This window comes from Emys orbicularis, chromosome 10 (genome assembly GCF_028017835.1).
Source record: "Emys orbicularis isolate rEmyOrb1 chromosome 10, rEmyOrb1.hap1, whole genome shotgun sequence".
Taxonomy (NCBI): domain Eukaryota; kingdom Metazoa; phylum Chordata; order Testudines; family Emydidae; genus Emys; species Emys orbicularis.
In genome coordinates, this window is record NC_088692.1 from 47,250,236 (window position 1) to 47,356,382 (window position 106,147).

The following is a 106,147-nucleotide window of genomic DNA, read 5'->3' on the forward strand; positions in this document are numbered from 1 at the left end:
GTCAGGGTCTGGGACACAGAGTGGGGTCCAGGGTCAGGGCTGCTGCCAATCTGTTTGAAACATTAACTGCAATATATTAAAGGTAAGACTAATACTTATTGGTTAACTGTTTAACTGTTTAATATTTTACATCCCTAATACAGAGAGAGCACTAAGGGTCCCAAATCACCCCTTTTTGAAGCGTCTCTCTAGATTGACTCACCTTTTCTCAGTCCCGTTTTGCAAGCACTGGAAAAACGCTCGCACTTCAGCACAAAACCGTCACAGCAGCCTCAGCACTGTGACTAACTCCTGCAGTGCATGTACTGTGGGACAGGCAGATGTGCTGATCTATTGATACAAGAGCACCTGGGGTCTCTGTCAAGGATCTGTGCTCTGGTGTGAGTCTGGTGAGGTTGGGGTAACGTTGCTTTTCAGAATCTGCTGGAGGTAGAAGTGAAAGCTTTGTGGAGTGAATTATGGACCCATTATTAGCAATGTGAAAGCAGCAAGGAGTGTAGGAGACTCCTCCTTTCATTTAGTTCCCTGCTTTGAATATTTCGCATGGGTAGGTGTGTTCTGATGCCAGGGCCGGCTCCAGGGTTTTTGCCGCCCCAAGCGGTGCAAAGAAAAAAAAAAAGCCGCGATCGCGATAGCAATTCGGCCGAAGGTCCTTCGCTCCGAGCGGGAGCGGGAGTGAGGGACCGTCTGCCGAATTGCCTCCGAATAGCTGGACGTGCCGCCCCTCTCCGGAGTGGCTGCCCCAAGCACCTGATTGGCAAGCTGGTGCCTGGAGCCGGCCCTGTCTGATGCAGCCCTCACTCTCACTGAAGTTTGTGTGTTTATCGGCGGTAGAGTTAAGGGCGCTGTGTGTCACTAGAGGGCGCTCTTTCCCAGAAAAAAAGCTTCCTGATGCTCCTTATAGGGCCCAGATCTGGCAGTAGCTTTGCCACTGAGCTCAGCGCACATGGGAACAAGCTCCAGGCCGGGCTGGGTTATAACCTTTACTGCAGGGACTGGGCTGCGGGGGAGCCCAGATCCCTGTGGCTCATTACACTGGAGAGAGTGGGAAGCAGGTTTCCCAAAGAGCTGCGTGTTCCTGCCCCGACCATCCTGCAGATCTGGGCAGTGCTGCTGAGTTTCTCTGTATGGAGAATCAGCTGGGAACTCCTGGGGCTGCTCCTGTTACAGGCACAGTTGTCTGCAGCTGGTGCAGCCTGAGCTGTGTTAGAGGCGACTGTGGAGGTGATCCTCACCAGCAGCAGTGCCCAGAGACAGTCTCCTGTTCCCAGTGATCCTTTGGCAGAGTGGGGCACAAACACCCATCAGTGCAGCCAATAGCTGGCTCTAGGAAGTCACCTGTTTTAAACATCCCAAGCAGTGGAGCCTCACCCCACATGTTGGTGCTGTCAGGAAGGGGCAGCAGGTGCCAGTGGGCAGGCTTCCAGGGGGTTGGACTAGCCCCCATTTGGCTATCTCCATATCAGCAAAGCATCAGCTGGTCTGACAGACATGCTGGTGTCAGCACCTCTCTTGCGGTAGCCGTTGGCCTGATGCTCTTCCCTGCAGGTTGGGAGCGCTGTGTCCAGCTGCCCCAGCGACCAATGCGGGGACTTCAGCCTGCATAAGAAGGCCAATTAACATACAATCCCCAGGCCTCTCCGGTAACTGGGCTATGGAGATGGCCGGTGCTGCTTCAGCCCCATGACCAGGTGTCCTCAAAGCACCCTAGAGGTTGGGAGTAGGTCCCACCCCTCTTATCCTGCTTCTGTGCTTGCCACCCTGCTTCTGGGGTCACAGACGTACTAATTGCCAGTGTCAATAAGTATGAGTGGCTGGCCAGCCAAGGAGGTATTGAGGAAGGTCCTGCGTGTTCTGGTCCTAACACTGGGGCCTTCCTGGGGCTTGGATCGGTGAGAAAGTCTCAGCGCTGGGCTCCTGCTGCACACCTTTCCAAACAAGGATTCAGGGCAGATTTCCTTGTCACTCCGGAGGCCTCACTCAAGGGCAGCTGGGTTTGGCTGGGGTGGCTCTGGGCAAGTGTAACGACACCCCGGCAAGACTGGCCCTAATTGGAGAAAGGGGCAGAGGTGGGAGGTTATAAAAACTGTGAACGGCCTCCTCTCCTGTTCTCCTCAGCTGTGTTCATGTAGTTTGGTTTTTAGCCATCTATTTGCCTTTGTAACCCTTGGCCATTTTTCTGGCCACTGTTTTATTTCCCATAACTAATGAACACCCATTTCTGGCACTCAGGTTTTTACACAGGGTGTGTTGGAAAATGATCTCTCCCCCGCCCCCCTCCCTCCCACTCCCCAAAAAGTTAGATGTTTTGTCAAAAACCCTTCAACCCCAAAGGAGAAGTTTTCAGGTTTTGGGGGCCAAAAATCAAAACCTTCCTGTGGGAAATGGCTGAAAACAGAACTCCCTGGTTTGTCACCCAGGCATCAGACAGGGTGGGGCATGCACACACTCTCTGGGGACAGTCACATTGGGGCAAAAGCCCCATTTTTCACTGGGAAAAGAAACTTGGCTGGAAAACTTGTGCCCAGCCCACGTGTCAGAGAAGGGCCTAGCCTGATCCTCTGATCTGCCCCCTTCCAAAGGGGTTACCCCACGGGAGAAGAAACTGGGTCCCTCCAGGGGGTGAGGATGGCTCTGATCCTGCAGCTCCCCCTGGAGCCTTTCTACAGCCCCCTGCCCTGAGTCCCTCTGCCCCATCCGCCCTGCCCCGGCATCCCCCATCTTGTGCTGGACAGCAGCCCAGCACCAGCCGCCTCCTGCCTCTTTAAGAGGAGGCTCCCCCTCCCACCCTGCCTCTCCCGGCCGGGTGGGGGTTGGGGTTTCCCAGCCTACGCAGGCTGCGGCCACATGATGCTGACATCAGCTGCAGCATCCATCCCTGCTGCAACCCCCCGCCCCCAGCGCACCCCTGATTTGCAGGTGCCTGTGGCTTTAAGAGGCTCAGCATCGCCTTCCCCTGGTCGAACCCCCTGCTCCCAGCCATGTCGGCCAGCCCAGCCTACAGCGAGGAGAAAGGGGGCTCCTCCAGCCTGGGGGAGCCGGAGTATGGCCACGATCCGGCCAGCGGCGGCATTTTCTCCTCGGATTACAAACGGTAAGTGGGGGCGCGGCTAGACTGGGCAGGGTCGGGGGGGGTGCTGGTGCCCAGGCTGCGGGGGGCCTGGAAGGGCCAGCTCGGGCCATCCTCTGCCCTGATTCCCAGGGCATGGGCTATTGGATCATGGATGCATTTTCCCTTGTTCCCCCCCCCCCCCCATTTGGGACAGCATTTTGTTTACGCTGAGAAAAGCACCAGCCAGGAGGGGCCTGTGGGGGCGGCCATTGCAGTGGCAGATGCCTGTAGCTCCCCCTCGGAGGGGTCTGAGGTAAAAAGGGGGCGCCTGGATTGTCTCTAGCCCCTGGGGTTGGGTGGCTGATTTCAGGGAGGCTTTGGCTGAAGCCTAAGAGCAGGGTGAGAATTAAAATAAATTGTAAAAGATTCCCAGCCACCTGCTAAGCATGTGATCGCACCTGGGGCGTGTTTGTTCTCAGCTACCAGATGTTTGTCTGAGACACTTTGTGGCCAAACCTACAGCAGAAGGGCTCCTGGGGGGATGCTGGGAGCAGGGAGACACTCAGGTTCCTGGCTCAGATTTCCCCTGTATCCTGTGTACTATAGACGCACAGCAAATCTATAAATCTAGCCCTGCAGACTAGCAGCAGCAGCAAATCTTTGCACTGTATGTGACATCCACATGCAGGTGGAAGCTGGATTCCTATAGCCCTCCATGCAGATTGCGGTATTTTTCTTACAACGGCCAAACCACCCATCTTTGCTGCCCTGGTTTCCAGTGGCATATTTAAGGGCCAGGGAGCTGAATTCACTGGCCAAGTCTCAGATTAAAGGAGAACCCATCCAGCCCCTGATCTGAAACTGTTAAGCCATAAGCATATTTCATGGCTTTTCACCAACCCAAAGTGCACCTTGCAGTGTCATGCAAGGACACAGTCAGGGCCCCCTGTATGCTGTTGGGAGCATGATGAGATGATAAAATACACTGCTGGGCGTTGGTGGGAAGACACTCACCTTTAGAAATGAATTCTCTCTGCAAGCTGAGGTTTTCTAGGAAATCTAAAGAACCGTGCATATGATATGTCTGCTTGTGTGTCACCGTAACTGGAGACCACCAATATCTCATGAGACGGAGAGAAATTGCGAGGCTTTATTGCAAATCTAGTTTATGTGACATGACTTTAAACTCCTAGGGGGAAATCTGGGCCACACAGAAGTCAAAGGCAAAACTGTCATTGACTGCAGTGGGGCCAGGATCTCACCCCAACTATATTAGACATTCCTGTGCAATCACACGAATGGGGGCTCATGGGGCTGCCAATAGCTAGGGTTAGAAGGTAAGAACAATCTGTGCTAAGAAGCAAACTGGAAATGCTACTCTGAACAAGGAATGAAATTCAAACCTTCAGGTGTCAGGATGCCCTTATCTCCCCTTCTTGTGTCTAGTCATCGCAGCACATACAGGCCTTTATCATAGTGCTTTGCAATGGCACATCCCTAGGAAAGCAATATTGGCAAGTAAAGGCTGTTTGTAGATTGCTGCCCATATCTGAGGCAACATCTCAAATCTAGAATTCCTATAGATAGGGTTGTTATTGAGTATGTTTTACTGTTAGTGGGTCCGGGGGCCATTTCCTGTGTACTGGATCTGTATAGGGATCCAGTGAAACCCTTTGAAATGACCCCATGAGAAAAGACTAGAGGCCTGAGTCTCATCTCACTGTAAATCTGGATTAACTCCACTGGCTTTGCTGGAGGGATTAGATTTCTGCTGCTATGGCTAAGATTGGAATCTGGCTGTCTGCCTGGGGAAGAGGGGAAGGTGCCAGTGGGACAAAGAACGATTGTGATAGAAATCTGGCCTGCCAAAGGAGAGGTATTCTTACGTACTGCATCAAGGGCTGAATCAGCCAGAATTCCTACTGGGATTCCCACTGTACGCTGGGCCTTAAAGCCACAATATGACCCAGATGCAGATTACAGAAAGCTGCAGAGGCCTCTAAGGTAACACCCGTTGAAGCGAAGATGGGTCCTGCTGTGACTAGCAAACCGCAGGGAATGTGATCATGGATGTTTGGGCCCCTACCCTTCTCCCTTATATGCTGGTGTAAATTGGGAGGAGCTCTATTAAAGTCAGGGGCACATTTACACTGATGTCAAATTGGTGTGAGTGAGAGAGCAATAGGGCCCATACAGCGTGTCATGCAATACTTTCTCTTGAAGCGGGTGAGTGGATGTCTGGGTCCCCAGCAGCCAAAGGATCCCTTTAGTTAAAGGGGTTTACAAATCCCAACACCAATGAATAGAGAAGCAGGGTCAGAGACTTTCTAAACAGCTGTTTGCTTGTTTATTACCCAAACCTTCCCGGGCAGTGTTGGGAACTCAAACAGCACAGCCCACAGCGAGGCATTAGAACCAGGACATGAAATTAGCTCAGGCTGCAATTCTGCTGTTGGATCCATCCATGCAGATTCCTGCATGGCTACTGGGCTCTGAACGGGCTCCAGGGTCTGCCCAGGCAGATCTGATTGTGCATGTTGTTGTAGGAACCACCGAGTCACAGCTGGGTCTCAACCAATCATGTTACTAAGTCTACACAGACATGCCCGACCTAGCTACACACACCCTGCTGCTCTGATGGCTGCCTGGTGGCTTCTAAAACCTAGAACATGGTGCAGGCTACTAGAGGGCTCACAAACTATTTAAAGGGATACTGCCTTATTCCTATGCACTACAGTAGGATTGGGGCCTTTCAGTGAAACCCCGACTTAACACATGGAAGAAGTGAGGGGAGGCAAACGAGATGTGAAAAATCCTTTGCCATTAATAATGTATGGCAGCCTTGGAAAACACTGCAAATGTTCACTAGCCCAGGCACGAAATCCGTGCTCTCTTGGGTATTTGTGTGATCCCCATTCCTTAGGATCAGAGAACCTCACAGACCTGGATGTAGTTAGTCTCACCACGTCCCTGTGAGGGAGGGAAGAGCTGTTGTCCCGCGGCCCAGAGAGATTAAGGCCCAGATGAACTTCAACGGGAGTGAGGCTCCTAAATCCCTTTGGGGATCTGGGACTTGTCTTGGTCACACAAGAAGCCTGTGTGGAGCCAGGAATTGTATGTAGGTTCCAGGCTGGCACCCTAACTACTGGGCCATCCTTCCTCTCTGTTCTTCACCATGAGTCGGGAGAATGAAAAACTAAGGAAATTTTCCCTTCATCTCAAAATGTTACCTCAGGCCAATGGTTAAAATGGTGCCAGGCTGATCTAAAGGGTAGATTTAAAAAAAATGGAGTGAAATGTTGGTAGCAGCTGTTTACTAAGCCAACTAACGGCACCGTGGGTTGGATTCAAAGATGGATTTCTCCCCTGGGCAGAGGAATAGAATCCCGGGCTCTACTGGGTGCCACTGCATCAGGCTGGATTTCACCCTATCCAAACTTGAAGATACAGCAGCTCACCTTAAAAACCCACCAGGAATGAGAGCCACGGATTCTCAGCCCAACTCACCAGCACTAGCCCACTGCTAGCTCTGATCTTTCCAGTGCTGTTTTAACATAGATCTTGATTTTATTTCCTTGTTTACTGGTAGCCCAGAGTGACAGACTAGCCCTTAAAAGCGGGTGTGTGTGTGTAAATATTAATGAAAATGAAGTGCTGAGCCATCACACTTCTCACAACACAAAGGTGCAGCAGGAGTTTTACCATCCCTGATTGTGTTGTGTCAGATCTTGGAAGATGACTAGGGCTGTGCCAGGACAGGAGACCTGCGAGGGGACAATCTGGGTGCTAGCTACGGTCTTGCTGGTGACTCAGGAGGCAGCAATCTTCCTTGTGAGTCAGTGCTGCAGTCAAGTGGCAGGGGTGCTGGAGGTGCCCCTTTTGGGATTAATTGTTAAACACAGGCCGGGAGCACCTGTGGTTTTTAAATTGTGGGTTCTAGGATGGGAGTGTTGATCCCTGGGTTTCAGTGGAGAGGATTACATTCTGCCTCCCTCAGTTCCCTCGGCAGCATCTCTTGGACAGGATGGTGCTCTTTGCTTCCTGCCCTGAACTTTCCTGGGATGTTCAGCTCCTGTGTCCTGCTCCAGAGGTGGCTGCATTTCAGTGGTTAGTGTTAGGATTTTGGGGTGTATTCTCTAGGTTTAGTACGGTGAGCTCCAATAGAACTCACTGCAGTTAAGGGTGGGGCTGTGAGATGTCCAGGTTAGAAAGAGGAGCCAGGATCGACACGACTGGACACCCTTGTCATGGAATTAAATATAAGTCCCGGGCTTTGGGGTGAGAGCATGGAACTCAGATGCACAGAGCCATCCTCAATCTGCCACTGGCTGGAGGCAGGGGGGGCCTAGAGAGGTCTTGCCTGTATGCAGGGCAGGAGGCAAGAGGCTGCCCAGGCACTGGAAGAAGACGTGTCAATGGGAGGTGGTCTGTGTAGAATGCCAGGCAGCCTGCGCAGTGGGTGTGTGGTGCATACCCCAGTATGGAAGGGGAATGGGTGAATGTGGCTCACTGCTAATGCCGAAGGGGGATGTTTGTCTCAGGGCAGGGGGTGGCAGTCCTGGGGCAGAGTTAACTGGGAGAGGCCTTTTGTCTGGGAATGTATTTGATTTGATGCAGCCAGTGCCGCTTGTAACTGAGAAGGTGGCTGTCTCGCCACCAGCTGTTTGTTTTCTCACTGGAGGGAGAGCAGTGCTTCTGCTGCTCATCTTGCTCCCTAGAATAAGTAACGGGATGCACCCAAGGGTCCATCTCTGCCCTTTCGGAGGCCAACAATCTCCATTAGTTACATGTCCCAAATCCTCAGGGGGGAGGCTGCTCCCTGCTGCCTCTGCTCACCTTGACTTAGCTCAGCTGGTCTGGCTGCTTCTAACACTCTGCGGCTTGCTCCTGATAGCTCAGGTGCCGTCAGCATTGGCTCAGCGTTAGCTTCTGACAAAGCTTCTCATCAGACAGGCAGCTCACCATGGGCTGGGGGTATGTTGCTGTTTATAAGCAAGGCACCATTGATTAGGGGCAGAGCGTGGATGGGAATCCCCATCAGAGAACCAGGTTCAAGTTTCCACATGAGATTCAGGAGGTGGGATTCTCTCCTTCCCATGGGGAAACTCCATTTTTCTTTGCAACTCCCCTGCTTGCAATCCAGGTGGGTTCTTACACTGTCTCGTCACCGTGGTATCTAAGCACCTTCCAGTCGAGCATTAAGCAGCTGGACAGACATCTGTCACGAGTGGTTTGTGCTTTCTCATCCTCTCCCCAGGGAGAGGGCTGTATGTGAAGCAGAGTGGTTTGTTTTGGTAGGGTTTTGGTTTTATGTACATGCTGCTCAGTGTTGAGTTAGAGAAGGCAGAACTGTGCTTTGCACTTGGAGTGTGGGTGGGAGGTTTGGGATGGCCCTTGGTTCCTGGGGGAGGTCGGTCTGTGCTCTGGGACTGGCCCCCTGAGAAGTTCTGTCTCCTGCACAGAGTTATTGGAGAGAGCTCCATGGTGCCAGAGATGTTGATCACAATCCACAGTCCTGGAGCATTAGAGGGTCTTTTAGACATGCTGGTTCCAGGCCATTGAGCACTCTGAAGATCAGGATTGAGACCTGGAACTTGACTCTGTTCTCTATTGGAGACTGGTGTGGAGAGCAGAGGTCAGGTTTGGTAACCGGCCCAGGTTCCTTAGCATTGCTGGGGTTTGTTACAGGCTGGCACCTGGCCTGAATGAACTCGTGTGCCTCCCTCTGATTGCCCTGATCTTTGCAGTGGGAAGAGCACTCTACTAGGATCGGCTCACTCCCATCCCTGGGCATGGATCCATCAGTCCTCCCCAGCCCTGCTGGAGGGAACGGCTCCAGTACATTGGACAGCTCACTCCTGACCACAGCCCGGGTGGTGTAGGTGCAGATTTGTCTTCCTTTGCCTGCTCAGATGGAAGCTGAGCTCCTGATCCCGCTGCGGCCTGGTGCTGGGGTGGGACTGCCCCATCTGCTTGATCCCTTCCTCTCTGAGGTGCGTAACCCCCTGCGGGGATGTTGCTGACCCACCACTCGCCTGCCATCCATCAGCAGTTGTCTGTCTGCCTGCCTGCAGCCAGCTGGTGTGAAATGGCTGGACAGCAGCACTCTGTCAGTGCCAGCTGGGACAGATCTGGTGCTGATGATTCAGCAGGAGGTGCTGTTTTCCCAGCAGCAGAGCGCTGATGCTAATAGCTGGAAGGCACCGTGCTGCTGGAGGTGCCATCTCTTGGGTGAGATGTAAAACTGAGATCCCGCCCACTCATGCTCCTATGCCACTCTTCGCTATGTCCTCCAGCTGCTAACTCCCCCTACAGTCCCAGCTGTACATAGTGGTGTTCTGTACTTCCTGTCCTAAACTGTTGTGCAGCGTAGCTGTGTGCTCTATAACAGCAGCTGCATTCTATGTGGTTGCATTTCAGTGGTGGGTGAAACAATCTCTGTGTAAAGCAGCTTATTGGAATCTCCTGGGATGAAAGGGGATAGAGAGGGTTGGAGGAGCAGGATCCTGGCTGCCTGCTAGTTATCATGCTGCCACCAGAGCTTCCTGCTGCCTTTGCCTCCCACATGTGCAGGGGTCTGCTGGGTTTGGGTTTTACATGCTGGCTAGCTGTTCTGCTGGAGAACGTGGGTGTGGGGAGGACTCAGGGCTGGGGCTGCATCGCTCTGCCATTTGAATCACACAGCTGGGTCGTGTTTGTGTCCGGTGGGGGAAAGCATCCATGCCTTTCTCTCCCAGCTAGACCACTCCTATGCACTGTACGTAGGGCTGTCCTTGAAGTGCATCTGGCAGCTACCGCTGGGGCAGGCTGCTGGGTCCCAGCCTCACTCAGCCCCGGTGCACTTCAAGGAGTCCGTTGCCATCCTCTGAGCAGGCTGGGGACAGCTCCTTCCCCCACGTACCATGGAGCAGCGGAGTTCTGCCCAGGCTTCTCCTCTGCCAGCTTTCCAGGCTTGCAGGCAGGGACCAGACCAATGTCCAGGGCTCTGTGCAAGGTTCTGGAGCTTCAGAAGGTCTTTGCCAGCTCCCATGGAAGTCTCTGCAAATCAGGTGCCTGCAGGGGTCCAAACCCCACCACGAGGCTAGAGCTTGTCTGGTCGTTGTAGAGTGCAATTGAAGGCTGCCAGGTGCACCAGTGAGGCTGGGGGTGGCATGTGGGCTCCCAGAGAGTCTCAGCGCAGGTGGAACCGGCTAGAGGAAGTGGCACTGGGGAGGCTGAAATGATGGATCCTCAGAGCCTGCGCAGCCGGGCAGTGACTGGCAAGCTCCTGCCCACCGCACTCACCAATAGGCCTCGGCCTGAGCGAGGAGAGGGGAAATCTGAGCCCTGGAGGCTGCGGGTGTAGATTGGTGCCTCTTGTGGTCCCCAGGCCTGTTTCACACAGGTTCCCCAGGGAGCTGCTATGGGCCTGTCATGCTGGGCTCCCTGTGGTGGGCTTTGTGCCCCTGCCCTCTCACTGACTGTACCACGCCTGCTGGGCATGCTTCCTTGGGCAGACTATTTTGAATGGCTCTGTGGGAGTCAGACACTCCTGGCGACGGTCCAGCCGGGCGAGGCCTGTGAACCCAAAACCAATGCCTGAGTCTTCTTGCTGCGGCCACGGGCCTGCAACCATTGCAGGGGGTGGGAATAACGAGGCAACTGCAGCATGAGGGGCCCGGGACAGCCCCTCCAGGCTGACGCTGCCAGAGTCTGTGCAGAGCTGCTGGGGCTGTAAATGAGCCATGTTGCCAGGCTGCCCACAGCAGAGGGTAGGTACAGTGGGGACTGTGCTCTGCCCCATGCCTGTCTGAGCCCAAGACTCCTATTGGGGGTATGGTGCCCCCCTGCTCACTCATCCCTGCAGCCCATCAGATCTAGAGCCAAGTGCTCTCCAGCACCCCCTGCACTGGCACTGTGGCAAGGCAACCCAGCCCAGCATCACTGCAAGGCCTGGAGGGGAGATGATTGGTGGGCCTCTGTCACATGGATGGTTTAGGCCCCAGGCCCACACCTTGGCCATTCACCATCACAGCTGAGCTGAGGCTCAGCTGGGAACATGGGGCTCTCCCCAAAACAGTCACTGCCTCCCACTGAGTCTCGTTCCCAAATCCTGCATGTCTTCTAACAGGTGCCCCAGGAGGACACCGGATCCCCAGTATCACTGGGAAAGCAGGGAATGGAGACTCTGCATGTTCCAGGCCCTTCTCCCAAACGGGAACTCGCCCTGCCCAGGGCTCTGGGATAAACTTCAGGGTAAATGTAGGGGCTGGGAGCGTGGAGAGAGCCAGGCACGGTGCAGGCAGGAGCTGGACCAACTCCCAGTCAGCTCTGCCAGTGCCCCTCAATCCCAACCCCAGCCCCCTGCTACTCCAGTCCTGCCCCCGTTCCCAAACAGCTCCACACAAGAATCCTGTTGCTTTCACACTGCTGCTGCACCAGGGGCTCTATCGGCAGGGATGGGAGCTATTCATGAGACAGGGGGCCCCCTGGAAGCTGTGAGGTGGGTGGAATGGCAGAGACCCACACACACACCCTTTTAGGGGGGAGAATAGCAAAGATCCCAGTAAGGCTCCAGAGGGGCATGGGGGCTAAAGTGTCATCTGCCCACTAGCCTTACAGCAGGATGGCTGCAGCCACTTACTGCAGGCCCAAGATTAACCCTTGTGCAGAGCAGTGCTGGGGATCTACGCAGCTCCCCACTGTCCAGCAACGCTATCGATCAGCCCGTCCCACAGGGCCTGGGCTACGGGGATCTGCGAGAATCCTCACTGCTCAGAGACAGGAGCCAAACTAGCCAAGGGCTCAGGGTGAGCTTGTAAATGCTCCCAGCGCCACCCCCACATTGACTCTAGTGGGGGTTCCACTCACAGGGTTGGGCCCAGGAACTACCAGGGTGGGTATCCCCCACACCAACCACCCCCATGATTGGTACCTGAGTTGAGGGGCTGCTTGCTGACAGCCCTGATGGGGACCAAGGACTGGACTGGCCATGGAGACTGAGTGCCCATCTCGCCCCTAGTAGCGGGCTCCCTACAGAACAGGGGACAGGGGCAGGGACGGTACCTGCCCTGAGGATTTCCTTCTCCAGCACTGTCAAGCTGACACCCGTCACCGGAATTTGGCTCCTCTTTCCTCAGTTTTCCCTTCTGACATCGTCTCTGAACTTTTCCTTCCCTGCTCTCTGTGAGTAACGTGAACCCGAAGGCAGGTAGGATTTCACTGGGAACGTTCTGATACCAGCCCAGAGGTACTGGGAGCGCCATCTATCCCGGTGTCAGGACAGCTCAGATCCCGCACTCAATGGCCCGGTGGGCTAAGAAGGAGTCTAGATGAGTTGGCCTGGCCCTGGCTCAGCAGCATTTGCTGTGGTGCTGTGTGTACAGCGTGGATATAGCGGTCTGCGAAGGAGCTCGACCGTCCGTGGGGCTCCAGCTTCAGCGAAACACTCCGGGCCTACTCCTCCTGTCTCGTGCCCTGGGGTAAGCCAGGAGCCAGAGCTGCTTCCACAGGGTAAACCTGGTGTGAGATCACAGTCCGGTCTGAACACCCATCCACGTTTGGAATTTAGCACCTTAGTGCAAAATTCTGGGCTGGGGGCAGGGAGGCACAGGAATTGCATGGCAGAGGGAGGATGGGCTTCTGGTTGAGTTGCTGTGCTGGGATTCGGGAGCTAGGTTCTGGGCCTGACTCTGCCATAGACTCCCTGGGTGACCAGGGCAAATCCCTGAGCCGCCCCCCCCCCCCCCATCCATAAAACAGGGCTAGTGATGCTTTCTGTGTCTTATTTATATTGTAAATATAGGGGCAGCCACTGCCTCTTAATACGTGTGTCTGTACCAAGCTCAGCACAATGGGGCACTGCAGGCGCTACTGGAATGCAAACAGAGCTACAGACACAAACAAGGGGGTGGGCAAACATGCACAGTGGCCACTAGATGGTGCTGTTCCCCCCCCAACAGAAACCAACCCAACTGGCGTCTAAGTGGGGCTCTTGCCCCTCTGTCCCTCCCCTCGTCTGGCGTCTGGGGCACGGCCGGCTCCAGAGGCTGTGACATCTCCCCAGGCGGGTGATGTGTCCAGGCCGTCTGGGTCCTGGGGCATTGAACACCCATACGTCAGCTCAGCTCCCCGTGTCTGTGCTGCAGCCCAGTGTGATGCTGCATGATGCGCTGGCTGTCGCAGACCCCAGCCCTGGTGACTCATCTGCAGTGCTGGCTGCCATGACGCCTGTGTGAACGGCTCTGTCCCTGCTGCACCAGGGGAGCACTGCACGGGTCAGGGCCACGGGTCAGTGACTGGTCCTCGCTTAGGGGTGTCCTGGAGGGGATTACGCCTGCTGGAGGCCCCATGAGCCTGGCACTGTCCTCTCTCACTCCTTCGCCCAGCCCCCTCTCACCTAGCAGCTTCCTGGGCTGCCTTTCCCTCTGGCCAGCACCTGGGAACCCCACCGCAGCTGGCTCCTTCCCCGCCCCGCTCCCTCCTCCCAGACCCGCTCCATGGCTCCCTCCTGTCCCAATGCTGCGCCCACCTGCCTCGTGGTCCTTCCATCTGGGATGGCTGCTGGGCGTTGGGCCCTCATGCACAGCGTGGGGAGCGGGAATCACTCCCTGTGACCCCAGCCTGCCCCTGCTGAAGTGAATGGAAAATGAGAACGGTGAATTCCCTGCCTGGTCTTGGACAGCTCCGAGCCTGCAGCAAGGGGTTCCTGCTCTCAGAAACTCCCGTCTGGGGCAACTCTCTGTGGGTTTAGTGCATGAAGTTCAGCTCTCTGTGCAGGGGATGTTGCTGTGGCACGCTCCACAGGCTCCCCCCAGCTCTGGTGAGGTCGTGGCTGGGTCCTTAGCCAAGCGCAGTGTCCCTGACACTGAAGAGTTAAAGGCCAGTGGGTGGTTCAGGCCTCCTCATCCTACAGAAGAACTGACCGGGGGCTGGAACGACTCTCTGGACCCCTGGAATGAGATCCTCTGACAGGAGTGGGCATCCCTGTTAAATCCTCTGGGGGCTGCCTCAGTCCGTGGCATAGGCACAGTGGCATCGCTAGGCTGGAGCAGACCCAAGGTCCGTCTAGCCCAGTGTCTCATCTCTGCCAGTGGCCAGCACCAGATGCCTTAGGGAAAGGTGTAGGAACCCTGCAGTGGCAGATGTGGGGTGATCTGCCCCCACAAAAGTCCCCTGAGCCCCTAAGAAAGAGCAGCTGAAGCCCTTGGTAGCATGACTCTAGATAGCCTCGATACCACCCTCTGTGAGTCCCTCCCTGCAACTAGCTGAGTGCTTGGCAGCCCTGTCCTGCCTGTGCCCCGTGGATGGGAGCTCGTAGCCTGCAGATGCCCACAGATGGCAGGTCCAGTCACGCTCTGGGCCTGATGCTTGGAGGTGCTGAGCACTGGCAGCTAGCATGGACTTAGCTGGGGTCTGCCCTATGTCCCTGTGGGGCAGGGGATGGGAGGGGCTCCCCAGGAGCAGGGTGGGGGGGCTGGCTCACTCTGAGTGGCAGTTTGTGTGTGGCCAGCAGGAGGCGCTGCAAGCCAGGCGAGGAGCAAGGGCTCCTTTTCAGCTGCCTGCCAGCTGCTGCAGCATCAGATTTCAGCCCAGGGACAGAAGGGCGGGGGCTGTCAGGCGGAGGGGAGTTTGGAGCGGAGGGGAGCTGAGTCATAGAGCTGAGCCAGCCGACCTGCAAACGTGGCTGGGCTGTACTGAGCGTCTGGCTGGGGTGGTTGGGGTAGCGCGGTGGGGGCAGGAGGAGCCTCTCCAGCCTGCTGTGCCAGGGCCAGCCAAGCCCTCCAGGGAGACCAGCAGCTGCTCCCCCATAGCCATGTGGGTGCCCCCCTCACAGGCAGCCAGCCCCAGCTCCTCGCTGCCTTCCCTCCTTGTGCCTTGAATCGCACCCGCCAGCTCAGGATCTGGGATCCAGGATCAGAGACAACAACCCTGGAGGGTCCAGAGGGGTGCTGGTGAGAGAGGGGGCAGGAAGCTGCCCCCCAGCTGTGCTGGAACCCCACTGGGGAGCTGGCCAGGGGGAGCTTGGCAGAACCAGGTTAACCCTTTGAGGGCTGGCACACTGACTGCAGAAGAATCAGCGTCCCTGTCGCTGAGGGGCCATCGCCTCTCTCTGCCTGTCGCTGACCCCTGCTCCCCTCTGCAGCTGCAATGAATCCGATGCAGAAGCTACTGCAGCTGCCGGCCAGCGCGGTGAACCTGGTGAGGTTCCAGCAGGGAATGGCAGGTGAAGAGGCCAAGAGCCCGGTGCTGACACCTGACGGAGGGCAGCAGGTCTGGTACAACGCTATGCAGGCCGACGAGCTCCGTCTGCTCAAGTCGCCAGAGCAGGTGGCTGCCCCAGAGAACAGCACCAGTGGCAGCCAGACACAGCCACTACGGTAGGGCCACTGGTGGGAAGGGGGGCTCTTCACTTCCTTCTGACCAGCCTGGCTTGTGAGTTTGGGAGGCAGGGAAGGGATGGGAGTGCTTGGAGGACACAGAACCATCCTCCCCTTAGGAATAAAATGCTAGCAACCTGGTCCTCTTAAGATCTCAACTGAATGGTGGCAGTAGTGGGATGAGATGGGAGGAGCCTCTTCCCAGAGAGACTCTGCCCCCGGGCTCCCCATTGTCAAATTGGGAGTGGGTTTCCTGCTCCCACAAATCCCTGATCTGCACTGAAAGGGAGGGAGAAGGGGAGTGGGTTCTTCACAACACTGCCCCCATCACACACCCAATCAGAGTGATATTAGGAGAGCTCTAGCCCCTTGGTCTGCCCTTCAAACCTCCACCCTGCCTAACTCTTCCAGTGTCCCCAGCTTGGCCCGTGGGGGATCTGGCCCTACCAGTCTGTAACAGGAGTTGCTGAGTGTGTGTCTGGGACAGAGTCTCTCTGGGACACAAGGGCCTGCATTCCAGTGAATGCCAAGCATGCTTCATGTAGCGCTTGCTGGGTGATGGGGGCATGGGAAGGAGTCACAAGGGGCTTCAGGGGGGCATACGGCTACCTATGAGGGGAGCTTGGGATGCTGGGGTGACAGACAAGGGTACAGCTTTAATGACAGCCAGTAAAGCACCTCTGAGCCTTGAGGGCCAAGTGTCACCCTGCTGTGTCCATGGAGCTGTCCAAAGGGCCCATCTCTTTGAGGGTGCAGGTGAAGCTGGCCCAGTGAAATCTGTTTTCTGTGTCTCCCTTCGTCCAGCCCTGACTTTGCGTCCTCCGGGCCCACTTGCCCTCCCCCCGGGCGGCCCTGCAGGGCCACTCCGTGCCAGTTGAGTGCCAACCCTGCTGCACCTTGTGTGCCTGGTGTTCCTGAAGTGGTGCCCTCACCCTGTGAGTCCTTCGCTCACCTGGGCCTGGCCCTGGGGGCAGGGGAAGGAGAGGACGCTGAGGATACTATAGCAGCACCTCGATACATAGTGCCTTGCTCCATGCTGGAGTTGTGAATCCCCCGCACTGGGGGCTCCGTGCCCACTGAGCTCCCTGCCCCAGAGGAGCCACGTAAGGGCTCTTGGCAGCACAAAATGGCGGTTTTGCTGTTCGTTGGGAGGGATTTAGCTCCGGCTTTCCCCAAATCTGCTCCCTTAGAGACAGGACAGGTCCCTCCAAGTCTGGGAGCACAGAACAGGTGACTGGGAATAGGGTATTAGAAAGGAAAGCGCCCAACTCAGCCTCACCTGGCGCCTGAGCATGGGGGTCGCCTAGGGACAGCCTCGCACTCTGTGGCTTGGTCCCAGCTTCAATCAAAGTTTGGGGTCCCATCAGATGACCCCACAGCACGGGAGGTTTGGATGGAGGATTCCGGTTCAGCCTGCTCTAGAGGCGCTTGGGTCTGGACAAGTCTCCCTGTGCTCTGGGGGCTTCTCAGCCCCACCTGCAGATCTAATTGTTCCATTCCCATCCTTAATACCTCTGTTCCTGCCCCTCTGGGAGCTGGGTGCTCCTCCTCTACCGAGCGCCATGGCAAGGGCTCCTGTGTTGCTTCATGGGCCTTCCCTGTCCATGCTGCGGTGCTGCATTTTGGACAAGCTAGTATCTGTGGTGTGTTTATGGTTAATGCCCCCCCCCCAATTTGGGGGGAGGTGCAGCCTAGCTAGAAGGTGTGACTTCTCGTCCCCCCCTTCCAGCCCCAGCCCACCCTCCTCACGCTTAGCTCTGACTCAGCCCGGTCCTGCTCTGCAGGTCTTGAGGCTCGAACCTCAGAACACACTGGCGGAGTTCGCTCCGGCTCGGCGGCATCTGCCCTTGAATTGGAGATGTACTATTCCCTGAAAACTCTGGGACTGCTTTTGGAAATGGCTTGGACTGTTTTGTCCCCATGTCACTTCTATGCATTTAGGGAGCCTCAGGGGATCAACAAAGGGGCTGATCCCTTATAGGAAAGCCCCAGAGAATTGAATCGAGGGTTATACACTATCTATAGGGTTTTGTTTGAAAGCACCCTATAGAATGGAATATATAATTCTATCCCTGCTACAGAAGTCTATGGAAAGGACACTATCAAACGCTGTGACCAGATTCTCAGCTGGTGGTAATTATTGGATCCAGTGGAGCTCCACTGATTTACCCCAGCTGAGGCGCTGGCTGGTTTTTGTCCTTATTAAATCCCTGATTGGGGATGTGCGCATGGAGCTTCCAGTGACTCACAGGGAGCTCCCTGCGTGATGAGCTCAGACCCCGGAGTCCCCCCCGCCACGCATTTGGGAGTTCCTGCCCTCGGGGTCACATTGTGACTGGGAGTTTTGCCCCAGGTGGAATTGAAAAAGAGACACAGGTGCTGGGTCAGTTCCTATTGATCGCCAGGCCAGGGACAGCCCAGGGAGCTGCAGGGTGGGCAGCCCGTATGCTAACCCATGCTGATGTGTCCCTGCCCAGCTGGGGATGGGGAGGCTCTGTCTCTAATTGGCAACAGAGGCCTTAGTGTCCATTACGGAGAGCTCCTGCCCACTGTGCTCAGACCCCCAATATCCAGGTGGGGGGGGGCGACAGGCCTGGGGGCATCCAGCTGGGGGCAGTAGGGGGATGTTCAGAAGGGATTTCATGTTGCAGATGCTGGGGCCCAGCTGAGGACCAGCAAACTCAGCCCATAAGGGACTCAGTTTCCTCCTGGCCCCAGAGGCTGCTGGGAGGAAGGCACCTTGCCACCCCACTCTTCCTCCCGCCCCCCATGTGTAACCCCAGCTGCCCAGGGCCTGTGAATGGAATAGGCATAAGAGAAGCCTAGCATTGAGGTTGCCATGGTGCTGTCAGAGGATTCCTGACAGGGGATGAATATTTCACAGGTGGCTGCGGGTTAGGTTCCCTGGCCGAGGCGGGCAGCTCTGCAGCCTCCTGGGCCCTGCTCCTGTGGGCAGAGTCTGCAAGGGGGCTAGATCTACCTGCCCACCTCTTCCTGGGCCCCTCAGCCCCTGTGGCTCGTGCTAAGCTGCCCCCTGCCCAGCTGTGCCAGGTTCTGCAGCGTGATGGCGGGGGCAGGGTGTGGGAGGTCAGCCCCACTGTCGAATTCAGAGCCGGGGCTGAGGGGAAGTGGGACTGGGGGCCCCTGGCTACTGGAGTTCAGGGAGAAGGGACAGGTTTGGGGAGGGGGGCTGGCCTTGTGCTTGGCACAGGCCTGGGCAGTTCTGACCCATTTCTGCCCCTTATTCACCATGTAGCCTTGGACAGTGCCCCTCCCCCCCCGCCTTAACACACCCAGGTGGGGAACAGGCACCTCACCATGGGCAGCAAGACACTGCTGAGCTCCAGTAAGTGCCCTGTGCATCCCCCTGCCCCCCACAACCAAATGATCAACCAAGGCCTCGCCTCCCCTCCCCCACCACAGCTGGGCCCTGTGCAGAGCCAGAGGTTACAACCAGGAGCCTCTCTGGTTTCCTGGGGTCTCCGGTTTCATTGCAGACTGAATTCATTAACAGAGCTGCGGGGCTGGCTTCCCCCTCCCCCCATTCCTCTCCCTGTGGGGTTGGCTCCTGGCCAGCCCGCTCCCCTGGCCTGGGCCCAACTCTCTGGGAGCTGAGGAGGTGGGGGGCACTGAAATTCAGCCACCTCATTGATTCCCATGTGAGACTTGGCACTTGGGCCTTGAGTTCAGTGCTGAACTTCGGGGTTCAAAACTGAACCCCCGAGTGAAGTTCCTGGGGGACAAGGGATGACAATCAAATCGAGACCCAGGGAATGGCTGTGCAGAGACACTGTAAAACCAAGCAAACATGGTCCATGCAGGAATAAGTTGCTCAGACATCCCTGGGAGTTTGTGCAATGCTTTATTTGCCTAATTTAATCACACTTACAACACCAGCCTGGTGTTTATTTCTGACAAGTGGGTAGCGGGGTGGAGGAGACAACTTGCTGCTATTTCCCTGGTATGGCTCCTGTGCTGAATTATCTGAGTGCCTTACTGATCTCTACAGACTAGGGTAAAGGGCTCAAATGTGTCATAAGCCCCACTCTGCTAATAGCAAAGGAAGATTCTCCTCTAGCTCTGGCACTGGGCTTTGAAATCAACAGAAGGTAGGAGCCTAAATACCTTTGAGGATCTGGGCTTAGGAGCCTGTGTGTTTGGAGCAGGGGGCTCTAGGCTGGCCATGATGAAAGTCCCATAGGATTAGGGTATGTCTACACTACGAGGGTAGTTCGATTTCTCTTAAATCGAAAATGTAGAATCGATATTGCAAAGTCGAACGTGTGTGTCCACACTAAGGACAGTAATTCGACTTTGTGAGTCCACACTAACGGGGAAAGCGTCGACATTGGAAGCGGTGCACTGTGGGCAGCTATCCCACAGTTCCCGCAGTCCCCGCTGCCCATTGGAATTCTGGGTCGAGCCGCCAATGCCTTCTGGGTAAAAAAAAAGGGTCGAGGGTGCTTTTGGGTACTTGTCGTCATCCGTCCGTCACTACCGCCCTCCCTCCCTCCCTGAAAGCGCCGGCGGGAAATCAGTTCACGCACCTTTCCGGTCAGTGACAGCGCGGACGCCACAGCACTGCGAGCATGGATCCCGCTGCGACCATCGCTGCAGTTGTGGCCCTTGTCAACGCCTCGCAGGTTATCATCCACCTTTCCCAGAGGCAGATGCAGATAAACCAGGCGAGGAGGCTACGGCACCGCGGTGAGGGCCTGAAGTCTGAGAGTAGCACAGGCCTGTCAGAAAGCACGGGACCCAGCGCCGAGGACATCACGGCGACAATGGGTCATGTGGATGTTGTGGAACGGCGATTCTGGGCACGGGAAACAAGCACGGACTGGTGGGACCGCATAGTGCTGCAGGTCTGGGATGAATCCCAGTGGCTGCGAAACTTTCGCATGCGGAAGGGGACATTCCTTGAACTTTGTGAGTTGCTGTCCCCTGCCCTGAAGCGCAATGACACCCGGATGCGAGCAGCCCTGACTGTCCAGAAGCGAGTGGCCATAGCCCTCTGGAAGCTTGCAACGCCGGACAGCTACCGGTCTGTCGCGAACCAGTTTGGCGTGGGCAAATCTACCGTGGGGGTTTTTGTGATGCAAGTAGCCAACGCAATCGTTAAGGTACTGCTCTCAAAGGTAGTGATCCTGGGAAACGTGGAGGTCATCATAGATGGCTTCGCCGCGATGGGATTCCCAAACTGCGTTGGGGCTATAGATGGAACTCACATCCCTATCCTGGGACCGGACCACCAGGCCAGCCAGTACATTAACAGAAAGGGCTACTTTTCAATGGTGCTGCAAGCACTGGTGGACCATCGGGGACGTTTTACAAACATCAACGTCGGATGGCCGGGCAAGGTTCATGACGCTCGCGTCTTCAGGAACTCTGGTCTGTTTAGACGGCTGCAGGAAGGTATTTACTTCCCGGACCACAAAATAAGTCTTGGGGATGTGGAGATGCCTACAGTGATCCTTGGGGACCCAGCCTACCCGCTAATGCCCTGGCTCATGAAGCCCTATACTGGCGCCCTGGACACTGAAAAAGAACTGTTCAACTACCGGCTGAGCAAGTGCAGAATGGTTGTGGAGTGTGCTTTTGGCCGTCTCAAGGGGAGATGGAGAAGCTTACTGACTCGCTGTGATCTCAGCGAAACCAATATCCCCATTGTTATAGCAGCTTGCTGTGTGCTCCACAATCTGTGTGAGAGCAAGGGGGAGACCTTTATGGCGGGGTGGGAGGTTGAGGCAAATAGCCTGGCATCTGATTACGCACAGCCAGACAGCCGGGCGATTAGAAGAGCCCAGCGGGACGCGCTGTGCATCCTGGAGGCTTTGAAAGCTAGGTTCCACAGTGAGCAGGGTAACCAGTGACTTTTAAGTTTCTGTACAGAGAAGCTGAACCTGCGACCGTTTCTTTACCCAGTTAATGTTGACTATCCTCTCCAGTTACAGACCCCCTCCACCCCCTTCCAAAAAAATAAAATCAGTTTTATTTTGTTAATGAACACTGTTGTCTTTATTACTGTTTTCGCGGGAATGTTTGAAACCTGGGACGCAGACTGTGGTGGGGAGCGGGTGTAGTGTACTGATGCAAATGATCCTTCTAAACTCCAGGAATGACAGGATTCGCAGTGGCGGACTGGTTGTTTCAACGGAGCCTGCCAGCCCTCCTGAGCGGGACTGCGTGTATGTGGGGGCTATGTGACTTTATGGCAGGGGGAGGGGGGTTACAGATCCCCTGCTGCGTGGCTCTGTGATCCAGGACAAGGACCGCTGCATAAGATTTGTAACTGCCCTCCCCCGCAACAAAGTCACAGTGCAACACCCCCCCACCCCACGCACAGAACATGAAAACCACCTCCCAGACTGACCAGGGTAACTAGTCACTGCACTGTGTATGTGCCCTGCTGCTGGACCTGCCCCCGCCTCTGTACCCTACTAAAGGTGACTGTCCTGTCCAATTACCAAGCCCCTTCCCCCCCTTCAGACAGACTCTCCCTCAAAAGAACATGACTGAAACAGTAATGAACAGAAACATATTTTTTATTAACAACCACACATGAAACTGGGGGGTGAAACTTGGACGGGGGCTTGGGTGAGGCGGGCAGGAAAGGACTTTTCAAATTTTGGGGAATGACAGCCTTCTGGTGCGTGAGCAGTCTGCAGGGGTGGAGTGAGAGTTTTCACGGACTCTGCCGCCCCTCCTTCTTTGGACTTTGGGCGAGGGGGGTATGGGACTTGGTGGCGGGGGAGTGCGGTTACTGATAGACTGCAGCGGGGCTCTGTCCTCCTGCCTCCGTTCCTGCAGGACATCAACAAGGCGCCGGAGCGTGTCCGTTTGCTCCCTCAGAAGTCCAAGCAGCGTTTGAGTCGCCTGCTGGTCTTCCTGCCGCCACCTCTCCTCACGTTCCATGTGTGTCCGGTGCATTTGGGACAAATTCTCCCTCCAATGGTTCTGCTGTGCTGCCTGGGCTCGGGAGCAGCCCATTAGTTCTGAGAACATGTCCTCTCGCGTCTTCTTCTTCCTCCGCCTAATGTGCGCTAGCCTCTGGGAGTGTGATGCCAGGCTGGGTTGGGAGACAGTCGCAGATGTGGCTGTGGGAATGAGAAAAAGGTAGTGAATTCCTCCAAAACATAAATGTAGTTGTGAACAAAGAACATAGTCTTTCTCTGTGAACAAGACCATGCACCGCACCTATCACATGCGCACTCAGGACAAGGTCGAATTTTCGGACCTCGCCTTCAGTGCCTGGGGTTTTGCACTGCCGATCTGGGAAGCGTGGCAGGACACCGTAATCTCTGTAGCAGGCAAACATGGTAAGCCGTAGACTTGTGGCTGCTTAAAACTTTAGTAGTACCACTGGCCTCCTTTCACATTGAAAGCAATGCCAGTCTCTGCTGCCAGCAATCGGCCAAGCATGAACTCTGGCCCTGTCCCACCCCCTCGCGGATGTCCCAGGGAAAGATCCCTGTATGCTGCCCCTCTCCCGCCTCCACCGCGTGGCTGTAAACCAGCGGTTACAGTTCTGTAAAGGAACTTGCAAGCAGTCCCAATACTAACAGTCCCCTACCTAATTCAAAGCAGGTCATCATGAGCGACATAACTATCCTGAGGATCTCGGACAGCGAGAAGGAAAGGATGCTTCGGGAAAGCCTGCAAAGACCAGGGCCCTATGCCGCCATGCTGTGCAAGGCAATGATCCCGGAGTACTTGCTTGTCTCCTGGCGCGGGAACGTCTCCTACTTCGGAGGACCCAGTAAGGCCGCTCTCCCCAGGAACCTGATGAACAGGCTTTCCCATTACCTGCAGGAGAGCTTCGTCGAGATGTCCGTGGAGGATTATTGCTCTATCCCCGGACATATAGACCGGATTTTCATATAGCTGCAGTGGCAGGGACTAAAGAGTGGAGTAGCTTGGGCAGCAGAATCATGCACAACCGGACACTGTTAGATTTTTTTTAAATAGTTGGAACTGAATACTTAAGCGCCCAGGGTAAAGAAATCATGAAGCACACATTGTTCTTATTCTTAATATTCCAGTTTTGTTAAAAATAAATGTTTAGATGTTTAAAGCACTTACCGCTTGATCCTTCCCCTGAATCTGTGTCCGGGTTACGTGCTGGGGAGGGTTGGAAGGGGATCTCTGTAAGGGTGATGAAGAGCTCCTGGCTGTCGGGGAAATCAGCTTGGTAAGCGCTGTCAACTGCCTCGTCCTCCTCATCTCCTTCCTCATCTTCCCCGTCCCCTAACATGTCCGAGGAAGCGGCCGTGGACAATATCCCATCCTCAGAGTCCACGGTCAGTGGTGGGGTAGTGGTGGCGGCCGCACCTAGGATGGAATGCAGTGCCTCGTAGAAACGGGATGTGTGGGGCTGGGATCCGGATCGTCCGTTTGCCTCTTTGGTCTTCTGGTAGCCTTGTCTCAGCTCCTTGATTTTCACGCGGCACTGCGTTGCATCCCGGCTGTATCCTCTCTCTGCCATGGCTTTAGAGATCTTCTCATAGATCTTTGCGTTCCGTCTTTTGGAGCGCAGCTCGGAAAGCACGGACTCATCGCCCCACACAGCGATGAGATCCAAGACTTCCCGATCAGTCCATGCTGGGGCCCTCTTTCTATTCTGGGATTGCACGGCCATCTCTGCTGTAGAGCTCTGCATCGTTGCCAGTACTGCTGAGCTCGCCACGATGTCCAAACAGGAAATGAGATTCAAACTGGCCAGACAGGAAAAGGAATTCAAATTTTCCCGGGGCTTTTCCTGTGTGGCTGGTCAGAGCATCCGAGCTCGGACCGCTGTCCAGAGCGTCAACAGAGTGGTGCACTGTGGGATAGCTCCCGGAGCTATTAGCGTCGATTTCCATCCACACCAAGCCTAATTCGATATGGCCATGTCGAATTTAGCGCTACTCCCCTCGTTGGGGAGGAGTACAGAAGTCGAATTTAAGAGGCCTCTATGTCGAACTAAATAGCCTCGTGGTGTGGACGGGTGCAGGGTTAATTCGATGTAACGGCGCTAAATTCGACATAAACGCCTAGTGTAGACCAGGCCTTAGAGCCCATCTATGGCTGTATGTCAGGTGAGTCCTTGTTGCACTTGACCCATAGCACCTGTTGCTCTGTGCCTAGAGCATAATAGAGTTATAAAGAATAGCCAGCATGGATTTGTCAAGAATAAATTATGCCAAAACAACCTAATTTCCTTCTTTAACAGGGTTACTGGTCTAGTGGGTGGGGGAAGCAGTAGATGCAATATATCTTGATTTTAACGAGATTTTTGATACATGACATTCTCATAAACAAATTAGGGAAAAGTGTTCTAGGTGAAGTTACTGTCAGGTGGGTTCAGAACTGGTTGAAAGACCTTATTCAACGACTGGTTATCAATGGTTCACTGTCAAACTTGGGGGGTGTATCAGGTCTGTACTAGTCAATATTTTCATTAATTACTTGGATAATAGAGTGGGGAGTATGCTTATAAAACTTGCAGATGACACCAAGCTGGGAGGGGTTGCAAGCACTTTGGTGAGCAGGATTAGAATTCAAAATGACCTTGATAAATTGGAGGATTGGTCTGAAATCAACAAGATGAAATTCAATAAAGACAAGTGTAGAGTACTACACATAGGAAAGAAAAATCAAATGCACAACCATAAAATGAGAAATAACTGACTAGGTAGCAGTACTGCTGGAAAGGATCCGGGGGTTATAGTGGATCACAAATTGAATATGAGTCAACAATATGATGCAGTGGTGAAAAAGGCTAATAGTATTCTGTGGTGTACTAACAGCAATGTTGTATGTAAGACACAGGAGATAATTGTCCTGCTCTACTCAGCGCTGGTGAGGCCTCAGCTGGAGTATTTTGTCCAATTCTGGGCCCCACATTTTAAGGAAGTTTTGGACTAATTGGAGAAAGTCCAGAGGAGAGTAATCAAAATAATAACAAGTTTAGAAAACCTGATCTATGAGGAAAGGTTAAAAAAACTGGGTATGTTTAGTCTTGAGAAAAAGACTGAGGGGGACCTGATACCAGTCTTCCAATATGTTAAGGGCTGTTATAAGGAGAACGATGATCAATTGTTCTTCATGTCCACTGAATGTAGGCCAAGAAGTAATGGGCATAATCTGCAGCAGAGGAGATTTAGCTTAGATATTAGGAAAAGCTTTCTAACTTTAAGGATAGTTAAATACCAGAACAGGCTTCCAAGGAAGGTGTGGAATCCCCGTCATTGAAGGTTTTTAAGAACAGGTTGGACAAACACCTATCAGGGATGATCTAGGTTTACCTGGTTTGGCCACAGAGCAGGGGCTGGACTTGATGCCGTCTCAAGGTCCCTTCCAGCCCCACATTTCTATGATTGTATGTTCTGAGCAATGGGAGCCTGTTGTATCCTGACTGGAGCAAGCGGTCATTATGACTGAACTGGATTCTTTAGCCAAATTAACTTGCAAACTATAACCTGCTCTGTCAGCCTGTTGCTTTTCTGGCTCTGCCCCTCTGCTCCCCTGATTGTTCCCAGACATGTATTGCATCTACTCACTGCTGCTCTAGTCACAGATTATAAGGCCAGAAGAAACCATTGTGATCATCTTATCTAACCCCCTGTACAACACAGGCCATAAGGCTTCCCTGTATTACTCCCTGCTTCAAGTACTGTAGCTGTGCTTGAACTAGAGCAGATCTTTTTTAGAAAGACATCCAGTCTCGATTTTAAAATTACCAGTGATGGAGTATCCACATGGCCCTTGGTAAATTGTTCCAACAGTTAATTACCTCATTGTTAAAAATTCACACCCTAAGCTGGGGGCAGAGGTAGATATGCTGGAGGGTAGTGATAGGGTCCAGAGTGACCTAGACAAATTGGAGGATTGGGCCAAAAGAAATCTGATGAGGTTCAACAAGGACAAGTGCAGAGTCCTGCACTTAGGAAGGAAGAATCTCATGCACCGCTACAGGCTGGGGACCGACTGGCTAAGCAGCAGTTCTTCAGAAAAGGACCTGGGGATTACAGTGAACGAGAAGCTGGATATAAGTCAGCAATGTGCCCTTGTTGCCAAGAAGGCCAACGGCATATTGGGCTGTATTAGTAGGAGCATTGCCAGCAGATTGAGGGAAGTGATTATTCCCCTCTATTCGACACTGGTGAGGCCAGACCTGGAGTAGTATGTCCAGTTTTGGTCCCCCCACTACAGAAGGGATTTGGACAAATTGGAGAGAGTCCAGTGGAGGGCAACGAAAATGATTAGGGGGCTGGGGCACATGACTTACGAGGAGAGGCTGAGTGAACTGGGGTTATTTAGTCTTCAGAAGAGAAGAGCGCGGGGGGATTTGATAGCAGCCTTCAACTACCTGAAGGGGGGTTCCAAAGAGGATGGAACTCGGCTGTACTCAGTGGTGGCAGATGACAGAACAAGGAGCAATGGTCTCAAGTTGCAGTGGGGGAGGTCTAGGTTGGATATTAGGAAACACTATTTCACTAGGAGGGTGGTGAAGCACTGGAATGGGTTACCTAGGGAGGTGGTGGAATCTCCATCCTTAGAGGTTTTTAAGGCCCAGCTTGACAGAGCCCTGGCTGGGATGATTTAGTTGGGGTTGGTCCTGCTTTGAGCAGGGGGTTAGACTAGACCTCCTGAGGTCTCTTCCAACCCTAATATTCTATGATTCTATTTCCCATCTGAATTTGTCTAGTTTCAACTTCCAGACATTGGATCTTGTTATATCTTTGTTTGCTAGATCAAAGAGCTCGTTGTCAAATATTTGTTCCACGTGTAGGGCAAAGGAAGAGAAATGCTGCTTGAGAAATTACTAGAGTTTGATTTTTTTTTAAAAATGCCTATTTCCTTTGTCTATTTTGACATGACGCTGACAATTTATGTTTTAATGGTTATAAAGCTTTAACTTTCTGAATCTTGACCTCTACTGTCATTAAATAATTGTCTGACCCCCCTTTCCCCCTATAATTTTCCACAAACCTGAACAATTAAATAGATAAAAAATGAAAAATATGCTTAAAAATGAACATCTATTTTATCCGTTGAAATTATAAAAATACAAATTGAATTGCGCCACTTTCAGACTGTGACCAACTCGGCCCTTCCCCTTCTCTTGCACAGCTCCTTGCGTCTCTCCCTGTGAGGCCTGGTCCATTAGTGCCTGTCTCCTGCAGAGGAGAGGAGCGTGTGTAATTCCATCTCTCTTGTAGTGGCATGATCTGGTTTGAATCAGGTCCATTGTGAGCAGTCCCTGCTGCTGGGAAGTGGCTCGGAGGGGCACCTCTCCGTGTCTATTTCCCCTCCTCGCTGTCCCGGGGCAGCCTCCTTGCTGTGGCCTTGGCAGTGGGGTTTCTGTTCTAGAACGGAGGAGAAGAGCTTTGGGTGCTGGCCTCCTTAACCAGGTCCCAGGACTAACCCCCGTCAGGGCTCAGGGGCAGCTGGAAGGACAGATCAAGTCCCAGAGCTGGAGGGAAAGGAGTAGTGGAAACTGCTTACAGCTGTGAGCCTAAATACAGGAGAGGCAGGGGGATGGGAGACATTCCCTCTCCTTCCCTCCCCCCAATAATCCCACCACAAACTCGGCATCCACAGCACATATAGCAGCTGCCATGCTCTGGGCTGGGCCGAGTCCCTGCTGTGACAGCCAGCGATCAGTATGTGGCATGGCCCTGCCCAGGATGAGCCAGGTACTGTGGCCCACTGCTCTGAGCTGGCCCCCTCTCTTTGCACAGCCAGACCTCACAAGCCGGTGCTGAGAGATAAAGTGGCTGCTGTGTGCTGTACATGCTGCCTGTGCCTGGCCCCATGCCACAGGTGGGTGGGGTGCCAGCTGCAGGAAAGGTTTCCCTGGGCAGAGTTTATGGCTGCAGCGCTGAGGGAGTCTGAACCAGCCATGCATTCGGGGTACAGTGTGCGATCGGAATGGGGGTTGGCACTGGCAGGCTTCCATGGATCCTGGATCCAAGAGCAGGGCTGGCCCAGCTCCTTACCCTGGACAAGTGACTCCCCCTGGAGGATCTGGCCTGATCCTTCACCCCACCCAGGCTAAGGTTCGAAAGATCTCCTGACCTCGCTGTCTGTTAATTTCCTGGCTTCCTCAGGACAGGGAGTGGAACCCCAGCTCCCACGAGGGCTAGAGCAGAACCCAGCAGGCTGGGCACTCTCTCTTCAACCACAGAGTGCGCAGAGCAGCCTGCTGCAGCCAGCATCAGGGAAGGGAGTGAATTGGCCTGGGCAATGCACGTTGTTGGGGTGGGGAGCTGACTCACCCCAGGCCTGAGTGCTCTGGGGTGCGGGGGGTGCTCATCCTACCAGCTGGCGAATGCAGTATTCCCGCTTCAGCTGTCCAAAAGCCAGGAGTTTGGGCCCCAGAGATTTTAAAACCAGTGCATTTTTGGGGGGGGGGGGGTCTTCACCTTCTGGGTTCTGAGTCTTTCAGTTGCGCTCGGGTCACGTCCAGCTTTTCTGCACATCCAGGAGGGCTAGGAACGAAACCCTTTCTCTGAACGAAAGCTAAGATTGTCCCGTACTCACAGGAATCAGGCAGTGGGGCTTTGACTCAAATACCAAATATCCTGAGACTCACAGTCAAACCGTGAGAGCTGACAGCCAGCGAATGGCTTTTTGGCGCCTTGGATCAGGGGAACCAGCCAGCAGGCATCCCCAGAATCTCCCCCTGCTGAGCCTTCGCGGTCTGACAGTGGATCACATCCCCAGCTATCACTGGGGGGCCAGGACCTTGTGTCAGATATGGGGTGTTTCAGATATCAGATATCCACCAGCTGCTGCTGGGATGTACCAGAAATGAGCCACCCAGAGCCTAGAGGTTCCATCAAAGCATCTGGCCTCTGGGGGGCCCGCCAACCCCCGTCCCTGGACAGGAACACTTTCCAGTTTGCCTGTTGTTAGATCCTCCTTGCTATTCCACTGGCACTCGGTCAGTTGATGGGCCAGAGACCCACAAAGCTTTGGAAGGTGGCAGCATGTCAGATCTGTGGCATGTATAGTCCATGCTGTGGGACAGGGGGCAGAGGGTATGGCCTGTCAGTCTACAAGCAGGGCATGGTCTGCTTTCTGTGGCTGTGCGCATACGAACATAAAAATGGCCACACTGGGTCAGACCAATGGTCCATCCAGCCCAGTATCCTGTGTTCTGACAGTGGCCAGGTGCTCCAGAGAGAATGAACAGAACAGAGCAATCAAGTGATCCATCCCTTGTCATCCAGTCCCAGCAACTGGCAGTCAGAGATTTTGGCTAATAGCCGTTGATGGATGTATCCCCCCATGAACTTATCTAATTCTTTTTTGAACCCGGTTATAGTTTTAGCCTTCACAACATCCCCTAGCAATGACCTTCACAGGCTGATTGTGAGTTGCATGAAGAAATACTTCCTTTTGTTTGTTTTAAACCTGCTGCCTATTAATTTCATCTGTGTGACCCCTGCTTCTTGTGTTATGTGAAGGGTAAATAACCTTTCCTTATTCACTTTCTCCAACCATTCATGATTTTATAGACATCTATTGTATCCCCTTTTAGTCATCTCTTTTCTAAACTGAGCAGTTCCAGACTTTTTAATATCTCCTCATATGGAAGCTGATCTAGACACCTAATCATTTCTGTTGCCCTTTTCTGAACCTTTTCCAATTCCAATATATCTTTTTTGAGATGGGGCCACCAGCACTGCACACAGTATTCAAGATGTGGGCATACCATGGATGTATATAGTGGCATTGTGATATTTTCTGTTTTATCATCTATCCCTTTCCTAATGGTTTCTAACATTCTGTTCACTTTTTTGACTGCCACTGCACATTGAGCGGATGTTTTCAGAGAACTGTCCACAATGACTCCGAGATCTTTCTTGAGTGGTAACAGCTAATTTAGACCCCATCATTTTGTATGTCTAGGTGGGATTACGTTTTCCAATGTGCATTACTTTGCATTTATCAACATTGAATTTCATCTGCCAATTTGTTGCTCAGTCACCCAGTTTTGTGCGATCCCTTTGTAATTCTTCACAGTCAGCTTTGGGCTTAACTTTGTAGCATCTCCAGACTTTGCCACCTCACTGTTTACCCCTTTTTCCAGATCATTTATGAATATGTTGAACAGCACTGGTCCCAGTACAAATCCCTGGGGGACACCACTATTTACCTCTCTCCTTTCTAAAAACTGACTGTTTATTCCTACCCTTTGTTTCCTGTCTTTTAACTAGTTACTGGTCCAAGAGAACCTTCCCTCTTATCCCATGACAGCTTATTTTGCTTAAGAGCCTCAAAGGCTTTCTGAAAGTCCAAGGACACTATATCCCCTGGATCCCCCTTGTCCACATGTTTGTTGACCCCCTCCAAGAATTCTAAGAGATTGGTGAGACACCATTTCCCTTTACAAAAGCTGTGTTGGCTCTTCTCCATCAAATTTTGTTTGTCTATGTGTCAGAATTATCAGACACATACATGCACCCAGCATTGGGGCACTAGGGAGGGCTACACCTCTGGTGATGGGGACTTCCTAGGGGGTCATTAACAGACTGGCTTTGCACAGTGATCACAGTGCCACTTGGAATCATGTGGGGCAGCATCACATGCATCTGCAAAAAGAGACCATTTTCTCCTGGCAGTGTGCTAGAACCCAGGAGCCTTGGCTTCTATTGCCAGCTCTGGCCTTGGGTGTGTCACTGCCCTCTCTACCTCTGTTTCTCTGTCTGTGAAAGGTGGGTGATGTAGACCCCGCCCCGGGGACTCAGGAGACTAAAAATAAATTGTCAAGCGCTACGAGCTCCTCCGTTGGAAGGGGCCGGGCAGAGGGGTATCTGCTTCAGCTGCGGCATTGGGGGGAGGGGTTCCGGCTTCTCCAGGGTCCCCCAGAGAGTATGTGGCCTGAACTCCTTTGTAGGGCAGCGATTCAGCCTTAGTAGCATATGGCCATGGCTGCGGTTACTGGATCTCTGGTCAGTGGGGGGAGCCTTTGAGCGGTCAGCCTCATCAGCTGGTCCCCTCACCATGGACTAGGCCGGGAGTGGGGGCGGTGGCTGTGTTCATGCTCATCACTTGTGGGCTGGTGTATGTGGCGTACGCTCTGTCTGTGCATGGCTGAGAGCTGCCAACACTTGTTGCATCTGTGCCCGCTTGGCTGCTGACAAAGGTCCCTGTGACTTGCAGACACGATGACCTGAAGGAGATGCTGGACAGTAACAAGGACTCACTGAAGCTGGAGGCCATGAAGAGGATCGTGGCTGTGAGTGTCTCCCGCAGGGCAGGGTGGGGGTGAGACATGGCCTGAGTGCCAGGAGCTCCTGAGTCCCAGCACCAGCAGTGACAGCGTCACTGTGCGACCTGAGCCAGTCGCTGCCCCGCTGTGCCTCAGTTTCCCCTCTGTGGAGTTTCCCTCCACACTGTCATTTGTTCCCAAAGCTCATGTTTCAGGGCTTCACATAGCCACCTGCAGGGGTCAGAAAGGGTCTCTCCTCCACACGTATTCTGGGTATTGGAGGGTTTTTTGATCTCCTTCCTCTGAAACTTGAGGGACGGCCAAGCTGCAGGGGGGACACTAGGCGGGGGTGGGCCAGGCTCTGAGGTGGCACGAGCACAGTCTCTCTCAGCTGCTTGGCTGCCTGGTTCTTCTCACTGATCACCACATGGGGGGGTCAGGAAGGAATTTCCCCCCAGATCCGATTGGCAGGGACCTCGAGGGTTTCACCTTCCTCTGCAGCGTGTGGGTGGGGGTCACTTGCCAGGATTACCTGGGTGTATCTCATTAACCATTTCCCTGCGATTGAGGGGGCTTCGGGTACTGGTGCCCCTTGGTCGCTCCTGTTCTCTGCCTGTGGCACATACTATCTAGGCGCCTGTGGACTGTGATCCCTTGGTCTAATTTCGGAGGGTGGGTTTAGTGTGCCCGTGTGGGGTGGTGTATGTGTGAGACACAGGAGAGCAGACTGGAGGATCTGGTAGTCCCTTCTGGCCTTAAACCCTCGCCACGTATGAATCATCATCCCTGTACCCAGATGGGGAGACTGAGGCACAGAGAGAAAAAACCTCCCTGAGATCACGCAGTGAGCCGATCTCAGAGCTAGGAATAGAACTTGGTCCTTCCTGGCTTCCAGTCCTGGGCTCGTTCCCCCAGACCGCGCTGCTCTGTTATCCCTCCCACCATGTTCGTAACCCCCCCACCCTCCAACTTTCTAGAGCTGGGCAGCAGCCAGCTCCTCTGGCTGTAGCCTGTTGGCTGTTCCCCATTGCTCTCTGCTAAAGGGGCTCGGAGCGGATCAGGTGTCTGGGCACTCATGCCCTCTAGTGGTGGGGGTCCTAGAGGGGGCTGTGAGGCCACATACTGCTGTTATTATCATGGGTATTGTGATGGAGCCTCAGAGCCCCAATCATGGATCAGGGCCCCAGTGTGCTCGGTGCTGTACACACACACACACACACACACACACACACACACACACACACACACACACACACACACACACACACACACACACACACACACACACACACACACACGCTACTGGGGTTCTGCTTTCTAGCCCAGGTGGTGGTGGCCCATGTGTCTGGCCCCATAGCTCCTGGGTTCTCCCCACAGTGCTGCTGTATGTGTGCGGCACTCTGACAGCCTGGTGCTGGGCGCAGGCTGGGATGCCTGCAGATATGTTGTTGGGTCACAGTCTCCTCTCTCACATCCCCAGATGATCGCCAGGGGGAAGAATGCGTCCGACCTCTTCCCAGCTGTCGTCAAAAACGTGGCTTGCAAGAACATTGAGGTGAGCATCTCCTTCGGGGTCACAGCAAGCAACTTGCAAGCCAGCAGGGGGCAGCATTTGGGAGGGACGGTACCTGGCAGGGGGTTGCTTGCAGCTTGCATGGGTCTGATCTGCACACATATGCCAGGGCAGGAAACTGCTCCCATATAGGAGCACTCACTCCCTGTGCTAAGTGGCAAGCTGGCTTTGAGGGGCCCCCGTAACACCCAGTGGGATCCTGCTGCCCTCTGCGGCAGCGATGGCCAGGTGGGGTTGCCTGGAGGGCTGTGGGGTTGTTGCACCCCGAGACTGGGCAGCAGGGTGGCCACGTGGTGAGAGATGGACATGGGACGGCATCCCAGCCAGGGCCGGCTCTGGCTTTTTTGCCGCCCCAGGCAAAAAAGCCTCCGGCCGCCCCCCCCCCCCACGGGGGGGGGGGCGGCCGGAGCCCCGGGGGGAGGGCGGCGAGCCCCGGCGGGGGCTCCGCTCTCCCCCCGGCGGCCGGGGGGAGGGCACCGCTCTCCCCCCGGCGGCCGGGGGGAGGGCACCGGGGGGGGGAGGGCGGCTGGAGCCCCGGGGGGAGGGCGGCAAGCCCCGGCGGGGGCTCCACTCTCCCCCCGGCGGCCGGGGGGGAGGGTGGCGAGCCCCGGCGGGGGCTCCGCTCTACCCCCGGCGGCCGGGGGGAGGGCACGGGGGGAGGGCGGCTGGAGCCCCGGGGGGAGGGCGGCAAGCCCCGGCGGGGGCTCCACTCTCCCCCCGGCGGCTGGGGGGGAGGGTGGCGAGCCCCGGCGGGTGCTCCGCTCTCCCCCCCGGCGGCCAGAGCGCCGGGGGCAGGGCGGCGAGCCCCGGCCGGGGCTCGGCTCTCCCCCGGGCGGCCAGAGCGCCGGGGGCAGGGCGGCGAGTCCCGGCTCTCTCCCCAGCGGCCAGAGCGCCGGGGGCAGGGCGGCGAGAGGGCGGCAAGCCCCGGCGGGGGCTCCACTCTCCCCCCGGCGGCCGGGGGGGAGGGTGGCGAGCCCCGGCGGGGGCTCCGCTCTCCCCCTGGCGGCCAGAGCGCCGGGGGCAGGGCGGCGAGAGGGCGGCGAGCCCCGTCGGGGGCTCCACTCTCCCCCCGGCGGCCGGGGGGGAGGGTGGCGAGCCCCGGCGGGGGCTCCGCTCTCCCCCTGGCGGCCAGAGCGCCGGGGGCAGGGCGGCGAGAGGGCGGCGAGCCCCGGCTGGGGCTCGGCTCTCCCCCCGGCAGCCGGGGGGAGGGCGCGGGGGGGAGGGCGGCCAGAGCACCGGGGGGAGGGCGGCGAGCCCGGCTGTGGCCCCGCTCTCCCCGGCGGCCCGAGCGCCGCGCCGCCCCCCTCCAGGTGCCGCCCCAAGCACCAGCTTGGTTGCCTGGTGCCTGGAGCCGGCCCTGATCCCAGCCCAGGATTGCAGGAGGAGCTAGAATCCAGCCCAGACCCTGCCGCAGCAAAGAGGATTCTGGGAGAAGCAGCTGTTGTGATGCACTCAGCTTGCTTAGCAGAACTTCCCTGTGACATCCCTCGTACCCCGCTCCTCTAAGCTCACGCCCTCCTGCCTCTGCCCCCTGCCTCGATACCCTGGGCCTCTAGATGTGGGGGCAATCACCCCTCTTTGCTGGCACGGATGGCAGCCTGGCGTGGCAGTGGAGGAAGCAATGAGGGTGGGGAGCAGACGGGGTGGAGCGGGATTTGGAGCCTGGCTAACAGGGTTCGGTCTCTGCCCGTGTGTCTGGCAGGTGAAGAAGCTGGTGTACGTCTACTTGGTCCGCTATGCGGAAGAACAGCAGGACCTGGCCCTGCTCTCCATCTCCACCTTCCAGCGTGGACTAAAGGTCAGGGGTCGCGGGCAGAGGGGGTGGGGACTGGAGTGTGGGCACCTCAGGGGCTGACGGTGGGCTGGGGGATGGTGCTGCCCCAAACCGAGGCAGGAGAGGACTGTCTCACCTGTTTTCCAGCAATGGCAGTAGATGGCTCTGCTGGTGCTCACTGCTGGGATCGGGGTGGTCTTGCCTGGGCTTAGGTTACAGAGCCAGGGGCAGGGAAACCCTGTGGCCATGGAGCAGGCCCTCTGCATGGAGGGGCTTTTGTACGCCTGCACTCCCACACACCCACGCCCAGACTGAAGGCAATCAAGAAACATTGGGCATCCTGCTGTGGCCCTCTAACTATAAACCTTCCCCAGCGCTGGGGACCCTCCCCGGAGTGAGACTCGGACACACTTCTCTGGCTCCTATCATCCAGCTGACCTGAGAGTCACCCTCTGGAATCTCCCCGGCGCAGCCCCCCTGGAAGACCAGTAGATGGGGGGAAGTGAGGAAGGGAGCAGGCTGGGAGGCCAAACGGGGCCTCTGCTGGAAAGTTAGCAATGCCACAACTGAGCAGCAGCTGCTGCAGCCCTGACATTTGGGGTTACCCAGTGCCCCAGGAAGCAGCCCCCACACTGTCCCTAGTGAGACCCCCCGCCCCATTAATGGCCCATGGTGCTGCAGTCTGGATTCATCCATGCGCTCCACACATACAGGTCTCGGGGCTGTCAGCTCAACCTGCTATGGGTGAGGTCAGGGACAGGTACCCTAATCCCACCTGCAACAATGGACCACGACTCCTGACGCCAAAGCTGCACTCCAGCCTCTCCCAGTTGGACTGACAGAGAACAAGGGACAAACTGGGGCGCTCTCTCTGAGGATCCTCCCTAGCAGGCACCCGCCCATCCCACTCCCATGTGTTACCATCCCAGTGCCACCTCAGTACAACCTGCTGCCCCTTCACCCTTGGCACAGCCTGGCGTGGGCTCTGCATGTCACTGCAGCACCACAAAGCGAGCCCGGGCAGTGCCTAATCCCGAAGTGCTTTGCCGAGGCTGGCCCCAGGGGGTGGCTGGCTGTGCTGGGTTCTGGTGCACAGGCATGTTCGAAGCAATTCCTTGCCTTTCTCCCCTCCATATCCGGTGCCCTTTTGGTGCCCAGCTCCCAGGGGTGCTGCTGTGGAGGAAGAGAGAGTGCTGCCCCCACAGTACCTGTCCGCATCTCCGCTTCCTCTTGGAGGTGCAGATTGGTCAGAATGAAGTGATAGGCACAAGGGGAGGCTGGAACCGGATGGCCCCATGGTGAAGAGCTGGGGGCCTTTCAGGGTGTGTCTACGGTGCAGTTAAAACCTGCCGCTGGCCTGTGCCAGTTGCCTCAAGGTCAGGCTGGAGCCCAGACTCTAGGACCCTGCAAGGTGGGATGGTCCCAGAGACCGAACACCTACACCCCATAAATAGCCCCTTAGCCCAAGCCCGAGTCAGCTGGCACAGGCCCTTAGAAGTCCAGTCCCTGAGAGCTGATGGTGGGTGCCAGCGCAGGCCCTGCTGTGGATGGTCTGTGCTTTTGCCATGTGGATCCGGGGGTCCAGTGCTACACTGGACACTAGCGGGTAGAAGAACTCAAAGGGGCCCCTGGCAGAGAGGCCGCTGCACCCCAGCCAGGCCTTTCCAGGCACTTGGCAGAGCTCAGCATGTGGGGTTATTGGGCTCTGGGTCAGGTGTGAGGCTGTGATCCGGGGGGGGCAGGCGGAGGCAGAGCCAAAGCAGTGGGTTGCATGGGGGGGAGTGCGCTCCCTCCTCCCCTTCCCAGCTGCTCACACCTTCCCCAAAGGGTCCTGGTATAAAGCCCTATGTGGGTGGGGGGCCCTCCAGGGACGCCTGCCTCTGAGAAGCTATGGGGAAGGCCCAGCTTCTGGCACTGGGAGGCCTGGGGCTCCCGTGGGATTGGGCAGGGGTTAGAGAATGGGGTGAGATCAAAAGAGCCGGTACCAGGTTTGTGTCCCTAGCAGCTCTGCTCTGGAGCCCTTGTGCTCAGACTGCAGCAGGGCCCCTGGCCATTCACTTCTCTCCCGCCCCGTGGGGCCACCATAATCCTGGGGGGCTGGTTCCTGGAGGTGCTGAGCACCCACAACTCCAGCTAAATCCCGCCCCCCACCCCCCGGGAGCCAGGCCTGGGATCCGAAGGGGGCACTGGCCAGAGGGATTGCAGATCTGTGTTAATGAGCAAGAGCCTCGCCTCGCAGGGAATCAATTTCCAAGTGTGCAGTGCAGTGCCAAGCGAACCCCTCTGCTTCCCTCTGGCACCCCGGGTGCTGCAGGGCCCTCACCCTGCCCCGATTGAGTCAGGAAGGGCGCTCCGCGGTGAAGCCTTCCTGGAGCTGCCTCCATGTCCCCCCCACTGCAGGATCCCAACCAGCTGATCCGGGCCAGTGCCCTGCGGGTTCTCTCCAGCATCCGGGTGCCCATCATAGTGCCCATCATGATGCTGGCCATCAAGGAGGCGGCGTCAGACATGTCTCCATACGTGCGCAAGACGGCTGCTCATGCCATCCCCAAGCTGTACAGGTAACTGGGACAATGGGCTGTATCCCCGCCCCCCTCCTGAAATACATGCTGGGCTCACTTTGCCCGTGCATTGCACCTTGGGCCGTCATTTACACCGATGCACAGTGGGGACTCCCACCACCAAATCCCAGCCACCCACTTTTCACGGAGGAAGGCACAGGGCACAGGGTGATGGTGCCCTGGGGCCTCTTGTGACTCGGTCAGATTGCACGGAATCAGAATTCTGGAGCCCTCTGGTTTTGTGCATGGAGGACTGTGACGTTTTGGGGATCACCCAGACCAGTATGGGGTTCTGTCACCGCCTGCCTTGTGACTTTGGATGCCTTAATGCTAGGCTGCTATGGCTCAGAGCTCTGACCCCAGTAGCCAGCCTGCCAGCAAAAAGGTCTCACCCTGGCTTCCATCAGCCTAGTTACTCCTGGCAGGGTGACCCCAACAAGCCCTTCCGGTCCCAACTCCCCCCAGATCCATCTGCTTGAGTTCTTAATTGCCAGACACCGGGACTTTCCCCTCTGGCTTGGCACCCCTGCAGGGGTGAAACCTGCCCTAGGTTATCAGCTCACTTTGCCACACACAGGATGCCCACCGGAGACCTGCATGGGGCATAGATCAACAAGAAGTTTGTTTAGATTCAAAGATGGAATAGTCAAGGAAGCAAACAGCCGAGTTACACAGAAAATAAACATAAAGGCGCGGACCTGGCTGTACACTTCTCTAGGAGCTAACTTCCCTTCTCTAATATCACTACCTATTGCCTCTGAACAGTCTCCCTGCATGCCCCGTGTTGTAGAGGGGATCCCGTGTTTCATGGACAGCACCCCGCTTAGATGCTGGCCCTTCACTTCAACCCCCTTCCCTTCTAACAAGGTTTTCTTTCTCTCAGACTATGGTCATTCATGGTTACACAGAGAGGGGAAACTCCCTCCTGCCTTAGTGTTCCAAGACTGGGGTTTTCTTCTCAGTTTAAATGGCTTTCTATTAACTTTAAAGTTGTAAAGCCGTTGTCTTTCCCTCGGTCGTAGGATGCTAGGTGCGTGGAGACACACTGGATGAGGCAACATCTGTTCCTGGACCAGCTGCTGTTGGGAGAGAGACAAGCTTTCAAGCCACCCAGAACTCATCCTCAGGGCTAGTGTGGAGTTAGTTTTGTGTGAACAGCTAGCGTGGGAGGCGCGCCTCCCTGCCCTATTGCGGCTCCACTCTGCTGTGAGGAGGTGCTGCCGTAGCACCCCGGTTACAAGTACAGTGTTCTACACATACAGCCCCGCCTACATTCCTAGCCAGAGCCTGGATACAGATCTCCTACTGACCATCCAGGGCAGAGCATTACCAGCTTTCAGAAACGACCCTGCTTGACGTATATTAATACACAAGAACTTGGTATACAACCAGTTGATACAATTGCTTATTCTTTGGGGGTCAGACCCCCTGTTCTCTCTTTGGGGACACAAATATGTGAGCCCAGGAGCTCCTCTCCCCTGCTGTTCAATGCCAATACAGAGTGATGCAGCAGGGCATCCCACTGACACCCCCCCCCCCAAAAAAAAACCCCTCATGAACTGCTCCCCCTAGTACCGTGGGCAGGAACCGCAGGCAGCAGGAGGGGCTGTGGGTGAGACGTTTCTCAAGGAAATGAACAGTAACTGGAAACGAGACCAGCAGCCAAACACTTCTGTTTGCCAGGTCAAGCACTGACTGCCCAGATAATGCAGCTACAGTAACTGACAAGCCATCTGGATCCTACTGATACATGGCTGGCATGGAAAACATCTGAAAGAGCCACTATTGGGCCACTGAGGGCCAAGATGTAGGGCTTTGAGCGTGTGGGGATTTTGTTTAAAGTTTTACAAAACCTCCTATTTAATAGGAATGTTTGGATGGGTTTCTTAAAAAATATATTTTTCAAGGAGATCAGGTTTGTGCTATTTCTTGGGTTTTGGCTTGGATCTAAACCCTAAAGCTACATTCTGGTTCAACCACAGACTCTGGGCTCAGTCAGGGTGAGATTCTCTGGCTCCTGTGATACAGGAGCTTGGCCTAGCCGATCCTAATGCAGGCTGGCCTTCCAATCCATGGATCTAGAAACACTCCCCAGGGCTGTTTTTGCAAACTTTGCAGGCTTGTGCTGGCATATGCAAACCTGGGGGCGTGAAACTAGCAAGAAACTGGCTACGGTCTGCTTTTGTTGCTCCAGTGGAGAGTAAAACAATGGAAGCAAATAAATGGGCGGAATAAGAGTGAAAAGTCTATTTGATTTTTTTTTTTAATTCTGTTTGTTTTAGCCACTGAGACAATGCGTGTGATATAGACCGGGAATCCTTGGGCTGAATTCTGGGTGTGCTTTCCCCCTTGTTCATGGTGTAACAGCCCAGAATTTGGCTGTTGGATTTTGTTTACTGGACAGTTCCTTGTCAAAGCCCAGCACTCCGGCCTGCCCCAGGCTGTTGGGTCCTTCATAGTCCATAGAATGAATGGACCCAGAAAGCACATGTGGCCTTGCAGCATGGATCAATACAGGCCGTAATGAACCAGAGGTGGGCGGGACACTGTACAATAGGATAGGCTGCTGCAGAAAGGTGACAGAGTGTCTGGCGCTGTCCTAAACTCCAGGCAAGAAGGTGCATGTGGGTCAGAGGCCGAGGAATGGAAGGGATAAAGCAGGAGGCTAGGAGAATAAAGCACAACCTACCTTGGACTTGACCCAGAATGAACATACAGTTCACTGAACCTGGTGTGAATACCACTGAGTGATTATGTGCCTGCATCTCCCGTGTTAAATATTTAACCTTTAGTTATTGTTAGAAGGAACCGAGCCGCATTAGCTAAGAACATAAGAACTGCCATACTGGGTCAGACCAAAGGTCCATCTAGCCCAGTATCCTATCTTCCAATAGTGGCCAATGCTAGGTGCCCCAGAGGCAGAGGTGAAAGTAACTTAAAGGACTTACCCCTGAGCTGGGGTGCGGGGCCTCAACCGGAAGGGGTGTGGCCTCGATCAGAAGGGGCGGGGCCTTTAAATCCCATGGCCCTTTAAATCAAGATTTAAAGGGCCCAGGGCTCTGGCTGCAGTAGTGGCGCCTGGGAGCCTTGGGCCCTTTAAATCACCGCCGGAGCTACCAGCTGCAGCGGCGGCTGGGAGCCCTGGGGCTCGGGGGCAATTTAAAGGGCTCAGGGCTCTGCTGCAGTAGCTGCGGCCGGGGCGGTAGCAGCGGCTGGAGCCCCGGGCCCTTTAAATCGCTGCCTGAGCCTCGCTGCCAGAGCCCTGGGGTAGCGGCAGCAGGGCTCCGGCGGTGATTTAAAGGGCCAGGGGCTCCCAGCCGCCACTACCACAGTGGTGCCCCTGGCCCTTTAAATCACTGCCCGAGCCCCGGGGCTCCTGGCCGCCTCTGTTACCCGGGGGCTCCGACAGCGGGGTTCTGGCGGCAATTTAAAGGGCCAGGGGCTCCGGACGCTGCCGGGAGCCCCAGGCCCTTTAAATCACCTGCCTGGGGAAGCCGGTCCGGTACAGCGCACCGGCTCTTGCTGGTACGCCGGACCGGACCGGCTTACTTTCACCTCTGCCCAGAGGGAATGAACAGAACAGGTAATCATCAAGTGATCCATCCCCTGTCGCCCATTCCCAGCTTCTGGCAAACAGAGGCTAGAGACACCATCCCTGCCCATCCTGGCTAATAGCCATTGATGGACCTATCCTTCATGAATTTATCTAGGTCTTTTTGGAACCCTGTTAGTGTCTTGTCCTTCACAACATCCTGCTGCCTATTAATTTCATTTGGTGACCCCTAGTTCTTGTGTTATGAGAAGCGGTAAATAACACTCCCTTATGCACTTTCTCCACACCAGTCATGATTTTATAGATTTCTATCATATCCCCCATTAGTCATCTCTTTTTCAAGCTGAAAAGTCTCAGTCTTACTAATCTCTCCTCATACAGAAGCTGTTCTATTGCCCTTTTCTCAACCTTTTCCAGTTCCAATATAACTTTTTTGAGATGGGCAACCACATCTGCACACAGTATTCAAGATGTGGGCATACCATGGATTTATATAGAGGCAATATGATATTTTCTGTCTTATCTATCCCTTTCTTATTGATTACCAACATTCTGTTTGCTTTTTTGACTGCTCTGCACATTGAGTGGATGTTTTCAGCTGACACCTACAGGAGGGAGAAATGAGACCGGCAGCCAAACGCTTCATAGGGACCCCTCTCTAATTGGGATCAAGCTGTTTGCTCTGCAGGGAAGCTCAAAAGCTATCTATTTACTGCTTCTGTGAGAGGGGATGGAATTGGGACTGCTCAGCTATGGATCATTGGCCCAACACTGCTAGCAACCGATGGAGATTCTCCTTAGCTCATAGGCTAGGAGCAGGGGGATCTGGGGCCTAGTTGCGCTGTTGCAGAGTTGCAAAGGTCGGTGAGGTGCAGCACAGCAGATCCTGCCTCATTCTCTTCCAACACACCACAGTCCTGCCTACTTCACTTGTCTCCCCTTTTGCTCAGGGGGGTGGGGGATAGGGCTCTTCCAGTACCTCTCCCCTCCCCCTGCTGGTAGCATCACCCACTGCTGACTCTCCCTTGCAGCTTGGATTCAGATCAGAAGGACCAGCTGATCGAAGTGATTGAGAAGCTGCTGGCGGATAAGACCACAGTGAGTGGAGGTGGTGTCCTGGGGGAGCCACATTAACCACATGGGGTGGGGGTAGCAGGGCATTGTATTATTAAAGGATCCCCTTCCCAAATTTCAGGCAAAGGCCCATCGAATGTACAACTCCAGGGGTCCCAGGAAGATAACCCAGGAGCTGGATTCTTAAAGGGCCAGCGTCCTGCCACCCTTGGATGGGGGTGCTATTAAACTGTAACCATCACTGACCCTGCTTTCCTGTTGGCTGATCCCAGTCTCCTACCCATGTGCCCTATTGGAAGTGCCTTCAGAGCAGAGTCCTGATAGAAACCCTGCCCTGGGGCTGTGCCCCCCATGTCAGGGCTGAGACGGAGCCCTCCCCAGAGCTCCCTGGGGAGAGACCCAGAAACAGCGCCAGCCGGTGGGAAGTGAGAATAGCGCCTCCCAGTGCAGATCACGTCGCTCTCCCTCCCGCCCTGCCCTCCCCACTACTGCTCTCTCCCTTCTGTCCCAGCTGGTGGCAGGCAGCGTGGTGATGGCCTTTGAGGAGGTTTGCCCCGAGCGCATTGACCTGATCCACAAGAACTATCGGAAGCTGTGCAACCTGCTGATCGACGTGGAGGAGTGGGGCCAGGTGGTGATCATCAATATGCTGACCCGCTACGCGCGCACCCAGTTCCTCAGCCCCAACCAGAACGTGAGTCAGACTAGGGCAGGGGACGCATGACCCCAGCGAGGCAGGGAGGGAAGTTCATACCGGAACAGAGTGCAGAAAGGGAGGAGACTGACTTAGGGTCCTATGTCGGCTCTGTTCTAGTGCCAGGCCTCCCAGCTCTGGCACACGTGGCTGCACTGCCCCTCTCAGAGCCGCGGGACCTGAAGCAGTGATGCTCAGTCTGAGGCAACTGGGCAGCGTCGGGCTCGGGGTGCCCACAGCCCCTACGGCTGTGGCTCCTTGGTGGTGCGCCATACGGTGCTGTCGTGTGGTGGCAACACAGCATCCCCACCTTAGCTTGGACTAGAAACAAGGCACACTCTGAGGGAGGAGATCCTGCATCCCACAGAGGCTGTACATGGAGACGGTGTTTTTCCAAAGCTCCGTTCTAGTTCAGCCACAAGCTCTGCAGAATCCCTGGGTGTGGGTCTCCGGCCTGTGCTATGCAGGAGGTCAGCCTGGGTGATCACCGCTCCCCTCTGGATCTGTGTCCCCTCTGGATCATAAAATGACCCCTGTGAAGCTGTCCTGGGGCTCGCACAGGCTGGCCCTGATCCCCCTCCCCTTGTCCTCACCAATGCAGGGATCCCTCGGGGTCTTGTCGCTGCTCTGGGGTTGTTGGGGAGGCCAGTCCAAGCGGCTGCCAGTGGGGCCTGAGAGGAAAAGCCTGACTTGTATCAGCTCCTAATTAGTGTCTTTGGGGTGGGTTTACTGGCTGGGGGGGCCGCTGAGGGGGAGTTAGTGCTGCATCCGCCGCCCCCCCCACACACACACACACTGTGCCTGGCAGGAGTCCCTGCTGGAGGAGAACCCGGAGAAGGCCTTCTACGGCTCCGATGAGGAGGACTCCAAGGATGACAAGCTGGACGCGGCCTCTCTGGTGAAGCGCAAGCCCTATGTGATGGACCCTGACCACCGGCTGCTGCTGCGCAACACGAAGCCCCTGCTGCAGAGCCGCAATGCCGCGGTGAGCTACATGGCCCCCCCTCCTCGCCCTGCCCCCCCACCACAGAGCCAGAACCCCGCAGTGAGCTACATGCCCCCCTCGCCCTACCCCCCACCACAGAGCCACAACGCTGCGGTGAGCCCCACGCCCTCCCACCTCGCCCTGCCCCACACCAAAGAGCCGCAATGCCAGGTGAGCCCCATGCCCTCCTGCCTCGCCCTGCCCCCCCACCACAGAGCCGCAACACCGCAGTGAGCCCCACGCCCTCCCGCCTCGCCCTGCCCCCACCACAGAGCCGCAATGCCAGGTGAGCCCCACACCCTCCCGCCTCGCCCTGCCCCCCCACCACAGAGCCGCAACACCGCAGTGAGCCCCACGCCCTCCCGCCTCGCTCTACCCTCCCACCACAGAGCCGCAACGCCGTGGTGAGCCCCACGCCCTCCCGCCTCACCCTGCCCCCCGCCAAAGAGCCGCAACACTGCAGTGAGCCCCACGCCCTCCCGCCTCGCCCTGCCCCCCCACCACAGAGCTGCAACACCGTGGTGAGCCCCACGCCCTCCCGCCTCGCCCTGCCCCCCGCCACTGCAGAGTCACAATGCTGCAGTGAGTCCCCCCAGAGCTGCAATGCCACGGTAAGTCTCCTGTCTCCCTCACACTGTCCCCCCACAGAGCTGCGACACCACGCTACGTGCCCCTTCGCCCTGCACCCCCCGCCGAGCCACAATGCCGCAGTGAGCCCACGCCCCCCCATGCCTTGTCCTGCCCCCCCGACAGCCGCAACACCGCGGTGAACCCCCAGCACCCCTACCTCGCCCTGTCCCCCCCCCCCACTGCAGAGCCACAACCCCGCGGTGAGCTCCATGCCTCTCTGTTTCGCCCTGCCCCCTGAGCCACAATGCCGCAGTAAGCCTCTTGCCCTTCCCCACACAAGAGCCGCAACACCTTGGTGAGCCACATGCCCCCACCACAGAGCCGCAACACCGCAGTGAGCCACAGCCCCCCTGCCACAGAGCTGCAACGACATGGTGAGCCCCCCGCATTCCCCAACAGAGCTGCGGTGCCACAGTCAGCCTCTCCACTGCCCTGAGTCCAGGGTCCCGTCGGTATGACACTTCCCCTCGTGCCTGAGGAGTGACAGGCGGGTTTTCCGGCACATGGGGGCTCCCCAAGGAAGGAGACACAATGCACTGTGTCCTGCAGGAGCGCGCACCCGGTGACTCGCTCTGCATCTGAACGGGGATGCGTAGGCCCCAAGCTCAGCAAGCCACCTGCCCTGACACCGCCGGAGCTCTGGACACTCTGCCCAGCAGGTCATTGACAGGGGTCTCGCTGGGAGCAGCGCTCTCCCGCTGGCTGCTGCCTCAGGGAAACCCAACACGTGAAGGGGCAGTACACAGAAAATGGGACACCCGTCTCTGCAGTCAGGTGCTTTAGACCCAGCCCTGGGCAGCACCCAGCCTGTAGTGGCTGGCCCATTGCTCAATGCCCTCGTATGACCTCCTGTCTCTCTCCTTCCCCTCCCCCACAGGTGGTGATGGCCGTAGCTCAGCTGTACTTCCACCTGGCACCCAAGGCCGAGGTTGGGGTCATTGCCAAGGCGCTGGTGCGTCTTCTGAGGAGCCACAGGTCTGCAACCACCACAGCTTCTCTTCCTTTCTCCCTTTCCTCCTTCTGTCTTCTGCTCGCCCCCTCTCCCCACACACCCCTTTCTTTCTCTCCAGCAACCACCTGAACTTTCTTCCATGACTTGTTCCAAAGAGGCTGAAGTCTGTGTGTCACAGGCTGTCAGGGCTCAGGCCCTGCACAGAGCCGCAGAGCTCTTCTGGCAGCCTGACGAGGTAGGTCCTATTGGCTCCATCTCAGGAGTATGAAAGTTTCTGAGATGGAACCAGTGAGGTCCTGGAGGGAGAAACCCCTGAAACAGCCCATCTCAGGGCAGAATCTGATGCTGGGGCTTGTTATTTCAGTAGGGAGGGGGTAAATTTGGCCCAGATTGGGTCAAGAGGAGGGATTGTGTAAGAGCAGCCTGTTGCATGGATTCTCCTTACTGCCTCGCTTCTATGGGGCCAGCTGATGGATCTCTCTCTCTCTCGGCAGTGAGGTGCAGTGGGTGGTGCTGCAGAACGTGGCCACAATGTCCATTAAGCGGCGGGTGAGTCCTGGTTCCCTGCACTTGAGAAATCGCCCTTCTTTTCTCTAGAGGCTGGGGCTGCAGCATAGGGGGATTTGGGGCTGAGCTCCCCCAAGCCTGAGGCTTGGGTCTGACCCATTCCTGGGCTGTGTGTGGGGACTCTGGGGTGTCAGATCAGTCCAATCCCCCACCTCTTGCCATGGGGGACAGACCAGCAGCCTGTCTCCAATAGGGGCCAGTGCTAGATGCTGCAGAGAAATCCCCCATCATGCACTTGGTCCATTGCCCTGTCCCCTGACTGACCCCCAGTTGGCATGCAGCAGGGTAACTGGGCTGCTGCTAAAGCTGCTTTGTCCATGCAGGGGATGTTCGAGCCATATCTGAAGAGCTTCTACATCAGATCCACAGACCCCACCCAGATTAAGATCCTCAAGGTGAGTCAAATGCGCAGTTTGGCCTGACGCATGTTTACAGCGAGGCATTCCCTACACGCACCCCGGACATAGCCTTGGCACCGAGCTACCCAACTCCCCTGCCATAGGCAATCTGCCCCCACCACCTCTGGGAGTTTGTAGGCACTGCCTTCCCTTCTAAACACCGTCTGATCCTCTGGACCCCATGGGGAGCTCCATGCAGCCACGTGACACCTTCTCCTCGAGCCCGGACGTGCACAGTCTGCTGCGCCCAGAGTCTGGCTCCTCTCACTCTCCCCACAGGCAGGATCCTTGGAGGTACCTCTGTCTCTGGGCACATGGGGGGTAAATCTTTCCATCTCTCTCTCACACACACGCTCTTGTGCTCTCTCTCCCTCCTCTCCAGCTGGAAGTTCTCACCAACCTCGCTAACGAAACCAACATCTCCACCATCCTGCGGGAGTTCCAGGTACTCAGGGCCGGGGGCTGGTGGGCGGAGCTGGGTGGGCGCAGCGTGTGGCAGAGCTGGAAGCATTTCAGGGATAATTCTGTCAGCATAGGGGTAAAAGAGAGGGGCTTTGGGTGCAGTGTGCGCTTGCCTTGATTGCTCCTCCCGAGCCATGAGCAAGGGAAGAACCATTCACAGCCTGGGAGGAGCTACCTGCTGTGGCAAGTGACCTCACTGGTGCCCACTACAGAGAGAAGGCAGACTGGGGCTTCTCCTGAGAGCTCAGGGCTTTCATTGCTGGTGCCCTGCAGACTCACTCTCACAATCTCATCTCCACCTGCCATTGGGAACCATCCCCACTGCCAGAGCTGTGCAGAAAATGGGCTTTTGGGTGGGGGAAAGAAATGGAAAATGGAATATTTCAATTTGGGAATGCTGCTGCGGTGCCTCATGGGAGTTGTAGTTCGGCTGTTTCATGCTCCCATTCTCCTCCATGGACTGGACTCCCTGGTGAGACTACATCTCCCAGGATGCACCCCAATGGTGGGCGTTCCTGCATGCATCATGGGAGATGGCTGGGGAGCCTGGCCCTACAGTTCCCAAGAGGCTCCACGACAGTTTAGTGCAATCCAGATACTTTGGTTTTCAGCTGTTTGGTTATTCAATGAAAAAATCTACATTTTCCATGGAAAGTAGAGACAGTTTTGATGGAAAATTTGTGGCCAGCCCTACATGGTCCTGGAGCCGGCTGGCTCTGTGGGGCTTGGCGGTGGCTGTTTCATAGTTAAACACCAAGGCGCTAGGTGCAGGTTTCTGGGGGCCCAAACCCTCCCCACTTTATTAGCAAAGCCCCTTTTTGTTTTTAACCTGGCCTTGGCCCAGCCCCTGCTCCTCACTGGGTTTGGAGAGTGGGCATGGAGCCACAGCCCCGGGGGAAGCAGCCAGATTGTTCTGCAATGAATGTGGGGGAAAGCATGTGTATTGGGTCTCATGTAAACTCCTTGGGGCAGGGGCTGAGCTGTCTGTACATGCCCACACAGTGGGCCTGATCCTCATCAGGGCCTCTACGTGCTACTGGAATATAAGTAAATGACTACGTCTGCTGGATGGATTTCCCTAAAATGGGGGGAAATGAGAAACGTCCAGCCCTACCAGGGCCTGTTCCCAAACATGGGGACTAGGGGAGAACCGGGCTTTACAGACAGCCTTGTGACCTTCGCTACAGCAGCTGCTAGGAGCCCTGAGCTAGTGCAGCCGCTGGGAGCCACCCTGCATGTAGTCTGAGCCCACGCGATCAGCTCTCAGACAGGGCTTGTCCGGCATGGTGTCCTGACTCCCGGTGCATGCCAGGAAAGCTGCCATGCCTCTTGTCCCACAGACCTACATCCGGAGCATGGACAAGGACTTTGTAGCTGCCACCATCCAGGCCATCGGGCGCTGCGCCACAAACATCGGGAAGGTCCGAGACACCTGCCTGAATGGCCTTGTGCAGCTTCTCTCCAACAGGGATGGTGAGAGCCTGCGGCCCGGGGGCAGGGAGGGGCGAGGGAGAGCTGTCAAGGGGCTGCCTATGGGAGATAGTGCTTTTCAGAGCTTGCAGTGGAAGGTCAAGCAATGAGTGATGGCCACCGGCCCGGGACGAGCTCCAGCTGGGTTTGAGGAGGCCACGGGCTGGGAAGAGCTGGCGGAAGGGGCACCCTGCGCTGGGACGATCTGGGAATTAAATGTCTGGTTGAGCAAATTCCCACAGCTGTGTGTTGTCAGCATCACAGCGTTCAATAGCACACCCCTGGCTGAGGCCCCTCATGCTCTGAGATCCTGCACAGCCCCGGCAGGGTGGGGAGAGGAACCGTTCACCCCAGAGCTGGCTGTGGCCGAGTCCTGGCAGTGCGGGGGACAGAGACGTCTCTGCGCTCATTGGCGGCTGGGGATCTCTGTTGCCCCCAGAGCTCGTGGTGGCTGAGTCCGTGGTCGTCATTAAGAAGCTGCTGCAGATGCAGCCCTCTCAGCACAGCGAGATCATCAAGCACATGGCCAAGCTCACCGACAACATCCAGGTATGTCTGGGATCGGGGCCCAGCTGTTCCCACTGCCAGAGGAGCTGGGGGCTCCAGCTGTATGGGGGTGAGTGTGGAGTGGGCTGTGCCCATAGGAAGGAGCAGGGGTTAGTTCAGGGGGGTCCTTGGTGTCCTGAGCTGCCCTTCCTGTGGAAGTGCTGCTGCCTGTTGCCCCCTTTCTCCTCTTACCAGGCCCCTACCCCAGGGGGTGCTGCACTCAGTGTCTGCTCCCCTGCTTCTGCGAAGCCCTGAGTTCGAATCCCCTGTGCCACCAGGGCTGGGACTCCTCCTCCAGCGCTTGCCCCAGGGGGCCTTCTGGAGTCAGCTGGGAGGGACCGGCCCAGCGGGAGGGACCGGCCATGCTTTTCAAACTGCCAGCGCAGCCCCAGCAGGACCCGCTTGCTCCCTGGTTTGGCTGCAGTGGGTGGGCATTGCCAGGCTCCCAGCTGTGTGTGTCCTGGAAGGGGCAGCACTGTGCAGGCCTGCTGCTGTGGTTCCCAAGATGGACACAGGCAGGCACCCGCCTAGGACATGACCTCAGGGGGCATCCCTGGAATGGAGTGGGGCCATCTTGTCCTCCCAGAGCTCTCTGCCCCGTCCCCACTCCCAAGGGCCTCGGTGCTTGGGTCCCAGAATTCCCTGTGCTGGGTGCCCCAGTGCAAAGGATCCTGGGATGTGCTAGATAATGCAGCGGCTGGGCCCTGACTGGGAGAAGGAACTGGTTGGGTTGGTGGGACTGGGGAGCAGCGGGGGCATTGGACAGGACCGCAAATCCTGGCCTACGGAGTCCACAGCATAGTGGCTGCAGGGTGTGGGCAGGTCTCCCATGGACTGCACTGCACTCGCACCGGCTCGGGGTGACGCTCCTGGCCCCAGCCCATCCCTCTGGAGCTTGCCCTGGCTGGGTGCGAGGGATTTCGGCAGAGCTGGGGTGCTGCCATGTGCCTGTCTGCAGGTGCCCATGGCCCGGGCCAGCATCCTCTGGCTGATTGGCGAGTACTGCGAGCACGTGCCCAAGATCGCACCCGATGTGCTGCGCAAGATGGCCAAGTCCTTCACCGGTGAGGAGGACATCGTCAAGCTGCAGGTCATCAACCTGGCAGCCAAGCTCTACCTGACCAACTCCAAGCAGGTGAGCGCCGGCTGGGTGGGTGGGGCAGGAAGCGAGTGGCAGCATCAGCAGCTTCCCAAACCGGCTCCGAGACCCTGCTCTCGCCACGCGGCTGGCTGTGCCCCAGCAGGCTCCATGCAGACATTGCACAAGCAATTAGTGCAGGGCTGACTGAGCCTGTGCCCCCTGCACTGGCTTCCCCTGACCACTGCCAGGAAACTGCGACCATCGCAGCTGTGCCTGACTCCACCCCACGCTGCAGGGCCGCCTAGCTGGCCAGTCCCCATGGTGACAGTGCTGGGCGCTCTGGGATGGGGTGCAGCTGTGTCTGAGTGCCCTGGCCCCTGCCAGGCAGTGGGGTGCTGTGTGAGGGCCGGGACACTTCCATCTGAAACAGCCCAGCCAGCCAGCCGAGCCTGCAACCCATGGGCCCGATCCTGCAAGTAGCTCTGTGCCAGCAGAAGCCGGGGTGTGTGGAAGGCACTCAGCACTTTGCTGGATTGGGCCCACAGTCCCTGCACTTAGGGTTGCCCTGCTCAGTGGGGGATGTGTGGGCTGGGCTCAGGGAATCAGCAGAGCTGGGGTGGGTGCCATTGGGCAAGTCCTTTCCACTCCCTGGGCCTCTGTTTCCCCATCTGTGTGGTGGGGAGGGGTTCTGCTCAGCGCGATAGCCCTGTAAAGTCCCAGGGAAGATGCTGAGCTGCCAAGCGTCGCCGTAGAGCAAGCTGCTGACCCAGTACGTGCTGAACCTGGCCAAGTACGACCAGAACTACGACATCCGGGACCGGGCCCGCTTTATCCGTCAGCTCATCGTGCCCACCGAGAAGAGCGGGGCCCTTAACAAGTACGCCAAGAAGCTCTTCCTGGCGCAGAAGCCCGCCCCCATCTTGGAGTCTTCCTTCAAAGGTACGGCAAGGTGCACGGGACCCAGGGGTCTCTGTCTGGCTATGAGAGGGGAGCCAGTTCCTCCCAGTAAGGGCTGGGTGATGTGGAACATGGGGCCTGCTGGGCTGTGAGGCTGGAAGCCGCTAGGGTGGGGAGTGCGGCCAGGAGGGCTGCGCTCTGAACTCTCCCCTCCTGCTGCAGATCGGGACCATTTCCAGCTCGGCTCGCTCTCACACCTCCTCAACGCCAAGGCAGTGGGCTACCAGGAGCTCCCCGACTGGCCAGACGAGGCCCCCGACCCATCTGTGCGCAATGTGGAGGTACCGTGCTAGCCGGGCTCTGGGGATGGGACCTCATGTTGTGCTCCATTTATGTGATCCCGGGGAATGCACTACCCACAGCCTTGGTGTCAGGGGCCCCTGGGCTCTGGTGCCAAGCTCCCGGCAGCTGCTGACCCTCCCAGGTGTCCAGAGAAGTGGGTGGTTCCTGTCCTGATGCTTAAGGCAGGAGGAGTGGGGCGCGGAGTGGAGGGGCTGGGGCAGACGCCCTGCAGAGTCGCTCTGCTCCTGTGACAGCGATCTCCCTCGTTTGCAGGAAGAAACCGCCTTCCTCATTGAAAGCCACATCGGGTTGCTGGGAGAGCTCAGAGAGGTGGCTCGTGTGTGTTTGTTATGGTGCCTTTCCCCTCTCTCTTGCTTTTAACTTTCAGCACTTGGGAATTGTGTGTGTGCGCATGTGTTGGCTTTTTTCTATAACACTCATAAAGGATCTGACATCTCAGCAGAGAGTAAAAGACAGACCTCCACCCCCACCCTCCGCACAAACGTGTGTGTAGATTAAACTCCTTTTAATCTCTCAGGGCTAAACTTGAGCACATGCATAAGCACACACCTGTTAGGTAGCGTAGCCCCCAGCCAGAGCCCTGCCATGCCTGTCGATGGATCTGCCCCCAGCGCTTGCTGCTGGGTGATCCACCCGTCAGGGAGAAGGCTGGTGAGTATCATGCCATGAGGGTGGTGAGAAGAGGGATAGGTGCATGCTCCGTGCATCGCTGTGCGGTCCCCATGCCCCCTCCAGGACAGAGCCCCCATGGTACTGACCCTGGGGACATTTCCTGGGAATCAGCCTGTTCATCACTGCAGAATCCCTTTGGAAGGGCCTGGCCTCTGTGAGCTCCTCTCCTTGGGCCAACTCTCTGCTGTGGGGGGTTCACTGGGGCTGGCACGTGCCTCACCTCCTTTTCTGCTCCCGCGCAGGTTCCGGAATGGACCAAGTGCACCAGCCGAGAGAAGAGGAAAGAGAAGGTGGAGAAGCCATTCTACTCGGATTCAGAGGGAGAGTCCGGGCCCACGGAATCAGCAGACAGTGGTGAGGGACCTGGCCGTCTCTGTGCCGGGCAGCAGGGTGGCACTGCCCAGCCCTGGCAGTGCTCCCACGGCTGGAAGCCAGCAGGCTCCTGCGTTACCTGCCTATGCAGTGCTGAGCTCTGGCGCCTGCTGCATGGGGATGGCAGTGCAATCCGCTCCCGTCTGCTGGTGATGTGAGCTGTGGGCTCTGTCACGTTCCCGATGGGTGGGGGGATAAGATGTGTCTGAGGGGCAAAGGGCCAGCCCTTCCAAAGCTTCTCTGCTCTGCATCCCCCACCTTCCCTGCTGGCCCAGGCTGTGCTGCCAGCAGCCTGACTAGAAAGGGCTGTGAGCTCTTGGCCAGTGCCCAGATGACAGGGGGCTACAGAGTCCTTCCCACTTAATCCCAAGAAGCGTTCAGGGTCCTCGAATTGGACTGACCCTCACTCAGGAGCCTTTCCTCCCTGGAAAAGGCCCAGGGCACAACGTGTTGTCTGAAGGGACCATCCAGTCCTGCCTCCTGGCTATTCGTGGGGAGCGGGCACAGCCAGCATCGTCCACGGGGGACAGGGCGCATCTGTGTGCACATATGGGAATGACGTAATGACTCCCTTTCTTACCCCTCTCCAGCGCACCAGCTGGGGGAGCCCCTGGCCCAGCGACCATGGCAGTGTAATGCCCCTGGAGGGAAGGATCAAGTGCATGGGATGGCAGTATGGCGTGGCAGCTGGGGTGGGGTGGGGGGGCACGAGGGGGCTGGGCAGGCCGGCCTTGCAGACGGTGCCTGGCAAGGGCTGTCAATACTGAGATTTTCTCTCTCTCTCCCAGAACCGGAATCTGTCAGTGAGTCGGAGAGCGAGAGTGGCAGCAGCAGCAGCGAGAGTGGCTCTGACTCGGGAAGCCGGGGCGAGGAGAGTGGAGACCAGTCGGAGGAGGAGGAGAAGAAGAAGAAGAAGAAGAAGAAGGGAAAGGAAGGGCCCCGGAAAGCCTGCCTGGAGAGCGCTGGGAGGTATCACAGGCTGTGGCGGGGAGAGGGGGCAGGAGGTGCAACCAGTTGGGGACTGAGGAACACCCCCGGGGACATGGGGGGGAGTACAGCCCATTCCACCATGTATGTTTCTCATGCCTTTAACACCCAGCACCTTTGCCTGTGCCCCCTCCTTTCGCTGACATCGGCCGGGGTGCCAGGCAGAGATCCCAGGCTGAAAGGCTGGGCCCAGCTGCTCCAGTGCCAGCAGGGGGACATGCAGGAGTGTTGGTGGGGGGGATGTCAGTCGCTCAGCCAGCAGGGGACAGCGCAGGAGTGCTGGTGATGGGGTGGGTAGGGAGGGTGTCAGCCACCCAGGGTGTGTCACAGCTTGGGGTGACATCACCCCAACATCGGCACAATGTGATTATCCCACCAGATAAATCTGCCGGAGAGGGTGAGTCTAGCTCAGACGCCTGGTCCCCAGCCATGGCTCTTATCCAATGATATCAAAGTATGTAAATTAGCCACTGGTAGCAATTGCCTCCTGGCAGTCATGGGGCCCAAGGGGCGTGCGAGGTGTCGGTGGTGCCCTGTGCCTGACCCTCTCCTTCCCCCAGCGACCCCAGCGAGGAGGAGGAGGAGCAGGGGAAGAAGGGGAAGAAGAAGAAGCCGCAGCATGAAGGGAAAGGGGGTTCCGAGACCTCATGGGAGGAGGGCAGCATCTCAGAGAGCAGCTCGTCCGAGTCAGACTCAGGCTCCGAGGCAGAGGAATCCCAGTCAGAGCCGGAGAGCAAGAGGAGAACCACGGTGAGGGGACGGGCTGGGCGGCCAGGGAGGGGCACGCTGCCGCTGAGCCCTGGCACCACCCACCTGCCCTGCAGAGAGGTGGGCCGGGGCTCCCATCCCCCCATGCACGGGCCTGGGACTCAGCTCCTGCCCCTCTCTGAGTATCCTGCACCCAGGGCTCCCCGTGCCAGTGCTGGGCTGGGCCTCGCTGGGCCCTGTGCTCCTTTCCAAGCTCCCCCGCCCCCATCTGACAGTCATATTGCCCGAGTTCTGTCCTCTCTTGCAGCCTCCCAGCAGCAAACCCGCCCCAAAGGCCTCCAGGAAAGGGACCAAGGAGATCTCCTTGCTGGACCTGGATGACTGTGAGTCTCGCTGCCCTACAGCTCATCCCCATGGCTTATCCCCACTGCACTATGGGCTGGGGCGGGGCAGAGGAGAGAGGCAGGGAGACTTCTCTTGACACCTTCCCTCCATCTCCCCATCTCTCCCCTGGTTTGCTACCATTTCTCCTCCTCCCTGTTTGGATCTATAGCTTCCCTGCCTGCCTGCTGCCTGGCTCTCATGGGAGTCAGTGATGGTGTTTGTCCGATGGGGGCCCCCTGAAAAGCTCAATTCTGGGGGCCCTACCTGGAACTGGGAGGAAGATGGGGACAGTGGGGGACACAGGCGGTAGCTCCCCCCAGAGCCTGTCCTATCCCCACCTCCCCCTGTGCCTGGCTCCTGCTCCCAGATGGGGGCTCTGCTGTCCAGGAGGCCCTGCTACTCAGGTCTGGCTCCACCTCTGTGTCCTCCCTGTGCAACCCTGCCTGCTCCTGGGCTGTAGCATCCCTGCACTGACCCACCTCTGAGCACCCCTTGCCAAGGCCTGGGACTAGGGTGACCAGATGTCCTGATTTTATAGGGACAGTCCCAATATTTGGGCCTTTTTCTTATATGGGCCCCTATTACCTCCCACCCCCGTCCCGATTTTTCACACTTGCTATCTGGTCACCCTACCTGGGACTGGCACGTGGCAGCTTGGAGGATGCTCTGCAGGGGAGGGAAAGGGGCCACCTGGCACTGCCTGCGGGGGAGCACAGGGACCGGAGCCGCTGGCAAGGGCCTTCCGTCTGGCCCGCCAGGCATCAACTGTTCCCTCCTGCTCCCCACTGGGGTTTCTGCTGCTACGCAGCTCCGGCTGACCCCAGGCAGAGTTGGAGCTGGGCAGCGGGGCCATCCTTATAGCCGAGCCACCAGCGGGGAACCAGGGGGAGCATCTGATGCCCAGTGAGCCGAATAGAAGGCCCTTGTGGGCCAAATGTGGCTTTCAGGGGGCCCTCTGGTGCCTAATGCCACCACGGCAGTGGGTTAGTCTGTTCTCACCCGCATGCTGAGTGTAACACCAGGGTCCCAGTGGTGCCTCGCTCGCATCCTGCACTGCCGTGTTGTGGGCTCAGCATCCTGTGTTCAGCCTGATGCGTGGCCCTGGCGTGCGTAATGTGGCATCGCAAGTTAAAACCATTCTCTGGGCCAAGCAGCGCATGGCCCAGGTGCTAGGAAATCCTGCTTCCGCGGCTGAGCCTGCAGGGCAGCCAGGGCCAGCGCCTGGGGAGAGGGGCGTGCAGCAAAGACACAGGGACTCTCCTTGGGACAGACTTTGAGGACGGGAGCGGTGTCACGCTCAGTGTGTGCACAGGACCCCAGGTGTCCCTTATGGCCCGAGAGCCCTATAAGAGCAGGTGTCCTGGGAAATGTGGCTTCTCGGGGAAGGAGTGAGCAGGGGATGAGACGACCCTCTTCAGGAGCAGTCTGAGCTCAGTGTGGGGAAGGTGGGGGCTGAGACAAGACTCTGAGGGATGCCCAAGAGGCTCTGGAGCGGCTTGGCTCTTTTGGGGGGTCCTGTGTTTGGTGACAGAGCGAGCCTCAGGGGAGGAGATCAGAAGGGACTTGGCCCAATGAGCACAACTAGATTTTGTAGCAGCATAGTCTAGTGGTTAGAGAGGGACAGGGAGCCATGACTCCTGGGTTCCAATTTCTGCCTATGCTTATTACTTACAGTGCAACCATGGGCAAATTCCTCTGTCTGTTTCTCCATTTGTAGTAGTAGTAGTAGTAATAATAATAATAACCCTTAATCCTAATACAGCACTTTCCATCCGTAGATCTCAAAGCACTTCAGAGAGGAGGGCAGTATCGTTATCCCCTTTTACAGATGGGGAAACTGAGGCACAGGTCAGGGAAGTGACTTCCCAAGGTCGCCCAGCAGAACAGTGACTGAGCTGGGAATAGACCTCAGCTCTCCTGAGTCCACTGCGAGATGTAACTAATGCCTCCTTGGCCCTGGCATAATCATAATTGCCTGCAAAGCACTCTGGGACCCTTGCATGCTCTAAAGGGGCAGCACCTTTGTCATTGCACAGGGAGGGAGTGCTTATGCATGTAGTTCTGATATCGCTCCCACTGGGCTCATGAGCTGCCTGCTGATTGGTTCTTCATAGCTGTGTGATCTGTCCATGGTGCTGAGGGAGCCTTGACATTACCTTTATTATGTGGCTGCAGATGCTGGGAGCATGTTCTTCCTCTGGTGCCTAGGCCTTGCCCAACCCGCTGCATGGGGGGGGGGGGGGGAATTTCAACCTGGTGTCCCTTGTTCCCACCCTCCTTTCTCTCAGCGTCTGAGTGGGCACCTGGGATCCAGGCAGGAGAGAAATTTCCCTCATGGGAATTCACCCTCCAGGACCATGGAAAACCATTCTTTAGTTAAGGAGAAAAGAGCCACGTTCTAAGATGAGTGAGCTCATCCCACATAAATAGCACAAGAGTCTACCCCTGGCCCCATAATTGTGCTGTGTGGTGCTGGCCCACATAGGTCAGGTTGGGTTTGTCCCAGGATGTCCAGGGTGATGGAGAGCGGCCTGTGGAAAGTCTGACTAATAAGTTAAGACTCTGACATTGCAGATCTATGGGCCAGGGGCCACCTTTTGGTTCTGTGTTTGTGCAGCGCCTAGCACTTCCAGGCTACAGAAGTACAACTAAATAACAGTAATTCTGATCTATGAAAAATGTTGGCACAAATAATTTTTGGTTTGGATTTAATCTAAATTGATCAAAAATGGAACATTTTTTTGTGTGTGTTTTGGTTGCTGAGAATTGACATTTCTGTGTAAAAACAAAAAAAATTGGTTGCCAGAAACTGACAAATTAATTTGTTTAGCGATTATGACAAAAACCCTACAGTTTTTGATGGAAATGGATTTTTTGTGTGTGAAAATGTCTGGTTTTGTCACCAAAGATAAAGCTATTTTCTGTCAAAAAAATTATTTCAGTGAAAAGTTTTCAGCCAGTTCGAATTAATGATCCCCTGCTCCTCTCTGGCCAGGAATCTCAAAGCACTTTTCAAATACTAATGAATCCTTCTCCAATCCCCCAGGGAGGCTTACAGGATAGGCGTGGGTTCTAGTCCTGGTTCTACACTGCTTTGCTCGGTAACCTTGGACAAGTCTCTTCTCTCTCTGCCTCAGTTTTCCCATCTGTAAAATGGGGGTGATGCTACTGACCACCTTTGTTAAGTGCTTGGCTGAAAAGTGCCCCATTGAACTGATGAGAAACTGAGGAAAATGTGATTTGCCCACGGTCACCAGCAGAGCTGGGAATAGAGCCCAGGTCTCTTGGTTCCCCTGCTAGAGCTTTACCCACACAGCCACCCTCGCTCTCAATGGGGTGGTGAATTGGGTCTCCGCCCTCTCTGTGTCCCCATCACAAAACCACTCTCCGAGCTGGCCTCTAACTAACTGCCTCCCTTGTTGTTGGGCAAGGGAGCGGGGCGGAAGAGTGAGCACACCCTGGAGATGGAGCTGCCCTCTCAGCCCTAGTGCCCCATCCAGGGCAGGGCTGGGTGGCACAGCGGGCGCTAGCCTTGCCACCTACTGTGCTGTGGCTGCTGGGCTGGGCCTGGCATCTTTCAGCACCAGCAGAGGTAGCTTAGAGCAAAACCAAAGGCCCTGGGCAGCGGCAGAGCGAGCAGCGCCCCTGGGGCTGGGCTTGGGCCCTGGATGAGACCTGCCCGAGGAGGCACCACACTCAGCTCTGTTCTGCGGTTGGTTGTCAGTTTCATAGTCTGTATTCAGGGCAGTGCCCCACCCCCATGCCCAGCGGTTCCCAGGCTCCCTGCTACTTCCTGCAGTCTCATCAAGTGACTGCCAGCCCACCTGGGCTGCTAACAGGGGCAGCAGAGGGCTCTGCTGGGCCTTCCTGGGTATCCCACTTTCCAAGCCACTGGGGGTGGGGTCATGTGTCCCCCCCCCCCCCCCAGGCTCTGGGCGATACCTGCACAAACCCCGCCACTCCCAACACTGACGGGAGAACAAACCCCAGGTGTCAGGAGACTCGTAACCGGTGACACCCTCCCTGCCCCTGCTTGTCTGGTCCTGCCAGACTGGGCTGGGCTTTCGACAGTCCTGGCTACCACCTGTTCTTAACCCTTTGTTCCCCACTTGTCTCTGCCTCACAGTCACCCCCGCTCCACCCCAGCCAGCCTCCTCCCCCGCTATTGTCTCCACCAGCCTGGTGACTGACCTGGAGGGACTCACACTGACCGACGCCTCGTTGACTCCTACTGTGAGTGACCCTGGTTCTTCATGCTGGGACGGCGGCCTTGCCGCTGGATCCCTCCTTCCAGAGCGCTGCGTAAGGAGGCCTAGAAAGCCACGGTGAGGCCTCCCCTGAGCTGCACTCTGCCGGGGGATCCCCCACTGTCCCCCCTCTTGAGGAGGACTGGGAGTTAGTGATGGGGCAGCAGGTAGACCCTGGGGTTCCTTCGGGAGAACAAGGCCACCCCAAGAGCATAGGCGCGGGCCCTTCCTAGCCACCGGCCCTGCACCCCTGCCGCCCAGAGTCCTGGCTGCCTGCCCTGCTGCTTCCAGGGGGCTCCGCTGCCAGCCCCGGCTCCCGCTCGGCTGCCAGCCCCGCGCCTGGGAGCTCCGCTGCCAGCCCGGGGTCCCGCTCGGCCCCCGGTCCCCAGGGCTCTGCTGCTGGCCCCAGTGTCCCGGCCTCCAGCCCCATGCCCAGGGCTCCGCACCCACCCCTAGATGTGGCCCTAGCCTCTGCCGCCATAGCCCTGTCTGCATCCCCTCCTCCCAGAGCCACGGCCCTGCTCCTGGCCCCAGCTCTAGGAGGCAGTAAGGGGCGTGGACGGGTAAGAGGGGTGCAGCTCAGCACCCCCACTCCAAAAACTGTCCCAACGCCACGGCTTAAAAGGGGGAAGGACTCGCAAGCCTGGCCCAGTCACCCAGAGTCCTGCTCCCCCAGCCCAGGGCCTCAGGCATCTGCAGGTAGCAGTGGAGGTGGGATCAGCTCCTGAAGTGATTCCTTCGCTTCCCCTGTCTTGGAGCATAGGGATCGGCTCATCGCTGCTCCCCAGCCTGCGACTCACCCCTGGCGTGTGCCAACGGCCTTTCTCCCTCCCTCTGCCCAGATGCTCAGCCCCGTGTTCAGCACCGTGAAGACCTACGAGCTGCTGCACCGCATGGCGGGCGAGGGGCTCTCGGTGGAGTACTACTTCAACCGGCAGCCCTTCCCCCCTGACCCCCACATGGTGGCCGTGCAGATCCAGTTCTCCAACAATACAGAGTCGGAGGTGAAGAACCTGCGGGTCAGCGAGCCCAAGCTGGTGTCTGGGATGCGAATCCAGGAGTTCCAGGAGATCGGTAAAGCCGGCTGGCCTTGGGCTGGGATGACGGGGCTCCCAAAGGCAGGCTCGCTCTCCCAGGGCTGCAGCCAGGGCTGCTCATGCAGCGAGTCGGTGGCGAAGCCTGATGCTGCCCACTGAGTGAGGCTCCCTGGCATGATGCACATTCTGGGCTTTGCAGGATGCAGGCTTCACGCTGACCAGCAGGAGCCCAGGCGGCCGGCCCCTCCCACTGCCAGGGCCAGGCTGCGAGCCCCTCAGCTGGGCTGTTGCCACCAAATGCTCTGTGTTGGGTGGGGTGGGGGCAGCTGCTCAGTTGTGGACCAAAATCGGGGGGTAGGGCAGAGAAGATGCCCCACGAAGCTGCCTGGCTGAGACATGATCTGGGCCCCTCTGCCTACATGTGCTGCAGCTGCGATCTCCTAGGAGCCATTCGGGGGGCACTAGAATGGGGCCCTAATTGTCACCCAGGCACACTATATTTGGGGGTAAGTTCGGGGGCAGCGGTGTCTTTACCTGCACCCCAGTTTGCCATGGGATGGGGGATGGATCCTCACCTCACTGGCACTGGCCTCTCCCAGGCTGATGGCCCCACCTGGGAGGTCCCAGCAGGAAGCCCCCGTCAGCCGTGCCGGCCTGGGCACCTCTAGGTGACGGAACCCTCCCCCAAAGTGAGCAGTGTTCCTCCCCTGGGGCCCTGTGGGTGGAGTCACAGGCTGAGGGCTGCATATGCATCCTCAGGACACACACACAGACCCCACACCCCTGTAGGCTTCATGGAAGGACCTGGCCTGAGGTGTATGTGCAGCAGGGAGCTGGCTAAGGCCATTGCAGTTCATGCATCAAAGGCTGGGATTCCCCTAGGCTGCCTTCCGGAGCCCAAGGGGATTCCATGACTGTGTGCATTGCCAGCCTGGCCCAGCCCAGGTGGAGACAGCTATGTCTGCAGTCACAAGCTGTCCCTGTTCTTACAGAGTCCTTAGCACCTGGCGACACCGCCAACGTAATCATGGGCATCGACTTCTGCGACTCCACCCAGGCGGCCAACTTCCAGCTGTGGTGAGTTCCCCTCCCTGCCCCCCACGGGCACAGGCAGGAGTTACCCCTCTTAGCAAGGCTCCAGGACCCTCGTCAGCGCTCGGCTGGGCTGGTGTGCGTCCCTTCCACAGGAGGTCGGATTCTTGGCCCCAGATCCGGCCCACCAGACACATCACCTTGGGACCCTAGGGCAGGGCTGTGCCCCATTCATCTCAGTAGGGTGGTAACTTTGGAGCCTAGTGGAGCTCTAATGCCAAGCGTTCAGGTGTTACCAGCGCAGGGTGGCTTTGATCCCCGTGTGAGTCCACAGCGGAGCCGTTCCAGCCCAAGTGCAGCTGCTTTGATCAGAGAGGGGGCTCACAAATGGGCCCTACAGGATGGGGAAGCAGAGAAGGGTTCTTGTTCCTGGCCCCCTCAGTCAGTGACTCCCACACCACCACGGATTCGCCCCATGGCGCAGCTTGGGAGCCCCCCCCCCCCCCCCCAGAAGGGAACTAAGGCAGGACCTGCCTTCTCTTAGGCAGCAGTGGGCACGTAGCCCACCGTCTGGCACTGAGCTGTTGGGCTGCCCCACTGCCTGACATGGCAGAGCGTGTGCTTAGAAACAGGGTGTCTAGTCGGGCACGGATGAGCTCCTTCCTCCCTGCTGTCCAGAGAGCATCAAGGGCTGGGTGGTAACAAGCTGCTGCATTGGCTGCTGAGTGCTGGTGGGATCTGCTTCTGACCCTCCCCCTGTGCCTCAGTTTCCCCACCCCTATAGTGGGGCAGTGGCACCTTCTCCCTTTGCACCGGGCTTTGGAGCGCTCTCAGAGGGGTGGCTGCCACTGCTGGTGAGCTGGGCCTGGCATGCAGGGCAGAGCATGGTGGGGATTGACACTTGCCCTCAACTCCCCGGGGTCAACCGGGCTGGGTCCTTCTCACTGTGGCATGTTTCCTCCAGCACCCACTCGCGTCAGTTCTACGTCTCCATCCAGCCGCCGGTGGGAGAGCTCATGGCCCCAGTGTTCATGAGTGAGAACGAGTTCAAGAAGGAGCAAGGTGAGTGCTGAGCGAGCGTGCTGATTGCCCCTAGAGCATCTGCAAAGCTCACCCTGCCGTGGGCACCCAGCCTCCCTCCCTGCCCTGCCCAGCCCAAGCAGGGAGGTCTCCAGAGTCCAGCATCCCTGGCACTCGGAGCAGGGTGAAAGACCTCGTGACCCCTTCCCTCCTCACCTGGCCAATGACAGGTCCAGGCCTCTGTATGTGACCCTGCCCATGGCCCCACCCCTTTCTGCCCCTTCCCCAGGGCCCCACCCCTGTTCCACCCAGGGTCCCCCCCATTCCACCTCTCCACTGCGGCCCCAAGTCTGGAGAAGCTCTGTCCCCCCACCACAGCCCCAGGCCACAGTAGGGAGTGAGCGCTCCCCCAGCCCTGAGGCTGCAGCAGGTAGTGAGAGCTCCTCCAGTCCCGGGGCTGCAGCGAGGCTTCCCCTGCTGCCCCCCAGTTTCTGCTGGGGAGCGGGGTCAGAGGTGCAGGGGGCTTCCCCCGCTGCTGCACCCAGTGTGAATGCCAAGTAGTGGGGGCGGGGGCAGGCAGGAGTTTCCCCCGACTGGCCGCTGGGGAGCGGGGTCAAGAGGCGCAGGGGTTTCCCCCACGGCCCCACCTGCCCGGCCCTGCTGCCCAGGAGCAGGGTCATGGTGCAGGGGCTTTCCCCACCTGCCCAGGGCTCCAGGGCCCCCCAATTAGCCAAGGCCCCTGGGCACGGGCCCCATAGGCCCAGTGGCTAATCCGCCACTGCCTGGTAGCACCTCTCAGTTGATGCTTGTGTGACTTCTAGCTCCCCCACCCCCAGCAACTTAGCCCAGGCGGGGCTCCCTGCACTGCACTCTGCGGGGCTGTGCCAGCGGCTGATGTTAACACCGATTTTATTCCCCTCTGCGTCCTTGCTTTCCTTAGCACAGCTGTTAAGGACGGGTGCGGGTAAGTCGCAGCTCCAGGAGCGACTCCCAGAGGAGGAGACGCTGCTGCCCCCTTACCTCCCCCACTCCCTCTACCAGCCGTAGCATTAGCTCTGCTGCCAGCCCCATAGTGAGTCCATGGCTGTGAGCTGCTCTCTAGATCAGCAAGCTAGCACTGTTTTAGCCCCCTCCCCAGCCTAGGGCCTGGCCTTGGAGATTGGGGCGGGGGGGGGGAGGGGAGGATGTGGCGCAGCACCGCCAGAGGGCTCAGGAGGAGACGGGTTCCCAGGGCCCCATGGCGCTCCCCCAGCAGTAAGGAGCATCAGGCAGAATCCAGAAGGCCTCATCGAGCAGGTCACGGTGTGGGCCCGCCATATTGGGGGTCCCTTCTCCGGGGGGCTGTCTGGGATCAGACAACATGCTCCCAGCATGCAATGGGCCACCCTGGTATGAGCAGAGGGTGACCGAGCCAAGCAGAGCATTGCATGCTGGGACGTGTCTCTGCGGGTGCAGGGCTCCTGAGGCAGTGTCAGTGCATGCTGGTGCTGTCAGCTCCACAGGCTGCTCTGCCGCATCAGACCAGGGCAGCTGCAGCCTGAATTGCAGTATCCAGGTTAAGCGTGGGGTTGCAGCTCCTCGGGGGGCTACGGGCGGGTGCCCTTGGCCAGCTCCTCTCCCACCCCCATCTCCCTCTGCTCAGTGCACATGCCAGGCTGCTCAAGTCACCTCCCCCCACCCTGCCGTTCTCACCATGTGTCACCCCCTCCTCCACCCTGGCTCTACACTAGGGTTACCATATCTGAACTTTCAAAAAAGAGGACACTCCATTGGGGAGTAGCCCCACCCCCTAGCCACTCCCTCCCACTTCCCAACCCCTGACAGCCCCCCCAGAACCCCCGACCCATCTAACCCCCCCTGCTCCCTGTCCCTGACTGTCCCAACCCCTCTCCACACCCCTGCCCCCCTGACAGCCCCCCCCCGAACTCCCGACATCCAACCCCCCCCCCCCCCGCTCCCTGTCTGCCCCCCTTCTCCAACTCCCCGGCCCCCTTACCGTGCCGCTTGGCTTAGAGCAGGTGTCTGGCTCCGCGCCCCAAGGAGCGCCCCGCCCGGCCCGAGCGCTGCCGAGAGGTGTGCTGAGGCTGTGGAGGAGGGGGGAAGCAGGGGAGGGGCTCTGGACGCCGCTGCCAGCCCCGCCGCCCTGTTCCCTCACAGGCGCACAGCCCCGCCCCCCAGCGCTGCCGGACGGCGTGCTAAGGCTGCAGGGGATGGGGGGAGCCGGGAAGGGGCTTTGGCTGCCGAGGCCCCAATGCGAGCAGCGCTCTGCTGCCCTGTCAGCTGCTTTTCAGTCGATAATCCAGGATATTTTTAGATTTTTAGAAATCGCCCCCGGAAGACTATTTAAAGAGCGAAAAGCCGGACATGTCCGGGGAAACCCGGACGTATGGTAGCCCTATCTACACTCACTGCCCCTCCTCCTCTAGGTGTGCCCAGCCACTGCTCTGCCGCCTCCCCTCCCTCCACAGGGCTCGCATCTTCCTCCCGCGCCGGCCTAGGATAGCTCCATGTTAATGTGCAGCCTGCCCCCACTCCCTGCCCTGCCTGGTCTGGACCCTGGGTGCTGGCCCGTCTCCCCACTTCACTGTCCCTCGTGGTTCTGGACTCTCCTGGTGACTCCCCTGGGTCCGTATGGGAGTGGCTGTGTGTGTGGTCACGGCTTGCCCTCTGGGCTGAGCCTACTGGAGTCAGTCCTCTAGGCCGAGGCCTGGCTCTTGGTGCTCAGGTGCCAGGTTCAGTCCCCAGTCCTGGTATGGGTATGTAAATGGCTGGGAAAGCAGACATGCTCAGATGCCACCGAGACACTGCCCTGGTAGCATTCCCAATTCCCATCATCTGCCCCCCGAGCCTGCACTGGGGATGCTCCCAGCCACACTCTGCAGCCCCCCAAGGTTCAGAGGAGCAGCCAGCATCCGGCACGAATGTTTGACCAGCCGCCCTCCTGCATTGCAGCTTTCGGAGCTGCACTCAGGCGCTGGGTCCCTGGTGTCCCAGTGCGGGCTGCCTGGCAGCATCCTTAGCCTAAACACAAGTCCTCAGCACTGTGAGCTGGCCACACCAGGCCGTGACTGTGGCTAGGTCTACACTACCCGCCTGAATCGGCGGGTAGAAATCGACCTCTCGGGGATCGAATTATCGCGTCTCGTCAGGACGCAACAATCGATCCCCGAATCGACGCTCTTACTCCACCAGCGGAGGTGGGAGTAAGCGCCGTCGACGGGAAGCCCCGGAGGTCGATTTTGCCACCGTCCTTACAGCGGGGTAAGTCGGCTGCGATACGTCAAATTCAGCTACGCTATTCGCGTAGCTGAATTTGCGTATCTTAAATCGACCCCCACCCCCTGTAGTGAAGACGTAGCCTGTGGCATGCACCTGCGCCTATTCTGAGTGCCGTAACACGCCTCGGGCCCAACCATCCCCAGAGCCCAGCTCAGAGAGGGTGGGGAAGGTGGAGGATTTCTCCCCAAAGTGGCCTCAAGGGCTACTCCTGTCTAATGGCTCACCTAGCAACAGGTTACAGATCAGCTCTGAGTGCTCGCTGGGACGGGCCCAGGCTGGGGATGGGGGAAGCTCTGCGGTCAGATTTGAACCTCCTGAGGCTGCAGAATCTGCCTGGCAGTCCCAGGAACCCATCTGGCTGGCCAGGACCCCCCAGCACCTGCCTGACTGGCTGCATTACAGCAGCCATGCTCAGGTCCCAGCCAGATCCTGAGAGCTGCAGGCGAGGGGAGCTCAGGTGACTATTCCACAATCCCCAGACTGGGGATGGGAAAGGTTTGGTGGCAGAGGGATCTTCCCTCCCCTACTGCACCCAGTTAGGCACCATGCTCTAGCAGCAGGGAGCTCCCGGGGAGGCAGATGAAGGGGAGCCCATGACACGAAAGGGTTACATTCCAATAGGTATTTCTTGGCGCCCTCTGTTGGTGGCAGGTGGTAGAGCCACAACCTCTCATACCTGTGCTGCCATTATGGTGCGCCACTGCTCTGCACCATCAGTGCAATGTCAGGACTCCCAATCAACATGAAGCTTTACATGCCCTGCACCCAGGGCACCCAGGGTGGTCTGTCTGCAAATTGCAGGAGGGGCTTGGCCATCCCCCCCAATCCCACCTGCCAGGGTCCCACACTGGAAGCCAGCATTCCTCGGGTTTCCATACCAGCATGGCAACAGGGAGGCTGCTGGCATGTGCATTCCCAGGGCTCTTTCTGCTTGGTAAAGGGAGAGACCCTTTGCTGAAGCATGGCCCTGCCAGCTGGATCATGGGGTGGAGGGTGGGGTGATCCAAACTGGGTCGTGGGCAGAGCTCCAGAGTGGCTGGTGTTGGGGGTACAGGGGCGCAGAGAGAAGAGTGGGGAGCTAGAGGAGATTCATTTCATTGGTGCTGAGGTTCTGGGCGGGCCGCAACTCAGAGAGCCGTGGTAGGACATAGAGGGGTTTCCGTCCCCCGTGTATAGTCCTCACCCTGTGCCAGTCCACCTCCCACTGCAGCTGCATCCATGGGTATGTGTGCCCAGGCCCAGTGCAGCCTCTACCAGAGCTGAGTCTCACGGTTCCTGAGGTCATTGCTGGAGGCAGCTTTACAGCAATGCCCCCTAATGATCAATTCCCCACCAGCCTTGGCACTGCAAGCATCACCCCCTCGGGCCTGCCCCAGTCCAGCAGGCTGGAGCTGGACTCCCCTGGCCTGTTTGGCAGCTCCTGCCTGGGGCTGGCTGCCTGCACTGTTCTACTAGCCCACTAGGCTTGTTAGCCCCTCGCATTTCCACCCCCTCACTGGGAAGGGGTTTGCCTCTCTCCAAAGGCAGGACTTGCTGGGTGACGTCAGAATCCTAGTTGTATGCAATGGAAAAGGCCTGCTGCCCTGTCCAGCCCCTCTTCTGGGGCCAGTGCCGGATTGGTCCCTAGCATTAGCGCTGGACTAGGTGAAACGAGCGAGGGGGCTCCTGCCAGTTCCCTTAGGCTGCCACATTTGTCTCCCTAGGGCAAGTCCAGCCTCATGTCACCCCATTGTGCCAGCTGGGCCCCGCCTGTCCTGTCAGGAAGCCCCCTCAGTAGCTGGCTGTAGCTGAGCTCAAGATATTTAACTACTTCTAGCTTTTTCTCCTGAACCAAATGGGTTTGTGGCCAATAGTGCCACGGCTGGCTCTGCTGCCGGCAGGCTAAGGTCAGACCTCCTGCAGGGGCTAAGCCAAGCACTGCGGGGCCGGGGCAGAACTCCCGTCCCGCTGGACAGCAGTGGGCAGCTGGCTCAGTGTGCTGGGGGGGTTGCCTTCCTCGTGAGGAGCTGCTGGTGGCTATTGCAGGAGGCTGGACAAGAAGGGCCCATGGTACAATGCTGCTCACTTGGAATGGGAGCGTTTCACAGCCACCCTGCACTGGTTTAATGATGATCGTTTACTTGGGCCCAGGGTAGAGAGCCCTGGAGCCCTGTTAGCACAGGGTGAAGGAGGGAATGTCTGCTCCCCTCCCCTCTCTCCCCCCCCCCCACACACACTATGGACAGTGCCTGCAGGACACGGTTGCGCAAGCTCCAGTGAAGCTAATGGCCTTTGAGCCATTTCTTGTGCAGTGTCCGAGCAATCTACGAGGAGCAGTTACAGTTCAGTGGGATCGGAGCCTGCAGCAAAGCTCCCCACTACAAACACTGCACTGTGGGGACTGGAAGCTGGACCCAGACCCGGCCTTGGGGGGCTCGGATTCAGCCGTCCCAGGGATGAGCTCACGCAGGGAGCCCCGGACGGGGTTCAGCTTTCTGACTTCATTCAATAACAGGTTGAGGCCAGCCAGTGCAGGAGGCCCAGCCCAATGTCAGAACCAGCGTGGGCTGGGCATGGGGAGCTGGTCTGCCCTGGGGAGAGTGTGACCACCCCCCAGCCAGTGCATGAAGTACTCCTGGGCTCACCGCCACTCCTTCTCAGCCATTGGGCCCTGGGGGGGGGTTCAGGCCTTTTAGGACCCCAGGGCTTGGGGTGAATTGGGAGGAGCCCCCAAGGGACTATCTCGCCCCACCCCTGTGAACAGGCACTCTGCAGCCCTCCTGGCTCTTGTCCCATTGATGTAATGCATAGGAATAGGACAGTGTCCCTTTAAATAGTTTGTGGGCCTTCTAGTGGTACTCACTGTGTTGTGTGTTAGAAACCAGCTGGAGCAGCAGGGTGTGCCCTTAGGTCTGGCACATGTATAGTTAGCACACACTATTCCTGGGCCTCTGATGTTTGACGTAAGCAGCAAGGCACAACAGGAGCTTGTTACAGTGCCACTAGAACCAGCCCATTGGCCCTGCCCAGCACTACTCTGCAGGCTTGGAGAGCCTGACACTGACCCAGACAGCTACCCCCACCTGACTCCGAGCCAGGTCATCGCCTGAACCACTAGCCATGTTCTTGCAGGAGAATCTATTGGGGTAGTGCTGGCCCAGGCAGAAGGAGCTCACCTGGGTCCTCAGATGCTGGGCGGAGCTGGTGTCTGGAAGAGTCCTGCGTGGACTGGTCCCTGGCACCGGTTTGTTCCTCCCCCCCACCCCACATGGTTTTCGTCCTTGTTGCCAAAGGCCCAGCCCTACCTCTGCCAGCCGCTGCAGGGAGGGTCCTCGGGCAGCTCAGCCCTGCCATTCAAATCAGGGAAGGTGCTTGTCTCAGGGGGCTGGATGCAGCCCTGTCCACGTCCATCCTTTAAACCGGATTAGCCGCACGGATAGCTCCACCCAACCCTGTGCAGAACTGCCCCAGGCTGACCCCCCTCCAATCCCCTTTCCAGGCAAGCTGACAGGAATGAGTGAGATCACGGAGAAGCTGACGCTGCCGGACAAATGCCAGAGTGACCACACGATCGTCCAGCGAGTGACGGCGGCCGCCAACGTCAGCCGCGTGCCCTGCGGAGTGGACAATGAGTACAGGTGGGGGGGACCCCGATCTACACACACAATTCCCAACTGCTGGAGCTGAAAGGAGCAGCCGGCCATCCCTTGGGGGAGACAGCACCGCACCGAGGAGCTGTGGGTTACAGAGGGGCTGTGGCCAGAGCCCCTGTTTCCATTGGGAAACAGGCAGGCACTGGCTGAGGCGGGTCCATGTTCTACTCAGTGCCTTGCATTCACCCGCTCTGGGACCTGCCGGTGCCGCTCTGGGACCTGCCGGCTCCTGGTGCCTTTGGCTGCCAGTTCCTGGGCTAGATTAGTACCAGGGGACACTGTTGTAAAGTGGATGTGACACTGGCATGCTGCTTGTGGCAGTCCCTTGCCCGGACAGGGGCTCCAGGCTGCGACCCAGCTCTCCTGTGGTTTGCAAGGCAGCTCTGAGGTCAGCAGGTCTGGCCACACCAGGTGGGTGAATGGAGCAGCCATTAGCAGGAAGTCTCTGCCCCAACTGTGCCCCTTCCGGTGCTACGCAGGCACAAGGGATGGCTAGAGGCCCAGTGCTGAGGCACAGGCTGTCTGCCTCAGGGCCACCTCTCCCAGCACTGGGCTGCAGCCCTGGGGATGAGGTGGGTGTTGCCCTAGGACAGCGCCTTCATGCCCCCTCCTTTCCCACGCGCAGGTTCGCTGCCAAGACGGTGACCAGCGGGAGCCTCGTCCTCATCACCTTGGAGCGGAAGGAAGGAGCCAGGGCCCACCTAACTGTCAACAGTGAGAAGATGGTGATTGGCACCATGCTGGTGCAGGACGTTAGCCAGGCCTTGGCACAGTGACCAGGAGGCCGCTGCTGCTCCTCCCCATCCCCCCGCAGCCTCTGAACAGCACCCTGCCCATCCCCCCACCAAGATTCCCCCCTCCCCACTTTCTGTTGTCCACATCTCAGCCCCCTCTCCATTGGCTGGCAGCAGTGATAGACAGACCTGCTCCTCCCACCCCTTTCCAAGGCTTGGGAACTGGGACAGGGTGCTCCCTGCTGTCCTTACCCCCCTTCTCCCCCCACCCCCACCCCCGGTGCACAGCCACTGCCCTGGAGGCTTTTGCTCCCCCCGAGACCTGGCTGCGTCCCTGAGGAGCAGGGGGTGAGGGAGGGGAGCAGATGAAGGCTGCTGAGCTCGGGGGTGGGTACCGGGGCAGCAGCCAATGGAGGGCAAGCCCTGCTGGCGCCCTGGCAGTGTGGCCTTGGGCTCCGTGCCGTGAAGTCGCTCCGTGCCGGTCTCGCTGTAGCTCTATTTATTATGACCAGGAACCTCAATACAATCCCTTGGAAACTGTCCCGCTGCCCAGCTCTGCCTTGTGTGTGGAATTACTCCTCCAGCCCCCGGTGGGTCTGCCCAGGTGCCCGTCCCACTCAAGCCCGGCAGCCTCTCCCGTCCCAGCTGGGGCTGGCAGCCGGCCCTGCAATGCAGGCCCCAGTCTAAGCCTTGCTATGGGAGCGGGTGGGGGCCTTAGGGTCCCGATCTGTGAGATCCAGTGTCTGGGGCCCGGCTGGCAAACACCCTGGAGGAGAGACGCCATGGAAATACCATGCTGCTTGGAGTGAGCCTAGCACAGGAGGGGAGGGAAGGTCCAGAGAGCCCCTCTGCCGCCTCCCCTGGGCTCGCAGAGGATAGGAAGGGGGCAGCCAGCCCCAGATCAATGCTCCCGCTTTGGAACAGTATTAGCCCTTCTGCCAGGAGGAGATGGAGAGTCCGCAGCCCTCCCTGTGCATAGGGAAGGGTTCTCTGCGCTTTCTGCTCTGAAGAGCCCTGTCCCGGCCTTGGCCCAGCCCTGCCCCCCCCCCCCCCGCCCCCACCAGTGCAGCCGTCAGGCCTGCAGAGTGGGGCCCTGGGAGGGAGGGGCAGGAATACAATGGGGAAGTGAGGCCTTGGCACTGCAGAGCTCAGGATGGGGGGGATGGGTAGAGCCCTTGTGTTTGCTAGCCCCCCTCATTGACATAGCCACTTAACTTGCCAGCCATACACCGAGGGAACCTCCCCCCACACTGCAGCTGCCTCTGGGGAGCAGGCTAGTAGCCTCTTAGCACCGCGCTGTGACCCTACATGGGAGCTCCGCACTGAGAGCAGGGAATCCCCATTAACAGCAGGCTGCAGCAAGGGCCCCGTTCTTCACCAGGGAGCAGCCCCCCGCTGCAGGGATCTCCATGGGGCCAAATGAAGGGCCCAGCTCAACCAAACTCCAGTTCACCCTGCCCAGGTCCTGCTCAGCCAGCCTGGCCTCAGTCCCTCCTGGCACTCTGGGGCAGCTTGTGGGCCACTCCCTCTGGAGGCCACTCAATGGCGTGATGCCTGTTGCCCAGCTGCAGCCAAGGGGCGAGGCCAATCATCCTGCGGGTGGAGCAGGAGGACATCCCCCTGGAGGGGGAAGATTTGTGGATCTGCTGCTAGTCTTCTTCAGCACCACGTACGGGAGTATGGTGGTGCAGTGCAGAGGGGGCTGGGCAGTCAGCACCCATGGTGAGGTGCCAGCCAACTTGGGCCCAGCTCAGCACCTCGAACCAACCCTGCCCCATGAAGCTGGGGGGAGCCTGGGCCCTTTCTTAGGGGCTCTCAAGTGTGGGCACCAGGCTGGCATGGGCTTACAGTGCCCCCAGCACATTCCCAGGAGGTTGGCAGTGGGACAGGGAATCTTTCACCTCAGCTCAGTGCTGAGTGTCCACATCACAGGCTTCCCCACTGCCCTGGGCCTTCCCTGGCTGGCTCAGGAGAAAGGCCAAGAACTGATGCTCTGGCACTGGGCTGAGGTGCACTGCAGGAAAGGATGCCCTGCTGGGCTGCAGCCAAGGGCATCCTTCTCCACAGCAGCCTGTGGCCACCTCCATGATAGTACTGCCACCGCCCAGATGCAGAAACCGGCCACCCCCTGCCACCAACAAACATTGGCACAGACCAGTCAGGTGCCAGCTCCTGGCCCTGGCCCAGGCTCCCTGCCCATCTCACACTTGGGGACGGGCTGGCTGTGGGAGCTGTGCCCATGGGAGAAAGCTCCTGCTTCCCTCATTGCCTGGCAGGCCAGGTGGCCCCTGTGGTGACTTGGCCTTTGGCCATGACACCAACCTGTGGGCTGGCCTTGGGCCTTGAGGGCGAAGCAAGGTCCAAGCCCATTAGCACCCAGACTAACATGTGCTGAGACTCTGAACTTAGCTACAGCCCTCACTGTGTTATAACAACCGCATTTGGCTCCTCCCACTGAGGGAATGCAAGTCCTTTACAAAGATGGGGAAACTGAGGCACAGATGGGCTGGGACTCACCCATGGTCACAGAGCCCAGTTCCCTGCTCTAACCACTAGACCAGGGATAGGCAACCTATGGCATGCGTGCCGAAGGCGGCACACAAGCTGATTTTCAGTGGCACTCACACTGCCCGGGTCCTGGCCACCGGTCCGGGGGGCTCTGCATTTTAATTTAATTTTAAATGAAGCTTCTTAAACATTTTTAAAACCTTCTTTACTTTACATACAACAATAGTGCCTCTCCCCAGTACCTGCAGCTGTTCTCCGGGACGCTGTGTCTGTGGGCCCTGGGGCTGATGCCCTCATTTCTTCCAGGGGACGGTTTGGCTGGGCATAGGCAGGTTTCTTTGGTGCACCCTGCGGCCTTTGGGTAACGGCCAGTGCGCCTGTTGCTCCTCTCCCCACCCCTCATGGTTTCATGGCGCAGCAGCCCTGCTGGGTGGGAGGACTGGCCTGGGCTGGGGGAACATGGGGTGTAGTGTTCAGTCACCCCGGGGTGGTACTGTGAAACAGTCGGTCGGCTTGAAGGACCCGGAGGGTCTCCCAGCCACAGCTGATGTCTGTGCCGGGAACATGACCCGCTGCAGCGCAGCAACGTTCCTCCTCATCAGACCAAGGCCTGTGCTACACAGCTCCCTGCCCTCCACAGGCGAAAACTGGCATCTGGACACTGCCCAGAGCTGCAGCTGCCAGGAAGGATTATTAGCCCTGCTTCACAGATGGGAAATTGAGGCACAGAGAGATTGTGACTTTCACAAGCTCACACAGGCAGCAAGTCTGAAGCAGAGCAGGGCACTGATCCCAGGTGGCCCAAGCCCCAGGCGGGTGCCAAACCACCAGACACCACACAAGTCTTTTTCCCCAAGGAAGAGCTGTTGTAGGCACCCTGGGGAATGGAGTCATACTACAGGGGGATGAGCATGGCTATTTCCCTGAGGCACAGGGCTGGCACCCAGTGGAGTGTGCACAATTTCAGGTAGCTCAGTGTTGGCCAGGTGCACACACGGGACAGGTTTAATACTGTTTCCTTGCAGAAACCCGGCAGCCTTCAGCACTTTCTTACACTAGTATCCGTTAGCTGCAGATCTGGGGGCCTCGAATTCAGTGCTATGCTGTCCTTTGCCCTTTTGAGTTCATTTATCATCTGTCTAGAGAGGAAGGATGGGCCAGTGGATAGGGTGCTAACCTAGGACTTGGGAGCCCCAGGGCCAAGTCTCTGCTCCCCACACACTTCCTGTGTGGCCTTGGGTAAGTTAGTCTCCCTAGGCCCCGGTGTAATGGGAATACTAGCACGGCCCTGCCTCAGCGGGACGTTGGCAGGAGTGCAGGCAGAGCGCCAGAGATCAATAGTGCTTAGAAGGGTTTTCTTATTATTTTTAACAGATAAATAGCTAGGACTTTACCTTAGAAACCTCAAGCCCGTCCCTGGTTTTGCTGGAGGGCATCCAGGGGCTGTGTCTTGGAGTCCTTTCGCTCCTAAACGGAAAGTAAGGTGTGTTAACGCCTTAACAAAGAGACCCATTCTCCCACACATTGCCAAGGCATTGGCGTTAAATAGGTATTAAAGCTACTGCAAAGCGGGTGGACTCCAATCCTCCTGATGGTGGGCAAGAGCCCCATGGCACCATTTCTTGTGTAATCCTGCACAATATGATACTATGGGGAGATTATTGGGTGGAGGATGTACTATGGGTGGGGGAGCCTGAAAATACAGTGGTCTTCTAAGGACTGGTCTGCCCACAAACATGTACCATAATCACAAAGTCTTGTCTACACCCTACCTTAATTAAACTGGTTTAATTAAACCACTGCACACTCCGGTATGGATGATCTGATTTAAGAGGGGCTAGCTTTGGTTTAGCTTACACCTGTTCTTAATCAACATGCATCCGACGAAGTGGGCATTCACCCACGAAAGCTTATGCTCCAATACATCTGTTAGTCTTAAGGGTGCCACAGGACTCTCTGTTGCTTTTTACAGATCCAGACTAACACGGCTTCCCCTCTGATACTTGACACCTGTTCTTAATCAACTGAGGCTAATCCAAGATAAATCTGGTTAAATTGAAATACAAGCATCCACACAACCTTTTGCACTGGTTTACCTAAATCATCTTAAAAGCCCACCTGACGTGAAACTAGGGCATCTCTGTCTGTAGACACATCCTCAGCCAGTTTTATCTCACACCTTTTGTTATTTGGGGGCAGGTCCCTGGGTGGACTGGATACCTATTTTGGACTAAGAGTGGCCTATTTCAATTGGTATATAAAAAAGAAAGATTAAAGTCAAATAGGACAGTCTTCATCCAAAATAAGGGTGTCCACACAGAGAGACTTTCACAAACAACAAAAAATGTGAAATAAAACGGATTTAGTTACTTCACTTCCAGTGGGGGTGTAGCCCAGCCCTAGTTATCTCCCTGCAAGTGTACGTATAATCAGGCCCTAAGTGTGCCTGGCAATTAACCAGCAGGAGAGAAAAGAGTCTCACTGTCTCTGTGGCCGGCATCCCAACAGACTCAGGCCAGCAGAGAATGCTGCATGCTAAAGCTAAAGGATGCAAAACACCCTCCATGCATGCGCCGAAGTACTTGATACAAAGCGTGGGTGGGCGGCTTAGCGCTGAACTTGATATCCTTGAAAAAGCCAGCAATGGAAAATTCCTGGAGAAGAGAGGACAGAATGGCAGCTCACTCTGTGACTCCAACAGGGAAGGGATGCTGCTAGTAGGAGAGATCATCTCTTAAAGGAAGCTGGAGCGAAGACCCCTGGATCCTGGGGCCACAAGTGGGTCATGGAATGGCTGGGAGGGGTTGAGAGTGTATGAGCCCCACCAATATCTTAGGCCAGAGCCACAAGGAATTAATGGTGTTAACGGGACTTTATTCCTGAGGGCACCTCACGTGCACTTCTTCGTCCTGCAGAACAAATACCAAGAAAGCACAGTGCTTTGGAATCTGCCCCTTTGCTCCGTAGCCTCAAACAGCAGAATTCAGGGGAGGCTTTAATGAGCACAGGCCAACAGTCTGTTACTGTTACATGCTCTGTGGGATAAACCAGTAACATGTGGGGTTTGCCTTTCAAGGAACTCAGCACCCAGGTAGGCTCCCAAATAAGGGGCAGATCTCCCATGTGCTCAGCTCCCAGTGTGACACCAATGGTCTGATTTTCAAAATTGTTCACCACACAAAGTGCTCTTTGAAAGGCCAGCCCCTTATTTTGGTCCTCAGATAGATGCTGAGCTTTCCTCTGTCACTGATTGTCTTGTCTAATCTCAGAGGACGTCTGATTCTGAGGTAGCTGCTCCACATAAGCTATGTTTTCTTATCTGGGCTCTGTATTTATTACCCTCTGGATTTTGAGCAGGCTGGTCTAATACGCTTTGGATTGTCTGCTCTGTACCAACAATTGGCAGGTGTTAAGTCTAAGAGGCAGCTGTCTACAACCTGGCTAAGACAGGGATAGAATTATGATGGAATAGAGAGAGAGATTGTCCAAAAGAGAGAGAAATCCTAGCTTGGAATAATTCAGTAATGTCCCCAACTCCCCTGAAGAGTTATCTAGGAAAGAAAATGAAACAAACCAAAATGGACAAGGTCTTTGACAACTTTTTTTTCTGAAAGCTAACAAAATGCTGGAATACCTGCAGTTCAGGAAGAATAATCTTTCAAGCTGTTTGATGGTTTGTAATTTTGTTTAAAGTTTTTTTAAAAAAAGTTAAAAAGAAAAATGAGCGGTGTGAGCTGGAAGATCATGATAATAATCATGTTTTCCATCCCGCTAGTTAATTCCACAGCGCACACAACACAACAGTTTAGGACAGGAAGTGAAGAAGAATCCCACATTCCAACTGAAACTGCAGAGGGAATTTTAGGAAAGAGGAATGTGAATTAGGCTAAAACATCACTGTCTCCCAAGATCTATAATGACTACACCTCAGTCTCAGCCTCACTTTTTTGTCAATTCCAAAGTATAGTTCTTTCCAATGCATAGTGCCCCCTAGCCTCACCCTGGAGCATTAGCACAGTACTGACACAGAGGAAACAGCGCCACCTATTGAATCAGCTACTCAATTTCTAACAGAACCTGAGTTTTCTCATCCAAGAGTTGACCTACCCTGCTCTGGCTTCTCTTGTAAAATGCCCCGAGCTCTGAGCAGGCACAGCCCAGGGGAACGCAGCTGCTGGGCCCATCTCCTTCTCTCACATGATGGGGGGTAGGGCTCTGTGCTCTGCAGTGATCTATTAGCGTCCTCTGGGTGATCTAGCAGGCAAGGTGGGGAAAGAGCAGCTTGGGATCTGCCCAGAAAGGATTAGCTCAGGGGAAAAGGCTCCAGAATGAATGAGGTCCAAAAGCTGCACCGTGACCATGGCTTCCACGGTTCTGTGATCAGCTCCTCTCCTGTGGAAGATGTAGCTGCAGGATAGGCTGACAGAAGCCCCTTTGCACTGTGACTGCCCCTGTGCATTTAAAAATGTGACTGTTGCCCCTTTGGCCCAAGCCCTTTGCCAGTATTTGGGGGCTGCAGGTTTGTTTCCGTTAGGAGGAGAAACTGATGCCACACGTCAGGTCTATTCTTTGGTGCAAGCCTGGTAATGAGGGCTGGCCACATAGTCCTGTTTCCCTAACGTGTAGGAACAAACAACTGCAGGCAGCATACTGGCTCAGAATCCCCCACGTCTGCCACTGCAGCGCACTCTGTGTCCAAGAAGGCCTGGCCCCCTGCTTCCTCTCCACCTTTGTCTTCACTGCAGACTTAAGGCTCTGACCCAGGTTTTAGCCCAACCCCCTGCCATCCACACACAAACCCCCTTTAACCTGGGTTCATGCGTGTTTTGAGCCTCGGCTGGCTTGCAGGTTAGATCCCAGGTTTCACTTTAGCACCACAGTGTGGGTGCAGCTGAAGCCTGGGTAATGGAGCTCATTGTGACAGACCTCCAATGCATTCCCACAATTCCCCAGGAGCATGCTTTGGGGAGATGCCCCCAAAACCACCAACTGGCAAGAGCATCTCCAAGAGGCTGGAGGAGGAGAGGAGCATGCAGACAGCAGTTCACCACATTCTACAGGCCATTACCCTCTGACCCCACTGAGGGGTACCAAAAGAAACTGCACCATCTGCTCAAGAAAATCCCTGAAGAAGCACAGGAACAAATCTACATAGACACACCCCTACAGCCCCAACTAGGGTATTCTATCTGCTACCCAAGATCCATAAACCTGGGAATCCTGGATGCCCCATCATCTCAGGCATTGGCATCCTCACAGCAGGATTGTCTGGCTATGTGGACTCTCTCCTCAGGCCCTATGCTACCAGTACTCCCAGCTATCTTCAAGACACCACTGACTTCCTGAGGATACTACAATCCATTGATGATCTTCCAGAAAACACCATCCTAGCCACTATGGATGCAGAAACTCTCTACACCAACATTCCACACAAAGATGGACTACAAGCCGTCAGGAACAGTATCCCCAATAAAGTCACGGCAAACCTGGTGGCTGAGCTTTGTGACTTTGTCCTTATGCACAACTATTTCAGATTTGGGGACGATTTATACCTTCAAGCCAGTGGCACTGCTATGGGTACCCGCATGGCCCCACAGTATGCCAACATTTTTATGGTTGACTTAGAACAACACTTCCTCAGCTCTCGTCCCTTAGTGCCCCTACTCTACTTGCGCTACATTGATGACATCTTCATCTGGACCCATGGGAAGGAGGCCCTTGAAGATTTCAACAATTTCCACTCTACCATCAACCTTAGCCTGGACCAGTCCACACAAGAGAGCCACTTCCTGGACACTACAGTGCAAATAAGCGATGGTCACATAAACAGCATCCTATGCTGGAAACCTACTGACCGCTATACTTATCTACACGCCTCCAGCTTTCATCCAGACCACATCACACAATCCATTGTCTACAGCCAAGCCCTAAGATACAGCCACATTTGCTCCATCCCTCAGACAGAGACAAATACCTACAGGATCTCTATCAAGCATTCTTAAAACTACAATACCCGCCTGGGGAAGTGAAGAAACAGATTGACAGAGCCAGAAGGGTACCCAGAAGTCACCTACTAAAGGACAGGCCCAACAAAGAAAGTAACAGAACGCCACTAGCCATCACCTTCAGTCCCCAACTAAAACCTCTCCAGCGTATCATCAAGGATCTACAACCTACCCTGAAGGACAATCCCTTACTCACACAGACTTTGGGAGACAGGCCAGTCCTCACTTACAGACAGCCCCCCAACTTGAAGCAAATACTCACCAGCAACTACACACCACATTAGAAACACTAATCCAGGAACCAATCCCTGCAACAAACCCCGTTGCCAACTCTGTCCGCATATCTATTCAAGGGACACCATCATAGGACCTAACCACATCAGCCACACCTTCGGGCTCGTTCACCTGCACATCTACCAATGTGATATATGCCATCATGTGCCAGCAATACCCCTCTGCCATGTACATTGGCCAAACTGGACAGTCTCTACGCAAAAGAATAAATGGACACAAATCAGACATCAAGAATTGTAATATTCAAAAACCAGTAGGAGAGCACTTCAATCTCCCTGGACACTCAATAACAGACTTAAAAGTGGCTATTCTTCAACAACAAAAACTTCAAAAACAGACTTCAATGAGAAACTGCAGAACTGGAATTAATTTGCCAACTGGACACCATCAAATTAGGCCTGAATAACGTCTGGGAGTGGCTAGGTCACTACAAAAAATAATTTCCCCTCTGTTGAAACTGACACCTTCTTGTCAACTGTTGGGAATGGGCCACATCCCCCATGACTGAATTGGCCTCGTTAGCACTGACCCCCCACTTGGTAAGGCAACTCCCATCTTTTCATGTGCTGTATATTTATACCTGCCTACTGTATTTTTCACTCCATGCATCTGATGAAGTGGGTTATAGCCCACGAAAGCTTATGCCTAAATAAATATGTTAGTCTCTAAGGTGCCACAAGGACTCCTCATTATTTTTACAAACCTCACGGGTACTTACTACAAGGGAAAGGGGACCAGACGTACATCCAGCAACACCCTGCTCACTTGTGCTTACTCTGAGGAGTTTGGCTGGGTGCTTGGCACCACCTCGACTACAGATCCCAGTGCCGGGCATGATGGGATTTTGAGGCAAACCGGTCTGGTGTATAGATTGGGGGCAGTGGGGCATTGCCAAAGGATCCCTGAGAGGAGAGGCGCCGGGTCAGATCTCAGTCCTGGAACAGATCTTGCTGCCAAAGCAACTGGCCGGAGTCCCTGGCCCTATCTGGGGATGTGCCCCAGGAATGGGCAGGAGAGGAAGGGGCATCAGAGCTGGAGCATCAGCTGAGTAAGATGCAGCTGCCATCTTTGTTATTGTTATGGGCGAAATCAGAGCATAAGTGGGAGGGTCACAAAGGAATTACTGTCCTGGAGGAGATGGCGTGCTAAGGGGCAGCCTTCGCATCAGCTGAGGGTGGAAACTGCGCCATTGCCCAGCCCCCTTCCTCCACCCCACCCCCAAGATGGCTTCCAAAGTGGGGAGGAGGGGGGAGAATTTAAACCTGCAGCTAGTGAGTTATTCTAATTAGGATGCATCTGGTTGTACTAGGATGTAACTCTGTCAAAACTGGGACGACAGACTTAGCAAACACAAATGCATAGCTAAATACACACACACAGGCTGCACTCCGTTTATAACACCGCCATGACTGCAGTGACCCAGAGAGAACATCCGTCCCCCTGGCTGTATTACGTGGCAAAGTCCCTTGGTGCTGGTGGTGCTTGGCCTCCTGGCATGGCGCGCTGTCCGGGTGAGGGTGGTGAAAAGGCATATCTGTGGTTCACAAGCTTTGCATCCTAGTTCAGTATCCTGTTTACATTCCCCTGTTCCCCCCCCTGCCCCCACTCCTGGCTGATGATGCTTGAGAAGTTTTCATACCAGAGAAACTCAAGTGATAGTGAGATTCCTGGGTAGGGCAAACTTCCCATGCCCACCCCTGTGGGCTTACGTGCCCACTCCAGTCATTGCTTTGCTGATTAGTCATCGGGTGACAGAATAGCTTCTTGACAGACAGTCTTCATCCTCTTCCAATATGGAATCACCAGCGATTAACATCTTCCAATGCTGCTGCTGCCTGAAATAGAGTTAAGCCCATAACTGGTAACAGGCCACTGGTCCGGTAGCCCTAATGGCCTCCTCATGAGGCTCACAGAGCCCTTCTCTGATTTTTGTTTTTAATGAATTAAATATGAAATACCTACTGTAGGCTCTGTGGACTGCTAACATGGGCTGCAGCTGCCCCGACCAGGCAGATGGGTAGAAATGAAATAAAGGCATGCACCAAAGAGATGAAAGTATCCACCTGCGGCCTTGCCATGACAAAGAACGGAGAAGGGAAGATATTTTCCTTCTTCTCTCTCTTTGACCTCCTGCGCCCTCTGGTGCATAGGGCCTCCCCCATTTCTGACAGTTAGTCCGGTCTTGCGCTGGTCTGTCCAAGGTTCTGAGGATCACATTGGTGGATTTGGCTTCTTTATTGCTCTGCATAATCCTGATCAAGCTATAGTACAAGCTTTCATTGTCTTGGCAGGACCTCCCACCTCTGCCAGGCTGACTCAGCCACCAGGGCTCTTGTGGAGAGGAGCCTGAATCAGCCAGGGGAGGGGGAGGATCAGGGACAACCTGCTGCAAGAAATGCATAATGATTTTGCATGGAGCTCAACCAGGCACCTTGAGTGCCAGACCAAACAGCTGGAGGGGGACAGGGAGAGGGAGGAAAAACTGGTCATGGACTTCAGTGAGCACAGCCAAAGGATGAGGGGGCAAGACCGAGAGCAGCAAAGGAAGTTGTTTGTACAGGTTTTTTTCCTGGCGGCAAGCAAGCTGCAGACCCTAGCATCAGTGGGTTCTCCTCCACCCTGCCACATCCCGCAGCCAATACAGGCGCTGGCCAGTTCCAGGGTGGCCTGAGCTATGAGTCAGTGAATACTTGCCTGGCATGGCAGCGTGCCTGGGCAGACGTGCTCTGTTCACGCCACGCCACCCCTGTGCAGCCGGGAGGCAAGAAGGCCAGGTACGCTGCCAACGTGCAGCTCCGTTATCAGTGAGATTGCACCGATTGCTGTCACTGTTAGTTTTCACTGCACATAGCGCGGTCCAGTTTTGTTGCCGTTTACACACTGCACTTGTTGACTGTGGGCTGCCTGTATGGGTTCTTAGGAGGGGATTTATTGTTTGTTTTATTTTTTAAAACCATGTTTGGTTGTTGTACATTCCCTTGGTGTGTGAATACTTGGAAAACAAGAGAGAGGCAGGAAGTTTTATCCAAGGGTGCACACACACACACACACACACAAATTTTAATCGTGAAACTAATATGACACTTGCCACCACCCCATGGCATCAGGAGCACCCCATGCTCCTACTAATGCAGCCCAATATGCCGTTAGCCTTCTTGGCAATAAGGGCACACTGCTGACTCATATCCAGCTTCTCGTCCACTGTAATCCCAAGGTCCTTTTCTGCAGAACTGCCGCTTAGCCAGTCGGTTCAACAAGGACAAGTGCAGAGTCCTGCACTTAGGACGGAAGAATCCCTGCACTGCTACAGGCTAGGGCATTGCCAGTAGATCGAGGGAAGTGATTATTCCCCTCTATTCAGCACTGGTGAGGCCACATCTGGAGTATTGCGTCCAGTTTGGGGGCCCCCCACTACAGAAAGGATGTGGACAAATTGGAGAGAGTCCAGCGAAGGGCAAAGAAAATGATTAGGGGACTGGGGCACATGACTTATGAGGAGAGGCTGAGGGAACTGGGCTTGTTTAGTCTGCAGAAGAGAAGAGTGAGGGGGGATTTGATAGCAGCCTTCAGCTACCTGAAGAGGGGTTCCAAAGAGGATGGAGCTAGGCTATTCTCAGTGGTGGCAGATGACAGAACAAGGAGCAGTGGTCTCAAATTGCAGTGGGGAGGTTTAAGTTGGATATTAGGAAAAACTATTTCACTAGGAGGGTGGTGAAGCACTGGAATGGGTTACCTAGGGAGGTGGTGGAATCTCCATCCTCAAAGGTTTTTAAGGCCCGGCTTGACAAAACCCTGGCTGGGATGATTTAGTTGGGTTGGTCCTGCTTTGAGCAGGGAGGTTGGACTAGATGACCTCCTGAGGTCTCTTCCAACCTTAGTCTTCTATGATTCTACGATTCCCCAGCCTGTAGCAGTGCATGGGATTCTTCTGTCCTCCATGATTTTTCCAAGGACTGAGATGAGGCTGACTGGTCTGTAGTTCCCCAGATTCTCCTTCTTCCCTTTTCTAAAGATGGGCACTATATTTGCCTTTTTCCAATCATCCGGGACCTCCCCGGATTGCCACAAGTTTTCAAAGATAATGGCCAATGGCTCTGCAATCACATCAGCCAACTCCCTCAGCACCCTCAGATGCATTAGATCCGGACCTATGGACTTGTGCATGTCCAGCTTTTCTAAACAGTCCTTAACCTGTTCTTTCACCACTGAGGGCTGCTCACCTCCTCCCCATACTGTGCTGCCCAGTGCAGCAGTCTGGGAGCTGACTTTGTGAAGACCGAGGCAAAAAAAGCAGGGAGTACTTCAACTTTTTATCTGTCATTAGGTTGCCTCCCCCATTCAGTAAGATTCCCACACTTTCCTTGTACTTCTTCTTGTTGCTAACATACCTGTAGAAACCCTTCTTGTTACCCTTCACATCCCTTGCTAGCTGCAACTCCAATTGTGCTTTGGCCTTCCTGATTACACCCCTGCATGCCTTCCAGTCGATGGGGTCTCCTTCTGATCCCTTCCCTCAGATAAAGGGAAGAGGGGTTGAAGGGACATTGGGCCCCACTGCAGAAGCTGTCACCCCATATCTGCCTGCCCTTACCCAGCAATTAATCCTGCCCTCCCACCAGCTAAGCCCCCATCAGCCCCCACCCTCACAGTTCAGCCTCCCCCTGCCAATCCTCCCCTTTCCAGTCATCAGTCTCACCTCTGCTCCTCCTGGTATTCTTCTCTCCGCTCTCCCAGGCTGGGAGGGCTGCAGCAGGGCCCTCATCCCCTTCTGGCCCACCCCCAGCTGGGTGCTGCCTGGGGGGGGAAGGCAGAGGCACCGTCCTGTCCCGGTTGCTCACAGGAGGGGAAAGGAGAGGGGGAGCAGAGCTGCCCTGAGCTGCTGGGGTCTTTGCTCCCCCCCACCCCCTGTGAAAGCAGCGAGCGCAGGGGAGAGACTCTGCTGGTTTCTGGCAGGGTTGAGCTTCAGGAGATGCTGGAGCTTCTTGTGTATTGCTAGATGAGTCCTGGAGCCCTGCGCAAGCCCATGCCTTGTGAAAGGCTTGTGAGCATTTGCAGTACTGTATACCCCAGGCGGGCGAGCCAGCCAGGCTCAAAGCACATATCAGCCTGGGTGTGGGGTCTGTGTGCGATGGTACCGGGTTTTGGGCTGACCCCTGTGTAAGAGCCCAGCTTCACTCTGCAGTGTAGACGTAAAAGTGACTCGCTCAAGCTCAGAGAGTCTGCGTGAAGGCCGAGAACTGAGCCGGGTCCCCTGAACCTTAGGTCAGCACCTCTACCACAAACCCCCTAATCACCTCCTGAGTCCTTCTCTGCCAGCCGGCAGACAGCACCCCAATCCTGTGGCCAGAGAGCAGCCTCACAATGTGCCAGGCAGGCAGCAGAGGGCTGATCGGACTCACAGGTTGTAACTTCACTCACAACTGACCTGCAGTTTCAATGAAGCCTAGGAGAGGGCTGTAGGTAGGGTTGCCAACTTTCTACTCGCACAAAACCAAACACCCTTGTTCCACCCCTCCTCCGAGGCCCCGCTTCTTCTCAGAGGCCCTGCTCACTCCATCGCCCCTCCCTCTCCCCACACTCACTCACTCACTTTCACCAGGCTGGCTCAAGGGCTTGGGGTGTAGGAGGCGGCGAGGGCTCTGGCTGGGGGGTGCAGGCTTTGGCGTGGGGCCAGAAATTTGGAGTTCAGGGTGCAGGAAGGGGCTCTGGGCTGAGGCAGTGGGTTGGGATGTGGGAGTGGGTGAGGGCTGGGGATGCAGGCTCTGGGGTGGGGCTGGGGATGAGGGTGGGGTGGAGGAGGGTGCTCCAGGCTGGGACCGAGGAGTGTGGACAGCGGGAGAGCTGGGGCAGGGGGCTGGGCATGGGGGGAGTGAGGGCTCTGGGGTGGAACTGGGGATGAGGAGTTTGCGGTGCAGGAGGGGGCTCTGGGCAGGGGGTGGAGCCAAGGGGTTCAGAGTAGGGGAGAGGGCTCTGGGCTGAGGCATGGGGTTGGGGTGTGGGAGGGGGTACCGTCTCTAGGCTGGGGGTGCAGGTTCCATGGGTGGGGCCAGAAATGAGGGGTTTAGGGTGCAGGAGGGGGCTCTGTGCTGGGGCAGGGCGTTGGGGTGTGGAGGGCGTGAGGGCTCCAGCTGGGGGTGCAGGCTCTGGGGTGGGGCTGGGGATGAGGGGCTTGGGGTGCAGGAGGGTTCTCCAAGCTAGGGATGAGGGGTTCAGAGGGTGGGAGGGGGATCAGGGCTGGAGCAGGGGGTTATGGCGTGGGAGGAGATCAGGGGTGCAGGCTCCGGGTGGCGCTTACCTCAGGCAGCTCCCAGAAACAGCAGCATGTCGCCCCTCTCTGGCTCCTATGCGTAGGTGCGGATAGGTGGCTCTGCGCACTGCCCCGTCTGCAGGCACCGACACAGGTGTGTTAAATCCCACTAAAGGTCACCATCACCTTACAACTACCCAACCAGAACCTCCTTGCATCCCAACAGCTGCCATCCCCTGCTGCTACGGCCTGCCCAGAAAGCAGCTGGCAGAAGGTGACAGGTAGCTGCAGCAGGGGATGGGACGTGGGGCGTACCTGACATGGAGCCCAGAACCCTGTTAAAGAGCAGGTGGCTGTTAAGAAGGAGGGTGAGGAGAGGGAACCAGGCCCCCTGCTTGGGAGTGTCTTCAAACAGCTACAGTGAGGGCTGGGAAGGTGGGAGTGAGCTCATTGCGGGGGCGGGGGGAGGAACTGTGCTGGAGAGGGAGTGAGCCACACATGAGGGGCAGCTGGCCCTATGGTGCTCAGTGCAATGTTCTCAGAACATGAGAGGCCCAGTGGCAAAGGATCCATGAGGGCTATGAACAGATGGACACTACAGCGGGGTAACGAATCTCAGGGCACGTCTTCACTACCCACCGGATCGGCGGGTAGCAATCGATCTATTGGGGATCAACTTATCGCGTCTAGTGAAGACGAGATAAAATCAATCCCTGATCGCTCTGCCGTCGACTCCGGAAATCCACCGCGGCAAGAGGCGGAAGCGGAGTCGACGGCGGCGCGGCAGCGGTCGACTCACCGCCGTACTCACAGCCAGGTAAGTCGACCTAAAATACGCAACTTCAGCTACGCTATTCACGTAGCTGAAGTTGCGTATCTTAGGTCGACCCCCCCTCCATAGTGTAGACCTAGCCTCAGCCCTGGCACATGCCCCTCATACCCAGGTTAGTTGTTTCCTATCCACCCTAACAGGAATTTATAAAACAGAGCCAGGATGGTCATAGAATCATAGACTATCAGGGTTGGAAGGGACCTCAGGAGGTCATCTAGTCCAACCCCCTGCTCAAAGCAGGACCAATCCCCAACTAAATCATGGTCTTGTGACTAAATCACAGACTTTGGATTCAGGAAAGACTGGGTTCTGTCTCCAGGTCCATCAGTTAGTCTCTTTGTGGCCTTGGACAAGTCCTTTTCTCTCTCTGCGCCTCAGTTTTCCCATGCGTACAATGAGGATTTCAATATCTCACACGAGGGGGGGGAGATATGAGGTGTAGCTCATTGGCGCTTTGGGATCTTCAGACAGAAGGTGCTATAGTTGGGCAAAGTATTATTATTATTATTATTATTAAATGCCCAGCATAAAAATCTGCATATAAGTTTAAGAGTGTAGGTGTGGACATGACAATATTAGAATCTTACATTCATACAACACTATTCAACTGAAAGGTCTTCACAAACAGGTAAGCTAGCCAAGAATCTCTTTGTCCACAGGTGACGCACTGCCTGAAGTACAGACCTGCTTACTGTTGCTCGGTAATGCCATGGGCAGGAAGCAGAGGAGAACGCTAACTGGGGGATGGAATTCACAAGCTTGAATTTGTCCACAGCACCCAGACTCTTCTTGAAAGGGCTGGATACAATTTAATGATTTTAAATAGTCAGGACCTTAGTTTTATAGTTCACTCAATGCCCCCTGACACCAGGCTGGGGGGCATTCCTCCCTGCCAAAAACAAAAAAAAGAGTGCCCCCTCCTAAAACAGCAGCACCTTCCTGCAGCTACTAAGGGGTTCTCCCCAAGCACTGACCCAGTCCGATGTCACTGAGTTTATAAGATTTCAGAAGCTCTCAGCACCAAGTGGCATGTACAAACAGAACACTGAGAATGAAGGATTACAGCGCAACGTTTTTAATCTTTGTTTTGATGCCTTCCGTTCTTACGTTGCACTGCATTTCTTGAGCAGCTCTTTGCTATTGCCCTGGAGTAAGCTCTGGGGAGACTCCTCTCCCCAGTGACTTCAGGGGGTTGGACCATGCTAGAGTGGCCTCGTTAGCATGAACTGTGGTGAGAATTCTCCTCTCTCTCCTTCTAGCAGCTGTTGACATGGCAGCAGACAGGCTCTGCCCCCAAGTGATGCTCTTTCGCTAATGCCAGTGAATGCTGTGCTCCTTCCCGGGTGCCCCTACGATGCATTTCCTGAAGCAGAGCGGACAAGTCCTTGCTAACTTAAAGAGGGACTGTCACGTCTGGACAACCTTGATATGAGAAACTATTCAGACATACTGCTGCTGAGTTCCTGGTTTTCCTCTGCAACCTCTGTGCTAGTAAAAGAGCCAGCCCCTCTCTCTCCCCAACTCAGCTTCTCCTTCTGCATCACTGCTTTGTGAAATCACAGGCCCTGTATTCAGGACATCACAATTTGCAGCCATGACACTAGGATACTGGCAATTCCAGTCCTTGCAACTGCAGGATCAAGCAGGCTATGAAGATGAGCTGCTCCCTTGTTCAACTGCCTTGGAGCGTTAGCAAAAGCACGAAGGGAGTTATTAGAAACAGGAAAAGTAAACAGCCCTTGGATCTAAGAGATTGGGGAATTCTCTCCAGTGCCGCTTTGAGACCAAGTGCTTCTTTCCACTTGGGGCCCTTTCCTGCTCCCATTGAAGTCAACGGCAAAGGGTCAAATTAAGTCTCTTTGGAGTTTTGCTTCATCAACGCCCGCTAAGAGAGCTGTGGCCTAGAAATCCCTACTTGGTAATGTAGAGGGCTCAGATTTGTAGATTCCAAGGCCAGAAGGGACCAATGTGATCTTCTAGTCTGACCTCCTGCATAAAACAGGCCAGACACCTGCCCTGAAATAATTCCTGTTTGAACTAGAGCAGATCTTTTAGACAAACACCCAGTCCTAATTTACAAATTGCCAGTGATGGAGAATCCACCACAACCTTTGGTAAGTTGTTCCAGTGATTAATTACCCTCACTGGTAAACATTTATACCTTATTAGGCTTGTTTCCAGACTAAATTTGTCCAGCTCCAACTTCCAGCCATAGGATTTTGTTATACCTTTGTCTGCTAGATTAAAGAGGCCATTAACAAATAGTTGTTCCTCACCTAGATACTTATAAGAACATAAGAACAGCCATATTGGGTCAGACCAAAGGTCCATCTAGCCCAATATCCTGTCTTCTGACAGTGGCCAATGCCAGGTGCCCCAGAGGGAATGAACAGAACAGGTAATCATCAAGTGATCCATCCCGTTGCCCATTCCCAGCTTCTGGCAAACAGAGGCTAGGGACACCATCCCTATCCATCCTGGTTAATAGCCATTGATGGACCTATCCTCCATGGATTTATCTAGTTCTTTTTAAAACCCCGTTATAGTCTTGGCCTTCACAACATCCTCTGGCAAGGAGTTCCACAGACTGACTGTGCGTTGTGTGAAGAAATACTTCCTTTTGTTTGTTTTAAACCTGTTGCCTATTAATTTCATTTGGTGACTCCTAGTTCTTGTGTTATGAGGAGTAAATAATACTTCCTTATTTACTTTCTCCACACCAGTCATGATTTTATAGACCTCTATCATATCCCCCCTTAATCATCTCTTTTCCAAGCTGAAGAGTCCCAGTCTTATTAATCTCTCCTCAGATGGAAGCAGTTCCATACCCCAATCATTTTTGTTGCCCTTTTCTGAACCTTTTCCAATTCTAATATATCTTTTTTTGAGATGGGGCGATCACATCTGCACACAGTATTCAAGATGTGGGCATACCATGGATTTATATAGAGGAAATATAATATTTTCTCTTATTATCTATCCATTTCATAATGATTCCCAACATTCTGTTAGCTTTTTTGACTGCCGCTGCACATTGAGTGGATGTTTTCAGAGAACTATCCACAATGACTCCAAGATCTCTTTCTTGAGTGGTAACAGCTAATTTAGACCCCCATCATTTTATATATATATAGTTGGGATTATGTTTTCCAATGTGCATTACTTTGCATTTATCAACATTGTATTTTAATTATAGACTGAGATCAAGTCACCCTTTAACCTTCTCTTTGTTATGCTAAATAGATTGAGCTCCTTGAGTTATCACTAAAAAGCATGTTTTCTAATCCTTTAATCATTCTCCTGGCTCTTAGAATCATAGAATATCAGAGTTGGAAGGGATCTCAGGAGGTCATCTAGTCCAACCCTCTGCTCAAAGCAGGATCAATCCCCAACTATTTTTTTTGCCCCAGATCCCTAAATGAACCCTCTCCAATTATTCCACATCCTTCTTGAATTGTGGACATCAGAACTGGACACATTATTCCAGCAGCCACATCAGTGCCAAATACAGAAGTAAAATAGCCTCTCCACTCCTACTCAAGATTCCCGTTTATGCACCCAAGAATCACATTAGCCCTTTTGGCTGCAGTGTCGTACTGGGAGCTCATGTTCAGCTGATTGTCTACAATGACCTCCAAATCTTTTTCAGTCACTGCTTCCCAAGATAGAGTCCCCTATCTTGTAAGTATGGCCAACATTCTTTGTTCCTAGATGTATGACTTACATTTGTCTGTATTAAATGCATATTGTTTGCTTGCCTTACCTAGCGATCCAGATCTCTCTGCCCTCTTCATTATCTACCACTCCCGGACAGCAAATTTTATCAGGGACGATTTTATGTTTTCTTCCAGGTCATTGACAAAAATGTTAAATAGCGTAGGGCCAAGAACTGATCCCTGCGGATCCCCACTAGAAACACACTCACTCAGTGATGACTCCCAGTTTACAATTATATGTTGAGACCTGGCAGTTAGCCAGTTTTTAATCCATTTATATGTGCCATGTCAATTTTGTATTGTTCTAGTTTTGTCATCAAAATGTCATGCAGTACAAAGACAAATGTCTTACAGAAGTCTATTATAGCAACACTATACATTTATCAACCAAACTGGTAATCTATGGGGAAAAATTGAGTTAATTTGATGGGATCTATTTCCATAAACCCATGTTGATTGGCATTAATCATATTATCCTCTTTTAATTCTTTATTAATCAAGTCCTGTATTAGCTGATTCATTATCTTCCCCAGGATCTGCCAGGCTAACAAGCCTAAAATTATCCATGTTGTCCCATTTACCCTTTTTAAATACTGGTATATTCGCTGTCTTCCAGTTTTCTGTAACTTCCCCAGTGTTCCAAGAGTTACTGAAAATCAACATTAATGGTACAGCTGCTGAGCCAGCTCTTTTAAAACTCTCCAATGCAAATTAGCCAGACCTCCCGATTTAAAAATGTCCAACACTGGTAGCTGCTGTTTAACATCCTCCTGAGTTACTACTGGAGTGGAAAGTGTTTCATCATCATCATCATCATCATCATAGGACATGACTATGTCATGCTTTTTCCCGAAATACTGAGCAGAAATATTATTGAATACTTCTGCCGTTTCTGCATTATTATTATTGATAATTCCACGATTTCCAGCTAGTAATGGACCAATACCATTGTCAGGATTCTTTTTGTTCCTAATACATTTAAAAACTCTCTTACTGCCCTTAAATCTGCTGGGCATAGATTTCTCCTTTGAGCCAGTATGTGGCAGTGTGGCGTACATGTTCATGATGCCTTAAGTTCTTGCTTTCCAGAATCTAAGAAGTCTTCATTGCCCTCTGCCTAACCTCCCCAAATTCCCCCACATCTCTAGCTGATCAGGTTGCTGAGAGCCTTGAAAACCTGAACCAAATGAAACTGATGTGGCGAAGTCTGCCTGGGGAACCACAAATCGCTCTGAGAGATGTGAACTGCCTATTTCATTTCACTGGTGGCTAATTCATACACCTAGTAATATATGTTGAATGTCAACATTGTGGACGATTTCACCACTCATTAAGGCATGGCAGAAAGGAGACGCAGGATGATAGTAAAGATCTGCACAACCTCCTCTGAATGACAGCTCAGCCCCCCTCACCTATGGGGAAACCAAGGTCAAGAAGCCCAGTGGGCCAGGGTATACCTGCCTCACTGAGCCCAAGATGGTGTTCTTGGATCCCAGTGAGGAGGAGCTGAGTGCATGGAGACCAGACAGCCTGCAGCATAATTGTAATTTGAACATCTGCACAAACTACAATTAGCAGCATCTCATGTGGGCAGAGTTCATTTTATGGGCAGAGCTTGGAAAAGCACCTGTTTTTCTCCCCAATCTGACCCCTGCCTATACCATTCTCATTTCAGACACATTTTGTTCATACTAAGAATTTTTTCCTAAAATTTGCTAGTGGTTGTAGCAAAACTAGGAATGCTAGGGTACCAATGGCTTTTTAAGCAGCATATTATGCAGATATGCTCCTAGCTGAGTTGAATAGCATGGTGCTTAAAATGCCTGTCTATACTGTTCTTGATGTTACTACCACCAGTGTTAGCAGTGATAAGAAATTTTAAAGAAAAGGGCTAAAACCAGCCAGTGTACTTACAGTTAAATAGTAGGTTATATTAGGCATCTCCAGAAAGGCCCAAACAATCAAAACCAAATAAAAAAATATTTTCAGCAAACCAGACAAGAATAGTCAGTTAACTACCACAGTCAATGGACAGACACAATAGAGCACAGTATTATAACCTGGGCCCCAATCCTGCGGATTTATTAACATGGTGCCAGACTCTCACCTGGTGTGAATTGGCATTAGCTCCAGTGAAGTCTATTCCAGCTGAGATCCAGACCCTCAGAGTAATTTGATGCACGACTATCCCCAATGGGTTTGTAAAGTTACTTTTGTGCTTAAGACTTTGGAGGATTAGGGAATTGAAGTCAATGCTTGCTAGATGTGCATAGGTTGGACTTTGAACACTTAACTGGTCATTTTCCTTAAACTTAAAAATATATTTTAGAGGCCACTCTACACTACACACCTATATCGATACAACTACGTTGCTTGGGCGTGTGAAAAATCCACACCCATGACTGACATAGTTGTACTGATCTAACCCTTTGTGTAGACAGTGCTATGTCAACCGGAGAGCTACCACCTCCCAGGGAGGTGGATTAACCATGCTGATGGGAGAAGCTCTCCCATCTGCATAGTAGCATCTGCACTAAAGTGCTACAGCTGCACTGGTGCAGTTGCACAACTGTAGCACTGTATGTGAAGACAAGCCCATAGTCACTGAGGGCTGAATCCTGCTATGGATCCATGCAGAATTCTCCTGCCTGCCCATTGGTTCAGGGGGATTTCCCTCTGGCACCTGGCATCTCTGCAGGCTGCACTGTCATGTTAAAGATGAGTGAGGATCATTGCAACTTGGCTGCATTTTATTGAAATAAAATTAGGCGGGGGGCCCCTGCCAAAATGGCCCTGTGATGCTGTGCTTGGATTTCTAAGCCATACATGCAAATTCCTAGCAATCCCAATACTTCATGAGTACCCAAAGCCTCATTCAGCCTTCCCATCTGACTGCACACATACCCCAGGCCATGGTGTGAAGAGCAAAGCACAGTGAGGGGTGACAGGGAATGGATTACAGAAGTCCTGGCTCCCAGCCCTCTCTGGAGCTGGCACAGAACCCAGGAGTACTGAGTTCCAGGTCCCTTATTCTAACCAATAGCTCCCCTCCCTGACCTGGGACAGAGCCCAGGAATCTGGGCTCACAGCCCCAACCACTAGACATCACTCCCCTCCTCTCCCAGAGCCAGGGACAGAACCCAGGAGTCCGAGCTCCTAGCCCCCTCTAACCACTAGGTCCCGCTGCTCTCCTGGAGCCAGGGCAGAACCCAGGAGTCTTGGCTCCGCAGCTGCCGAGCCAGCCCCGAGAACGCGCGGCGCTCCCTTTAACTGTCCTTAGGGAGAGTCTGCAAACTCCCCGGGGCTGGGGCCCCGCGGCGGGCGCGACGGGTGTGGGCGGGCCGGCCGGCCCCGCCCTTTGACGACGCCCCCTGGGCCCCGTGAAGCGGGCGCCGCCTGCGCGGGCGGCTATAAAACCCTCCGGGGCCAAGCAGCGCCCGTTGCTGCTGGTGCGAGAAACCAGCCAGCTCCACCCGCCCCGCAGCGACCCTGCCCGCCCAGCCCCATGGCCTTCCCTCTGGTGAGTCCGCCGCGCCCCTCCCCCCGCCGAGCCTGGGGGGCGGGGCGGCACGTGCTGGCCGGCGCGGAACCGCGTGTTGGCTTTCACGGGCGGGAGGGGGCGGGGCGCGCGAGACTCCTCGTGACGAAGTGTTGGTGGTAGGTAGAAGGGTGGGGGCGGCTGCTCTAGCGGGGGGCTCCGTCGGGGTGGGGGGCAGACCTCACCCCCCGCGCGCTGTGTCTGAGCCCTGCCCAGCCCCCCTGGCTCGCGGCGGGTGGCTCGTGCCTGGCGTGGGGACAGGCCGGCCAACAGGGGCAGGTCTCGGCGCGCTGCGGCCCGCGGGGAAGGTCCAGGGCACCAGTGGCGCAGCCAGACCCGCTGGGCTCTGACCGCGCCAGTTTACCGCTCTCGCTCTGCGGAAGTTTCTGCGGCCGGCCTGGAGCAGGGGGCGTAGGGTGCAATGGCCAGCAGGTGCTGGCGTCAGCGGCTCGCCGGGGCATCGAGACCCGCCCTCTAGCTCCTCCTGCAGCCCGGCTGCTAGCGCTGGTGCTGGGGCCGGTAGAGTGCGTGTGGGCTTCCACCCTCGCTGCGCAACGTCCAGTACCCCGGGCTCCCCGCTCCGCGGTGCTGCTGGCGTGGCCTGCGCGACCTCGCCCCCCGTGCACGGGCTGTGGGACCCGGCTGCGTGTCTGGGAGGGGAGCAGCCTGCCGCCCTGCCCGACTCGCTCCAGCTGGGGAGTTCGCAGGGGCTGGCGGCTCCGGGGCGGTGAGTAGGTGAGGTGGGGGCTCCTGGCTAGGGTGTCCCGGCGCCGGCTGGGGAGCTGGACGGCCCTAGCTCCCCGAAGCGGTGGGGCGGGGTCCTGGCGGGGCGCTCCGCGCTCGGCCCCTTTAAGGGCCGGTCCCCGCAGCGCCAGCCGGGCCGCCCCCTCACGTGGTTTCACACGTTCGCGGAGGAGCCCGGAGCAGCAGCCGCGGCGGAGCCGCCGGGCGCAGACACGCCCAGCCCGGCCGGGGCAGCGGCACCTGTTGGCAGCGGCAAGAGGGCGAGCCCGCCAGGTGAGGGCCGGTCGGGGCCGCAGGGCGACCCCCGCCGGAGGGTGCTTGGTCATCGCTGTGCCCCGAGGGCGCCCCGGCCTGAGGCCCCGGCGCTGCTGAGGGGAGGGCTCCAGCCGCTCACTGCCGGCGGGGCGGAGAGGGGCCCGGCCTGCGGGGCAGGATGAGCCGGTCCTGAGTCCGGGCTACCAGTGGGGCGCTCTCTGTGCCTCCCGCGGCTGGGAAGGGCGCTGGGCCGGGCCGGCAGCGGGTCACTCACCCCTGCCGGGCGCTGCTCGGCATGGCGCAGAGGCCCTGGGCTCGCACTGTCTCCAGCTTTTCGGGTGAGAGCAGCTGTCAGCGTGGGGCGGGGGAGCCCAGAGGCACCGCTCTCGGCGGGGAAGGCTGGTCCACCGTGAGCCGCGGTTCCGTGCTGCCGCACCTGCTGCTGCTCTGGGGTAGGGGAGTGAGAGGAAGGAGCCGGGGGAGTGAGCACAGCGCTCTTCTTGGACTGACAGGAAAGGTGGTTGGAAAACCAAAGTTTGAATTAACTATTTATGGTAAGAAATTGGCATAAGCATTTGGGCTCAGATCTCTTCTGTAGTGTACCTTACTTTGCTATGATTTCTGCCAGCCCTCCTTCAGGCTTGGGCTGAAGCCCTACTCCTTTCCCTTATCGTGTCCTATTGTGAGCAAGGAGACTAGCACTTGGTGCTTCACTGCCTGGTATTTTTCCTAGCTAACCTTTAGAGACTCAGATTGTACAGAACCTCTCTCTTCAAAGGTACTGCTCAATGCGAACATTGGGGGCTTGTGAAGAAAACACTAAATCCCTTAGGAAGAAAGGTCTGCATGCCATAAGAAGTTGTCAGATAAAACCCTGGCTAGTTTCAGTCTGCCATAGTTGCTGCTGCCTATTAGGGCACATATGGCTAGGATGTCACCAGGGAAACCTGCAAGCAGACCTCTCAGGATTTGTTTTCCTGTAATGATTGCTGGCTAGAAGGTGTGTATCCAGACTGAGATTTGGAGAAGTACACAGAGGATATGGGTCCTCAATCCTTCACACATCATAATGAAAGCTATTCTATTCTCTTCTGAATTTAGAGCTTGTGTAAAGAACCAGATCCTTGCCCCTGGAGATGGAAATACCTGTGCTTAAAACGGAAGACAGTTGTGCAACCTTTTCCCCACACCTAGGGACTGTGGAGCCCCATTTAAAGGTGGGGGCAAATCGGTCTCCCTCTTTACCATTCAGCTGCCCCCAACAGCAGCCTGACCCCTTTGACCCATGAACCCCTACACCAGGGGTTCTCAACTTTTCTGAGCCCCCCCCAAGTGCTGTAAAAACTCCATGGCCCACCTGTGCCACAACAACACTTTTCCTGCATGTCCAGTAGATTAAAAGCCAGGGCTGGCATTAGGGCAGGGGGTAGCAAGCAGAGCAATTGCCCAGGGCCCTGCAAAGCGAAGTTGCTTGTGCTTTGGTTTCAGCCCCAAGCAGCAAGGATTGGGCTTCAGCTTTCTACCTTGGGCCCCAGCGAGTCTAACACCTGTCCTGCTTTCTGATTTATTTTCTGAAACCTACTCACAGCCCCCCAGGGGGCCCTGGGCCCCTGGTTGAGAGCCACTGCTCTACACAGTCTGAGTGGCATTGCAACCTGGTGCATGGCGTCAGCAGTCACTCAGATTTGTTCTGTCCAAAAAGTGGTTGGGCCATGACCATGGTGCCCCTCAACTCCATTGACTGTCTGACTAGCTGAGTGGCTCTGGTGATGCAATATAGTGCTCTAATTATAGCACCGCTTATTTGTCTTAGATAAGAAAGTGGCTAACTTAAAGCATTAAATGATATTGGGGAATTATGTCCAAAGTGCTGTAATGCCATAATGTAGTGTTTAACGATAGCCATGGGTGTTTATCTTCTCTCCCCCCCCCCCCCAAGAACACTATTGCATTAGATAGTCTGACCCTGGACTAACAAGAGTTTTGACTGAGGGGTGGGGTCAGATGCTTGCTGCAGCAGCTGGAGAGACTCCCAGACTAAGGCCTGGTCTTGTATTTAAAAACTAAGTTGCTGTAGCATGGCCCTCAGAGGTGTGAATGGCGCCGGAGCTGTGCCAACCTAACACCTGGTATAGACATAGCTCGGTCAATGGAAGAATTCTGTTGACCTAGCTACTGCTGCAGGATTACCAACAAGCCTGATCAGTTAAACTGACCTAACCCTGGCCTAGACCACTCTAGGTCAGTGAAAGAACTCTATTGACCTAGCTACTGCCTCTTGGGGAGGTGGATTACTTGTCCTATGCCAATAGGATTAACCCTCCGCGTAGATGGGGTTTACACTGGCACAGTTGTCTTATTTATGCTTGAAACGCTACCACAGTAATGGAAGAACACTTTCCATTGCTGTAGGAAGTTTCAGCACTACAGTGCACTGTGCTGTGGCTGTCCTACTGCAGTGTCTGTAGTGTAGTCAGGGCCGAAAGCCCATGAGGGGGAGCTCCATAAGCCCCAGCTTCACTTGGCTCCAATGGGCAGCAGCTCTTAGAACTGCCTCCTCTTTGCTGCCACAGCTGAGGGCTGGGCACTCTCCCAAATTAGGTCAATGTAGTGGTGTTGCTGAGGGATGTGAAACTCACCCTGAGATGTAGTTAAGCCAGAGGTGGGCAAACTACAACCTGCAGGCCACATCCGGCCCATGGGACTAATCTGCCCAACCCTTGAGCTTCTGGCCAGGGAGGCTAGCCTCCGGCCCCTCCACCACTGTCAACATCTCCTGCAGCCATGCTGCTGTGTGGGCAGCACTCTGCGCAGCGAGGTTGCATGCTCCTGCAGGGCAGAGCGGCAGTGTGTCTGGCTCCAGCCAGGCGGCGCGGCTGCCAGACATGCTGCTCTGAGCGGCATGGTAAGGGGGTTGGATTAAGGGGCGGGGGGGGTCCCAGGGGGCAGTCAGGGAGCAGGGGACAGTTGGATGGGGTGGAGGTTCTGGGGTGGGGGCAGGGGGGGTTGGATAAGTGTGGGAGTACTGGGGGGCCTGTCGGGGCAGGGGTGTGGATAGGGGTTGGGGCAGTCAGGGAGCAGGGGGGTTGGATAGGGGGTGGGGTCCTGGGGAGGGTTGGATAAGGGGCAAGGGGTCCCAGGAGGGGGCAGTCAGGGGACAAGGGGCAGGGGGCATTGGATAGGTTGGGGGTTCGGGGGGGCAGTCAGGGGGTGGGAAGTGGGAGGGGTCAGAGAGGGGGCAGGGGCCAGGCTGTTTGGGGAGGCACAGCCTTCCCTACCTGGCCCTCCATACAGTTTTGCAACCCCGATGTGGCCCTCGGCCCGAAAAGTTTGCCCACCCCTGAGTTAAGCTGACTGTGTAGTTGGCCAAAAGTCATGGGGGAGCTCCATAAGCCCCAACTTCACTTGGCTCCAATGGGCAGCAGCTCTTAGAACTGCCTCCTCTTTGCTGCTGGGCTGATGGAGTTCTTCCACTGGCCTAGCTGTCCTCTCTCAGAGGTAACTTTACGGCAGTAGTAAGCATCTAAGCTGCCATGGAACAGCTGCTGCTGTGGCCATTCTAGTGTAGATCTACCATGAGCCAATAGTTCTCAACCAGCAGTATGCAGAGGTCTTCCAGGGGATACATCAAATCATCTAGATATTTGTGTAGTTTTAGAACAGGCCACATGAAAAGCACTAGCAAAGTCAGTACAAACTAAAATTTCATACAACCAGTGACTTGTTTATACTGCTCTAGATACTATGCACTGAAATGCAAGAACAGTATTTATATTCCAATTGATTTATTTTATAATATAGTAAAATGAGAAAGGAAGCAATTTGTCAGTAATTGTGTGCTGTGACTCTTGTATTTTTGTCTGATTTTTGTATAAAAGTAATTTTTAAGTGAGGTGAAACTTGGGGTATGCAAGACGAATCAGACTCCTGAAAGGGGTGCAGTAGTCCGGAAAGGATGAGCCACTGTCCTGAGTTATACCGGCCATGATCTCTCTTGTCTGCTTTCAACTTAGATGCCATTGTGGACTTCTCTTAAATTGGTACCATTGGAATTTTTGTTTCCTTTTCCTAATCTGTTCTGCTCCCCGTCACTAGTTACTTTACTAATCCAGTTTTCCTGCATTTGGCTCTTCTGAAGCCATGTCACAACTCCTTGCATTTCCTTTCAGAGGGACCTGTAGTCCAAAGTTCTTATTGGGTATCTTAGATATATGTATCAAGGGAATCCTGGGTCTCAAAATAAAAAATCCTGAGAAATGTTAAATACAGAGTATTGTAAGTTTCCATCAAACAAAACATTCAGATCTGTTATGCCCGGCTAGGTTGAGCCTGGTCTCAGGCTGGCCTACAGAGGTGGTCTTCCAGAGCTGCTGTGGATAGGCAACTCTAATTTCAATAAATCAGTAATTGCCAGAATGGTTCAGCATCTTGCTAGCAGGAACTGTTTAACATGGCTTCCTTGCTAGTATAGACAAGATTGAACTATGCAATAGAGTATATCCTCCCTCTGATATATTACTCTTCTGTGCTGCCTCTGCTGGCCTGGAAAATGGTATTGAGCACTGTTAGGCAGAGCTATTTAAGACAGTTATGTCACATGATGGAGCAAATTCAGCTTAGTTATGGTTTGGGCTTGGGCATGAATGTGGGAGTCCAAACCCCCTCCACCCACAACAGAGCCCCCACTATGAATGTCCATGGGAAACATTCATAAAGATCAAGAGTGGAGTCTGGCCTTCGTTAATATTTAATATTCTACTTTCCCACTCCCTCCACTATCCTGCTCTTCAGCCACTGTTTCTGCCCTATATCTCTTCCTTCTCCACTCTCCTGTCTGCTCACTTTCCCTGTTCTGTATTGCCTTTCTTGCAGCAATTCCCAATTCCTGGGCTTCTGCCTCACCCCTCTCCATTCTGTTTGCTAAAATGCAGTGCAGTAGCTAATCTTGACAGTGCAGTGTCCTGCTATTATACCCCAGAGAAATCAGCTGGGCAGGCTCTGGCCCATGGGTACTGACACCCTGGCTTAAAGATAGTTAAGGCAGATGGCCTTGCTTGGGTCCTGTCTACACTACATAATCAGCCATATGAGGGGAAAGGGGAGGGTTGTCTAAATTGCACAGTAGTTAGTCCCATTTTGCAGTATAATGATGCCACAGTGTGCCTTACCCATGTTTCCACAGTATGAAGGTTTTGGACTTAATGTTATTTGGGAACATTATAATCATAATTTGTTCCACTTGACTGGAACAATCATTGGGCTTGTGATTTGTCAGGGTTCCTATGTTCTAACCAGGTCCCTGACAGTTGACTTTGTCTGAAGCTGTACGACAGCATACATAGCATGTGCTCCACAACAAATTCTCTCTCAACCCTTTGGGCCACCTAATTGGTCATCACAAACTAGTATGATATCCTGAGAGGTAGGTCAAGATGGCTGGGGTGAAAGGAGAAATGTTAGCCAGATGGAGGAGGACAGGTTGCCCTGTCCTGTACTCTATGAAGAAAGAGGTAGTGAGGAAATGGGGAAACAGGAAGACTATGGACAGGTCTGCACGTAAAATGCTGCCTGGGCACAGCTGCACTGTTTAAGTGAAGCCAATCCTATGCTGGAGCTAATCCATCTCCTGCAGAGGTGGTAGGAGAAGCTCTCCTGTCAGCATAGCACTGGCTACCCCAGGGTTTAGTAGGTCAGTAGAACTACATGGCTCAGGGATGTGGATTTTTCACCCCCACCTCCCCCAAGCATGTAGTTATACAAATATAGGTCTGTAGTATAGACCTGGCCTATGACGCACAGTGCTTAGGTGACTACTTAGTCATGTTACTGGAGCTGTGGAAACTTCACGACTCCTGAGTACAGGGAAAGTGAGAACTGGGTCAGACTGCTGCTTACTGACTGTAACTAGGTTAAAAGGGCTAGTATTAATTGCTTTTTGCAGGGCCAGTCACTTTATTGTGCACTCTGCTCCCTGCATTTGGCAAGAATTAACTTGTTTGAAACCAGAGCAGCCGAAGCCAGCATGGCTGTTCCTTCTGTCTGTGCACTAGCATGACAATATTGATGCTGTCAGGAATGTGCTGTGCACATCATTCCACAATTTGTATAGATGTGGTGGTTGCTTCTGAATGCTAATGAGCCTGGGTTGCTAGGAGAGGCATTACCCAGTGTAGTTCGTGTTAACACCAAAATGGCAGCAGCTGGTTTTGGAGGGGAAGAACAGTATGCAAAGCTGGCATCCATAAAATCTTACTAAAATCTTGAAGTTCAGGTCTGCTCTCACCTCTGAGCAGGTATGTGGTTCTCATTAACTTGTTTGTATTCCCTTAACTGGGTCTCAACACCAACACTCAGTTTCCAGTAAGAATTAATGGAAACTTCAATGCTACAGTGCCAGATCCTGCAGGAATTGGATTGATGCACTGTTTCCAAGAATATAGTGCTCTTGTCCTTACTGTGATAGTATGTGAGGCTCCATTTAAACATCTTAAACTTGGTGGTAGGAATTTAAGGAGGCCAAAGTAAAGTTTAGAGTGGCTTTTGTATGTCTCCTTCTATCATTGGGCAGTGTCTGCGCAGAAACACCACAGCAACAGAAGAGAGGCCCCGAGCACTCTTCTCAGCTAGTCAGGGCTCAAGTTGTGTTCCAGACTTGTAACTTTCCACACAGTCAGTACCCTAGGAGAAGTGAAGAGTTTGACTCTAACAAGGCAACTGGCAGTCAGATTGGAAACACTTTCTTCCATAACCTCATTGGGGGTTTGGTTGAATTTGCATTGGTTCCCTGGAAGAACATGGCTGTTTAGCATTAAGGGCTGTATGGCTTTACCCCTTCACACCTTCAAAACTGTAAACTGCTCCTTTACCTACCAATTGTGAACTGAATGACAAGGCTGGAAAAGCTGTTGGTTGATGGAGGAAGGTCTTGCTACATGAACAATAGTGCCTAGGTCTTGATTATCTAGCTCAATGGCCTCCAAACTTTTTTGATCGCGCACCCCATCAGTAAAAAATTGAGCACGCACCCCCTGCCATACCATGGGGCCGGCTCTACCATTTTTGCTGCCCCAACTGCTGAAGCGCAAAAAAAAAGCCGCTCGGACTCCTGCCCAAACTGTCAAAGTGGCGCTGCTCCGGCGGTGCTCCTCCTGCCGCACACCCCGAAGGATCCTCTTGCACACCCCCTGGGGTGCACACACCCCACTTTGGAGACCACTCATCTAGCTGACACTGAGGTAAGAAAAGTCCTCTGACCAACTAAGGGCTAATCTACACTGGCAATGTTAAAGCACTGCAGCAGCAATGCTTTACCATGGCTTGTGTAGTTGTGGCAGAGCCCTGGGAGAGCTCTCCCAGGGCTCCTTATTTAAAGTGTCTGCTCCCTGGCATTCTGCATCTGAAACCAGTGTGGTTCCAGTTAGAGCTGTGCAGAGGATAAAAGTTCCATTTTTGCAAAGGACTTTGAGATTGACATTTTGTGGTAGTCTAATTAGGACCAAAACCCAAAATTTTGAAATTCTCAAGAAAATTCTTGAAACTTCACTTTGGGTTGATCAAAATGTGATATGTTGATGTTTGGCAAAATCAAAACTGCATATCTTGATTTTACTTTTATTAATGCAATACAAAATTCAAAACAAGTGCTTTCAAAACAAAGTCAAAATACTTGCTCTAAAAAATAGCAAATGGGATGTTTTGACATCAGAACTTTCCATTTTTTTCAAAGCAAAACTTTGGCAAAATCAACACAATTGCATGAAGCATTTCAACACCAAAACTGTGTTCTCTGACAGAATGGTTCTGAGATTGTTCTGGCCACCTGTTTCCAGCCAAAGCATTTTCTAAGCACCTGTCTACACTAGATTGCAAGATTTCCCTCACCAGTTCAGCTCCACTGGCATTAGGAGCATTGAGATACCAGGTATCTTATGTTGAGTTAGACAGCTTAGGGCTTGTCTACACTAACTTATTTTGCTGCCTTAACTATGTCAGTGTAGTCAGGGCTTAAGTTTGCTTGGTAAGTGGGGAACAAACCTCACTGTTCTAGAGCAGGTAGGGACCTAATCTAAACCTGGTTTTGCCTAGACTACCCTGGGTGACCACACCATGTTCTGTTTCCTTAAACTGTTCAAATCCCACTATAAAACTTCATGTTGCATTCTAAAAAACATAGCTTTTCCAGCAAGTTTAGATGGAGCCAGCTCAGGCTCCAGGGCTGAGAGAGCTTTGGTTAAGGGAAGTCCTGCATGAGCAGCATTACTGCAAAGTACCCCTGTATATCAGCATACTTCAGCCTCACAAGTGAGACCCCACTCAGCACAAGAAGGGAGCTCAGTCTCACTGGGCCTCTTGAAATGTGGTCTCAGCTGAAGGTCAGTAAAATCCTGAGTTCCAATTAGTGTCCACTTCACTTCTGAAGCCTCATAGCTGGCAGATGGTAACTCCCTTTGGTCACTAACTCATGCTGGGCCTCAACTCTGGCTCATTGGTTCATGTCCTCAAACTAATCTGAGTCATCGCTTCCATTGTCTATCTTGAAGCCCCACTACTAATCTCTAGATTCAATGAAAACCCTTCCTTTCACCATCCCTCAAGACTGAGCCAGTGATCCAGCTTCCCTCCTGCTGTCAGTCTAGCACATCCTGTTTCCTCTTTCAGTAGTAGTTGTGTGTAAGCACTTCAGGGAGCTTCATATGTCTAAATACATATGTTCTTGGCTGTGAGTGAGGCTGTTAACATGTCTGGTAAACTAAACACATCCTTGCAGTTGCACTGGCTTGTTTAAGCCCCACCTGGTCAGCCTTTTATGTAGTAATTTGGTTCTGCTCAATCAATTGGAGACAACCCAGTACAGAGAGACCCCTCTCTGCAAAGACTAATGCTTCAGCAGTTCTCCATGCTGTCACTTCCTCCTGCATCAGCACAGATGCTGCTTGTTGGAGCTGGTTCTCCAGACCTTCTGTATTGGTGCTTTAGTCTGAGTAGCCCAGTATCACGTTACCTTCATCACTGCTTCCTTGGTCTTGTACCAAAGCTTTTGGCAGCATCGTAGAATATCAGGTTTGGAAGGAACCTCAGGAGGTCATCTAGTCCAACCCCCTGTTCAAAGCAGGACCAATCCCCAACTAAATCATCCCAGCCAGGGGTTTGTCAAGCTGGGCCTTAAACCTACAAGGAATGAGATTCCACCACCTCCCTAGGTAACACATTCCAGTGCTTCACCATCCTCCTAGTGAAACAGTTTTTCCTAATATCCAACCTAAACCTCCCCACTGCATCTTGAGACCATTACTCCTTGTTCTGTCATTTGCTACCACTGAGAACAGTCTAGATCCATCCTCTTTAGAACCCCCTTTCAAGTAGTTGAAAGCAGCTATCAAATCCTCCTCATTCTTCTCTTTTGCAGACTAAATAATCCCAGTTCCCTCAGCCTCTCCTCATAAGTAATGTGCTCCAGCCCCTAATCATTTTTGTTGCCCTCTGCTGGACTCTTTCCAATTTTTCTACATCCTTGTAGTGTGGGGCCCAAAACTGGACACACTACTCCAGATGAGGTCTCACCAATGCCGAATAGAGAGGGATGATCATATCCCTCGATCTGCTGGCAATGCTCCTACTTATACAGCCGAAAATGCTGTTAGCCTTCTTGGCAACAAGGGCATACTGACTCATATCCAGCTTCTCATCCACTGTAACCCCTAGGCCCTTCTCTGCAGAACTGCTGCCTAGCCACTTGGTCCCTAGTCTGTAGCAGTGCATGGAATTCTTCCATCCTAAGTGCAGGACTCTGCATTTGTCCTTGTTGAACCTATCAGATTTCTTTTGGCCCAATCCTCTAATTTGTCTAGGTCCCTCTGTATCCTATCCCTGCCCTCCAGCATATCTACCACTCCTCCCAGTTTAGTGTCCTCTGCAGACTTGCTGAGGGTGCAATCCACACCATCCTCCAGATCATTAATGAAGGTATTGAACAAAACCAGCCCCAGGATCGACCCTTGGGGCACTCCGCTTGATACCAGCTGCCAACTAGACATGGAGCCATTGATCACTACCGGTTGAGCCCAATGATCTAGCCAGCTTTCTATCTACCTTATAGTCCATTCATCCAGCCCATACTTTAACTTGCTGGCAAGAATACTGTGGGAGACTGTATCAAAAGCTTTGCTAAAGTCAAGGAATAACACATCCACTGCTTTTCCCCCATCCCCAGAGCCAGTTATCTCATCATAGAAGGCAGTTAGGTTAGTCGGGCATGACTTGCTCTTGGTGAATCCATGCTGACTGTTCCTGATCACTTTCCTCTCCTTGAAGTGCTTCAAAATTGATTCCTTGAGGACCTGCTCCATGATTTTTTTTCCCAGGGACTGAGGTGAGGCTGACTGGCCTGTGGTTCCCTGGATCCTCCTTTCCTTTTTTATAGATGGCCACTACATTAGCCTTTTTCCAGTCATCCAGGACCTCCCCGATCAACATGAGTTTTCAAAGATAATGGCCAATGGCTCTGCAGTCACACCAGCCAACTCCTTTAGCACCCTCAGATGCAGTGCATCCTGCCCCATGGACTTGTGCTCGTCCAGCTTTTCTAAATAGTCCTGAACCACTTTTCTCCACAGAGGGCTGGTCACCACCTCCCCATACTGTGCTGCCCAGTGCAGTACTCTGGGAGCTGATCTTGTTTGAAGACAGGCAAAAAAAGCATTGAGTACATTAGCTTTTTCCACATCCTCTGTCACTAGGTTGCCTCCCCCATTCAGTAAGAGGCCCACACTTTCCCTGACCACCTTGTTGCTAACATACCTGTAGAAACCCTTCTTGTTAGTCTTAACATCCCTTGCTAGCTGCAACTCCCAGTGTGACTTGACCATCCTGATTTCACTCCTGCATGCCTGAGCAATATTTTTATACTCCCTGGTCATTTTTCCAAGCTTCCACTTCTTGTAAGCTTTTTTGTGTCTAAGATCAGCAAGGATTTCACTGTTAAGCTAAGGTGATCGCCTGCCATATTTACTATTTCTACACATCGGGATGGTTTGTTCCTGCAACCTCAATAAGGATTCTTTAAAATACAGCCAGCTCTCCTGGACTCCTTTCCCCCTCATATTGTTCTCCCAGGGGATCCTGCCCATCAGTTCCCTGAGGGAGTCAAAATCTGCTTTTTTGAAGTCCAGGGTCTGTATTCTTCTGCTCTCCTTTCCTCCTTTTGTCAGGATCCTGAACTCAACCATCTCATGGTCACAGCCTCCCGGTTCCCATCCACTTTTGCTTCCCCTATTAATTCTTTCCTGTTTGTGAGCAGCAGGTCAAGAAGACCCTCTAGGTGTTTCTAGCACTTGTACTAGGAAATTGTCCCACTGCAGTGATCTGAATCTTACCTCTTTATTTGGTAGGCTTCACTAACAAACAACTTGTGCTAGTGATGTGCAGTCTTTATGCTACCAAGATCTAGAAAACTTTATCTAATTTGCATGCGACTTTACATCATATTCCTGGAGTACCCCTCACCATAGTATCAATATACTGAGTGGAAAAGTCTCTTCTGTCCATGACTCAAGGCTGTTCTGAATTGTTGCTCAAATCAGCATGGAAGCTGCTTTACTGAGAGCTTGTCTACACTTAAAACACTGCAGTGGTGCTGCTGTAGTGTCAGTGAAGACACTACCTACGCTGATGCCAGGGGTTTTCCTGTCTATGTAGGTACTCCACCTTCCTAAGAGGGAATAGTTAGGTTGACAGGAGAATTCTCCTGTCTACATCTGGGATTAGGTTGGTTTAACTGCATCACTTTGGGAATGTGGATTTTTGCGTAGTTATACTACCTTAATTTCCTAGTGTAGACCAGGCCTGACACTGTAAAGAGTCTTCCATATGCCCTGCAGAATGGCCTTCTGCGTGCTTCCTCCCATGGCAGCTTCTGAACTTCCTATATTAGTGCTAATTAGGCTTAACTAACATGGGTTCCCTGCTTTCCACCTGTCCTTCCTCAGAGCTCCCTGGTCTGTATCCCTAGAGATCAAAGTAGGGGAGTAAGTTTTATTCTACTCCATAGATTGAGTCAAATTAAAGGTCTTTAATTTGGGAAAGAAACCATGATCAAGCACCTTTCCTTGGGCACAATGGAGCTGTCGGCTGCACTGGGGTTAAATAGGTGTTAACAGTTAGAATGGATTTTAGTCATACTTATTTGTCTAGCTTCCACCTGGTGATACAGCAGGAGTTGACAAGTCTGCAAGTTCTCCGGTATCATAGTTGTTCAGGGTACAAATACCTCAATTTCTAATCTAAAAACTAGAAGGAACGTGATGAAGGCTTGAAAGTTTTCAAAGCTATAACTGCCCTTGAAACTAGGAAGCAAAGAGAACTGAGAAAGTTGTACTGATTAAGTTAGTTAAATATGTTTAAACAGGTGCAGAAATACTGGTGCTGGAGCCAGTGGACTGAGGAGCATGGGCTATGTACTTGGGTTTGGGATAAAGTTGTAAAGACTTGCTGGTTCACACCTGCCAGGTGGGTCCTGCCTTCTGAGCCAGTGGTAGCGGCACTTACAGGGGAGAACTTCAACAGGGCTTCTAAAAAAACCCAGTCCAGCATCCGTCTCCTCAGTCTTCGCTTGATCTTGTGCTGATGGCATCATTTCTGGCATACAAGCCTTCCCATATGAACACTAGTCAGACTGCAACCACTGGGTTTAAATAAGGGAGACTGTGTGTGT

At 55.0% G+C, this 106,147-nt stretch overlaps 1 protein-coding gene across 7 annotated transcripts; it reads left to right on the forward strand.

The window, feature by feature from the left end:
• The first annotated feature begins 2,981 nt into the window (after positions 1-2,981).
• AP3B2 (adaptor related protein complex 3 subunit beta 2) lies at positions 2,982-69,341 on the forward strand. 7 transcript variants are annotated; one of them, XM_065411776.1, is made up of 28 exons: positions 2,982-3,094; positions 31,567-31,642; positions 33,096-33,170; positions 34,891-34,986; positions 37,363-37,523; positions 42,108-42,174; positions 42,662-42,844; positions 43,653-43,829; positions 45,337-45,434; positions 45,906-45,960; positions 46,302-46,373; positions 46,759-46,821; positions 48,179-48,311; positions 48,748-48,857; positions 49,813-49,989; positions 50,688-50,874; positions 51,055-51,173; positions 51,448-51,504; positions 52,110-52,221; positions 53,028-53,175; positions 53,796-53,976; positions 54,242-54,317; positions 58,445-58,551; positions 59,408-59,639; positions 60,595-60,679; positions 61,599-61,696; positions 68,412-68,550; positions 69,191-69,341. In XM_065411776.1, exons 1-28 carry the CDS (start codon positions 2,982-2,984, stop codon positions 69,339-69,341), a joined length of 3,348 nt encoding a protein of 1,115 aa, XP_065267848.1. The 7 variants fall into 7 exon arrangements, with proteins under 7 accessions (XP_065267848.1, XP_065267851.1, XP_065267849.1 ...); XM_065411779.1 differs by lacking the exon at positions 51,448-51,504 and having other exon boundaries at positions 53,028-53,099; positions 53,141-53,189; XM_065411775.1 differs by lacking the exon at positions 2,982-3,094 and adding an exon at positions 15,182-15,411 and having other exon boundaries at positions 53,028-53,208; positions 53,787-53,976; positions 54,224-54,317.
• Positions 69,342-106,147: the final 36,806 nt, after the last annotated feature.

Excerpts from the sequence above, each read along its gene's own strand:
- AP3B2 (XM_065411775.1), top strand. The coding sequence starts at position 15,182 with ATGAATCCGATGCAGAAGCTACTGCAGCTGCCGGCCAGCGCGGTGAAC. Across the intron at positions 45,435-45,905 it reads CGTCTTCTGAGGAGCCACAG|TGAGGTGCAGTGGGTGGTGC; the intron begins GTCTGCAACCAC and ends CTCTCTCGGCAG. Across the intron at positions 61,697-68,411 it reads CGAGTTCAAGAAGGAGCAAG|GCAAGCTGACAGGAATGAGT; the intron begins GTGAGTGCTGAG and ends TCCCCTTTCCAG.